General features: G+C 43.2%; 2 protein-coding genes across 11 annotated transcripts; both read left to right on the top strand.

Annotated features, from left to right (window-relative positions):
- The first annotated feature begins 14,849 nt into the window (after positions 1-14,849).
- On the top strand, positions 14,850-59,970 carry pou2f2b (POU class 2 homeobox 2b). 10 transcript variants are annotated; one of them, XM_074653202.1, is made up of 16 exons: positions 14,850-15,083; positions 46,871-46,936; positions 47,098-47,132; positions 48,170-48,226; positions 49,003-49,122; positions 49,419-49,745; positions 50,034-50,139; positions 50,258-50,349; positions 50,478-50,618; positions 50,939-51,080; positions 51,192-51,340; positions 52,069-52,266; positions 52,355-52,581; positions 53,914-53,982; positions 54,896-54,969; positions 57,110-59,970. In XM_074653202.1, the coding sequence occupies exons 1-16, from the start codon at positions 14,984-14,986 to the stop codon at positions 57,436-57,438; spliced, it is 2,232 nt and encodes a 743-aa protein (XP_074509303.1). In that variant the 5' UTR covers positions 14,850-14,983; the 3' UTR covers positions 57,439-59,970. The 10 variants fall into 10 exon arrangements, with proteins under 10 accessions (XP_074509303.1, XP_074509305.1, XP_074509304.1 ...); XM_074653204.1 differs by having other exon boundaries at positions 52,388-52,581; positions 57,110-57,583; XM_074653203.1 differs by having other exon boundaries at positions 54,896-54,942; positions 57,110-57,583.
- A 23,126-nt stretch (positions 59,971-83,096) lies between these two features.
- erfl3 (Ets2 repressor factor like 3) lies at positions 83,097-141,390 on the top strand. The gene is made up of 5 exons (XM_074653201.1): positions 83,097-83,806; positions 123,564-123,798; positions 135,270-135,385; positions 135,558-136,726; positions 136,995-141,390. The coding sequence occupies exons 1-5, from the start codon at positions 83,785-83,787 to the stop codon at positions 137,685-137,687; spliced, it is 2,235 nt and encodes a 744-aa protein (XP_074509302.1). The 5' UTR covers positions 83,097-83,784; the 3' UTR covers positions 137,688-141,390.
- Positions 141,391-144,179: the final 2,789 nt, after the last annotated feature.

Raw genomic sequence — 144,179 nt, 5'->3', positions numbered from 1 at the left:
ATGTTTCACAAATAGTGTTTCCGTGCCACCTCAGCACTGCTCATATTATTCAGATAACAAGAAAGCCTCTGTCATGTCCTACAAAATAGGATATGTTTTCTTAATCTGTCAATGGCTCCGGCCCTGAAAGACTTCATTTTGGCTGAGCAATGAAAGGCTCAAAAAAAGCATCAATATGGCTGAGCAGGATAAGAAGAAAGAGCCATATTCCAAGTCTGTATCGCATTCCCTCCATATCCTCCTATTTGTATGGTGCAGATATTGGGTCTCATGCGAGAAATCAGGATTGCGTCCTCTCAGAATGGCAGCATCCTTTCTGTTGAAGTGGAATAGGAACGTTATACGGAACCAATGCATCCGGACTTGCCTGGACATCTCAACAATACCCCTTCACACTTCCTCTCTCATGCGCTCTCTTCATCTGTGTCTCTCTCTCAATAACTTTCCTCGCTCTCCATCTCCATCATAACCCACAACAGTGTGGAGGACTAGGTGCGGATTAGGCCTAAATGTAGAGTCGTGTCGGCCAAGCCATGACTGCCTGCCTATCATGCTGCGTCCACCATGGAGATAAAGTTTGTGAAGAGAGGGGGAAAAAAACAAAAATCCACTCCACTTCATACGCTCTCACTTCCATTCTCTTTGTGCGTTTAACGTGTGAAAAAGGATTGCCGAAAGGATGTCAAGAGGAAAGAGATAGGAAAAGACAGACAGTTATCCTTGCTTTGCCTCGCCTGTCACACTACAATGTGCATGGTTGATAACTAATTCAAAAAACATGCATGGGCCGGGTGTAGCTTTTCAAACAGCTTGTACTGCGATTTAAAGGGTGTTTTTTATGCAGCCGCCTGTGGCTGATCAATGCTGTTCCTCTTGTCATGCTGTAAGAATATCACATTGGTATAATTCAACGCGGGGCAAAGGGAGTTTTGCATTGTCTGTGGAGAAGGTTTGGTTTGCAGAGTGTGATGTATATGGATGTGTATTGTGGTCCGTAACTGTCAGTGCAGAGAAGAGAGCAGCTTCAGCACGGCAGACAGTGATTTCACCGATGTACACTCGCTGCTTTTGCCTCCTGCCTTTTTCCCCCCCTCACTCATCCTATTTTCAGCCTTTCATTTTTTTACACAAGGGGAAAATGAGGAAGAACAAAACCAACATATGAAAACTAAAACATGACAGAGAGGGGAGGGGAGGGGAGGGAGGAGAGGAGGAACAGAGGAAGGAGAGGCAATCTCAGAAAACAAGAGGGCTTTCAAAAGTAAGGGATGAAAGCTAGTCAGGCTGTTATTTTTGAAAAATGATCCTTGTGTAGTGCTCCTCTTAAGAGCCAGGTACACATTATTTTATCTTCCTGAGGAGACTCAGCGAGGTGTTTTGGCACACAAAAAACAAACTTGGCAATGGTTTCTTTTAAGTTGCGCAATTTATTGTCATTAATGTGATTTTTGACAGGCTCTTTTGAAATCCCTTATCAGCGAAATGTTCCTCAAATCGCATGTGTGATATCAAAAGGTAACTCGTGAAATCCTGAAATTTCAGCAAGCTTCTGCTGTTTAGTACCGCAATATCTTTTCTATGTTAAATTTATATATCAGTCTGAACCGGCCACCATGTTGCAAGCAAAACACGCGTTGTCCCTCTCTAACACAGACTCCCTCCTTCCCTAACGGAGGCTGCTGCTGGCTGGTCAGTGGCTGAAACCTGAATTAGAGTGAAGCTGGCGTCCGCACAGAGTCATTTTGATTCCCCCCTTTGACCCTTAAAGACAGGGATCCCACAGAAAAGATGAGGCACGTGATTTGATGTGATGTGATGTCGGAAGAAGAAAGGAGATGGAGGCTGAAAAAAAAAATCTAAATGGCTCCTGGCTGCTACTGAATCAGAGGGTGTTGTTGAAGTCGATGGTCAGTCTAATAGTTAGAAGGGGTGTAAGAAAATATCGTTACACATGAGTATTGTGATATTATGTTTTGCGACACTGTATCGGTTCTTCAAAACAATATTGATTTTTAATTAACCTCTTTAAAATCTGACGGCCCGCCGGATGCTATTTTGTCTTTCAGAGGTTGTAGCGGGCTCAGTTTTAAAGCCAGTGAAGGTACTGGCATCATATGTACCTATAAAACCTAATTCATTGGTACCAAACATGTCATACTTGCATGTCGTGAAGGAGGCTAAATAACGCTTCAAAGTTACTCTAAATTTTGGCGAGGAAAAACTGGCATGGCCATTTTTAAAGGGGTCCTTTGACCTCTGACCTCAATATAGGCCTTTTGTGAATGAAAATGAGTTTTATGGGTACCCACGAGTCTCCCCTTTACAGACATGCCCACTTTATGATAATCACATGCAGTTTTGGGCAGAAACCATGCAGTTTTTTGCATGCAGTACAAATGTGTTATTTTCACCTATTCTAAAATGGTGTATTTGAATATTTCTGCATACTGGGGTCCCTAAACAGTCTTGGAATTGCACAAATTTGGTATCAATGTAAAGCTGAGACTCTTGTGGAATCCAATTGTATTCATGTGTGATGATGTTATTCCCCATAGTAGCCATTTCACTTACTGACTTTTTAAACTCAGATTGTATACGTATGGTACTATGACAGTTTTCCTAAATTTAGATTTGGAAAAAAAAATCTCAATATATCACCTTACTTACAGTATCGCGATATATCGCAATATATTAAATTGTTACCCCTGTATCATGATACGTATCGTATCGCCAGATTCTTGCCAAACCCTAATAGTTAGTTATGCTTTCTTAATCACACCACCGGGCAAGATAAGAATGTTTTGGGAATATTTCTAATTTTACGATGAGTGTTTCTGCTATTAAAACACGGCTTCAAAAAGCCGTTTGTGTGCAGATCTGAAGGAATTTCTCTCGTCGTTGCAGCAGATGTTTGTATTGGAATGTGCCTCTGTGTGTGCGAGTGTGTGTGTGTGTTCAACACGTGTCTCCCGTATCAATAGGTTAATAGCTGAGATGTCAGTTTCACTGACTGGCTGATTAGTTGTGTGTTCACTAATCCACACTGGGGCGGGGAACTATTGGCTTTCCCATTGATTTTAGCGTGGTGAGCAGGCAGAAGATAGAGAGAGGGGAGATCTATTGATTGACCCCAAATTAGCCCCCCTCCCCACCACCACCACCCACCAACCCGTTCCACTCATCCCCAGCTTCCTCATTGGGCGCCCGAGCTGACAAACATTCGGTGTGATTGGACGCTTTCGACGGAGGGAGAGAAATGTCTCCTTTCTGATATCGTTGATTTGGAAGTGTTGGTTGTTTGTGATTCGGCTGTCAGTTGATTGGCTGTCTGCTGAGGATGAGTGCAGCTCTGTGCCGTGTCTGACCAGAGGGAGCAGCTGGTTTGGATGCCTTTGATGAACTTCCAGAGGGACAGTATTACTTTTGGGTTTCTGATCACAAACCGTAACCTTATTTGTAACCCTTTTTTGGAACAAAAGCCAGAATATTCTCATAAAAAGTGTGGATGAGAAATCCGGCTGTGTCCTTCCAACAACATCCTTCAACTTTTCCTTTTCTCCTCTGTTGTCCTTCATGACTGTCACCCCACTGCATCATCTTCTCCCTTTTTACCGTTCTTTATCTCCATTCCTGTCCCTCGCTCCCTGCCTCTCTCCACCCCTCCCTCCAATCCTGCTTTCCTTGGGTCTAAGCTTTGAGCCTTTTCTCCTGAGCCTTTCCTTCCCATATATCACTCCATCTCATCCCTCTCTGTCTGCCTCTGATATTCCTCTTTAGGCCTCCGTCACTCTCTCTCCCCTGTGTCTATGTAAGCAAGAGAGAGGAGGTTGTTAAACATTTTTCTTCCCTCTTAATTGTTTTGACTGGGCCGATTGGCATCCCGATTAGGCCCATTGATTTCCTGGCGCTAAGTGCATTGATTTTTAAATTTCTTATTGATCCCCGCTCTAAATCTCCTGCACACTCACTCACACAGTCTCACCGTTCGCAGGGGCAGAGACGGAGGAAAAGGATTGAGAGGAGAGGAAGGAGGGAAAAGGACAGAGATTGGTGTTAGGTAAATACACTGACTGGTGACAGTGTAGTGAATTAAGAGAGTGAGAGGGGGAGGAGAAGAGCAGGAGGTGAAGAGCAGGAGGTGAGGAGGGAAAACAGAGTTATGAGCTGTGAGGGGAGATCGACACAGCGCAGGTAGAGACATGCAGAGGAGAAACAAAAGAGCAACTGACGGATGAACTATTTCTAAATCATTGCACTAAAACGTCATGATTTAAACCTTTTTACCTTTAACACGTCTGGCTGTATCCCAAACAAAAAGCTGTAAAAGTAAAGAGAATCCATGATTTTGTAATTATAACAAGCATCTAGAGCTGCCACGATTAATCCATTAGTCGTCGACTATTAAACTAATCGCCAACTATTTTGATAATTGATTAATCAGCTGAGTAATTTAATAAGAAATAATTGTCTGATTCCAGCTTCTTAAATTTGATATTTTCTGGTTTATTTACTCCTCCATGACAGTAAACTCAATATCTTTGAGTTGTGCACAAAACAAGACATTTGCAGCATTTGCATCTTGTTTTTTTGTGAAACACGGATCAACATTTTTCACCATTTTCTGACATTTTATAGACCAAACAACTAATGGATTAATCGAGAGGGATTGATCGACAATGAAAATAATCGTTAGTTGCAGCCCTACAAGCATCAGGAGGGATTGGCAGTGAGTTATGAGCTGTGAGGGGAGGTCGACACAGCGCAGGTAGATACACGCAGAAGAGAAATAAAAGAGCAAACATTACTGACAAACTATTTCTAAATCATTGCACCAAATCATCACGATTTAAGACTTTTTATCTTCAAAACGTCTCGCTCTATCCAAGCCGAAAAGCTGTAAAATGTAAAGAGAATCCATGATTTTGTAATTATAACGAGCATCTAGAGCTGCCACGATCAACTATTAAATTAATCGCCAACTATTTTGATTATCAATTAATCGGTTTAAGTAATTTTTTACAGAAAAGAAAGTCAAAATTCTCTGATTCCAGCTTCTTAAATGTGAATGTTTTCTGGTTTCTTTACTCCTCTATGACAGTAAACTGAATATCTTTGAGTTGTGGACAAAACAAGACATTTGAGAACGTCATCTTGGGCTTTAGGAAACACTGATTGATATTGTCACAATTTTCTGACATTTTATAGACCAAACAACTAATGGATTAATCGAGAAAATGATCAACAGATTAATCGACAATGAAAATAATCGTTGATTGCAGCACTACAAGCATCAGGAGGGACCGGCAGTGAGTTGCCGGCCTGGTAGCCGCCCGGACGGAACATGTTCATCTGTGAAGAATGAGTCGCTTTATGGCTGAACAGAGGTTTATGAGGGATGGACAGATATTGGAAATGTCAGAGATGGAATGGAGTGTTTTGTCTTTGCCTTGCTATTTCACATGGTCTGCAGAGCCTACTGGAGACGTGTGTGTGTGTTATTTCTGGCTTATGACTGTGTTAGGCTTTAGAGGCCCGCTGGACTCCGAATCTTACATGCCCACTGGTGTTTCTCTGAAGGTGGTGGACCTAATTGGCTGTATCCGCGTCTCTCTCTGTGTGTGTGTGCATGTCTCCGTGCACGCTTGAATGTATGTGTGTGCATGCGAGCTAAACTATACGTGAACTAAACTCTCCTTTTCGTGTGTGCACAAGAACATCTGTGTGCTTTTACATCTGTTTGTATATGTGTGCGTCTGTGTGTGCATTTGACCTTTCCGTGGCTTAAGTGTCGAGGCTCAAATTCAGACAATCAGTTGATAGCGTTTTCTTTTTATAGCCTCTGTACTTGACCAAATTGTGCTAACCTTTTCTCAAGTCATTTGCTGCTTTTCTGTCTCAGCGTGTAGTTGAGTGCCTCGCAGAAACACACAATATATGGACCATATGTAGCATTACTGTGTTGCAATTACAATTTACTCTCTGTAGATCCACTTAAGATAAGTGCTTTCAAATGGTAAGCAAGGAAAAGCAACTATTGTCAGCAACACGGAGAGAAAAACTTCAATATCGCTACCGTCGTCTGGGATAATGTATTGCTGCGCCGCAGTGACATTAAATGTATGATGTTTTAAAGAGCGCTCTTTAATGGCTGCATTATTATGGAGACGGTGAAGCTGGCAATGACGGTGATGATGATGACACCGAGAGAGGGGATTGTTTTGCTTAAGCGCTCAGTGTTTGCATTTTCTGCCGGCAGTTTGCATCTGCAGAAAATGTAAAATAACATATTATTTCATAGCGGAGTGTGTGTTGGCTAGACAATGAGAGATAAAGTGTTTAAAATGCATACGCTGGGCCGAGCTGCTGTTTGCTTTGTAGTGATGGGGCCTGTGTTTGCTCTGGTGATAGGGATGGCCTTACAGCATGCGCTCACACACACACACACACACACACACACACACACACAAACACACTTGCTAGTTTGAAAATGGATAAATGAAGAATATGTGTCTTTACTCATGTGAGATTGCACATGTACAAACACACACACGCAGGCTTCCTCAGACAATAAGGCTCCGACTGCCTGATGGTCACTCTTACTGACCGCTTGTTTTAGATGAGAAGTAGGAACCTGCAGACTCAGCACACACACACACACATCTGACACACGGACATGTCCCTCTCATGCACATATACACATATGAGACAAACACACACACACACCAGCACGACAGCGATGCAATCGCGCCCATACACTGTCCTTGGGCTCACAGACACCTCTCACACACACACACACACTCACAGAGACAGACACACACACACACACACACACTTCGTCCAATACAAACTCAAAACATAACCTTGACCTGTCGTACTCCCGGCCTGCTGTCTCATACATACTTCATCCGTTCACTCGGAGTTGTCACACACACGCTGATATATACTTCTGAGCATGTATTGATCACATGGATGTTTACAAACACAAATTCATATCAGTGTTCATTCTAAGAGTTTTGTTAAAAAGTGTGAGATTTAAAAAAGATAACGCCTCCAGCTGTAAAATAAATTACTGAGGAAAAGAAGGTGTTGTCTTGAATTATATAAATCTAGCACAGAGCTTTTGAGTAGACTGGATTTTATGTGTTTTAGGAGGTATTTTTAGAAAATGAATAATGAATAGGGCTGCAACAAACAATTATTTTTTAGAGCTGTCCTCAACCAAAGAAATTCTTAGTCGACTAACACTCGACTAAATGATTATTTTATTTAATTGACAGATCTGTAAAGTTTCTCCACAAAGAATCACACAAAAGCACCTCTTTAAATCTTGTGTTTAGCAGAGATGTGCTTATACATTTTGTGGAAATAAGACATTCAGCATGAAAAAAAGTATAATAAATGACGAATCAACAAAAGAAATCTTAGTCGACTAAGACCAAAACGACCGATTGGTAGACTAATTGACTAAGAGGGGGCAGTCCTAATTATTTTCATTATCGATAATGATGTGTTATAGATGAATTTGATTTATAAAATGTCAGAAATTAGTGGAAATTTAAATGAAATAGTCCAAGGTGACGTCTTCAAACGTCTTGTTTTGTCCAAACATTTAAAAAACTCAAAGATATTCAGTTTACAAGGACATAAAACAGAGAAAAGCAGGAAATATTCATATGTGAGAATTTGGAACCAAATAATTTGGGCATTTTTAGAAAAATCATAGAAAATTATTTAAAACAATATTAAATTTATTGCAGATTAATTCAGTTGAATAATTGATTAATAAACTAATCGCTGTGGATCTGGCGATGAATTCGAAATTTATTTTTCTCACAAAATGGAACCGTGTTTCACCGTATCCATCCAAACGCGTCTATAGAATTAGAGCAGATACAGGCCTACTCAGTGATGAATTTCACTGTCAAAGACAAATTTGAAATAAATCTCTCGCCATGGACTTCCAGCGTGTGTCGCACTCTGATAATTTCCACAATATCCTCTGCAACCCCCGGGGGCAGATTTTTTTTTCCTGTTATTTCTCTCTCCATCTTCTCCTGTTTGTTTCTATCCCTGTAAAATGCTGGTTGCTTTGCTGAAATACTGCAGTGCTTTATCTGCCCTCTTTTTCCTCCCTTTAGTCCCCCTCCTACTCTTTTTCCTCCCCTGGATGGGTTGGGTGTTCACCCCTCCCCCCCACCTCCTCTTTTAGTTGTTGTTGTTGTTGAAGATTGTGGGGGGGTGAGGCTGGAGCTGGGTGGACGGGTGAGGCGGAGAGGGGAGGCGGTGGTAGCAGAAGCAGCCGGGACCCAATGACGTGGGTGCGACATGTAACCGTGGCGCAGGAGAGGAAATCAATACATGAAAGGATGAGGAGCACTGGGGTGGATTACCGTCTGGGGCCCTGGCTACTGGAGGGATGGAGGGAGATGGAGGGGGGGTGTAGATGAGGCCTGGGGGGGTTAGAGAGTGTGTGTATGTGGAGGAGGAGGAGGGCGAGAGGCCAGATTGTCCAGTCCCCTCTCTCCTGCATCCCCTCCCCTGACCAAGCTCTGTTTGAATCTTGACCCCTCCCATCAACCCTCCCTTGGCTTCTAAACACCGCTCAGCGCCGCTATGCTGCCATAGGTGAACCTTCGGCTTCTACACACACACACACACACACACACACAGGTGCAGTGGACTCCATAATGTGGAGTGAATACTGTTACGGCCACTGTGTGCTAACACTGCTGATAACCCTACACTATCTGTATGGGGAATAATCGCCTGATATTACCAGTGTAAATTAAAGAGCCCCAGAGAGATTGTGTGTGTGTGTGTGCGTTTATGTGTCTGCGCGGCGAGTTCGCCGGCGTGTAAGTCTTCAGCAGGGTGCGTCCGCAGCACTGCCACAAACCCAGATAATAAATATCTATAATAAATATCATTATTATTGGGCCAATCTTCCCCAATAACAGAGCCTCGGTGAAAGATGGCACGAGGGACTGAGCTGGATATTGGCAATATATCAGCATTGATTATTGAGAGTGCTGACAGAGAGAGGGAGGCAAAGTTAATAAAAACTAATAAAAAAGACAAGGAATACAGAAAGAACAAGGGCTTTAGCTGGATCAGCTGCTTGTACGCTAAAGGAAAGGGAGAGAAGGGAAGGTTGGAGGGACGCAGGGAGTGAAAGGAAGGAGATAGTGGCGTACGGTCGTGGTCCGTGTGTCCGTTTCGTTGCATTTTCGGTCTCAACGTGTGTGTCCGAATTTAAGTTTTATCACTCTTGGTGTGCATGTGGGACTGTGAATTGGCATTGACATCCACACACACACACACACACACGCAGACACACACACAGCTCACTTATTCCTCCCCTGCATGTGTGCCTTCTTGGATTGATTGAATCTTGGTTGAATCTGAACTCTGTGGTTGGGATCCAAAGCCTGCACAACCTCGCCATTGGCACTAACCAAGATGCACAAACAATACCCACACTCACCCCCACACACACACTCTTTCTCTCTCACACACACACACACACACACACTGGTAAAGACACCCACAAATAAACCTCATAAAAGGCCATGCATCATATCCATATTATCTTGACAAATCTATACATCATGTCAGAGCATGGCTTTATGTGAATATTGCATTTTGCTGTGTTATTGGTGTGTGTGTGTGTGTGTGTGTGGGGAGAGGATATGAGAAGAGTGCGTCGGCGGGTTGAGACGGGACGGGGCGACAGTGAGAGAGCGTTGTCCATTCTAATGGGGCCTTGTTAGGCCGCTGACAGAGCCAGTAACGCAACTGTTGGCTGCTATTGATTCCCGACCGACGCCGTTATTGATGAGTGAGAATTTAATTCAACCAGCTCGTTTGTCAACATGACATCACCATTTAACTACGACCATGACATGGATGCGAACACCCGCGGATGAGCTGGGTCACACACACACACACACACACAGACAGACAGAAAGGTGCAGAAGAAACAACCTCACACACACTAACAATTGTCACACACACATGCAGCCGCCGCAGCAGAAGAATGATTTCCCAGTTAGAACCTTCTTCTGCATCGTTTACAATAAAATCATTTTGTTCAATATTCAAACTCTGTGTTTTCAACCGTTCAAATCGATCATTCAAAATGAATAACAGGCAATTACCAAGAGTGCAATAAGCTATATGACTAATGCATGGTCCATGTTATGACTAATGTATAGCCTCAGGATACTTCTGGCTCTTTCTGATTGGATAAATATTTCATGCCACATCCTGACCTACAGCACATGACATGGAAAACATGTTGTGGTGAGGAATTGAACAAATTGCTTCCTATGAATAAATTTGTTAAGTAGGAGAGAAAAACCAGGTAACCAAACCATTCTCTGAGTATAATGTAGTTTTTTTAACAAACAAGCTAACGTGACTTTTGCTTTTAAATTAAACATTAATATTGCATCTAATCATTACTCAAATTGTCAGCATAAAAGAAATGATAATAAATAAGTTGTTAATAATTCTTTCCGTTTGACAACAATACAAAGAAAAGCAAAGAAAGGCTTCAACATTTCATCAACTTTTTTATTGAGCAATTACGTTTCACACATTAATGATCGGGTGGAAGATTTGTAATAAAATACCAGTTTTATGCATTAACAAATGGAGAACAGAAGAAAAGCACATATTTGCTATTGTGAGCAAATTCTTATAGTTCCTACTGTTAACACTACTTTGTAATTTTTGCAGATGATAAATATTGAAATTGTGACATTATGACAAATTAGTATGATTTTTTATTAAAAGTACAAAAAAGAAAAAAACAATAATGTAGAAAATTGATAGAAATGCTATGCTGTATATATAAGTAAAAACAGTATTCATTATAGAAAAACAGTGTGACCATGAGGCCACTCATGGGGGGAAATATATTTTTTAAATTATATTATACAGTATTTCTGTGATGATAAAAAGTATATATTTTAAACCCAAATATACAATAATCATCCATAATCTCTGGACTTTACTGCTACTATCCAGTATCCAATATTACATCCATTACAGTATTTCTCTATCTGGAAAAAATAGAGGTAAAGAGAGAAAGAGAGAGAGAGAGACAATTTTGGAAGAGCATTTTTCAATACAGCAGGGGGAAGATCCAGCCTAGAAAACAATGGAACCAGCTATATATCTCTGTATGGATTGGGAGGCTTGATAGGGAGGGAGGTGGGCAATCAGGAGCCAGTTGGCCCCCGATGAGAGCGGTCCAGCAGGGGTTATTGGCTGGAGCGGCCCCCCAGGGGAGCTTTCTCTCTCTCTCTCTCTGTGTCTCTCTCTTAGGGCCCATGGGTCTCTCCGGGTCCCCGGGGAGTGAAACTGTAGAGACCGAATCGCTGCAGGGGCCCTATAGGCACCAAGCATGAAACACACCAAGGGGGGCAGTCCGCTGAATTTAGGTGGTCGGTCGTAGACACACACACATAGACACACAGACAGACAGATGGACAGAATCAAAGCCGAACGAGATAGATGTCACCTCCAGGTATCACAGCCTTTCTATTCTGTGTGTTTTTGAATGTGTGTATTTTACTTGTCAACTTGTCCACTTGTGTGAGAGAGAAAAAGGCAGTCAGAGAAAGAAAAAGAGAGTTTGTTTCTCCCCTAAAAGTTTTTAGATCTTACTGCAGGATAATGACATCCAAGCATGTGCAGGTGATGGGTGCTGTCTTTTTTTTTAACGTGTGAATAGTTGATTCTGTTGTGTTGTCTTTGCGGGTCGTGTTAGATGGAAGAAAAAGAAGAGTTTGGTCAGAAGAGTGCGTGGAGGACGAAGGGGTGGGATGCTGTAGGTGTTTGCATCCCTCCTCCTCCTCCTCTTCCTCACCTCCCCATCCTCCTCTACCCCTCCAACACCATCTTATTTTCCCCTCTTTCAATCTCACACACCCTCCCTCCATCCCTCTCTTCCACAGACGCGCACAACCACACTACATTCTACAAGAAATAATTGCTTTTGTCTGGAAGGAGTGTGGGGAGGAGGGAAAGGGGGCGCGCATGGCTCCCTCTGTGGAGAGAAGGGGGTCTTTGAAGGACAACTAGTCACTTCTCCCTTCCTTCCCTCCTTCTTTCTCCTCTCTCCTCTCTCCTCCTCCTCTCGCCTCACCTCCCTTCTCCTCATCCGCTCTCATTTGCTTCACCTTCCTCCTTTTCTATCCTCCTTTCCTTCCTTCCTCCCTTCCTTCCTCCCCCATCTCTCTCCTCTATCGCTCTCTCTCCTCTTCTTCCTCTTCTTCCTCTCTTCCCCTCCTCTCCCTCATTGGACCTGCGGATGTCATCTGTCATACGTGTAGCGGAGGGAGAAGGACAATAAAACCTGCTTGTCTTCTACAGAGGATGACACATTTTTCATAATTAAGAATATGCCAGTGTGGTGTTGCAGCACACATGTCTTGACAACGTGCACTTGTCTGTTGATGACAGAGAGAATGACAAAGTCTGGTGATGATGATGGCAAAATCATTTATTTTATGTGCAATTTCCATTAAAAACAAGCATGAAGTGAGCAGGTCTAAACAGTCCTGCAGGATGGGATGGGATAGGATGGGATGGGGCTCTACAGGCCCTACAGGAGAGAGAGCTCATTTCTATTGATTTGCCCGTATTGACTGCGATGTTTAAGGTATAGATTTTTCTATTTAAAAATCTATATCGACAATAATCTGGTGTGTAAGCGCCCGGCGTTGACTGATGCTGGCCTGTAATTGACAGCGTGTAACATGTCAGTGCTGTGGAGGGAGAGAGGGCAGGAGGCAGGAGGCCGGGATGGAGGAGACCAGATCCGGGAGGAGAGGGAGGAGAGGGAGGAGGTGATCACCTCCATCATGGAGGAGCTCATCCTCCTGATGACACCTATAGGAGCTTTTATGTGTGTTTTATTAAAAAAGTTCATGCATGCATGGTCAAGTCAAGTCAAGTCAAGTCAGGTCAAATGTATTTCTATAGCACATTTAAAACAACATGAGTGCTTTACAGACATAGGCAGAATAAAAACAGGTGAACAGAGCAGACAACAAAATCTCACACACATCCACAGACATAGACCAAGATAAAATCCATTATGAGTAAAAGACTGTTATAATGAGCATTATAATAAAAGGCCATTTAGTAATCAAAAATTCAAGTACATTCAAAAGCCAAAAGAAAAGAGGTGGGTCTTGAGCTGTGCTTTGAAAGACTCTGTAGAGAGAGCAGATCTGATGTGGAGAGGCAGTTTGTTCCACAGACTATAGGGCCCGACTGGTGCATTTAGTTTATTAAAAAAAAGTCACCAAAATGTGCTTTTCTTATTTCTCAGGAACAGCAGTGGTCGCTCTTGTCCTCCTGAATAATGATCCACCCTGGTCCTGCTCAGGAGGGCTTTATTAAAAGCAGCAGTGATGAGATGACTTAATTGTGTTGCACGCTGGGTATCCTGCGAGGTCTTAGCGTTAAGCGCCTATAGAGGATTCTATATTCTATATTCCATGGAGTCTCTCATCATCAGGCCGCGCAGTAACGCACTGATCACCATTGGCATCATTATAGCCGGTATTATTATTAAGAGGGGGGGAAAAATCCAGAAATCAATACAGGATACCTTTTGCAGCGGTAGTGAAAACGAGGGAGATGGGGGGGCTGGTGGAGGAGGAGGAGGAGAGGAGGAGGAGGGATGGATGGAGGGAGGGATGGAGGTGGGGGGTGGGGGGGTGGTGATGTGTGAGTAGTAGCGGCTCCTCTCTCGCCTCAATGTTGCGGCCAGCCTAGTGGCAGATCGCTACAATCCTGGAGGGAGCCGGGTCGAATGAGCTATTGGGGGGTTCCCAAATAATAACGGGGACAAAACAGACAGACACAAAAAGACACACAGACGGATGGACGGAGATAGGCAAGTGTTAACCGATAATAAACGCGACCGGATTCTACACGCTTTCTTTATTCCCGTTTTAGTGCTTTTTTTTTAAATATTTATTTATTCGCTGTATTTATTTATTTATTTATCTATCGATTGATTGCGTTTTAATTACTGCCTTGTGACACAGCGCGAGGGAGGAGGAGCGTCAGGGCCAAGCGCGCGCGTTGTGTGCGTGTGTGTGTGTGTCCGTGCAGCCTCACTTTGTTTATGTATTTTTGTTGTTGATGATTTTTTTTAATGAAGCTGTTTTTTAAATGCGCTCGCGACGCGATCCGCATCTTTTGCGCGAGCGGCTGAATGTCTCCTCTATGTAGCCTTCACGAGAGAGAGGAAGGAGCGCGTGCAGCTAAAGACCAAATACAACACTAGATCAAACCAAATACTACAGAAATCCAAATAAGACTTTCTATAATAATAACTCCACTGGCCTTGTTTACACTGTCTCTGTCTTCTTTCTATGTGTCCTAATTTGCTGTTTTTTAAGCGAATACCAAAGCTGGTGATGCTATACAGGAGGAGGCTATAGCGACTGTTCTCATGCCTTTTTCAACACCTATATAGGAAACATTACTGAGGAGTGAAAGAGAGAGGATCAAATAAGGCCTCTATGTTTACTCAAGAAGAACGCTTTTAGCAGTGCAAAAGGTAACCCGAGAGACCGCAGCCTTTTTATTCTAAAGCCAATATACAACAGGCCTGTAATTGTAACACAACTTTTCCTGCAGCCTGTAGAAGAAGTGAGGTCCGATCTCCATCTCTATCCGTCTGTGTGTTATAGTCTGGACTGTATAAAAGCTGCACTCAAGGGACCATCCTACACACATATATGTTCTATGCACATTTACAACCAAAACTAACCACCAGTCGACGTCCACACATGTAAATAAAAAGGCTGCTACATGTGTACTCTCGTTGTGAGCTCTCCAAACCAAATATCCTCCCAAAGCTGTCTGCCAGAGAGGCTTCAGAAGAGGACCGAGCTTATTACAGCATTACTTCTGTTCCATTATTTGCATCAAAACAAGAAGCCGGAGGAAGATCATGTTTGTCCCCTTGCCGGTTCCGTTCGTGTTTCAGAGAACTGCTCCTGACCTCAACGCCTGGCGTCTCAAATCCCCTCTGGCTCTCCGATCCAACTCCGGTAAGACATTTTTCTCTCTCTCCTCTCCTCCTCTCCTCCTCCCTGCTACACATCCTCCATGTCGGTCAGCCATGTAGACCCGCCCCGCCTTGCTTTGCTCGGTGCCGATGCACACTCTCTTGCGGCGGTGGAGAGGAGAGCTGTCGGCGCACACACACACACACTTACACACACACACACACACACACACACACACACTCCTCCGGCTGCTTTTCAAGGCTTAAACAGTCCCTTTACTCTCGCAGGGTGGTTGTTGAAATCAAAGAAGCGTTCCAGAACGCGCAGTAAATCAAAGAAGCGTTCCAGAACGCGCAGTAAGCGTCCACACTGATGGAAAATGAATCGCGTAAAATGTTTCTTTTTTTGCATTCCATTCTGTGCAGCGATGCGCTACCGTGTTCCACCGGTGCCTTGCTGAATCTCCACGCCGACTATATGCATCTTTTCTCCGGGTATCTTTCCTCTCCCGTCCTCCATCCTTCCCCTCTCCTCCACTGCCTGCTCCTGAGCCCGAGCCTCCGTCTCTCCCCAACTAGACTCTCGGGCAGGCAGGGAATATTCATGCCAACTTATCGATCCTGCGGAGATCGATTCCTGGGCCGGTGGAAAGCAGGGAGAGAGGGGGAGATAGAAGGAGAGAGTAGGTGCACGGTGCAGGAGTACGAGAGGAGAGGGAGAAAAAACACCCACTCGTTTTTATTCATACTGTTTCGATATTGTGTTTTTATTCTAGTAGATAATATGTTCGGCTTTGAGCTTGTGGAACATCTCTGATTTCACCGTGGTGGCTGCTGCTTTTTGCTCTGACTTGTGTGTATATATGCTGCTTTATAGGAGACAAGGCTCGCATCTCTGTAAAACACTACTGGAAATAGACTTCTCCATCTCTCTGTCCCGTCGCTGCTCGGCTGCTGCTGCTGCACGGTTGAAAGCGGAGGAGCAGAGGGAGAGTCAGGGAGGAGGAGGGAGGATGAGGCGCCGGCTGGGTTTCATCCGCGCTGAAGCGGAATAAAAGGACGCATGGTGGGAGCAGCCAGGCTGGCTTCAGTGTGTCACTGAGAGAGCTCCAGCTCAGTCCGCATTCGACTGTTTCTCAGACATGCAACAGCTGCTCAGCCCCTTTTTCCCCCCTCCACTACATCTTTTGGAGAGGAGAAGGATGCTCTGGCTCTAATGTGTTGTCTGTCCTGTGTGCAGCACACTGAAGGACCGCAGAGTATAGGCCTGTAGGGAAGTGAGAGGGAAATATGAGGTCAATGGGCTTTTATTTCATCTCAGTATTGAAGTCATTCACTAATGCATATACATACAGTAACTTGCGTATCAGTGCGTAATGGTGCGTAAATGTGGCTGCTGTGCGCCTCATCCGATGGATGGGCTCTTAAAGGGCCAGGCACCCCCCCCCCCCCCCCCCCCCCCCATTCCTAGTCCACAGCTCCCCTCTCATTTCCAGATCAGTTCAAGCCCATTTGATTTCAGAGATGCCAGGCTTTCACCCTTACTCCACATACTCAGTCAGCAGTGCACAGCATGTGACAATGAAGGGAGAGGTGATAGAGGGAGAGAGGTATACAGAGGGATGAGAGGGACCTGTAACCTAGCATATCTCTAGAGATATACACACAGAAAAAGAGGGGAGAGGAGGTTGGAGGGAGGACGAGGGGGAAGGAGGAGGAGGAGGAGTTTTCGCGCTCAGCACGTTGAAAAATGGCGAATGTCAGAATGAGATAAAAAAAAAATGTGGAAAGAGAGAGGGAGAAGTGGGTGAAAGTGAGAGTAGATGACAGAGTGAAAAACGAGGAGGGAGAGGAAAACCCAGTTTGAGCTTGAGAGGTGAGAGTAAACCACGGATGAGCCATTATGTGTGCAGTGTCCCGGGCCAGGGCCAGCATCTGAATAAGCAGGCAAACTGATGGGGATGTGTGCACAGGCTGCTGGATTCCTTAGATGGTGGGATAACGGTGATTCACAATGCTATGCTGATTTTATTCCATTCTGATAACACGGTACAAGGTGCTGTCCTTTTCAAACTCAGAGGGTTTGTCGCTAAAAGGGTGCAGGGTCGGTTCAACGTCTCGGGACTGAAACATTTGTTTCTACGAGAATTGTGCGTCTGGCAAACGACAACGGGACGGCATCATATGGACGTTTTTATTCACAGAAACACTGAGAAAGAGTCAACACACCACAGAAGTGTTGTCTAGTTCAGGCCTTGTGCCCTTGAGCTCTAATCTGTGCTTCCCCAGCCTCCACTGGAAGCTCACACACATTTTAATACCCACACACACACTCTCACAGATTCTTCGGGGGAGTTTTTGGGCTTTTGACTCGAGCTCCCAGTTAACTTGTTTCTTTGACTGGTGGCAGCTCCTTGACTCCTTTGAGTCGGAGCTTTGTACGGGGTCAGAGGTCACAGCAGGAGGGTTTGATTTAGCCCCACCTGACCCTTCTCTGCCCCCCGTGTTTTCATTCTCTTTCATGTTACAACAGGCCTCGAGCACTCATGCACAACCCCTGTGGGGGCACACACACACACACACACACAGACACACGTACACAGACACATACACATCGTCATGAAACAGGCGAACCATCATATAGCATAAAACAAGCATGTTAGACCGTTTTCCACCTGGATAGCGAGCCGCTCTAACCGATCCAGGTTTTGTTCTATTTTTAATGGCATTGTGTCTGTGAAGGTGCAGGTCAGGGCCACTGCTATGTGAATTACGTGTGTATGTGTAGTAAAGTGGTTTGTGAAGCCATCAGCATTAACTGGTGTATGAAAGTTTAATGGGACATAGAGGAGAAACCGCAGGTTTCCCACACAGTGAAGGGCTTGATATGATATGATATGATGGGACATCAAGGAGACTGGAGACTGCTTTTCTCCCTCTCTGTCTCTCTCACATACACTTACACAAACACCTAGATTCAGTTCATTTCAGCTATGCACCTTCTGTCACACACCATTAACCACCATCTCCTACCATATACTGTCCAACTCTCTCTCACACACACCCCTCAGATTTTAGACACGCTTCATTTCTGCCTCTGAATTTCAGACGGGGTAACATTAACCACACAGTTATCGATAAATTCCTCAGAACTTTTCCTGATCCTGTCGGGCCAATGTGAGGTTTTTATTTTACACAGCGTTTTCCGATAAGTCTTAATCCATTAATCATCAATTCTCCGGTCATGTGTCTCCGCTTCCTGGCTACTTTCAAGACATTTCTGCATGTTTATGGGACGCTGGCACATGTCTCCGATGGTTGACGTGAGACCATGCATGTGCTTACCCATTTGCTCTCTGTCTGTCTGAGAAAGAGAGAATGTGTGTGTGTGTGTGTGCACAAGCATGAGCACACGTGCAAACTAGTGTGTGTGTAGGTATAGATCGGTTTGTGGAGGGGAGCGTGCAAGTCGCAGTGTTAACATGATTGCAAATGACAAAATGTCAACCTGGGTTTGTTAGCAACATAATGGGGAATCAATAGACACGAGAAAGATGTCAATACTACATGCTTTATTGCATTAAGCTACCTCTCTCCTTCTCTGTAGCCCTCTCTCTCTCTCCTCTTCCTCCCACTCCCTCCCGCTCTCTGTCACAATACAATTCTCTCTCTCCCGCCTCTCCTCTCTCCCTGTGGTAGTAGAATTAGATTGCAGCATATGAGCCAGCCACGGGGTCCTGAATGCAGCAGGCTGATGGCAGAATGCTTCGGGAGCTAATGGGCTATCGGTTCGGCTATTTACGTATATTATTAGGCTTCACATAGATGTCCCCGACACAGTTTGACAACGTGACGGTGGCCCAAAGCAGCCGCAGCAGTGACGTCTTTTGCTTAACTGATGCATTAATGCAATGAGACTGACAGCATTTGAAATCCTGCTCGGAGAAAAGTATTAATAGTTGTTTATGACAGCATGATTTCTGAGCATGTAATCACCTGCTCTCATAGTTACGTACTTAAGGTAACAATATTCTGTTTAAATTGATACATTTGGGAATTAAACCTGTTACACGGTTTTGGATTAATCCACATAAATCCAAGTGTGTAGTGATAACAATGCTATTTGTGTTCCTTTTAATCCTATTACGTGTTTACCTTTTCTTTGGATTTGCACAGGTGTGCATACGCGCCAATAGGTTGTATTTATATATAGTATGTGGATGTGTGTGTTGGTTGAGACTAATGTAGTATTAATGCTGATGAGGTCCCAAAGCTCATTAGCAACAGTGAGTGGTATTGAGTTTCTCCCGGGGAACACACGGACCTAGACGCGTACACACACATATACAGTACATCCTCATCAGCCATTAGCGTATTAATAACCATTAACACACACACATGTAAACACACACACTCTCACCAATCAATGACCTTTAACCATATGCTTTTAAATATGCATACTCCAACAAAGACACTCAGGACACAGCAAGAAAATCATGCAAATGCATTCATCCAAAGAGCTTGATGAGTAGCATTTACAGGCCATCCATTATTCTTGAATGTGTCCGTTACACACTATATCATTTGACTGACACACGCACACAGACACACGCATACACACATACACACATACACAGACTTGCACTCAGAGAGGAATAATTTTCTACACTTGTGTCCAGTGAAATACAGCCCAGCATTAGTCCTAATCAGAGGCCGGGTGAGCAGGCCACTTAATCAGACCTATCACCTGGAGAACACACACAGAGGGGGATAGATGGAGTGTGTGGGTGTGTGTGTGCGCGGGCAGTTAATCAACACATCAGCAGGAATAAACACATACAAACCACCTGACTCCATTCTGGGTATTGATTTATACCTCTTTCTGTGTTTCTCGCCTCCTCTACCTCTCTCTCTCTTTCAATAACATACAGATGACGTAGAACTCAAGCGTACTTGACCTCTACACGGGGGGACACCCTGTTGTACTCTGAGTGTGCATGTGGACGCTCGGTCAGTGGTGGCCTGGCTGTGATCAGGGTTGGAGTGGGCTTCGCTGCATGCCACCAATCACCCACGTCAAACCAGGCAGTCAAAACAAGCTTTTGAACTCCCGCTGACCATATTGAATTCTTGATTATCTGATTTTTTTTCACCCAAGATTGCCGGATTTATTCAGACATCAGCTCATCAAAGGCTCAGCGGCAGACTCCCTGCATTCCTCTGGTCAGAGGGACTAAAGCTTTACGCGTTTCTTTGTAGCAAAAAACATGCAAGGTCTGGAAGAGTCTATTTGCTGAGATGACTGTGTTCTCATAAACACACCAACAATGTGTTTTCGCCAGCCGCCGCTGTCTCTTTTTGTTGTTGATTGCCGCAGGCTGTAACCTCTGCCACCCCGCTCATGTGCCAGTACATTTAGATAATAAAAAAGACCAATAAAATCCAAGGGTTTGATTGGGTGTCTCCCCTTAGCCCGGCGGAGCGGACGACTAAATCAGAGGTCCCTCTCTCCATTTCATTTAGCTGATAAGATTTATGGTAATGAAGGGGTCCTATTAACCTTTGGGGTTCCACTGCTGTCCTTCAGAGTGAGGCTTGGATGAGAGTGCTTGCCGATCGGGTTTTGAGGCGGCGAACATGTCTGCTATAAGCAATGTCACATCATCGCAAATGCACCCTCTGGAGTGCACACGCACGCTCTCAGCTCACACACACACACAAAACGGAGACTCTCCAAAAGCAGCTCAGCCCCTTTGAGAGAGTTGAATGCATGTTTAATCTCCCTCCTCGCTTTCTCTTCTCTGCATTTTCCCTTTTCTTTATCCCCTCTATCCTTCCTGCTCTCCATCCTTCTTCTCTCGGCAGGAGCGCTCTGTTCTGAAATTAATCTGTTGTACTCCACCACCTCTTCTCCCTCTCATTCCCTCGTGCAATCTCTCTTACTCGGCCTTTCTTTTACAAGTGTATAGTCCCACTCATTTTTCTCATTGCTTGTGAAAACAAGTGCCAGGATATTAAAAATACTCCAGAGTTAACTGCAAATTACATCTGATTGATTCTAAACTTTAAACAAGTCTAAATTAACATTTTAAATGTTGATACACCTCTAGTGTGTTGCTAATTACTCCAGCTGGGCTCCCTTTTTACCTGAATCTATCCATACCATAAATCCATAAAAATTACATCCGATTGAGTATAAACTTTAAAAAAAACAACATATTAAAATAATTAATTTCCCAGTCTAAATTAACATTTTAGATTTTGATACACCTCCAGCGTATAGCAAATTACTCCAGCTGGGCTCCCTTTCTACCTGCAGCCATCCCAACAATATTCACTTGTCGTCTATAAATATTAGGGGGCAAAGAGAAAAGGGGATGACAGAGGGAGGCGTAACCCCTCCTTCTCCCGTACAAGGGCTGCACCCCTCTGTCCCTTTGTCTGCTTGTAAAGGGGACGAGGGAGGAGGCGCGGAGCGGGGGGCGCCGAAGGAGTGACTAAGTGACCTCTCTCTCCCCTTTCTTTTGACGCTCCCATGTTCTGTCCATTTTGTCGTGCACGTCCCTCTCCCTCCCTCCTCTTTCATCCTCTTTCGTTCCCCCTTTTTTCAGCCTGGTTAAGTCGCCATGGCTGTTGGCCTCATATGTCCTGTCCTCTCTCTCTCTCCCCCCCTCTCTCTCTCTCTCTCTACCCGCATCTTCGGCAGCAGCAGCCTGGTTGCCAAAGTGTCTGTAGGACACATTAAGGCCCATAAAAGCCTAGTCTGCGGTCGCACTCTTAACCACCAGTCAGAGGTAGTGTACAAAAGTGACTTTAAATGAGTCTGTGATTACCCTGGAACATGGAGAGATGCTGAAGTGGCCAAGAGAGTGTGAGACAAGGCCGGAGCGTCGGAGAGAGGAGAAGAAAGAGCTGCTCTTGGGTGTTTCTTGAGTCTCTTAAGGAAAATTGAACAGAAACGAATATTTGTTTCTCTCACGGCTGAGAGCTAAAAAGGCTACCTGAGTGGAGCAAGCGATGAAAAAGTTGTAACCCAAATTTCCTGCCGCCCACCCCCCCTTCATCACAACCTGCTCGCCCCTCCCCATCCCCATCACCCCTCTTCCTAATTGGCCACATGCTGCCTTGAGTGACAAGTGTAATCATCAGTCAAATTATGATGGGGGGGAGAAGGTGGAGGTGGAGGCGGAAGAGAGGAACAGCAGAAGGTGGTGGTGGTGGTTGGGTGGGGTGGGGGTTGAAAGGAAGTGCTTTGATCAGAGATAGAGAGGGGGTGAGTGGGCAAACAGACAGAGCTACATGGAAACCTGCTGTCCACACACCTGCTGCTTCATAGATGGGCAACATTAACAACCTCAGACCTCGGCGTACTATAAAACATCACAGACGAGCTTTGTAACAGCCCGCAGTAACCACAGTTAATTGGGAAAACGTGTATTGATTGCCATTACGGTGTAAACTTGGTATTGAACTTGCATCGTTTTCCTCTGCTTTTCATTTCAAGCAGAATAGCAACAAACCTCCTCTGCTGTCAGTACAACACAGACTAGAACAATGAAATCACAGGGTGTGGTGGCAGCGCGTCCTTTGATTCTCGCTCGGACACACCAGGCCGGGTCCGTGTTATATTTGGATGTACTTTGTTAGAGAGAGCAGATGTTGGCTCTCCAGCCGGCTAATGAGGTTTACAGTAATTAGGAGTGCTGATGAAGCGCTTTGATTCTCCGGCTGTGGCGGCTCTCTCATTAGCGGCTAGCTATGCTAGCGCTGCAGCAGGCGCTCCAGTCACATCCTATTAGGCGGCTCAATGTACACTCTGAATTAGGAGCGGGAGATTAAGTGGAGATGAAAACTGTCTGCGTACACACACAGATAAATGCACACACACGCACACACACACATAAATTCAGACCAGCAAAGTTCAAATACACTCGCTGTTATAATGAGGTTAATAAGAAAATTCCTCCTTTGGAACAAACCAAAGATTTAATAAGATACTAATTGGAGGCAGTTTTGCATTGAACATGCATACCTCAAACTTATGCAAGTGCCAAGTTTTTTATAAATTAAAGGGGCTTATCGGAGAAAAAAGGACAAATGCAACAAAGAGGAGAGGAACAGAACCACACATTTTCAGATATAAGACAAGTTTGTTCATGTGTGTGTATGAATGAACCTCCCGGTGTTTAATCCAGGCAATGGAATATTTCCTACAATCTAAAGAAAACAAAAAGACAACCTCTTAACACCTTCTTTCCCTTCTGTTATTCTCCTCGCTATTCATCAATACTCTCTACGCGCTCCTCTCCGCTCACTCCTCTCCCTCTCTCTCGTCGTCTTCTTTTGTGTGATGGAGTGATTATTGAGGACGTGGCTCCTGTGTTTAACGCTGGTTGATGAAGTCTGCCTTTGTCTGTCTGCGCTAACCTGTCGCAACCGGGACACCGCTTATAGCAAAATCAATACACAGAGTAGAAGAGGGAGAGAGAGAGAGAGAGAGAGAGGCCTGGCAAGGGAGGTAGAGAAAAGAAAGCAGAGGGAGGGGTGTTTGAAGGTAGATGAAGGCAACGAGAGCGAGAGGATGGAGCAGGAAGTCATTGGAAGGAAAAAGGAAGAGAGTCAAATTTAGATACTTGACTCCACCGTTGCTGAAATGTGGTGACGGTGAATGGTCGGTGTCGCTCGTAGTACCTGCGTGTGTGTGTTTACGTGTGTGTAAATCAGGGCATTTATATGTATGTGTTTGTCTTGCCAGTGCATGGCCTTGACCGAGGGGCAGGTTGTATCACTTGTGGTGTGTGTGCACGTGATTGTTTAAGTGCGTGTACACCAGCAGGACGGGACGGCCCCTATCTGATGCGAGAGCTTCGTTTGCTTCCACTCCCCAGAGTCGAAGTCGGTGTTAAGAAGAGAAGGGGAGCGACAGAGGGACGAGGAACAGAGGAGCATAGGATGGGGAGAAGGAGAGGTGTATGGGGTGAGGAGGAGGAGGAGGAAGAGGAGGAGGAGGAGGGGGAGCAGTTGTGTGAGAGAGGCACAGCTGGGAAATGAGAAATGCAACCCCCCCTCCCTTCCCGTATACCACCACCTTACACTCACACATACGGCGCACACACACACATACACACACGATCCCCATCTCTTTATCCTCCCCTCAGGAAAGAAGGGGTGGAGGTGGAGGTGGAGGGGGGTGAAGGGAAGGGAGAGGCGGGGGGGATAGGAAGAGATGGAGAAGGGGACAGATAGGGGCATTAAAATTCATGGCCTTTTTTTTTATTTTCCCTGCTGAAAATCAATAGTGTTTACTATGAATGAGTGGAACAGTGGACAACAGTGGTGCCGGGGGGACAGAGAGAGACAGAGAGGAGGAGGAAGAGGAGGAGGAAGAAAAGAGAGGGAGAGAGAGAGAGAGGAAGGGAGGGAGGGAAGGAGGGAAGGAGCGAGGGAGAGGTACAGAGGAGGAGGGGTGACTTTATTGCGATAGGCAGAAGCACCAGAGGCCAAGGTTAAAGACCAGCAGGGGCAGAGAGACAGAGAGATGGAAGCACTAAGTAAATTCAGTTGTCTTCTAAAACAGACGTACTACCCTGAAAATGCATATTTACTATTGGCTAACATAAGAATGTAATGTAAAGTAAATCATTCTATTTCTTTTTGTAATATCAACTGTTCAACTGTCTTTACTAGGGCTGTCAATCCATTAAGATATTTAATCGCAAATGAATCGCACAGTTTTTATCTGTTCAAAATGTAACTTAAAAGGAGATTTGTCAAGTATTTAATATTCTTATCAACATGGGAGTGGACAAATATGCTTGCTTTATGCAAATATATGTATATATTTATTATTGGAAATCAATTAGCATATTATTTAATTAAATTGAATAATATGCTCAAATCATAACATGGCAAACTGCAGCCCAACAGGCAACAACAGCTGTCAGTGTGTCAGTGTGCTGACTTGACTATGACTTGCCCCAAACTGCATGTGATTATCATAAAGTGGGCATGTCTGTAAAGAGGAGACTCGTGTGCACCCATAGAACCCATTTTCATTCACATATCTTGAGGTCAGAGGTCGAGGGACCCCTTTAAAAATAGCAATGACAGATTTTCCTCACCAAAATTTAGCGTAAGTTTGGAACGTTTTTTAATCTCCTTCGTGACAAGCTAGTATGGCATACCAATGGATTCCTTAGGTTTTTCTAGTTTCATGTGATAGCAGTTTTTTCACTCTGTCTTTAGCTACAACCTCCGAAAGATCAATTGCGTTAATGCGTTAAAGAAATAAGTGACGTTAAAAAGAATCTGCGTTAACGTGTTATTCACTTTGACAGCCCTAGTCTTTACATCACTAACGTTCCATTCCTCATTTCTCGCTTCGGCTTACTCTACCTTTTAAAAACTGTGTGTGTGCTAATTGGCAGCCAGCAAACAACCACTGACATGGTCTCTCACAAACAAACAGCAGACCCATACACATGCACACACAAGCCATCTCACACACACACACACACACGCACACTCTCCAGACCAGTTCACACTGAGTTGTTCTGCAACCCTGACCCTGTTTCCTGCTGCTGAAAGCCTGCAAGTTCAGGATGGCTTACCAGTGTTTTGATTAAGCACTGCACTGTGTGTCTCACAGCACTTGATCAAAGAAGAAAAACAGTGTGTTTTTATCTGTTTTTCTCTTCTTTTTTTTTCTACTGGACGCGGCCCCTACATGTTCCATAGCAATCAAAGCTTTTAAAACAGTTAAGTCGTTGTTTTTCTGTCTGCGAAATGCTGTCAGTAAATGGAAAATCGATTTAAGGGTGCCAAAAGCTACTTCTAAATTACAGCAAAGTTTTGTTTTTCTCTCCTTTTTTTTCTGAGACCAAATACGCCGTTTTTTTTCCTTTGCTGTATTTCTTTCTTTTCTACATGTATGGTATCAGATTCTCACCATGGAGTCTGTGTCTTCAAATCGTTTTGTGTGCAGCTGTGGTGGACTGCATTAGTGTGCACGTATATGTGCCAGCATGTACAGTTGGTGTGCATGGCTATCTCGTGCGTATAAGCCCCTGTCATTGTGCACACACCGGTGTGTTCATGCATTGTCGTGCATGTGGAAGTGTGTGTGTGTGAGTGAGCTGTGCAGGGGGTGATATATATTCAGGCAGCTCATGCATTATGGAGAGTGCAGGTGAGAACGTCTAAATGTGAACTTCTGGTATGTGGAGGGTTCAGGGCCAATCTCACTGAAGCCTTTGGTATTAGCATAGCATCTCCATTTCAAATGGGCCTGTCAAAAGCCAGCAGCATGTTTTATTCAGCGACAGATATTGATCACATATTATGCATACATACCAAATCTATATAACATATACCAAATCTGAGCCTTTGATATGTATATATGATGCTGCTTTGCGAATATGCTGCATGCCAAATGTAGGTGTTTGTTATGTGCATAAACTCTGCAACTATTTGGTGATGCAAAATTTTTGATTTTTTTGCAGCTGCAGTTATTTGATGTGGCGATAGTATGCAGTAATGTTGATTTAAAGTTGGGAACTGACTTGTTTACCGGTCAAGAGGAAAAAAACAGAGGCAGGCAAAGTGCATCCGTTCAGCCGCCGTGTGCGCGCGAGTGTGGACACTGCATCGTCTGCAGGGATGAGGAGAGTTTGCTGAGGTCAGAATGGCGCGAAGGTTCTTTTCCTGTGGGCTCGGGCTTGTGTGTTCATTACTCCGACGCCTCAAAAGACCAAAGTGGGTGTTGTGTGCTAACTCCAATTTCTCAATCCACTTACTGAGCTTCTAGCTTCTTGGTGGAAATGACCTCCAAGCACCCATATACATTAACAGCCAACATTTCACTAGTACACCAGCTTCTCTTTCTTTGTCCATCAACATGTTTTTCCATCAATAGTTCTCCATGTGTTAAAACCGGAGACCAGAGGCCATCTCTGCCTCTCTATCATGTGCCGGTTTTTACCATCACGCTGCATCGGCGCTGCACTAAATCTCCCCTCTCTAAATGACTGGAGTGGATGAGAGGTCACAGTATATGGGGGAGGAGGACAATGCAGGCTTTAGCGGTGATGGAGCTTGCTTTTTCACCCCATATGAGCAGAGGTGGCCCATTTGCTGAATGGGACATGAGGAAGGTAAAAGCTGGTTTGTTAGGGAGTGAAAACATTTTTTCCGACCACATGACTTCGCTCCTACTGAGGTTGAATTCAGTGTTTCATTAGCTATCTGTCTTGTACTGCTTGTTTTGTTTTTTTCAACCATCTTGTCCACCTCTCTCTCTCTCTCTCTCTCTCTCTCTCTCTCTCTCTCTCTCTCTCTCTGTCATTCTCTCTCTTTCATTCTCTCTTTCTCTCTCTCTCTATCTCTCTCTCTCTCTCTCAGTACTCTGTTCCCTTAGCGACCGTTTCCAAGGTGCCCATTCCCAAGGGCTGGAGGAGGGGTCCAGTGATGTCATGCATGCATAACTCCACACCTGTAATTCATGTCCTGTTCTCTGTTCCTCTCCGTCTTTGTCATATTTTTCTTTTCTTTCTGTATTTTTTTTTCTACACTACTATTTTTCCCATCTCTTTCACCCCATCTCAAATGCTTTTGTACACTTTCCGCCTCTCTTTTTGGTCCTTTATTATACATCCGAAACTGCTTTTTCCACCTTCTTTCCACTCGGGACAAAATTCACTTTGGTTTGCTCCAGATTTTGATTTAAACTTGTAGTAATGTGTTTCATTTCAACAGTGACGCTTATCTTTTCACTTGCCGTTAAAAGACAGACAGTTGAGCTGCCCTCTGTCCACAGTGTACATGACTCTCTACATCTGCTCCATGTTTAAAAGGTCATTTGTCAAACCTGACATTTTCTGCCCTTACCAAAGGTTCCCTCAATATCCAGCTCCGGCTCTCCCGTTCGGAGTTTATGTTTTTCCATCTATTTGTTTGCTTTTGTATAAACCTTTCCTGACAATACGTTCGTCTTCAGTGTCAAAAGATATCAAGAGAGTAGGAGGCTGAATTCTATCATCTTGTAATGTTCAATAAATTAAGGAATGACAGATGCGGTCTCTTGTGTTGGTGTGTGTGTGTGTGTGTGTGTGTGTGTGTGTGTGTGTGTGTGTGTGTGTGTGGTGTGGGTCTGGGTTGCCTGGGTAATGGGGCCAAGGATTCCATGAAATGTAAGTTGCAACTGGAAGTGTAGTGAGTGGGTACTTGCACACACGCTCAATGGGGTCTGATTAGGGATTAATGCGTGTGCATGTGTGCATGTGTGTGTGTGTGTGTTTGCGTGTGTGTGTGTGCCAGCAGGATGTTTTTACTCAGCACAGGTTGTCACTCTCCTGTTTCCCCCCGTGTACCTTTTGTTCCACCCCTATTCCACCATTTTGGTTTTTGTTCCGGACAAAAAGAGGCCCCACAGCAAGGCCCCCTACCTGAGCACCGCCTCCCTCCTGATAGTTTTCAAAGCTCCCCCTCTGACACACACTCTCCCCCCCTTCTCTCTCATCTCAAATCCTTTCTCTCTTCACCTCTCTCGCTCTCTCAAAATTCAAATTAGCCCGACCATAATTAAGCACAGCATTGCCAAAGCATGATGTACAAGGCTTACAATATAAGTGTAGTAAATCACAATGGAAGAAACAAGATAACAAAACTGTTTACACAATACATCATGCAACTTACATTGGAATTAGTAGGGCACCAGTGGACACGGTATCTTGTTCTCTTAATACATCCGAGGTCTTTACCTTTTGTTGCTGGCAGAACCGACACAGTACATTTTTTCTGGGTTGCCAGGTTTGTCTGTGTCCACCAGTCTCAATGGTCAGGTTTTGGTCAGTCAGGAGCACATAATTCACAAAAGGATTGTGCGGCTTTTGCGGCCGCTAAACCTGCGCAAATAAGATAAGAAGAAGCATTGTAATTTCCTTGAACCCGTAAAGGGTGAAATGCACCCCTAACTGTTATATATATAAATAAATAAATACTGAAAAAATGTAATATCACGATATTATGTTTTGTGATACTGTAGCAATTTCTTAAAATCACTGTATTGATTTTTAATTAATAGTATACATGCAAAGATTAACTCAGCCAATACTTTATTTCATTTGCAAAGAGCTGCGCCATCTCAGTGTATGTGCCCTCTCAAAGTTGTGCTATGATGTTGATGTTACATATGTAGGGATTTGGGTGGGTCCCAACACAAATAAATGCAAATGCAGATCCCACTGTTCTGATTGCATAAAAAAAGTTACTTATGGGCGCCCCGATAGCTCAGTTGGTATAGCGCGTCCTAACTGCACCGGCCCGGGTTTAAATCGGACCTGCGGCCATCTCCGCATGTCGCCCCCTCTCTCTCCCCTTGTAAACTGTCCACTGTCCTGTCAATAAAGACTTGAAATGCCCCAAAAATTATCTTTAACAAAAAAAAGTAACTTATTTTACTCTGATTTTATGCATATGGTGGTATGTTCTTTATACTATGACAGTTTTCCTCAAATTAGATTTTAAAAAAGCGCAATATATCACCTTACTGTATCATGATACATATCGTATCGCCAGGTTCTTGTCAGTACACAGCCCTTCTAACTGTGCTGCCAAGCAAATAGCATCTCTGTGCTCCTGTGCTATTTGCTCATGTTTAAGTTAGGTAATGTGCAGACATTTAGCGCAAAATTGGTCCCATTCTATGCAAATGAGCCTCATTGCAAAAACATTCCAATTCACAAAGATCAATGCTAATAGCCACACGCAGTTACAGTGAAATTATTAGTATCTTCAGAGAGTTGGTGGTAACTGAAACGCATTTTATAAAGGGTTTCAGACTTTCCAGTGGTCATGGCAGCGTTGAATGATATTTCTTTCCTCGGCGTCAAATCATCTTCTTTTACAGTCTGAAGGTGTGCGTTTGAAAACACCAACAGGACTGACAGACTGAGATATTAAATCCCAAATATGGTTTCTCTCTGTTGCATTAAAATTCCTGAAGCTGAAACCTGAAGTTTTGAAAAATGCCTCTGCACCTCATCGCGGTCTGAAAATGTAATTTTTCTTAGTCTCTCTGCCGTTGTTCTGCCTTCTGTGTTTTTGGCGCAAACACAACACATAAAGGAGGAAATTGCACTCAGCTGCAAAACTTTATGGGCATGTTTGCGCTGTAATATCATTTATATCTTTTGTGAATCGGACCATGGGACGGGGCAGATAGCGGTTGCAAGTGATGCGTAATTCATGGTGCTATCAGCGGCCGCAATCCATTCTTTGTGAATTCGCCCATCAGTGTGTATTTAGTTAATGTCTTTTTCAGTCTTTGCTCTGCTCAGCTGTGTGCTGTGGTGATGGGAGGGCTCTGGTGGGCTTGTTGAATGAACTCTGTGGTTGTGCTGACAAATCAATGATAAAGAGTAATGACATCAACAATGTAATGTATCTCCTTGTGCTTTCATTGACTCTCCCTGTCTCTCCCCCCGACTCCCCCTCTTACCGTTTATGCCACCTTGGGTCTTTGACTTCGCTTTGCACCATAAACTATGTTTCTATCTCTTTATGTTTGGCATTATATGTATCTTTTATCTCTGTCGTTTGTTTCTCTCTATTGCTCTGTCTATCCTTTAACTCCCTCCCTTTCTCTCTCTTTCTCTCTCTCTCCCTCTCCCCCCCTCTCTCCCCCTCTCTCTCTATTGATCCAGTCATAGTTTTCTCAGTCTTCACAGTACTGGGCCGCTCTAATCAATACAGATAATTGTCTGCTCTCTCTCGATGCCAAACATAGTCTCCCCTTCTCCCCTCTCCCTCCCTTTCTTGCTTTTTTATCAATGAACCCCGGTCTTTCCTCACCCCTCCTCACCCACCCCGCCCTCCCCCCCTCCAGACGGGGATTCCCCCTCCTCTAATCACGAGAGATAACCTGCTTTCTTTACCGATTTTCTCCCACACACCCTCCCCCACACACATCCTTGCCTCGCCCGCTGCCTCCCTTTCCTCCCTCGTTCATCGATTACCGTGAGAGCCAGGGCCCGGCCCGCCCGCCCTACAGATGTAAACACACACAGCGCTCGTGTTGTGGTTTAGTTGCCGTTCGACCGCTCCTCGTGTGTGGGCCTTTTGGTTAATCAGTGTTATCCAGCGGTTTTCACCTGGTTATGGCGGCTTTCTTTGATGACTCGGGCCCATAATCGTCAGGAGGATGACGTTATACATTCACCATCTAGACTGTGACCCGTCATCTCCATTATAAGATCTCTCATTTGTGATGTCGAAGCAGACATCCTTGACGAGTAGAAAGCTCCACTTCATATGTTAATTGATCCATTTTCTTTACAGATTGTATCTGGTGAATTAGAGCCTTTAATAAAGCAGCACGATTCAAATTAAGTCCATTTTATTTATACAGCACAAAATCAGAAAATTGTCTCAGAGGGCTTTAAAATGTTTACAACGTCCAACGCCCTCTATCCTTAAACCCTCGATACAGGTAAGGAAAACCTCCTCAAAACAAACCATTAAAGCTGGGGTAGGCAGTTTTCTGGAAGAGGCAAAAAAAAACGTAACCTTGCATGGCAGCTGGATTCTCTCAATGTCTCGAGATCACGTGAGAATCGTCTTGTCAGGCTTCAAGTAATGTATTTGTGAGGTGACACGGAGAGGCGACCAATAGTTCTAAACAATAACGGCGGCTCCTGAAGAGGTTAGCTTAGTCGCTGCAGTAGCATCAGTTAAATCAGAACTGGAGAGTATTTCTTCATTGAAAGAAGAGCGAAGAATGACATTGAAGACTTTTCTCGATGGAAAAGATGTTTTCACTCTTTTACCGAGTCCGACTGGCCGAGTTTGATTGACAGATGGTTCATCCAATCACCTGCCAAGTATTTTTGTAAAGAGCCTGTCCTTTTCTAAACAGTTCCCAATGACGGCTTCTCAGATGGTTCTGTGTAACAAACCATCTAGCAGGTCAGGTTAAAAAAAACACCAGAATTTGGAAATACAGCCCTCCTGCAGCTCTCCCCTCTTTGTCCTAAGCCCCTCCCACTAGACATACACAACGCGCCTCATACAGTAACCTGTACGAGTACTGCCGGCCCATTTTCTTTGCAAACTTTCAGGCCTGTAAAGCCCTTTGAGATGACATACTGTGATTTGACAGCCGTGAGCCTGTGGCTACGGTTAGCAGAAGGCTAAACTATTAGCAACATTTTCTCTCCGTCTCTGAAACGCTTTGCTGATATTGACACGTGTTTTATTGCGTTTATTGCCAGACTCTCATTTAGACTATTTGATAAGTCTGTCTTCCTCTTTTGCGATACTTTGCAGTGAAGCCAGTTGTTGCCAATGCTGGAATAGCAACCTTTTCTGCAGGACTTTCCGCCATTGAATCAGACTTTCACCATCTGAAAGGACGTGTGCGCGCATCTGCATTCTTTGAACAGCCAATAGGAACTCTCTGAAATGACCTGTGATTGACCAAAGTCTCCTTTCACGGGCTAGATTTGTTAAAGCCTGAAAACAGAGCCATGAGGAGGTACAGAGAGAGTACTCTCGACAAGTTAGTATGACATGGACGGTACCAATGGATTCCTTAGTTTTTTTTTAGTTTCATATGATACCAGTATCTTCACTCTAGTAAGACTGCGCCCGCTACAACCTACGAAAGATCGATTGCGTTAATGTGTTAAAGAAATTAGTGGCGTTAAAACGAATTTGCGAAAACGCATTATTATCACGTTAACTTTGATAATCCTAGTTCAAGAGTTTCAAGGAAAAGAGTGAAGACTGGAGTGAACAAGCGAATGTCCGCAGGTGGACCCAGTGCAGCATTCATATTCTGTTTCTACATATGAAATCCTGCGTGTTTAATAATGCATCCACCCATCCAGACAACAAGACAGGTTATAGGCCTGCAGGTTATTGTGCTGTGTGTGCAAGTGCGTGTGCACATGCATGTGTATGTGTGCAAGTACGTACATGCATGCGCACATGCATTCTTCTATGAATCAGGCATGTAGCATCCAGCAGAAGTCTCTGATGTATGCTCTATCTCCAAACTCAATCTGGAGCTGCACGTAAACCACACAGGCAATATCAATGACAATATATACTATATATACAGTATATGTATCCAATGTTTACACAAATATCTCATATCCACTCACATCTGCTGCAGCTGATAGCTGAGGCGACGCTGTGTTTCTGTTTGGTCTTTACCACAAGAGGAGTAAGTGAGATGGAGTTGGAAAAAGAATGAAGCTGTTTCAATCCTGATGTAGGTCAAAAATAAAATGATTTGCTGTCATATGTGAAAACAGAAGATAGCAAATCATTTGTATTTGAATTGTAAGAGTGTATTGGATTTTTATGAATATGTTTGAGCATCAGTGAGTTATCTGTTAGATTGAATGTGTGTGTTTGTTTATGAGCAGCCTGGCATGTACGCATGCACGTGCACATCTGAGACAAATGGAGAGAGTCTGGAGGCTAGGCTCAGGTTTACACGTGTGTGATCAGACTAAGCAGGGCTTAAAAGGGCCAGCAGCGGGATGGAGGGGAGAAAAGGAGGGAGTTGGAGCAGTGGGGTTATATTGTCCTGGAGGAGGTTTGGGGGGTGGGTGGGGCTGGGGTCGGACGGGAGACAGCAGGGATCCTCCTCGCCCCCTGGGAGTTGAACCTACAACCCCCTAACCTTCCTCTAGCCCTCTGGTCATGGACTTGAACCCTGTAACCCCCTGATGGACAATCTGTTCTTCTCCCCAGTCTCGCCACAGCACTGTGCATGCCATTAACGGATAAATAGGCTGTTCGTGTGTGTGTGTGTGTGTGCGTGTGTGTGTGTGTGTGTGTGTGTGTGTGTGTGTGTGTGTGAGTCAAGTGTTTGGTCAGTTGGCTGTGGCGTTGACGTTGGGTCTTGCCCCCTTTTTATTTAATGCTTGTCAAACAGAAGAGGTGAAATAAGAAGCCTGAAGCGCGGCGATTTGTTATTTTGATTCTTGTCAATGCTTTGTTGAGATTCCTGTTTTGCAAGCCGGTGTGAGAGGTGATTTTTTTTATTATTATTTTATTTTTTGCGCTCATTGAAATAGATAAATAGAGTATTCTGTCCGTGTGATCCACATGGGCTCTTTCTGTCTCCTGTGGATCCCCAGCTCTCCTAGTGTCCCTCTAACGAGGACAGAAGCAGAGAGGTTTATGCATGCCCGGATCCGGCTCATTCTTCACCTGTCAACAAAATCATTCTCGCCTCGGAAAAAAAGAAATGGAGATACAGTAGGGATGGAGGACTGGACGGGGGGGCAGTTAGTAAGAGGGGAAAGGATATGAGGAAGAAAAGAAAGGGGCTGATGTATTCCTCTTCCTTTTGCTCTCCTTTATTTCTCTATTTCTTCCCTTGTTTGTGTTTGTGGGCTCTTCTTATCAGATCCCAGCTCCATTCAGGGCCTCAGTCAGGGGAAGAAGCCAGACGCCTCCGTCTCTCTTTCATTCAGTCTCTCTTGCTTTCTCGTGCTCTTCCTCTCCTAACCTTTGAGAATAAGAGCCTTGAATTTGAATTTCAGAGCGAGCTAGCGAGCAAGAGGAGGGTTTGGATGGAGAAGGAGGAGGAGGAGGAGGGGGGTGGGCAGGAGAGGAGAGGAGAGGAGAGGAGAGGAGAGGAGGGGAGGCTTGGGCAGTGTGGGGGGGGGTGGTTGTTGGAGCCGCGGTCGTTGAGAAAGGGCCTGCTCAGCGCGTCCCCCGGCCTCCCCCCTTAGAGGGGCCCCGATCGATACAAACTCGGAGCAATAAAGCTTTCCCCCTGTCATCTCTGCAGAATACAAAGCAGAATAGAGAGAGGGAGAGAGAAAGAGGGAGAGAGAGAAAAAGAGAGAGAGAGAGAGGTGAAAAGCTGTTCCGCTAGCCAGACCAATTTCCTAACCCCCCTCCTCCTCCTCTTCCTCCTCGCTCGCTTCACCACCACCACCTCCCCAGCACACCATCACCATCACCACCACCACCACCACCACCACCTCTATCACCCCCTTTCCTTACCTCCGTCTTTTTATCTACCGCTCTTTCACCTCTTTTCCCCAAATGCACGATACATCCCCCCCGACTGTATAGCTGAGCAGCTATCTCTCCATAATAAATACAGCATGAATAAAGTATACAATAGATTCCCTGCTTCCCCAACTATCGGAGAAAAAGGTAGAAAGGTGGGAGGAAAAGTGGCAAAAATGGTGGTGTGATGAGGAAAGAAGTAAAACAGCGAGGGAGTAGGATGGATGGAAAAACAGAAAGGAAGGAAGGATAGTTATATCTGGGGATGAAGTGTGTATGGAGGGGGGATAAGGTAGAGAAAAGGAGAGGGATTGCACCCAGAGAAAGATGGATGTAGCGATACAGGTAGAGAGGAGGCGGAGGAATATTGATGAGGAGGAGGAGGAGTGGGTGAGGGAGCGAGTGGGAGAGAAAAGAGAGAGAGAGGTGAGGGGGTCAAACAGCAATCCCTTGAATTGAGAGCCAATTACTGTAATTGTAATCTGGATTCAAAGCATAGAGACACAGCAGTGACAGGCTCACGCAGGCAACTGCCGACACACACATGAACGCAAACCAAACAGACAAAAGACTTTGTTTGTGTGTGTGTGTCTATATCTCTACATGCTGTGTTGATTGTTCTGTGCAACTGCAGATGTGCATGCATTTTGTGTGTGTGTGTGTGTGTGTGTCCCTGTCTCCATTCTTCTCCACTGAATGGCAGTGCAGGAGTCAGCCTGCCAATCAACTATTGTACTCTTGTCAATTTAATAATATTTCTGAGCGCTGACCTCCACAGCGCTAAAGCCATCGCTCTATATGTGTTAGCGTGAGTGTGTTCCTATATATTTCTCTGTCTCTCTCTCTCTCTCTTTCACCTCAGTCTAACCCCCCCACCGCTCCCTCCCCCTCTCTATCTCCCTCCCTCGGTCCCTGTCTCTCATTCTCTCCTTTATTAGAAGAAGATAGTGCGAATCCTTCATCTCTCCTCCACTAATTCTCTCCGTTATTGTCCCTCTGTTCGGCGCTCCGTGTCTCTGCACTCCTTCACTTGTGTCCTCCTTTCTTTTCTCTCGCCGTGATCTATACCGCTCGCTTTTTCCTTTGTTTTTTTTTTCTCCCCTGTACTTTCCTGTTTCTCATTCTTTCTTTCACTCCATCTCCTCACACAGATGTCACATCCCTATCTTTCCCTGCTCTCTTTTCTCCCTCGGACCTCATCCCTCCATCACCGCGCTCTCAACCCTCTTTTCCTTTTTATGCCCCGCTGATGTCCCTTTTCCAGGCCGCCTCATATTCAACATTGTCCCTTTTTGCTTTTTCATCATCATAGGCTCATTTTGTCAACTCTGTGTCCCCCTCTCATCCCTCACCCTCCCTCCCTCCCACCATCCTTCCTTCCTTCCTCATCCCTCCCTCCCTCCACCCTGTTCGTTCCCCGGGGAGGTCAGTAATAATGGTAGTGATGGAGTGAGAGAGGGAGGTGCGATTATTGTCTTGTCGGGAGTCAGAGGAATCGATCGGCCCAGAAATATGAGGCGCGAGAAAGAGCCGCTGTGTCAGATACAATAACCACCCGCTCCCGGGGGCTTACACACACACACACATACACACACATTTAGACACACACACAACATACAGACACATATTCGACACCAACGTACACATTTATTTGGTTCGACGCAAGTGCAAGACACTGACACGCCCGCACACTCGCCCCATCTTTCTTTTTCATTAACGCAATGCACACGCATCCCTCTTCTTCTGTGGTGGAGGGAGAGTGGCGAAGCAGCCCAATCATCTACATGCTTTGATCTGAGATAAAGCACAGAAGTAGATCTGTTCTGATCATTCTTCATGCACAGATAAAGGGCAAGGCGAGGAAAATCGCTCACACACCTTTCACTCACGTAGCTATAAACAGACATAAACACACACATAACACGCGCGCGCGCACACACACACACACACACACACGCTCGCACTGAGACCTTTCACTGCTGTTGCCTGGCAACGTGGCCGAGTGTCCAATCCGAGCCGAGAACAGTGGCCAGTGATGTCACAGCTGCTGCTGACCAGCAGGTCTGAGAGAGAAAGAGAGAGAGACAGGGAGGAGAAGAGAAAGTTTGAATTTGAGAAAAGGGGGAAGGTCGCAAGAAAAGAGTGGGATGATGATGATGATGATGATGAGGGTTTGAAGGAAAACAGGCAAAGCAGGTGAAGAACACGGCGAGGTGAAAAGAGGGGACGGGGTGGGAGGAAGGAGTGCACATAGGTGATGGTTGCCATAACTAAAGTAAACCCATTTTTTGTATTTTAATTGGGGGACTATGAAGGCTTGTTCCACGTAACAGCCCGCTTTGTGAGTGTAAGTGAGCAGTTTGGTCTAAAGTGGCCTCAGTGCTCCTCGAACCGGCGATGAAGGCCACCAGTCCCTCCCAGTAGACCCTCCGCTCTTGTGCCAGTAGAAGAAGAAGAAGAGTGGGTGAGAGGAGCGAAAGAAAAAAGATTTGAGCTTCAACCTTGGTAGCGTCGTGGGAGAGAGCGGTGTCTGTCTAGACAAGCCTCGGCTCCCTATGGGCTGCAGAGATGATATAGAGAGGAGGGGAATGGTGTGAGAGAAGGATGGAGGGGCCAGAGAGGAAGAGGAGCGATTGAGAGGTATTAGGACAGGGGAGGAATAGGTGTTGTAAAGGTGTGGGCGGCGTATATGTGTGTGTGAGATGGTGCCGGTCCCATGGCAGCCAACAGTGTGAGTGTGTTTTAGCCCTTGCTGCTTCTCATACAAAACCTCAACCTCTGTAGTCTCCACACCGCTAGACCTACTGTTTATAATCCTGTGACTCCTCATGGGGCTACACCTGCACACACACACACACACCTATACACCAGACTGGATTTTAAATCTCTCACCTTGCAGAATAGAGTCCTGCTGTCGGACTGCGTATAGGACTTGGTGGGTCCATCACTGAGCCGCGCTCTGTCCCCTCTACAAGAAGAGGAATATGATGGATTATATGAATTAGAGCCAGTGTGCACCAGGCCTGAGGCTGCACTAGATATAGGAGGACCCGAGCCGTGGAGGGATGCTGAACTGGTTTGGAGACCTCTGAATTGTCCCTGCAATGACCCATTATACACACACAGCGTCCTCACCCCCAGCTAGCATCCTCTCTCCAATCTTTTTATTCCTGTCTCTCTATCCCTCACCTTCACTCCCATCACTCTTTCCCTTTCTTTTTTTCTTTACTAGTCCTCTTTTTCTCCCTCTTAGTAACCCCCCAGCCCTCCCTCCCTGCCTCTCCCTCTCTCTCTGACAGTGGAGTGATTGATGGCGCTCTAGAGGCCTCAGCCTCCCCCATCCTCCTCCCTGGGGTCCCACTATCAGATTATATGTGTATATATATATATATATATACATATATATATGTGTGTGTGTGTGTGTGTGTGTGTGTGTGTGTGTGTGTGTGTGTGTGTGTGTGTGTGTTGATTATCTTAAGGACATAACTTCTGGTGGTGTCCAAAACACCCTCATAACTCATATTCCCTAATAAAAATAATCAAAGTAATTACTCATTTCTTCTCATTTATCTATTTGTTCTATTTTCCAAGTTAATAATATCACAGTCTGTTATAACATGTGTTAAAATGTTGTCTCTCAATTGAGACCATTTGCCGTCGGCCCAATATCATCTAAGTGGCGAGGCTGGAGTGTTGCTAGGTCTGGTCTCCATGGTAACCAAGGCTCAGACCTCCTTGGGGCAGGAAGGCCCCCCATGGCCATGAACTGTACAACACACACACACACACACACACACACACACACACACACACACACATATAGAGCGTACTTAGATTCACCAGCCACCTATTGGAGCCACTCAAACAAATGTGCACACGCACACAAAGACACACTCTTTGGTAGCTACGCGGGTAGATTGGAGTTTGAACAAAGGTCACGGCCAAAGCCAGGCTGCCCAGACGACCTCTGACCCAGAGAAACGCCCCTTCCCCAACGCGCAGTCTGTCACTGTCCTTGGCCAGGCCCATGTCCGTTCATGTCCTCATGATGAAGGCCAAAACATCATCAAGAAAACAATGTGGCCAAATAAATTTGTGAAACTGAAGATTTGTCTGTTTGGTGTCCAGCCTGCACCTTAAGGTGTTGGACTGTGATATTGGTTGTTTGTTTGAATAGCACCGCAAAATACAAAAGAACTGGGGAAGCAAATACTGCTCGGGCTGTCACTAACAATTATTTTCATTATCAGATTATTTTCCAAATGAATTAATAAATCATTTGTCTATAAAATGTCATAAAACAGAGTTCGAGGGATTATCCTCAAATTGTCATCTGATCATCAAACCAAAGAAAAGCAGCAAATCCTTGCTCCATTTTTGCTTAAAAATGACTGAAATGATTGATCGATTATCAAAATAGTCTGCGGTTAATTTTCTGTTAGTTGACCAAACATTAACCGACTAATCGTCTCAGCCGTAAATCCAGTTATTTACCAAAAAACAAGTGCATTTGTGAGTTTTTAAAAGAAAGTAATGTACCGTCTCTGTACTGATATTGTCCTCATTGTAAATATATATGTACGTATCTCAGAACGTCAGTGTTTGTATGTATTTGAGGACAGATTTTATAACTGAGAGCACCTCCAGTGCAGCGCCATATGCACTTCTTAGTGAGCGTCCGTCCAGCAGTACATTGGGCTGTTGTAAATCACCACATAAAGTATTTATAAGGTTAAACTTGGGAACTCTGCTGCCGTTAGCTTTTGAATTAGTGAACTCGGACCAGGGGAGAAGGAAGGGGAGGGAGGGAGGGAGGGTGATCAGTGGTCTGCCTCGTCCCCTCTCCCGTAGATGGAGCTCATTTGTTCATCAGGATTAGAGAATCAAGAGTGCCACCTTGTGGTCGGCTCGGCCTACTGTCAGAGCAGCACGTTGACACTCAGAGATTTGAAAATCGAGGCAGTATTTCTGCTGAAACATGCTCTTCTGCTTCCTCGAGATCATTTCAGATTTTCACTTATTTAGCAGATTCTTAGTCTGTTAATCCAAGTGGGCGACACTGATAGTGGCTCACATCCGCAATGTTCCACTTTCATGTCATGGCTACCCGTCACGTGTAGAGATTCGTGGTGTGGCTTTCTCATTGTGTGCAGCCCACAGTGTGGGGTGGTCAGTGGTACAGTGAGTGAGTTTTTCCTTCCGCTCGGGTTTGAGTGGAGCAGTGGCTGGCAAACTTAGCCAAAAGATGTCTCACATATTCTTGAGGATGTCTCACATCTTCTCTCGTTGGTGTCGACCTCCCTCGACAGACCACCTTTAACTCCCACTGATGTACGTGCTAAACTACATCCCCGCACATATAGACGCAGACATGACCAAGGAGAGATGGTCATGACTCATGGTAGTCAAAACAGAGGACAGCTTAGAGTTGAGGAAAAACTCTGCTCAGTTAAGTTTTGGATTTTGTTTTGAAGGTATCGTGCAAATGTATCACACACTCTTCGGTCAGAATGTCAAGCCTGCTGTTTTTCTCTCGCGTGTGTGAGTGAGTGAGTGAGTGAGCGTGTGTGTGTGTGTGATCGTCTGTTTCCAGCCGCGCCATCACTTTCCGTCGGCACCCGTCATCCCCCTCTTTTTCACCTCGTCTATCTCTTCGATCTCCACGCTCACTCACTCTCCCACTCTCTAACCTCTTGCGTGTCCCCCTTTCTTTCTTTCTTTCTTTCTTTTGCATTGTATTTTTCTCTCCTCTGAGCCGAGTTCCTACTCTTTTGAGGCTTACTTCCTGTTGTGTTGCAGGATGTGGGGAGGAGGTGGGGAGGAGGTGGGGTTTGGGGGGTTGGACTAGAGAGAGAGTAATTCTCCATCAACCATATGATTTAATACACACTCCTCCTTTTTTGGTTTGAGAGAGAGAGAGGGGGAGAGAGTGAGAGTTTTTCTTTACGTAGCGCGCACACACTCTCTCACACACAGAAACAGATATGACCAAGACGGCAGCAATAGCAGCAAAGGACTTCTTCAGTATGTGGTTGCCAGGTGAGTGACTGTCTGTGCAGCCCTCTCTCTCTGCTGGCCTTCATTTACCGACACCAATTAAGCTTTGCGTGAGGGAGAGGGCACTGTGTATGTGTGTGTGTGTGTGCATGTGTGTGTAAGTGTGTGTGAGAGAGAGAGAGAGGGAGAGAGAACTGTGTCTACGCTGTTGATTAATGCCACTGGGTCTAACAAGCTCAGCTAATTAGAGAACATCAAAGAGCGAGAGGTGGTACGAAGAGAAAGAGGTGGATGGATGGAGGGATGATGGATGGACGCCTGTCGCAGGCAGAGGGAAAGGTCAGACACCTCGCCAGTCCATAGCATGCCTCTGTGTGTGTTAGTATTTGTGTTTATACTGAATACTGAATGCTAAAAAGAAACTTGAGGAAAATACAGTAAAAAAAGTTTTTCTAAATGTCTTTTGAAACGAGCCGGTTAAACCGGTGTTGCAGCCAGTATTTTTTCTATATTTTGTCATTTGTCATCATAAAACACATTTTCTTTTTATTGTCTGGCACTGCGGCAGTGTTGCATTTCGGGTTACAGATATTTAGCTGATAAGGTTTCCTCCCGTTCAACTTTCAAAACCACTGTTAACTTTCTGTGTGTGTTTGTGTTGGAGGTGTTTGGGGTGTTGCACTGATGTTCTGCACATTTTCAAATTAAAATTTATGTCAGTTAATTCATTTTAAAGCACTCGGATACAAAGATGCTTGTTTAAAAATAGATAGATAATAAAAAGAGGAAATGCCTAAAAATAAAGTAGTCATTCTCAGTATTTAAAGTGAAAACAAAGCAGAAGAGTTCGACTCTTCTCGCCCCTCGGCCTTGTCGTGGTGGTCAGCTCAGGCCGAGGGAAGACGTGCCAGAAGCCGTCTCAGTTGACCGACAGACGGAGTCATCAGATAAACGCACAGCAGGCTGTTGGCTGACTCACCAGCAATTACCAGAAATACAATTTTTTAAATGTCAATTAGCTCACATTTCTCAGACTTTGATGTCCTGATATGATTTCTTAAAAATTACAAGTTTCTTTGATGACAGAGTTTATTTAAAAGAGAGTGATTCATGTGTTAAAAATCACAGAGTCACATCCCAACACTGATGTTGTCACTGCTGTGACCTTCGGTAAGTCCTGAGTCCTAACATCCTGAGCACCAAACAAGAATGCACCACATTAGATCACAATGCAAATAAAACAATTATCATTCATATTAGTTTAGAAGGTTAATGCAAAAAAAAAAATCAGAACAAAATAATTATAAATTAAGTTTAGTTAAAAATGATGAGGCATTTTCTACAACTATTAAGGTTGAATAAACCGGTTGCAGTTTTGCTAATTTATGCCAGTATTAAACAGTATGTGAATAAAAGAAGGAATTTACCCCAATTTTAATTAATGGTGAGATCAATGTAATCTTCTTACCTTCTGCATTTACAAACTCACGCATCTGCTCAAAGTGCATCAGTGCAGGGAAAAAATATACATATATTTTCTTTTCACTGAAAAATTAACATAATTCTGCAAACTGTCAGGGAGGTTCTCATCGACAAAGGCCTTCCGCAGTGACATCTGTCCATCTTCCAGCAGCATTTGCTTTTATTCATAAGTGTTTTTACGAGTTCATATTTAGCATTTTAAATCATAAGTAGTTATTAATACAGACGGTATGTAACCAACAGTTTCAGAAGCACTGCCTGTTGCTGCTGTGACCTCTCAGGTTTTCCTTTAGCTTCTTACGTTATTGTTAGATGTTCCTCTTCAATTCCTTGCTTCATTCTTAAATTCTGTTTTCATTGTTTATTCATCATTTTTTGTTTGTTTAGCTCCTTATTTCATTCTTAAATTTAAACATCAACTTATGTACCACTGTTTTTGACAGATCTGGGGAAAACTGCATTTTCCTACTTTGCACCAATTGGGCATTGAATAATTTACAAAAAGCCTTAAAATTAGAAACATCCATATCCATTGATGAACTCGAGGGCTTCATAAAGAATGTGGTGATAGAGGCATGTGGTTGTGTTAAACAGCTGTTCTTCTGTTTTATTTGAATGATCGCATATTGTGTATCTGTTGTATTTTATTGTGTTATGATTTTAAATGTCTGCTACCTTAGCCAGGTCTCTCTTGTAAAAGAGATTATTGATCTCAGTGGGACTTCCTGGTAAAATAAAAAAAAGCAGTCATCCTTATCCAGATGTGCAGAAGCTGTTGAGCTGGTTAGTCAACTCTTTGACACTCAGTTTTAAATTTAAATAATTATTTGCAATCAAAATCGGCACCGATCAGCGCTTCTTGATTTTTTTAAATCTGTAATTAGTAGGTGTGATGGCTCCGGTTCCCAGACAACCCCCTTGGCGCTGGGGTTATGTCCTGAATCAGGAAGTGGGGTGATGGTGGTGGGGGGGTTCAGGGTAGTTACAGCGGAGTTTCATCTCAGCCAAAATACCCAGAGGACAATAACAGAAACAGTCCAGACTGAGCACAGACACTCCTCCTTCCTTGTTCATTCTCTATTGCATCATTTATTCATGACACAGGATTATACAGCATTAAATGTGCTCCTCTGTTTAAGATACAACCAGTATGGTGCAGCTCTCTGGTCTCAGTAGGTCAAAGCTAAACCCTGAGCTTTGCTGTAAGATTAGTATAACATCTTAATGAGGGCAGAAATACACATAGTAATTTAACCTCTGAGAAATGCTTCTTAACACTAAATTAGCTTTTGTAGCACATATACAAAGAAGAGCAAGGATTCTCATACTTATTTAAAGAAATTCACTTAAATTGTAAAAACATTCTGCTCTGTGTCAAGTAAAAGTAGTTGTGTGTTTGTGTGCAGCAATGTGTTGTAAAAGAGAGGGGAGGGTTTTTTAAAAGATGGAGTGAAAGAGCGAGAGAGAGAGAGAGCAGGCTAATATTAATAGCCTCGCTGACAGTAAGTGTTGGGTTTAGCACTCTGCGTTCAACCCGGTACAAGGGGAAGTCGGGAGGGGAAGTGAGAAAAAGACACAGCATCTTGATATACTGTCCCACTACTGTATTACTGACCACATTATCCACCATGCTACTGTCTGTAGGCCATTTTGAACCATGAATCAATACACACCTTCCCCGGGTGTCCTGCGAGCGGGCAGCACAGCACGAGAGGCAGCACTTTAGGAACTTCACATTACAGCTGTTTTATGAGCTGGACAATCATTTTATATGGTGGATCTGGCTTTGGGATTGCACACTGCACATACTGATGATTGAAGCACAATATAGTCCAATGTAGTGACTAGGGCTGTCAAAGTTAATGCGATAATAACGCGTTAACACAAATTTGTTTTTAACAGCACTAATTTTCTTTATCGCATTCATGCAACTTGCAATCTTCAGGCTGTAGCGTACTCTGTTTTAAAACTAGAGTGAAGAAACTACACGATACATGTCATACTAGCTTGTCGCGAAGGAGGCTAAATGACGCTCCAAACTTAAATTTTGGTGAGGAAAAACTGGCATGGCAGTTTTCAAAGGGATTCCTTGACCTTTAACCGCAAGACATGTGAATGAAAATGGGTTCTATGGGTACCCACGAGTCTCCCCTTTACAGACATGCCCACTTTATGATAATCACATGCAGTTTGGGGGAAAGTCATAGTCAAGTCAGCACACTGACACACTGACAGCTGTTGTTGCCTGTTGGGCTTGAGTTGGCCATGTTATGATTTGAGCATATTTTTATGATAAATGCAGTACCTGTGAGGGTTTCTGGACAATATTTGTCATTGTTTTGTGTTTAATTGATTTCCAATAATAAATATATACATACATTTGCATAAAGCAGCATATTTGCCCACTCCTATGTTGATAAGAGTATTAAATACTTGACGAATCTCCCTTTAAGGTACATTTTTAACAGATAAAAAATGGGTGATAAATTGTGATTAACTAAGGACAATGCAATTAATCGTGATTAAATATTTTAATCGATTGACAGCCCTAGTAGTGACACAAATTATTAATTTTGCATTTCAGTTTGTTAAGGATTTAAATGTGTGCACCTTGAGAGGAAGACGTTACATTTTCACCAGTAATTGAGCAACATTGGGCATTTTTTTTGGTTTCACTAATAGCCATGAAGTCATTTTTTTTTTAAAAAGTACTAATAGCCATGATGCCATATAATACCAGAACAGGAGCCACATGTAATGCTGGAATAACCACAAATAATCGACCCTAATAATAGATTAACCAGATGTTTGCATCCCCATGCTTGGTGACAAAATTAGCTTCTTTGCAGAAGTCCGTTTATTTGAGGGAAATCCTGCGGTCATTGTGTGTGTGAATGTGTGTGTGTGTGTGCTTGGAAGTGTGTGTGTCTTGACCACAGGTTATAACCAGTGTGGCGGCAGAGTGGAGCTTTTCTAGCTGATCGTCACTTCCCCCTTCCCCTAAACACACTGCATGTACCAAAGTCCACTGTACTCACTGAAACGAAACATGTTCGTGCTGCTCAATGTGTTTTTGATCAGGGAGTGGCTCATTTTATCTATTAGTTATCGTCTTTTAAAATGGTTGCATTAGGCTGATAGTTTGGTTGTTTTAAAAGTGGCATCAGGTCAGCAGTGGTCAGTGGAGCAGTCATCTTCTCCACGTGTCACTGCTGCCCCCCGATGGTGAAAACCGTGCTTGACCACTCGCTCGTTGGCGTTGCAGTAAGTCAAATAAGTGTATTTAGTGTATCGTATTGGTAAAAGCACATCAGCAATAAGCTGATGGGGGAATTAAAACGTGCCAAATAGTGTCAGCGCTCTCTCGTCTGCAACGTGAGAAACAACAGGATGAAGAGAGAGGAGATGAAGGGGAGAGGAAGGGGAGAGAGAGAAAGGAGGAGGGAGACTGAGAGTTTATTATGCAGGTGGCAGATATAATTAGTTGGTCGTTGGGCAGATTTGCATGTTTTCACAAAAGGGAAGTAGCTGCATGTGTGTGTGTGTGTGTGTGTGTGTGTGTGTGTGTGTGTGTGTCAGGGAGAGCGAGAACCAGAGAGGAAAAAAAAAAGGTTTCAAATGGTCACAAGAAAAAGGTTGTCTTTCAGTTTGTGGTTTCAGACAAATGAAAAGTTTGTAGTAAGATGTTGCAATAAAACAAAACTACTACACACACAGAAGTATACAGACATGTTAACCACACACACACACACACACACACACACACACATGTATTCTCTCAAAACTCCTCTCAAATCCTCCTCATTCCCATCTCAAAATGCTCCACTTTTTTGGTAACATATAGATTTAAAAGACTTAAATGTTTTGCCTCCCTCCCTTAACTGCTGCAGGGACCGTCCCAGTACAGTATCAGAACCGATGTGGTCTCATAGTGAATGACACACAAAGAGTTGCTCCCACGTAAACACCTTGGAGTTAAATTTAGAACAAGCAAACACCTTGGGTCAGCCCACTCTTTTGTTAAACCACTAATTGGAAAGAATGAATGAATGTGGGCTGGTATCAACTTGTGAATGATTCAGCTGCATTGTTTGGTGTACAGTGTGTAGGCCTGGTCTGTGACCTGAAAACACCCTAACCTATCTAAAATTAACGCCCTGGCCATCCTCTTTCCCCTTTCGTCATCGAGATTCGGATCACCTTTAGCTGCTTCGTAAATGCGTTCTGCTTCTGTCTGCGTTTTTGTTTTTTTCTCTGACACAGATTTAAGAATCAACCTTGCTGACTTATTTATCTGTGTGTGTCTTCCTGTTCCAGATATCAGGATGTCAAAGCCAGTAGAGGTCGAGAAAGTCGGGGCCGACTCACCGCTAGAGGGCACAGGTAAGATGTGCTGCAGTTAGTGGCAGCAAATATAAAAAGTACTTATATATATAGTATAAAAAGTAGTACGTACATGATGCCGTATATCGCAGTTGTCTGTTTGTGCATCTGTGCTCCAACACGTGATCAATTTCTCACTTTTTCCTTTCCCTCCCACGCAGATTCAGAGCGGAATGGACCTGAATCAAATCACCAGGTACGTCTGACTCCTGTGATTATAACGGTTTATCTCCCACCTCTTTCACCAAGTACAAAAAAAGATAACCGCGCCAGTCAGATAGTTGTACAGCTTGTTATTTCCATTATCGATTTAATTTGTCATTTCTTTTTCATTTTACCCTTTAAGTCTTTATGATGTCAGAAAATAGTGGAACATTTTAAAGATTGTCACTTTATCCTGACAGTAGTGCCTGAGACAGGTAATCTGAAAAAAATGATGTGCCTCTGTGTCCTCTGGTGCTCCTCATGGCATATGCAAGATTTCACAGACCTGAGGAAAACAACCAATCAGAGCTGAGCTGGAGCCTGCCGTCTCCGAGCAGCTGTCAATCACTTACAAACTCTGATCAAACGGTCAAACTAGGCAGTGCTGATCAAATATGAATCAAGATTATGTTACTGTAATGCCTATTTCTCACCTCAAATGTTTTCAGTAACGTCTTGTACTGTTTAGCTGTAAAATGAGAAAGTTTGTGACCCCGCATCAGTTGAGGAAATACCAAGCACCGCCTACCAGCCGGAGCCCAGCCAATAAGAACGCTCTCTCTGAATTGACCTGTGATTGGCCAAAGTCTCCCGTCACGGGCTAGATTTTTTAAAGCCTTAAAACAGAGCCATGAGGAGGTGCAGAAGTCTTGTTTTCTCTCAGAGCACTTGAATTACAATATGATGAAAGATTATTATGGAATTTTTGCCCAATGATGCCAAAAACTTTCTGACAACTAAAGCTTTAACAGTTCAATATCCAACAAATTCAGTTGACAATGAACTTAAACAAAGAATAGCAGCAAATCCTCACATTTAAGCAGGTGGAAGCAGTGAGTGTTTGTTGTTTTTTGCCCGATAAATCACTAACACAATTGTTAAAAAAAGATCAAAATTATTTAAAAATGTATTTCTGTTGATAAACTAGCTATTTGTAGTAGCAAATAAAATAGATTAAATTAAATAAAATGCATTAAAAGTCATTTTTGGCAGTAATTCCTGATGTTTCGTCTGTTTCCTCTCCTCTAGGCTCATTCAATGAAAGTCAATCCCTTTTCCCTTTCACAAACCCTGAGCCACACCAAGGTGAGTGTGTGTGTGCGTGTTCGTGTTACTGAATTGCCCGTGCATGTCTGTGCGTATGTCTGGGCTCATGTTTGTGCATCTTTTGTGTTTTAACCTCCCCACAATAGCTTTATTGACAGTATAGCTGCTTCAGCTTTGTATTCATCGCTGCACATTCAATTGTTCTTTTGTGGCGTTCAACGTCGAGGTTCATAATGTGTCGACTCTCCACCCAGTCCTGAATGTAAACAAATTCACTCAGAGTATGATGGCACTCTCCCTACACAAAGGCGCATTGAGAATTGAAATAAATCTATAATGCTACAACTTTCACTGAAAGGTGAAATTGCCCTAATTTGCATACCACGGGAGATATGCAAATCGGTACGCTGGAAGAGTCGCCCCCCTGCTAGTTCAAACATGCCTGATCCTGGGAGGAAAGATCATCCCTTTGTGCAAGAAAAAGAGAGACTCTCATTGCCTTAGACAGACTAGAGACGCATCAGTTTACTTGTGACTGATTGTGAGCATTAATCTGAAATTACTCAATAATCAACGCAGCCTATCATGATCTTGAGTAGCCAGGTAAGCCAGTTGTATATTTGTACCTTTTAGACCAGTTCTGGGGAGGCTGGTTTTCTGTCTTGTGTTTTTGCTTTCTGTTTTTTTAGTGCAGGCGTGCTTTTAACAGTTACTTGCTACCATGGAAAGTGTAATTACTGTCTTCATCAATGGGATAATGGGAATGTTCTGTGGGCATAAAGCTCACTTTACGATTTTTCTTGTCTTCCACACAGCATAAGATGGAGGAGTGTGGTGAGATGTCCCCGGCCCTTCCTATGTCTCACGGCCCGACCCCCTCACAGACGGCCCTGCAGCATACACAGCTCATGCTGACCGGCTCCCAGCTAGCAGGGGTAAGACAGACGTATAGTATATATATGTGCACACAGACACACACTTTGCTTTGCTTTTACCCTGCTTGCTTCTCTTGTGCTGCTTTTTGAACACTTTGTTTCCTTCTTTGTCTCCCTCTGTCCATTTCCTTCTTTTATACACTATCTCAATTTTCTCCTCGTCTTCCTCCTCTCCTCTCCTCTTCTCTTATCCCCTCCTCTCTCATTTCCTCTCCTCTCCTCTCCTCTCCTCTCCTCTCCTCTCCTCTCCTCTCCTTTCCTCTCCTCTCCTCTCCTCTCCTCTCTCTCTTTGCCAGTTGACAGCTCTGTTGCCAGCGCAGCAGCAGCTGTTGCTGCAGCAGGCTCAGGCGCAGCTCCTGGCTGCAGCTGTGCAGCAGTCCAGTGCAGCCCACGCCGCTCACGCTGCCCACGCAGCCGCCCAAGCCAATCAGCAAGCTCAGGCAGCCGCAGCAGCAAATCAGCAAGCCCAGCAGCAGCAGCAGGCGGGACAAACAGGGCAGCAGGCCCAGTCGCAGTCCCAGGGACAGGGACAGAGCACACAGGAACAGACAGTCCAGAGTGTCCCTGTCCCACCTCCTCCACCCCAGCTCACCCTCTCCCAGCCAATCCAGCTCACCGCCCAGGTACTGACTGCCAATCATAGCCACTTCCTGGTGAGCGGCTTGATTGAGGAACCAGTATCGAGCCGTGGAACAATTCTTCTTGCGTGTCTATAGTATATTTCATGATTCACAGTTTCCACCTTGCGCGAATGCACACATTTTCCATTTCTTTTCTCGTACGTTGTACATAACAAAGTCCTTCCTCCTACCTCTATGTTTTCTGAGAGGTAGATAGATAACATACCGACATGTTTTTGTGTGACTCTTATGGTTATTCTCTCTCTGATCTGTTGATTCTGAATTGAATAGGACATCCAGCAGTTGCTGCAGCTTCAGCAGTTGGTGTTGGTGCCCGGCCACTCGCTCCCGTCTCCTGCCCAGTTCCTCCTCCCACAGGCACAGCAGGGCCAGCAAGGTGGGCAGGCCTCTCACTGGCATCGTGTTTTGTGTTTTTGGCAGAAATAAGTTGTTAACATAAAATCTGTTTGTTTTTGGACATAATTATAATGATAATTTGCTTTTCTTTTTCTCAGGACTCCTATCGACACCAAATCTCATTTCGCTACCTCAGCAAAACCAAGGGAGCCTGCTGTCTGCTTCAACTAGAATGGGACTCCAAGCACAGGTATGAGGAAACTTTCAAGCTTCTGCCAGTGGAAAAGTAAAACAGCCTCTGCACCGGTGATAAACGAACACTTCTGTGTCTTCCCTCACATTCTCACTTTCATTCCTCCAACATCAAACCTGCCACAGCGAGATAAGAACATGGAGGTGGGCGGTGTGACCACAGTGCCCTCAGCGAACCCTCACCCCGAGGAGCCCAGTGACCTGGAGGAGCTGGAACAGTTCGCCCGCACTTTCAAACAGAGACGCATCAAACTGGGCTTCACACAGGTAGGAAGATCCACCTACTGTTTATGTGTGCAAGTTACATTAGCAGTTTCCTAAACTGTGTCTCATTTTGGATACGTCCATTAGTACTTTTCCATGTAGTACACTGTGCACACTTACTTGTGTAGTGCTTGAATTTCGACAAGGCAGAGTTGTCTCAAATCACACATGACTGTATCGGCAGTAATTCAATTCAGATAAATTAACCCAATAGTTGATATTACCTGAATACAGTATAGTGGTAGTATACTGTAGAAGTACGCAAATTGAGACAAACTATTAGTCTTTGATGTATTTAACCACTTCTTTTATCCCTCCACCAGGGAGACGTTGGTTTGGCCATGGGGAAGCTGTATGGCAATGACTTCAGTCAGACCACGATTTCCCGCTTTGAAGCCCTCAACCTGAGCTTTAAGAACATGTGCAAGCTGAAGCCACTGCTGGAGAAGTGGCTCAATGATGCAGGTGAGCTCTCATCAAAATAACAGTGCTTTACATGTAGACTGTCATGTGTTTAATGCACGTGCTTGTAGAGTATGACGGTTACAATTAGTCTGACATACTGTCCTTCATCAGAGACCATGTCCATAGACTGTACCCTGCCCAGCCCCAGCTCCCTGTCCTCTCCCTCTATGGGCTTCGACGGTCTTCCTGGTCGCCGCAGAAAGAAGAGAACCAGCATTGAGACGAATGTACGCGTGGCCCTGGAACGCGCATTCATGACGGTAAGATCATTAAACTTTTTATTTAATTAAAGGAACAGTGTGCGACATTTCAGGGGACCTATTAGCAGAAATAGAATATAATATTCATAACTTCTTTTCATAAGTGTTTAATCACCCGAAACTAAGAATCATTGTTTTCATTTTTACGTTACCTAAAGCCACTGTGGTTCTCTGACACGCTTGTGAAACTGCGGTAACGTGAGGCGCAGAGTGCAAAACTGTGGTACTGCCAGCCACCGTCTGACTTCCGTTGCTCCTAAAGTGGTGTTGTTATGATAACGACGGCCTCTGAGGGAGTCCAACGGCGTTACCACGGTTTTGCACTTGGTGGCTCACATTACTGCAGTCTTGGAAAGGGAGGAGTGAGCGGAGGGGTACTCAGATGGTTGCAATCTGCAACCACACCACTAGATGCCGCCAAAAAGTACGCACTGTACCTTTAAAAAAAATGAAGAAATTGAAATTCATTAGAAATTTAAAAAATCCGATTAAAGATTATTGATTGTGTAACAGAAAAATTAGTTTTAGGAGAGTTTAAAACATCATCTTAATACTGGACAGTAATATGTTAAGTCCCTATTTTTCCACGGAGCTTTTAAATGTCAGATTCTGCTCTTTGTGTTAATACAAACAAATTATGTCTTGGTGTTTTTAATGCTCTGCATCGTGTGGCTAAAATATAGCGCTACTGAAATGATCTGAGTCCCTGTCTCTGTCCTTTCCTGCAGAACCAGAAGCCTACCTCAGAAGAGATCCTGCTGATCGCAGAGCAGCTCACCATGGAGAAGGAGGTGATCCGGGTCTGGTTCTGCAACCGCCGGCAGAAAGAGAAACGCATCAATCCCTCCAGTGCCACCCCTCCCCTGCCCAGCCAGCCCCCCACTGCCCAACCAACGCACAAACCGCCCTGCTACAGCCCTCACATGGTAAATATCAAACGTCCACATCACTCTTACACTTGTTAGTTGTGTGCTTGAATGAATATTTAGTAATCTGTATTTCCCTGTTTTTCAGAAGTCTGAATCAGACTTTCTTTCTCTCTGCCAGATGTCCAGCCAGCTGTCACAGGCCGTGACCAGTCTCAGCACAACAGTGACCATGTCCCCCGTCTGCCCCATGACTTCCAGCCTCACCTCCACCCACCCCTCTCTCAGCTCCGCACCCTCCTCGGTGACTCCTCCTCCCCGCAGCACGGCCAGCCCAGCCACTCCCTGCCACAGCACACTCAACCTGAACACAGGGTAAGAGACCAGTACACGTTACAATACACCAACTGGGATACCCCCATTGTCAGGGCAATTTTAGGTTTCTAAAGGGTCGGTTCACCCAAATTTTGATAAAGACAAACAAACAGATTTTCCACTTATCTTTAGGGATATCTAGCCACTCAGGAAGTTTTCATTTTATTTGGCCAGGTTTTAAGATATCTGTCTCTAAATGGGGCCAGTGTGCTTCAACCGAATGGCAATCCACCTTTCTGACATTGAGCTTGACCACATTAGCCTTCCAACGTGGTTAGACAATGATAAACAGGAAGGCATCCAGGCACTCCAAAATGGATAAACAACATATTGTACATATTAGTTCTATTCGAGCAAACCTGGCTATGAGATTTCTGCCTCCATCCCAATAAAATTTTAGTTTGAGGTGTTTGAAATGTTCCAAAAGAAATATTTCTTCAGAAACAATGTCTGGGATAATGTACAGCACACACTATGTGCAGTTTTTTTATTGGAATTACTGATTACTGATACACCAGAGTAATAAGTAAGTAGTACTTATAATACACAGATTCTGGAAAAAACATATATATGTTTCACTGCTGTGAGCGCTGCAGACAAAGTTCCTTCATCTGGAATATATTGGGTCGGCAGCAACAATCTCAAAATTATGTTTATTGAGAGCAGGATATTGCAAACCCTGAATAAATTAAACAAAACCTACTTCCTGGCTATATACCACTAAAGGCCTTTACACACCGGTGGCGTGACGGATAAATGACGCAAAAATGCAAAAACAACTCAACTCAACAACGTTACCTCATGACAAGTAACTCAGCCCTGCAGTTTTACTCGCTTTGAGTTCAGACTGGTGCACGCCAAGGGTAGAGTACAAGCAGGGAGGCATCTGATTGGTTCTTTCCAAGCGGACCGCGAGGCAATGATTGGTAGACGTTTTTACAGGATTACAGCAGCTAAAGATGACAGCTCTTTCCCGGTCCTTTTTCAGAGCTCATAAGTAATGGATCGCTCTCGGGGAGTAAGCACCATTTCAACCAATATAACAAATAGTGTATACTGGATAACATCGTCAACTCTGCCTTTAGAGAAAAAAAGATTCATCTGAATTACGATGTTTTTTTTATGACCACTACAACTGAAAACATTTAGGCAAAAATATTTAAGTGCAAATACACACAACCACACATTTCCATAAACACACTGACCATGAACACTGATGAACACTGTGCTCGGTTCACCTGCAGTATGTAGTTAAATGGTTGATACTGCTTCCCCTGTGCTACAGTGCACTCTAACCCTGTGTGTGTCTGTGTGTTGTTCTTGTGTTCACAGCTTATGGCGTATGGGTAAAAAGAACGGTGACGTGTCTAACTACATCACCGATTTCGCTGCAAACTTGAGGTAATTGCAAACCGAGACACACACATGCAGATGACACAGTGCAATATAATGCTGTGTTCTTGTATTGAATCACCTCTAACATAAATGCATGGTTAACCCTCTGAGACCCACAATGAAATGGCTACTATGGGGACTAACATCATCAGAGATGAACACAGCTGGACTTATTGGATCTCAGCTTTACAGTGATATATACATAATTTATTTAATTCCAAGACTGGGACCCCAGTATGCAGAAATGTTCAAAATATGTAATTTTAGATTAGTCGAAAATAACACATTTATACTACATTCACAAACTGCGTGTGATTATCATAAAGTGTGCATGTCTGTAAAGGGGAGACTCGTGGGTACCCATAGAACCCATTTTCATCCACATATCTTGAGGTCAGAGGTCAAGGGAGCCCTTTGAAAATGGCCATACCACTTTTTCGTCTCCAAAATTTAGCCCAACTTTGGAGCGTTATTCAGCCTCCTTCCCGATAAGCTAGCATGACATGGTTACCGATGGATTCGTTAGGTTTTCAAGTTTCATATAATATCTGCGTCTTCAGCTTCTAGCTCTAAAACTGAACCTGCTACAGCCTCTGAAAGACAGTAAAGTCGGCCGGGTCTCAGAGGGTTAATGACAGCTTTGGTGTTTTATAACATTTGTCCAAGATGTTCTGTTTCTTTCTTGCATTTCTAACCTCTTGTTTACAATCTGTACAGCCAACTGTCAGCAAACTACTGCTCTTTATATGTGCAGGGCTCAATTTGCCCTCCGCTTGTCCTTGCTGCTAAACCTGCTTTTTTCTCACCTTTTCTCCTCTGCCTGTCTGTGTTCGTATATATGCTTGCACATGTATGGTGTGTGTGTGTGTGTGTGTGTGTGTGTGTGTGTGTGCGTGTGTGTGTGTGTATGACACAACAGGAACACTGTGATGGGAGTTAACACAGGGATGAACCAAGCCCTCCTCGGTAACAATCCCCTGGCCACTATCCAAGGTGTGTGAGAGAAAGAGAGACGCTGAAATGGGTTTATTTCAAGAGAGTGAAAAAAAGAGAAAGCTTAGCATCAGCAGCACCGATAAACAGAATATAATTTAGAGGTCAGGGCTCAGGTGGTGTATCTTATTATTTCATTTCTGGGAAAAATCTTAAGGTCACAGAATACATAAAAATACACAGAGAGAAGAGTTTTTATGTTCTGGCAATACATTCTCCTCCTCTCAAGCACTTATACACTCCTACACACACATAAATGCTCAGACTGTACACGACACATCCCCTCTCACACACCTTCCCACACTTGAGAACAACACAAGAATAGCACAAGAAGAAAAACAATCATGCAGAAGTCACCACCGAACCGTCCCGACCACTGTCAGCAGAGCTACTTTTTAATCATACTTTGTGGTGTGAGGATGAGTAGGGGGGAAGAGAGCGGTGTATTAAAAACAGAAGTGTGATAATGAGTAATACTGTACAGTTATGCATGTTCGGTGAATCACATCGCGCTGGTAGACTAACAGACTGGAGACGCGGATGAACAGGCAGACGAGGCAGATAGAGTTGCAGAGAAGAAGAGTGACTTATTTCTCATATGTTGCGGTCAACATCCATGACTCCATCCCATCGAGTGTGTGCGTGTGTGTGACGGTCATTACGTTACTGCGTGGGCTAAGTGTTTGTGTGTGTGCGTCTGTGTTGTCTCACTCCATCTTCAGCCTTTCATCTCTTCATTTCATCATCGGTCAAATGTGTTGATAAGTAAAGGAGAAATTCACCATAAGATGAAAACGCTGTTTTTGAGGACGCGTTTCATTTAAAGTTTAAACCACCAACTTTAAACATCAGAGCAAGAGCTACATTTTGGACTCACTATTTCACACCACTTTGATGCTCGACACACACACACACACACACACACACACACACACACACACACATACACACCGAGAGATCGATCGCTGAGGAGGCAGAGATAACAGTTTCTTCACCAAAAGTAGCCTCGACAGACCATAATGCTGTGCACCCACAAGGCATTTAGACAGAGGAGTATGGGTGCTTTTTCTCCAATGGGAAAAAAATAATAATCTGTTTTGCTGTTGCTATGCAATCATAAACATTATTAGGCTGCGTTCACATGTAGCATTTTGTGTATGAAAGAAGCGCTGCATGAAGCGCTATTCACAGCCACATCATCGACCTTGTTTCCATGACAACAGACCACTCATGTCAGCTTACCTGTTGCTGTGCTGTATCTGATCTCAAAAGATTATCTTGCTACAGATATTAGACAATATTCAGTTATTCTCTATTGGCACAGTGTTGAAATTGTATTTTTTATTTTTTTTTGGGGGGTGGGGGGTTAAAGGTTTCTCAACTGTCACTCAAATGATTGATGATGATGAAAAAAAAACAGACAGGTGCACTTTTTACACAGAAACAACACTCTGGGTGCCTTGTGGCCGCTCCCTGAGCTTTCCATTTAAAAGAGGTGGTGACGGTTATCTCCACCTACTTCTGCTGAAAGAAACAAGTTCAGGCACTTTCTCTGGCTTGGCTGTGCACTGTGGGAAATTATTTACTTGAGTAGTGGTACATGAGGGAGCCTGACAGACTGAAAATATAAATGAATACACTTATCAGCAAACAACGACTAAAAAGCACACGAAATTACTTATTAATGACAAATGTTAAGCTTTTATTTTCCTTTTTGATGGGTCTGAAGGAAGAGGAGTAGGGAGGATCAGTTTAAACTAAAAATGAACCTGAGAAGGAGGCGGAGGAGGAGGAATACACAATGCAACCCAGTCACCAGCAAACCCAGTGACCCAGTCACCACCAGTATATGTTGGCATTTTAAGTTTCTGCAAACCATGTGAGAACGTTGAATGCTGACTTTTCTGAATCAAAAATATGTTTCATGGGCGCCTCGATAGCTCAGTTGGTCTTAACCGTGGCGGCCCAGGTTTGAGTCCGACCTGCGGCCATTTCCGCATGTCGCGCTCTCTCTCTCTCTCTCCCCCTTTCTAAACTGCCAAAAGAAAATTCCAAATAATACAGAAAAAAAATTAAACAAAGTTGATTGTGAAATACCGTCAAAGTGAAATATTCCTTTAATCTTTTTCTCTTCTCCCAGCCCTAGCAGCCAGTGGTGGCCAGCTGCCTCTTTCCAGTCTTGAGGCGGCCAGTAAGGTGATGCTGGGGGCCTCTGCGGGCCAGGCAGGGTGCCTCCCCTCCTCCCTCTTCCTCAACCACCCCGCCTTCCTCCACATGGGCCAGAACCCCGGCACTGGACTGCTCAGCGCCGCAGTAGCCAAAGCCTCCCAGGCCTCCCCCTTCACCTCGGCCAGCAGCATCAGCCCCACCCCCTGCTCCCCCTCCCCCTGCTCAAGCCCCGCCTCTTCCTGCTCCTCCAGCGAAATGGCACACAGCCCGCCCTCTCTGGGCGGGGCCAAGATTGAGTGACCGCGCCAAGGGCCAATCAGAGAGGAGGAGGAAGGAGGAAACGAGAACCTCACCTTTCACACCAAAGCTATCTCTTTCTCTCTCTTGCGCTCTTCTTCCGTTATTTTTTTCGCAATGGCTCTCTCTCTCCTTCTCTCCCAGTCTTTCGATGCCAAAAATACACAGAATGAAAGAGGAGAGAGGGAGGGAAAGAGGTGAAAGAGGGGAGAAGAAGGGGTGAGAAGGGGAAGATTGAAACCAAAAATCTTTATCTATCCAAACAGATGGAGAGGAGGCAACGTGGGACCTTTTTGTCAATAACACGTGATATCGACTCCACTCTTTCTCTCTGAAGGAAAACAAACCAATGACTCTTTAACGAAGAGACGGAAGAGGAGCATGTCGAAGTGCATAAACCAAAAATGACAAAAAGATAACTTTACTATGTGACAAAGGAATGGCGGCAAGGACAAAAAAGAAAATGGAGAGGAGGACTGTGCTTACGTTTTTTATTATTTCGAAAAGCTGCGGGTCTGAAGGAAGAGGAGTAGGGAGGATGAGTTTAAACCAAAAATTTACCTGAGGAGGAGGAGGAGGAGGAGGAGGAATACACAATGACAAAAAAAAAACGACAACCATACCAAAATCCCAAATACCAAAAACCAAAAATACGGAGAGAAAAGCTTTATTCAAAGGACGTGTAAATACTGAAGCTATCCAGGACCAGGACTCTACTGCTACTGCTACACACACACACACACACACACACACATCAAGATCTAATCCATCCTGCCATCGACTCATCCTGTCTGTCAGCTCATGTGTCTCTTATACGTTTTCATGCTAGATATATTGAATAATTTTGTAAAAGATTGTTACTGAACGAGTTTGAATGATTTCCACTGTACCTTCACGTGTTAGTCTCTTTACCTACCTCTGGTTCGAAGAGCATAGAAGAGCTTTCCTCTCTTTATTTCACATTTCCTTGACAGAGGCTTGTTATTCAGTGTCCGTTTTTTACACTTTGAGAAGTACAGTTGGGATTTGTTTTTTGATTATTTATTAGTGTCATTTTACAATCCAGCTCCTATTTATTGTTGCAGCTTTTTTTTAGTGTTAGCTTCTGGGGCTTAAATCATCATCATCATCATCATTGTTTTCATCGTGTTGTCATTTTCTTTTTGTGTTTTTATCATGACTATTCTGCAAGAACAGAGACGACGCAGGTGAAAAGACGCTCACCAAGTGCCGTAGATCCAAAATAGAGTTGGTACGCCGCAAGCTCATTTCAAGGTGTGAATGAATCTATTAAGAACCTAAACATGTGACATTTTGTGCGCTTAATCAGACCACTCTTCCCTCGCTCGTATAGATAACCCATTATCAGTGACTCCGTGGCTAAATGAACATGCCCTGGAAAACTTCACACGCTTGAAAATGGCGTTTGTTAAGAGTGGCGACCATTTTTGAAAAGTATGAAATAGGGCCGTGATTGGAGATTTAAAGTAATAACCGTTGAGACTGAAAGGCTAAATAAGTCAATAAAGCCAAGTTTAGTCACAGCCGGCTCTCATTCCTGCCTCGTCAATCAGCATAGACGCCCCCGACACCTGTCTGTCTAGACATGTTTACTGGTATTTGTCTGTTTCCATCATCACTCCCATCGATCACATTTCACTGTCATTTTCCACCTCAGACTGCCATTAATTCTCAAATGGAAACCAAAGCATTCTCAAGGCTGTCTCAGCCAAGACATATGAACACAATAAAGACACCGAGGGGCTGAGAGCGGGACGAAAGCCCCCCTGGTGTAGTCCCCTCCACCTGGCCCGTCCAACAAACCCACGGGGGAAGCTTTATTTAGGGAACTGATCCTTTACTCCGAACCCCCAGAGAGAAGGGTGCGCTGGGACAGGGCGAAGGAGGGACATGAGGGGAAGCAGGCGTCACACTTTTTTTGTAAGAGGATACCAAAAATAAACCCAAACCAAAAAAACAACACAACCCAAGGAATGACAGAAGCAAACCAAAAAGAACCCTAACCAAATGTGGCTGGAGGGAGGAGGGGAGGAGGACGAAGTGCAGGTGTCTGTCTGTCTGTCTGTTAGCTTTAGGGCTGCAGCATTCGCCCCACTCTGAAACTGTGTAGCATGGATGGAGGGATGGACAGAAGAAGGACAGACAGTTCCTCTCCTCCTCTGCCTCTCCAGCTCAGCTCTCTGGTCCTGGATGGAGCTAAACGCAAATGACCTCACTGAACTGATATCTTCTAAAAAAAAAAAATCTGTTTTTATTTTTCTGTTGGTTGGTTCTGTTTTATCTCTGCTGTGTCTCTTGATGCCGTTTTATGTACTGTACTTTAGTGCTTACTACTCATTTGGAATAACGTACTCGCTTACTTACTACAAGAGCTCCTTATTTTTTTCGTAGTCGTGCTAGAGATTTTTATCAGGTGGTTGGAAAAAATACTGTGAAAATTTAGCTTCCAGATTTTTATTAGATAAAGAAACGGACTGTCTTGGCAGAGAAAAAAGACACACAAAAAGCCAAAAATAGCAAACCTTAAAAATGCCAAACCAAATACTGAACCAAACCAAACGCGTTAGAGAGGAACGGCCTTCTCTGCATGAGGGCACAGAAATGGGTCAATTTGTCCGAGGTGAAACTGTGCGTTTTTCTGTGTTAATGGGAGGCCAAATGGTAAAAAAAGAAAAATGAATCGGGTCTGCAGTGATGTCTTGTCATTAATTTTGACCCCTGAGACGGCGTAACACACACTTCAGACACAGAATAATACACACAGCAGCAACCTCAGTCAAGTTGACCGTTTGAGAGCTGGACGCAAACGTATCCAAAGAATATTTGGTTTGATCCACACCAGAAAAACAGTCGACACGCGAGAATCGTTTCACGAACCAAACTTTAGATGTGGGGTTTGCACCTTAAAGGTGAAACCTTTTCTCCACATTGACTCTTAGACGGAATGTATCTGTTAGTGCTTCTATAGATTTTGTAGAAAAAAGATCTATGTTCTACTGCTTACTTATCGCTAATGTATTAAAAAGAAAAAAACTTACAAAAAAGACTTTGAGAAAAAAAAGATCCTAAAAAACATTGATGATAATAACTTGATTTTAGACCAAAAATTTTAACTATCTCTCTTTGGACTTTTATTTTTTATTTCTCCTTATTAATGCTGATTTAGACTTTTGATTGTACTATTTATTCAGGGTAGGGTTGATTTATTTGCTTGTTATCTTTTTTGCCTTGCTATTTATTTGTTAATTTATTTCTAGAGGTGCTTTTTTCATATTCTGGGATGTATTTGTGATGGATTTTTTTGTTTTTTGCCCCCTGCTGAAGTTCTTTCTTACTTCTTTAAACCAAATAATACCAGAAATGCAACCGCAGGTCCTGTAGGGACTTAATAAGAGAATATGGCTGACTTGATGGTCAGCCATAAAGATATTCTCCTCCTCACTGAGACGACTCTCCTCTTAAAGGGGAGGGGAGGCTCACAGTTGTGAGAGGCAGCACTGTGTGGACGAACACCTCATCATTTGCAGGACTTTTCAAGGGAAAAAAAATTAATTCTGGACAGACACATGCCTTTGTTTCTCCTGATAATAAAAAAAGACAAGTTGAAATTCTGTTTCAATAGAGAACGCATTAATATGTGTGGAAAAACTGCCTGAGTGAGGTGTTCTTTGAGATGCGGTGCTGCCTCTGTTCTCGATATTTTCTCCACGGGGAGAACACACTGAAAGCTTTACAGCTACACAACCAAAAACACAGAAGAAGAAGATCAAATGGGGCAAAGTTTTTTACACGATAGAGAGGAAAGAATGAGGCAAGAGAGATGAGGGCGATTTCGGATTTCCAGTCGTAAATTGCCCTCTAACTTCTCACTTTGTCTCTTTTTCAGTTTTTTGTTTCCACTTTTCTAGAAGCTTTTTTCTTCATCCACTGTAGGATGTAAAAGAGAGATAGTTCATCATATACCTCATATTCTTTGATGATAAACCAAATAGATGAATGCTTTAAAATGCGGGGTTCAAGTGGGGACCAGGGATGGTACGCGTGGGCGGTGTGTTTGTGTGGCCGGGAGCAGACACAGAAAGGTCAAAGGTCGTTGTCCTAATGGAGGTAAACACAGAGGTTTGAGATTGATCTGGGAAGTGACAGATCATCGACTAGATTGTAGTTTTCCTCCATGGGATTCAGAAGGTGCCATTTAAGGTCAAAAGGCAGCGCTAGTTCACGCTCCGGCCCACACACACACACACACACCTTGTCCCCCTGGAAAACACCCCCCGCTGTCTGTGTTGAGCTTTGAACACAGCCCTCTCCTCATATCTGACCCTCGCTGCTTCCTCCCTGTCAAACACGGACTGTGGGCTTAAAGCTGCTCTTTGGCACAGATCTAGGATCAAATCTGGATCCATTTCTGGGCTTAAAAAAAGCTTCAAGATTCGTGCCTCAGAGCCACTTTATCACCAAGGTCGCCGAGCCCTCTCTCGCCTTTAGGTCTTCATTGCCTGATGAGGGGGCGTATTGACCAGTTGATGTCCACGTGTATCAGGGAGCGCCGTAGGGCAGGTGACTGGGGAACGGCTGAGACCGGGGTTGCTAGGTGACGCGTCCAGACACTTCTCACGACTCGGTGTGTTGAGACGTTGGAAGTTGGAGGGAGAGGTGACTGAAGAGTCCATTTTGTTGTTTTGCTCTCTCCGTGCATTCAGAGGAAATGGAAGCTCTGCTGCGTTTCTGACCAGGCACTTTTTTTTGTGAACATCAGGGTTTGAGGGACTAGGTGTGAAGTGTAGATCTCTCCGGTGGGGATACCCCCTTAGTGAATGATACCAAAGTCAATGCCCCGCCTCGGGATCCAGCACGATGTACACACTCCCTAAAATCCTGATGTCCACCCGAGTGTTCAGAAACTCCACTTTCCTCTTTCCACTTTTTCTCTCTCTACACAATCACATCGTCTCTACAGGCTCAGAGATGTACCTTAACAACATCTTTTATAAATAAGCTTTAAAGGAATAGCTTCACTTTTTTGGGAAATATGGTTATTCATTCTGTTGCCCAGAGTTAGATGAGAGCCAGTGGGTACGACACAACTCCTGGAAGTCATTGCAGGCTGACCAAGAAATAGTTCCAGCACCACAAATGCAACCACGAGTTGGCATTTTTACACTTGGGTAAACAAACTACATAACAATTAAATTACTGCGCTTTAGAGGTGCTGGTAGGCAGATTTTGTTACCTTAGGTGTTCTGAATCTGAAACATTATATTCAAACTAAACTGAATGTACTGAACCAGTAGCTTTTAGCTGTTGAGCTCCCCTTGCTGGTAACTGAGAGCACTGTTTTTAGCTCAGCCTTTATTCACAGTGCATTACTGCCTGGTTTAAATGCTTACCAAAAGACACTGAAAGCCACATACCGTAAATAATTATGCTGTGATAGCGCCATGTCCGCTGAGCTATTCATTTTTAAGACAGAGCTTGTAAAGGCCTAGTTTTGTACTGAAAGTGTCAGTTTTAACCAGCGACAGACTGAACTTGGTACTGAAATGAAGACAGTCAGAATAACAGCGTTATGAAAGGTGATGCATTTGCTCACACGCTACATGATCCGTGACTACGAGTCTTTGAATTGAACTGAACGGAACTATCTGAATCAGCAAAGTGATTCAGAATTTCCACGTCATTTGGACAGAGCCAGGCTAGCAGTTTCCCCCTGTTTCCAGTCTTTGTGCTAAGCTACGCTAACCATCCCCTGGCTGTAGCTTTATGTTCACAGAGGGAGTGGTGTCAATCTTCTCATCAAAACTCTGGCAAGAAAGCCCCCAAAAAATTTCAAACTATTCCTTTAAAATGCAAGAATCAATACTTGAACTTGATTGAAATCATGGCAAGATAAGAAAAAAGTAGAGACACGATGGCGAGCAGAGCAAAGAAAACAAACAAGCTTCTTCTTCTTCTTCCTCCACCCACTCTCCTCCACACCATACACGCTCTTCCTCCCTTTCATACCTTTCTTCTCTATCTCTCTCTTCTACAATACAGCTTTAGTCCAAAGGTTTCTCCAGCAACACAGCAAAGCGAGTCAGACGTTAAAGAATAAAACCAAAGAGCTCTAACTTGACCTTCTCTTCAACACAAAGCCTCCACTGCATCCTTCACCTCTACTCCTATCTCTATCTATCCATCCATCCATCTATCCCTTCCTGTTTGCTCTCCTTTAACTCCTCCGTCGCCTAGCGAGCCGGTCTTTGAAGCGTTAACCTCAGCTATCCAAAGGGGAATAATAATAATAATGATGATAATTAAGATGATGATGAAATGTATATTTTTAAGTATTTGTCATTGGAAAAATAATCTCATAATTATGATGATCATGATGACGACGACGATGATGATGATGATGATGATAATGAAGTTTCTCTTGGTATCTTTGTAGCTGTTCTGATCCTTCTTAAGTTCTTGTCCTTTCTGCTCGTGCTGCCGGAGAGTACTGCTTAAACTCCCCATCAGCCCCCTCCCCCCTTCCACCTTTTTCATTTGGTTTACCCAATGTTTGGTCCTAACGTCTACCTGTCTGACCTTTACCCCCTGGATGTTTGTCTATGCCCGTGAGTGTGTGTGTGTGAAAGAGTGAGCTGTCAAACATTGACGAGGGGAAGATTTTTTTCTCTGGAAGTGGTTTCTTGTTGTTCGCTGTTAAAGAGGGGGAGGGCTTCAGTCTATTACATTTCCACCTGTGAGCGAACGTGTGTGTGCGTGTGCGTGTGCGTGTGCGTGTGCGTGCGTGTGTGTGTGTGTGTGCGTGAATGGGTGGTGGTTCCTGGAAAGTGGGATGGGTGTGGTTTGCTGGAACAATTTGCAAAAAAAAAGACAAAAAGATTCCTTGTTCTTTGGACAACAACAAGCCCCCACACATGTCAACTGTAACGTACGGTTTGCCAACTTCCTAGTACACGTATCTTTAATTCCCCCTGTCACAACAGTCGGTGTGTGTGTGTGTGTGTGTGCGCAGGTATGGTTGTGTTGCCACCACTCCTCCCTTTGTGTCTTCCATCCTGTGAGCAGCCCTCCCTCCCATTCCCCGTCTCCCCTCCTGTCTCCCACACCTTCTTCTCCCTTGTGGTAGCAAGTTAGCCTTTTAGTGTATTTATCTTGAAAACCAAAAAAAAGAAGAAAAATAACTCTACTTGTTCATTGTACAGTGTTGTTCATTTTAAGTCATTTTTGTAACTGAAAGTGTTTCATTCATCCAAATAAAACAGGAGACAAAAACTGTACAGATGATCCCCTCCACCGCCTCTTCGTCTAGTTTCTTAGTCGTTTCTATTCTGTGTATCAATGTTCATCTCGAACCACAGGTTTCACTTGTTCTGGAGGAACCTCGGTAAATGTGCCTCAACTTGTCATGCCACGTTTCAACCAGAGGAGGGAGCTGTTAGACTTGATATCTTTCCTATCAGAGCCCAGATAAGCTGCCTAGTATTGGCTGGTATCTGTTGCTCTGTGACCCACTCAGTTGTGGAGGACCACAAGTGTCTTAGAAAATGTTAGAAAGTGTTTGATAATTGGACAATAAAAAGATTTTTAAAAATTAACTAATTAAACCATAGATAAATAGACTAAATTATGGAGTATTTCATTAATTGATTGAGGCAATTAAAAGAAGAATTACATAAAATAATTTACAAATAAATATATTAATCCATCAATAAATAGGATAAAGAATAATATCACAGTCAAGAAATACACCCTTTAAAATAGATTAATGCATATCTAAATGAATAATGGAATTTAGAAAAGTGTAATGACTAACTGAATTCACAAATTTAAGTAAGTATACAGGTTTTAATCAGGCATTTGAAAGGGTATAAAATGCGTTATAACGGACGTAACTACTGGTACATTTACCACCTGCAGTAGGCATAACGTTTTTGGCATCATTGGGCAAAAATCCCATAATAACCTTTCAGCATCTTGCAATTCAAGGGCTCTGAGAGAAAACTAGACTTCTGCTCCTCCTCATGGCTCTGCTTTCAGGCTTTAAAAAATCCAGCGCGTGACGGGAGACTTTGACCAATCACAATTCATTTCAGAGAGAGAGAGAGGGTTCCTATTGGCTGTGCTCCGGCTGGTGGGCGGTGCTTGACGTTTCCTCAACATGGCTGCTGGGTCACAAACTTTCTCATTTTACAGCTAAACAGTACACTACAAGATGTTTCTTAACAGAAAAAAATGAAATAAATCAGCAGCTGCAGGTGTGTCTGCGGCCGCAGGAGGGCGCCATCAGCTCCATGTCCAGAGAGGTAGGCTACACTATGCACTCCGGAAATTATAAATGTTTGCCTTCAAGGATCACATACGGGTGGGATTGAGCATTATTGTAACTCGGTATCGTTAATAAAATGTTGCATCTATCTTAATTAACCATTTAATTCATCAACCAGCCAGCATGCTAGGTGACACACCCACGATGTTAGCGACTGGGTGTGGCTAACAGCTAACATGCTAACATGCTGGTTGACTGTGACTTCTGTGTTCACTGAGGAACTTCTACCTTCAGTGAGGTGTGTGAGGACTTTCTGCTGTTTGAGACTGTTAATCCCTGTTATTGCAGTGGGACCAGAGAGGGAATGGACTGGTTGTACTGGGACCAGAGAGGCCAAGTGGACTGGTTATGCTTTGAGAATGAACGAGTAGAGAAGACTGAAGCAGGAGCAGATTGTGGAGGACTTTGCGGTGCCATTCAGACAGGTGAGTACAACAACACACAGACTGGACTCTCCAGATGAGAACATCAACAACCACTTTGTTGCCTAGCAACATAATTGCATGTATGTGCTGTTGATTCTAATAGAAGTTTCAGGCATTCTGGTGTCCATAGCTTGTTTTATTTATTGCTGATCATTTTTTCTGGTTAATTCTTGTGAGGCTACACTGAGGACGGCAGTTGCATATTTATTTTATAATTGATAATCAGTTGTATGCACAGACTGCAGAGTGCCCATCTGTTGGTTTGGACATAAGGGTTCTTGAAGCTGATGTTGTTCCAGTTGTGTATAAGTTGACATGTAATGCAATCTATTTAATTTATCAGTAGTAGGCTATATCATCAACATCTTTTGGGGGACTTTCTTCTAGGTGCTCTCCCTGGGATGTAGGGATGTTGGCCTTCAATATATAATGCATCATATTTAATAAATTGATCACATGCTTTGTTTGTAGCTACAGCTGTAAAATAAATGTCATGTATTGGAGTAAAAAGTACAATATTTACCTCTGAGATGTAGTGGAGTAGAAGTATAAAGTAGCATAAAATGGAAATACTCAACAAAAGTACAAATACCTCAACATTGGACTCAGTAGTGCTTGAGTAAATGTACTTAGTTACTTTCCACCACTGCTCAGACTACATTTTAACTGACCTACTTTTTACTTTTACATTAGTAAATTTTTTACCAAAATACTTTTACTTGAGTACAATATTGTAGTACTCTTTCCACCTCTAAGACAATGGATTGTTTTGACCCATCATGAGAGTTACCTTTTAATTCTACTGTTGGGTTGTTTATTTACCGTGCAATGATTATCCGGTGATTACAGACACTTTGAGCGAGAGGAAGTCATGTAGACGAGAGCTGCAAAGTCTCATCCTGTGTCCCCACACCCTGCAGATAAGTTCTCACCTAGCAAACTTGTCGTGGGGGGGGGGGGGGGGGGGGGGGGGGGGAGAAGAGGAGTCAGATCCTCCTCATCTCTCCCTCCATTTACTTTCTTTCAGCTGAGTCAGGGGACATCTACTAATTGACAAACAGCATTGCATACTGTACGCTTGGCCTTCTCCTCTCATCCAGAAGTGTTTGTCTGACTGTTTTGTTGTCTCCTTCCACTCTCTCCTCCTCCTCCTCCTCTTCCTCCTCCTCCTCCGGCTCATCACTCTCCCTCTCTTGTTAACTGCCTCTCCTCTTCAGTCTGTCTCCCTCTTCCTCCCCCCCATCCACCCTGCTGTGTGGCACAGTAGGTGGATGATTAGGTAGGATGCTGGAGTGTGTAAGTGTGACAGCTTTCAGACACCCACCTCCGAGTTGAGTCACGGACGGCGGTGGTGAGCATGTGATCCTATCACCAGGGTGACTCGGGTAGATCTGTGTTGCTGTGTTGTCGCATCGATATGTAAGAGTTCTTCTTTCCCTAAATGTGTTTGGAGATATCTGTGGCTTTTACTGATATATACTCAATGGTGGAATGTAACTAAGTACATTTACTCAAGCAGACATTTGAAGTACTTCTACTTTACCTCTATTTTATGTTACCTTATACTTTTTCTCATCTAAATTTCTGAGGGAACTATTGTACTTTGTATTCCACTACATTTATTTCACAACAGTTATACCCAACAGAATATAAAAATCATTAAAATGATCTCTACCTGCTGCAACAACAAAATAAAAATTACATATTAATGCATCAGTATTAATAATCCATTAATATAATGCTCACAGGGGCCAGTTTTCTGTATAATGAGTACTTTAATTTTTGATATTTCAAGTACATTTAGCTGTTAGTACTTCTGTACATTTACTTATGTAAGATTTTGAGTGCAGAAATAAAAATATTGAGTCCAATCTGTAAACTCCCCTCCGGTTGAGCTTTAAGGTTCATTCTTGACCTTGGAAACACTAAAATCTTAACTCCACTTGATAGATTTCTTACAGAGCTTTCAACCACATACTCCCATAACTGCATATACTTTAACTCATGTTGATGATTCATTTTAAGTCAGATGCATCATATTTTCAAATAGTTGTTATTGTTCTTTCCAAAATTAGATAATCACACAAACTTTTCTTAGACGCAATGTTGTTGCTATGTAACAGCGCTGAGTCAAAATGTCATGCTATCTCTAGATAGTTATTATAGGAGGGAGCAAATTATTTTCTGTGGGACTGGTGGGGATCATTACTTTCTATTGTTGGAGCACTAAATGTTTGACATCATCACAGAAATGAAAGTCACTCTCCGTGACTGTAAAACCATACTGTGGCATGAAGCGGGTAACTGGAGAGCGACATATCTGGTTAGGTGAGGAGTCAGTTAACACAGTAGCAACTCGTTGGCTCTGGTCAGTAAAGGTGGAATTGGCTACGAATAAGGCCTCACTGTATCAGTGGTACGAGAAGACAGAACGCCAGCTGTCAGTTTAACCAGGAACACTGCCAGTGTGTGTGTGTGTGTGTGTGTGTGTGTGTGTGTGTGTGTGTGTGTGTGTGTGTGTGTGTGTGTGTGTGTGTGTGTGTGTGTGTGTGTGTGTGCGTGCGTGCGTGCGCGTGTGTGTGCGTGTGTTATTGGTGCCAGTGAGAGACAGTGCCAGCGGTGAAGTGCCACTAGACAGATCTGGTTTCCCTCCCTGAGCAGCAGTGTGTGTGTTTGTGTGTGTGTGTCAGCACTGTTGCCTCACCCGTCGACCTCTTGCCCTCTACCAAAGACACACATGGAGTATTGGTGTATTTCACTCAAACTGTAGTGCATGTGTTAAAGTGTTTACCGAGAAGCTTCGCTGAGAAATATTCGAAGGTATTCGAAGATTCGCAGAGCAGCGCAGGGCAGCGCAGAGCAGCGCAGGGCAGCGCAGAGCAGCGCAGGGCAGCGCAGAGCAGCGCAGGGCAGCGCAGAGCAGCGCAGGGCAGCGCAGCGCAGGGCAGCGCAGGGCAGCGCAGCGCAGCGCAGCGCAGCGCAGCGCAGCGCAGAGCAGCGCAGAGCAGCGCAGAGCAGTGCAGAAGGCTGACATGTTCTTCTGTCTGTCTGTCTTCATCTCCCCTGTTTAAGTGCCGCTGCCGCACTACTGTGCACACACCTCTACACACAACAAACAGCAATATCCGTCTGAGAATACCTGATAATTGTTCATGTTGAATATGAATAATGAATAATGTGATTCCAGCTTCCTTGATCCAAACCCTGAAAGCAAAATATACAAAACAATACTCTTTGACTTCATTCTCTGCTCAGGTAGACATTACTCTACTATATCTTTACATAGCAAATAGTTGTTGGCTGCTATAGTAATGCTCTCATTATCGAACAGAGCACCTATAAAAAAACAAAATGAATCCATTTTCTTCCACCCATTGAACAGCTTTCTTTGAAAAGATTACAGATAGATTTGGCCTTGTCTTGCTACTGACATTATTATTCAGTGACTTCAAAGTATGTGTGTGGTTAAAGTAACTACAAGGAGTTTTTAGACAGTCTCATACAGATGCAGAAGTTGAAAAGTTATCTGTAGCCACTTTAAGTACATGAAGAAAAAAGAAACAAGCTCCCTAGAGCTTTAGATCTGTTGAACTCTCATTTCATGCTGTTGCTGTTCTAGGACTTCCTGCCATCAATTCAATTTCAATAAAGTGTTTACAATTTAGTGTTTCAGGATAAATCGAGAACAATGGTGTAATCAGCATCACATAAATATCTCCCAGTGAGACTGTGGACATGTTGTATGTTCTCTTATCTTTTCTGTCATTCCTTCTGCGTTCACCTTGTCAATAAAATGCCAAAAACATGAATGAAGGCAGGATGCCGACACTCCACGGAAATTAACATCGGAGCGCTTTGGGAGATATAAGGATGTGACAGTCATTTAGCACATTTGCCTCCTCCATTCCTTCATCTCCCGTCCTTCAGTTTTATGCAGATCTGAACGTCACTCAGAAACACACTCATGAACACACAGCAACAGTGGGCACAGCGGGGATGTCGTCCGCCCCCTGAATGACACATCCCATATAGAGCTCCCACCGCCCAGAGAAACCCTCCATAACGCTCACACCTCCTCGCCTCCCCACAGTCTTAAATTGCATATACAATGCACAAAGCTCATGAAAATGCTAGTAAGAGAACTTTAAGTTAAGGCATAGGCTCCCAATGTATTTAATGGGCACACCACCCAAATTAAGAATTCCAATATGTTATTTCCATGGTCTAGAAGAGTTCAATCAATATTTGTGAACATGAGCTACTCTCTCTCAAAACCAGAAACCAGAGAAGTAAGTCTCAAACTTGTGATCATAGGTTATAAAGTTTGGAGCTGCTCCATAGACAATGAATGGGAGACTGATTTTGTGGACCCACAGAATGTTTGTTTTCTTTTTTTATACCCAAATGAGCTTTATTCTATTGTAGTGTTCTCTGTTGTGAAACAGAAAATGTTCCCATATACTCAGAATGTTCCTCTGGGTGCTCTCAGTGTCATCTATAACATATCTCCTTATTCATTGTCTATGGAGCAGTTCCACACTTTATACCCTATGACGTCACAAGTTTGAGTTTTAGCTCTCTAGTTTTTGGATTTGGGAGAGAGTTGTTCATGTTTATTAATACTTTTTGGACTGTATTAAATCATAGGAATAACATGTATGAATTTTGAAAATCCGCGTGGTTCCCCTTTAAATGTAGTGAACGGTGAAAATACATGTACATGTTTTCTGTTTAGATAAAAACCAGCATCGATTGTGCCAGCCTCACCTCCCCAACACCTGTCCATAAATCACAATTGAAGTGCACTCTTCCAATGTCTCATTGTGCCTGACTGCACAGCCTTAGTGTTAATCACAGTAGCTGGTACTGGGTATGCTACCCCTCATACAGTCCTGAGCCAAATACCCAAAGCCTCACAATGACCGTTCCAACATTCTGATGTGTAGAAGGTATGTTTACCATGTTCACAATCTTAGTTTAGCGTGTTAGCATTCTAACTAATTAGCACTAAACACAAAGTACAGCTGAGGCTGATGGAAACGTCATTAGTTTTGCAGGTATTTGGTCATAAACCACCAAAGTGTTTGATATAGTCAAATCTGCTGGTGGTGCTACAGTAAAAGTCAGGGGATCACCAAAGTTTTAAGAAGTCATCATTTGGGGATTTTGGATATTAATACCAAATTCCATGACATCCAGATATTTCAGTCTGGACATCCCTATAGCTACGCCTGTAGTGTGGATAAAAACTTAAATGGGATAGAAGCAAAGGTCATTTATTACAGTAAAATACACTTTTGTCAGATCTTCTCTGTATAAAACTTTTAACATTTTGGATGTATATGATTTTTATACATCTTTATATTATGCGATTACTAGTCTAGGGTTTTTTTCACTTTCTAACTTGGTGTGTGAATGATTGTGAAAGAAAACAGTAATGGCTAATGGAGAGAAATTGAAGGGTGACTGGTAGTCGGTTAGGGTTGACACAGAATGCTGCTATGCATGAGTACTTGATACTCCTGGGTCTCTGAGTTAATTGATATGCCCCCACTCAGTACCAGCCAGCCAAAAAAAAAAGGAAATTCAATCATGTGAGCAATACCGGGGTATGTGGCCAATATATTAGACAGCCACAACAACTACAAAGATTGCTTGTGAAAGTTCATTCTTGTTTGACCAAAGAAATCTATATTTTTCCAGGGCTTTCTACAGCAAATACAGTTGTCCAGGTATTCACGGTCCTCTGCATCCAGTGAGGAAGACCATGGTGAGATGACCGTGAGTTAATTTGTTTCTTTGACACACTACAACAAATGTTTTGTAGCTTCTACTCTTATTAAAATGTGACTTTTCTATATTTTGTAATGAGCTGTACTGAACATATACTGTGTACACACAACACAGCAAATGGATAATTACTTGAGAGGACGTGCATGATGTAAAACATTAGGCGTCAAACACAATGGCACACACGGGTCAGAAATAATGAATCAGTGCCACTGTATAACAGCAGCTCCCACACTGTGAATGAGCCCACTGCGCGGCACCTCCACAAAGGGACCTACAGTATAGCAGCGCAAAAACAATCACACACACACACAGGCCACGCACATACAAGGAGAAATCCGACAAAGCAAAGGATGATGGTGATTATGACACATAGCTATGCCACCCACAGTGGTGCCTGTGCGAGGGCAGAGCACATCAAACTGAGCAAGTGTAACACATGCTCTGTGTCAGTCCTCCTCCCCTGCACTGGCATGTAATGTATGACACATAGCTGAACCACCTACAGGCCTGCTGTCTCCATGCCCAGCTGATGATGATGGGGTGGGTGGGGGGGGGGGGGGGGGGGGGGGGGGGGGGTACTCAGAGCACCGGCCAAGGAGACGGATTCCAGATCGTCCTCTGGGTGAAAGAGGGGGTAGTGTGTGTTTACGTGCTGGTGTGACTGCTCGCTGTTTTTCAACTTTAAAAATATCCCCAAATGTCACTTGGAGTAGAACGAATGAATGAATGTACCGCTGAACGTCATCTGCCGTCGCATCCCACCCCCGGTTAAACAACATAACTCATGTTTGAAACAAGCCTCTGGGTGTTGTGTGGCTGCAGGGGCATCTGTCCAGGGCTCAGGGCTATTCTCTGTATGTGACGAGCGTGTGGTATCGGGTTGGTGGGTGGAGGGTATTTGGTGGCTAGTGGCCAAGCACCTCTGGGTGATCCAATCTGAGGAGGGGCTGAGTGACCCAGACTTAGCCCGGTGTGAGGATGACTAATTGAGGATGAGAGAGAAGGGGGAGAAGCTGAGGCTGTTACTGGATCTGACCTCTTCCGCACATACAGTACATGACACACACACACACACACAAGACAGGGAGTGATTCAAAAACCTAATCTAATTCTGGACTTGCTGTGACACATATGGATGAGAATGGGGAACAGAGTCAGGAATATTTGTACTGTACGGGATGAAAGGTGAGGAAATTCCACCTGTTGTTCTTATTTATTTTTCAATTAATAATTTTAAGATGTGTCTGTTGTTATCGTTACAACTGAATCATTTCCACAAAGCAGTGAAGGTTATGATCACCTCCCTCCATCTGTTTGACTTTGAAACTGACAGAGAAACTGGCATGAAATTAGCAGAGCAGATTTAAGGATGAAACTATTTATTTCTGACTCTCTGACCTTTTGTATAGCGTCACTATCGGGCCAGACTTCCAGTTTACAAATGGGCAAATTTCCCAACTCAGATGACAGATGACTTAAAGGAACAGTGTGTAACATTTCGGGGGATCTATTCGCAGAAATGCAATATAATATTAATAACTATGTTTTCATTAGTGCATACTCACCTGAAACTAAGAATCATTTAGTTTTTGTTAGCTTAGAATGAGCCCTTCATATCTACATAGGGAGCGGGTCCTCTTCATGGAGTCCGCAATGTTGCTCCGCCATATTTCTACAGTATCCCAGAATGTACAAACCAAACACTGGCTTTAAAGAGAGCCTTTTGCATTTTTTACGATACATGAAGGCCACCGTAGTTCTCTGACACGCTTGTGAAACTGTGTGAGTGCAAAACCGTGGTACAGCCAGCCGCCGTCTGACTTCCGTTGCTCCTAAAGTAGTGTTATTATGACCTCTGAGCGAGGCGAACAGCGTTACCACGGTTTTGCACCCGGCGGCTGACGCTACTGCAGTCTTGGAAAGGGAGGAGTGAGCGGAGGGGTATTCAGTTGATTGCAATCTGCAATCCCACCACTAGATGCCGCCAAATCCTACACACTGTACCTTTAAATCTGCAATAACTGATTTGTTTGGCTAATTGGGGTCAGCAGAAACAAGCTGTAAACACCACTGACATATCATCAGCTTTTAAGATTATCTGGCAAACATGCGTTTTTGACCACCTGGAGATTATTCACTCTCCTTTTAGCTCTGGTTTTGGTCTCCACCAACTCCTGGGGGAAATATCTGGCTCTTTAGCTGCTAAATGCTCCACTATGTTCACCGGTGTCTTGCTAACTTTGTGTGCTGTTTGGTGCTGAGCGGGTAGTATGCAGTCAGTTTTTAGAGTTTTACCACTTTACACGAAACAATGCTAAGGAGAGTGGTGACAGTGAACTAAAACAAGGACCTAAAAGTTTCTACAAACCTCTGTAGAGTCGAGGGGGAGCTTCAGAATCAGATGATAACTACCTCTCACAAGCTACAGGTAGTCATGTGATCCATTGTTAATATAAAAATATTGATCATAGCCACATTATATACAGAAAAAAAGACTGTCAAGTTATTATCTGTTAATCAACTAATTGTTTTAGTACTTACAGTAATAATTCTCCCCTTTTGACACGACGATATTGACTGTAAAAGTAATGGCAATGGGATATTAGGCCGGGGCAAAGGTCTGACCTCTATTGAGTGCTTAATTGTTGCTCATAAAATAATGGCTGCCTCTCATTCATGCTAATAAAACATAACTGAATACAAACTGACACAGAAAGAGGACGAAGAGAGACATGTGCAGCTGTCCTGAGTGGAAACAGGCGATAGTGAGACAGATGTGGTGAAACTGAGAATATGTTTAAATCAAAGATAAGGAGGGAAAACACAGGGGCTGGATGCGGGGAAGAGAGCGTGCACTTTGGTCACTGAGGGGTAGAGAGGAGTAACAGAGGGGAAGAGGAAGCTCTGTACTGTGCCAATAGGAAGAGTTTGTTCCTCAGTGAGATACAGGAGACAGTGTCAACACACACGCTGTGCTCAATATAGCTACTGTCACACGGCCAGGCATACCTCTCTCTCCTCTCCAGCCTGACACTTGCACCTTCCTCAACACCCCTACTGGCTTGCTCACGTTCTTCTTTATCCTCCCCCCCCTTTCTTCTGAACAGGTTACATTCTTCCTTTCCCTCCCCTCAGTCCTCCTCCGCGGCCCCCGTCCATCAATGTCACGTCCCCGGAGCTAAATTAACTGATCTCCCTTCCTTTGCTCTTTCTCCCCTTCCCTCTCCCCCCTCTACACTCTCTGTATATATTACAGGCTTGACACCCTGCCAGACATTGGTTTAATATAACACACATTCTCTGTGCCTTCCAGCCGCTCTCACATTACCGTCTCTTTCCAACTCCCACCACCCCGCTTTCATATGGGCACTGGCCGCTTGCTTTTTCCATACTTTACCCACCGCAAAAGGAGCTTTTTGTTCTTGAATAGCTCCCTCATTGCCATGGTAATCCAACAGAAAGAGAGTGCGGTTTGTCTGTCGAGGGCCTCGCGGATGAAAATAGTAAGTCATGATGGGTTTCTTTAAGTGGCCCTGAGTCTGAGAAATCAGTCGATGCAAATTTGGAGAAGTCAGAAGTTTATATATGTGTGTGAGGTGTCATAGTTTACCACCATCAAGCCCACGTTGGTGTTCTTCTACATCTTCCAGGTGGACCTCTCTTTGCCACCTCAGCCTTCCCGTTGATCCCCCTCTTCCTCTGTCTCACTTGTCCTCCAACGTCACCCTACCCGCCCCCGTCCTTCCCTGCTGCACCACCCTCACCACTCGCTGTGGTAATCCCATTACTCATGTGCGAATACCAGCTGGGGAAGAGAGGGAGGGAGGGAGAATGTGGACAGAGGATAACTGTGTAAAGGCCTCGGGTCTCAACTAGACGGTTGAAAACTCTAGACGTTTTTTCAAATTCTTGCTCCTAGAGAAGAGAAGGAAATATTGATTGACATTGCAAATTGTTTCACTGTTCAAACTTTGACCCCTTGTGACCCTATTTGGGGTAAGGAGTGTGAATTCAGAGAGACAGAGGGAGTGATATCTGGCTGTGTCTCGCGACGGTTGGACTGGCAAGCTTGAAAATAAACAAGTTCTTTGATGACAAAGAGCCCATTGACTCTCTTATTCCCTCTCTCTCTCTCTTTCTCCCACTCCTTATTCTCCACAGCTTTGCTCTCTTTTCCTCTCTGCCCTTTTTTTGCTCTTGCCGTTTCGAAGGGGTGAGGTTGGAGGGTGAGTGTTGTGTCAGTGCGGAGGGGGGGAGGCATTAACCGCCACCCTGTTGCACTTGTTGTCCCCTCAGCTGCCGGCTTTTTCCTTTCATCCGGTCTGCTCTCACCCTACACGCCTTTTAGTCTAGCGACCCATCTTCCCTTCTCCTTTCACTGTCGCACAAGAAGTGAAACCTTTTTTCTCCTCCGTCAAGGTTCTCCACATGAAGAATTAAAGCCGAACAAGGGTTTAACTTCGCAGGCGTTTCATACAATACGGTCTGAAGTTGATTATGTAAGATCACTTGCTGGAAGTCGAAAATAATTGTAGCACTTAACAAAGAATAGGTGAATGGAAAAAGAAAGCAAAAGACGGAGAGTGTTGAGGAGAGTGTGAGTGCACATGCATGTGTTTGTGTGTGTTCACGTCACCAGTGGTATGAATCATCACATACTCTATGTACATATTACACCTCTGTTGGTTGTTTAACGCCCCGTCCAGGAATTATAATCCTGCCTGGCTTCCACTGGTTGCTGAAATCGGGTTGTACGTGTGCATGCATTGTGTGAGTGTGTGTGTGTGTGCACTGCCTGTGGTGGCACTGGTTAGTGGGCTACCACACCCATTGTCCATGGTAATTACACTGACTCGAGCCATCTGTGTTGTAGAGGCACAGACCAGAAGAAACCGGTGTGTGTATTAGTGCTGACTGGATGGCATGCTATGCAGTTGCACCGCTGAAAAACAAGTTTTGACCTTCTTGAGCCACTGTACACTAACTTGTATATCAGTTGGGATTATTTGTCACGTCGTCCATTCTTGATTGGGAAGACACATGCCCTTAGCTGACATGACATAAAGAGTGGAGAGGATGGGGGGTGGGTTAGATATCTGGGGATGCTCACACCCACACCCACCCAACGGCAAGCATTCACATACACACAAACGCTCCAGTGACAAAATCTCCGCTCTCCCTTTCATTCTCCCCGTCTTTCTCTGCGAAGCGTCTGTCTGTCACTCTGATTAGGAACGGACAGAGTCACATAAAGCACGGAGGGGATGAAAAAGGGCGGGATGGGAGATAGAGGGAGTTACAGATGATGTGGAACCAATAGGACAAGGCTCTTCTGTGATACACTCTGTTTGTCAAACACATCATCAAGTTCACTTCACGGGTCTAATTTAATGGCCAAATACATGTGACAAATTCCAAAAAGAAATGTGAAAAACGCACTGCACATATGGGAAATGTACCTTCTCTTACACTGCAGAAGAAAATCAAATAAAGCTTGAAATTGTATTATTCTGATCAGGCATTTCTAGTACACAAATAGGATATCTTTCAATAGATGCAACTTTTTAAATAATATTTAAGAGGGGCGTTTTATACATGTATTAAAGAGTTTATAGTAGAAAGATCACAGGGCATGCTGGGAGAAAGGGAGAGATGGGAAATCATATGCAACAAAGGTCTCTGGCCTCCGCCTACTGCTTTAAACAGAAATGTGTCAGACCTTTATTGCAGTTTGATGGCATAAGCCAAAGTGTCAAAAGATACTAAAAGTTTCTGAAATAAATTCTTCCCTGTATTGAGCTGACATTTGCCTGCCAAGATAACTGCTAAATTGCTTGGATTTTTTCTTTAATTTATCAATCAAAAACCTAATTTTTTTTAATTAGCAAGCACTCACATCCTAATGAGATTCTCTATTATAACTTTATTAAAGGCGAGCACACTGCAACTGTCCACCATCTGTTAAAAAATACTCTAAAACAACAACAGACAGCGCTATCATTAACTGGAGGACAAATATAATGTATTTTTTGTAGGGCTGTCAATCAATTAAAATATTTAAACGCGATTAATTGTGATTGTCCATAGTTAACACATTTTTTATCTGTTCAAAATGTACCTTAAAGGGAGATTTGTCAAGTATTTAATACTCTTATCAACATGGGAGTGGGCAAATATGCTGCTTTATACAAATGTATGTATATATGTATTATTTGAAATCAATTATAAACACAAAACAAGGACAAATATTGTCCAGAAACCCTCACCGGTACTGCATTTAGCGTAAAAAAAAATATGTTCAAGTCATAAAAATGGCAAACTGCAGCCCAACAGGCAATAACAGCTGTCAGTGTGTCAGGGTGCTGACTTGACTATGACTTGCCCCAAACTGCATGTGATTATCATAAAGTTGGCATGTCTGTAAAGGGGAGACTTGTGGGTACCCATAGAACCCATTTGCATTCACATATCTTGAGGTCAGAGGTCAACCTCACCGCTTCCTGGGTCGAGTTTCGACCACACCATTTTCACAATAAAAGCGGTATCAGATGGATATCAGATGACGTTGAAAGGTGTTTTAATAATAACAATAAATTAATTTATCATGTAAATACATTTAACTTGTAATGTCAGTGATATAGGTCAGTCAGTAAATTGTTGTACTTGATCCCATTTGAGGGTCAACCATAGACCTTTGCATAGTTTTAGGGTATTTAAATGAGCACAATTATTGAGATTCAACAGCAAATTAAAAAAATATGGGTTGTGTAAAAACTGCATGTGTAAAAGTGTATATACACTTGTGGCCAAAAAACAGTTGAAAATGTATAATTACACTGGATATTTTTTCACACATTCGACTCCATGAGTCCATCAACCTTGAGCTTTTAGCTCAAACAATAATGACCTGAGGAGAGAAAATGAGTGATGAGTGTGAGGGAGGGAAAGAGATGCAGGCGTGGAGAGGTGGCAGAGGATGGAGGAAGAGAAGAGGTGTGAGAGTGAGGGAGGGTGGACGGACGTATGGATGGATGAGTGGTAAAAGACGACAGAGGAGCAGGAAAGTACAGAGGGAATGGGGGAGAGAAAACAGGAGAGGTGGATAAACAGGAGGAGGAGAGAGGGAGGGTGCTGAGTGAAGCACTGTGTTTATCAGTGCTCAGAATGTACTATGCTGTAGATTTGTCTGTAAATGTCATCTCCTGTGCTTGAGTTACAATGGAGCGTGCTCACGCAAGTCGCAGACAGGCACAGATATAAATACACACAGAAATATCAAAGCCGTTTGTCCACCCTGCACTTAATCGCTAAATCACTCTTATTTGACTGTCAGGTGTTTTTTTCTCCTGCTTCCTCTGGAGCTTTTCCTCTTCTTGTCCTCGCTTTGATTTCTCCCTCCGTGTGAAGAGCTCTTCACCTCAACCAGAAACAGACATCAGAGAATGGGGAAATTACATATATGTGGTGGATGCATGCCACAGCAACAAACAAGGGAGTTGTGCAACTCTGTTGTTCCCAGCTGATTGCCCTATTGTCGGCCTCTGCGTGAGAAAATGCCACGCAGGTCTGTGCAGTGGTTTTCCTGCTCTAGAGGAGAAGACAGGACAGGATAGCTGTTTCCTGAATGTGAAGGTTTTTTCTCTTTAGGCCCATTTTCTTATCAGGCAGAGCAGAGTGGGCTTCCTGAGCCTGTCAGAGAATGGCCAGCGAAGGGAGGAGAAATCCTGCTTCTAAATCACACGACAGCTGTCAGGGGACTTTGTTTACTTTGTTTTACTACTGCTGTCTTATCCTGTTGACAAGGCAGGGCAGAAGTGTGTATCGCTGGTGTCACAACGCGTTTCAAAAACACACACAATGCCTCCATCCTCTGGCACATGGTGAGGCAAAAGAGGAGATGCACTTCACCTCCCATGTATGACGCCTCACCCACTCGTATGCACTGATCGATAACACGTGACGGCTTTATATCAGCGGCACAGGAGGAAGCAGGAGGTCAGGGTGTTGGAGGTGACAGGAAACAAGTCTGGGCACGACACCGGTCTTCACAGTCAAACGAGCAATGCTGAACATCTGATCGGGTGAAAGAGTTACATATGACAGGACCGGATGTGTCTATGCTCTGATATGCACATGGACATGCATACATCCAGCATATGCTAATGAGTCATTGTACATGTGTGTGTTTGGTTGTGAGTTAAAGGCCAGATACAGTTGGCTGCACCATTTACAAAAAAAAAAAAAAAAGAGGAAAAGGGAGTTAGTGCTGCATGAGAAACTGGCAACAGAACAGGATGCAGGCTCATATTCAAATTAACCACAAGCGTGTTTTTGTTTTTTTATGTTTTTATGTGAAGAATCTTTTCGTCTACATTGGTATTTCAGTAGAAATTCAAGTAATGGGTTCAGCTGCTGCGGATGCCAAAATCAAAAACAGTGCTGACTGAGGAGAAAGTAAATAAGTACATTTAATTGTAGTTAACTATAGTTTTACTGTACTTTCACACAGATTTTTTTTTTCATTGTTGGACTTTTACTCAATTACAATAACAGGTAACACTTTAGATTACAGCCAACAAATATGTTATGTGTATGAGGTACCAATAAACTACACACTGCAAAAATGCCCTCTCAAATTTAAGTGAAAACTTTTAGATATGAGTGCAGTTAATGATTTTCACTTGATAAGATTTCTTAAAATAAGTCATGATGTCCATACCACAAGTCTTAAAACTAAGATCAAAAAGGCTCATTATTGTTTAGTGTAGTTAATCAATTAAAAGCAAATTAATACTCAATACTGGGGGAGTTAGATCAGATTAAAATAAAGTACGATTAGTGTTATTCTTGTGTCTTGAACACACAGGCAAGACGTGAATATTAAATTAAAAGGGGCTTTATTGGCATGATCATATTGAAACACGATATAGCCAAAGCACATTGTATGAGGTGGTATAAAAAGGGAAGAGTACAAGAACTTTGTGTCCAACTACGTTATGAACCTATGACCTTCAAGTTTGGAGGCCTGTGTGTGCTGACCACTGAGTCCCAATGCCAGCTGACATCTGGTGAAGTGAGTGTCTCTATAGCCATCGCAGTGTAGATCAGTGGGTCCACCTCTTTGGTCCAGACTGAGATTACAGCTAAGGCTGCAACAAATGATTATTTTCATTATTGATCCATCTGTCAATTATTTTCTCAATTAATCCATTCATATTTTGGTCTATAAAATGTCCCATGAAAATGGTGGAAAAATGTCCATCACAATTTTCTGTCTCTTGACTAATGGGTTAATTGATTGTTGTAACTCTAGTGACCAGCAGCAGATATTATATGCTATTGGGGTGGGCGGATCGATCCGAAAGTAGTAACAGCTATGATACACGACTATTAAAAAAAGTGAATATAGTGCAGAAGAGACTGTCAAAAATGAGTATAGTGCATTATCATCTGTCCTGCAGACCATCGTCCTTCGCCCCCACCCCCCCCCCCCCCCCCCCCCCCACCCCCCCCCACCATTGAATTCAATTCAATGTGCAGCACTTGTTGTATATCAACCACTTTCCTTTGAAAACAGCTGTCTAGAGTCAAACTCTGCACATAAATCATTCTGCAAAGTGAAGGTCAAACATTCAAGTCACAATACACAAAACATATTTTTGGAGTGGAGGTGGATTTTAAGTGAGAAAGTGAATGTTTTTAGTATGTATGTATGTTATGAGTATGAGTATGTTCTCCATCACTAGTATGAATTTCCTGTTTTCAGTGTTAATCACTAACTGACGCTTTCATATTTAATTTGCCAGCTTAATAAGTGTAATTATCCCTGATATGAAAGGGCCTAATTAGAACCATAACCCCTGATTGACGTAAATGGACACTATGTGATAAATAATTAACAGTGGAAAGCAACATGAAACACAAACCGCTTTTAATTATAAAAAGTATCGTATCGGTATCGGCGATTCTGGTCCTGTATAACTAAATATATTGGATCAAAACCGAAATTTTGCAGCATCGCCCACCTCTAATATGCTACCCTGTTTTTTTTTTAAAAAGACATTAAATTCAATTCAATGTGCAGCACTTGTTGCACATCAACCACTTTCCCTTTCAGCAGGTGCTTGTGAAAACAGCTGTCTAGAGTCAAACTCTGCACATTAATCATTCTGCACAGTGTTTTTCATCTGTTACGACAGGACGTTTTTTTTTTTTTACCTTTATGTATGTCATTGTGTGAGATAATCTTAGTACTGTCCAAACATACACATGTTGTTCTGCATTTACACTTCAGTCTGTGAGTATTTGGATGATGATGTTTGTTACTCCAGCGCACTGGATTTCAAGTAAAACAGTGACTGTCAGGTTTAAGTGCTGACTTTGAGCTTTAAAGTGTTTACATCCATATTGGTTGAACAATGTAGGACTCTAAAACTGAAGTTGAAAGTTAACATTGATAGTGTAGTGGTTATCATCCTGTGCGGCACCTCTTAATGAGTCCCAAGATAACGTTTCAGGGGTCACAAGATGATTATAGGGAAAAGAGAAAAAGTATTCTGTTATACACAATTTATCTATTTAAATAAATACTGGATACCTCTAAAATCCCAGAAATGAAACAATTTGAATAGTCAAATGGACTATTATTGTCACAATAAACAAAACATATTTTGGGAGTGGAGATGGATTTTTAAGTGGAAAAGGTGAATGTTTTTAGTCTGTATGTATGTTATGAGTATGAGTATGTTCTCCATCACTAGTATACATTTCCTGTTTTCAGTGTTAATCACTAACTGACGCTATCATATTTAATTTGCCAGCTTAATAAGTGTAATTATCCTGATATGAAAGGGCCTAATTACAACCATAACCCCTGATTGACGTAAATGGACTCTATGAGCCGAGCCTGCTCTGCTCTCGCGCCTCTCTCGAATCGGACTCGGATGTGACGTCACCACGGCAGCAGCAGCAGCGCGCTGTGGCTGTGGCGGTCTCCACGGCAACGCCGCGTGCTGCAGTGACGCCAGCCAGCCAGCCCGGGCCTCGGCTCCTCGGCTCGTGGTGGGTGAGTGGGCGTGACTCGCCACGTTACGTTACGTTACGTCTCTCCTCGTCACGTCACAGTGTGGGCGGGCTCAGAGAGAGAGCGAGCGAAACACGACACCACCTCCGAGAGGACGGAGAGAGACGCAACGAGGGGGAGGAGAGAGTAGCACTGAATAATGGTGTGAGAGAGAGAGTGGAGGACTTAAAAAAAAGTCTGTAAAGAAAGAGAGAGGCTCCTCTAGCAACGTTAGTTTCTGTTAAAGAACAAAAGCTTTGCGGAGAGAGAGAGAAAGATGTCAAACAGCGACGAAGATGCGGCGGTTGAGACGGAGTAAAAAAAACGGCTACCGGACAGTTAACTTGTTTAGAACAGAGTGACGGTTGGTCGGTTGGTTCGTTGTTGCGCCGCAACTTAGAGCAGCTTTCAACGGTTGTTGCTGCTTGGTGACGAGGACGAGAAGCGAGGACCCCAAAAACAGCGAGGTTCTTGACCGGAAAACAAGCCCTTCGGTCGGGTTGGTTGGCTGGCAGAGAGCCGGGGGAAACAGACCCGAGAGAGAGAGAGACGCTGAAGCAGCAGCTACAAAAAGTTTGCCGTGTGTCTTCACCTAGTTTTCCTACATTGGGAACAAGAAGGGGGGAGGAAAAGAGGCCGAGAAGACTTGACTTTTCTTCCCAACTTTTGGAGGAATTCACCAAAAACTTTATCCGCTGCTTGCTGTCTACTTACGTAGCTAAAACATGAAAACACCTGGAGATAATGGTAAGTTTGACTCCTGCTATATATACATTTCTATCCACTTCATTGTGTTTTCTTGTTTACTTGCCGTGGTCGTGCAAAAGCTAACAGTAGCTGGATAGATAGATAGAAAGCTTTATTATCATTGTATTAAATACAACGAGATTAACAGTTGCCACTTCTTCTGGTCAGTGCTTTAAAACAAATACTTGACAAGACTAAATGAGGCAAATAAAACATATAACAGGTAAAACACACACACAGTTATAGAAAGCAAATAAAAACAGGTAAAGTAGATGTAATAAATAAATAAATATGAGCAGAAGTGTTACACTAGAAGTATAAAATATAAAAAATAAATGTAATGTAAACAGAGGTAATTGTACAATAGGTAGGGTATAGATGTAATAAATAAAATGTAAACAAAAGGTAGTTGCATTGCTGATTAATGAACAAAGCCTGATTTAGTTATCAACCATCAATCAAAAAAATAAACCTGTTGATTTGTTCTCAAGATCAGTGCAATAGTCCCGTGGTTTAGCTAGATAAGACAACAGATGAAATCTGGTGCAGGTTTTTAGTACTGTACTCCTGTTCAAGAGGAAGTGGTTAAAACTACTGTATAGTTGTTACAACGACATCCTCTGTGTCACCCCTGACAACCTAATTTCACCACCTTTTCAGAGGACATGAAAATCCTAGAAGCACTACTGTGTGAGTGGGTTTTATTCTGACTTGAGTGAGATATAGAGAGATGTGTTGATAAGTTACTTTAAGACTCGCTTTCCTCCTGGTGGTGGTGTTGAGGTGATTGGATCTAGCCAGGTATACACTGGAGCAAGCTGATATTAACCCAGTAACTGAGCAAACATTTGTCAGGTACTTGGCCTGTCAGCATATTGAAGTGAGAGCAGAAGGGGGGTTTTCCAGTAGTCAGCTGAGGTCTCTTGTGTGTGTGCGTCTTATTGTCTAATTCCTGAAATGCTTGCATAAGTTTGTTCTTGCTCTCTTCTCTTGAAGCCAAGGCATTTTTTTTTCTTCAGAAAGGAGGAAGTGGAAGTACTATAATTTGTGTCAGCTATTCAGTTTCTTTTTTGAGTGTCAGTAATAGACTGCCTGACATGACCCTTCCTTTTTAGTAACAAAACTACATGATTTTTACATCAGTTGACATATTTAGAGAGACTTTAAGCACAAGAGATCATCTGAAAGTATACAACAATCATTTATTGTTTCTGCCCCCCCCCACCCCCGTGTGTTAAACAACAAAAGTTGTTTTTCCAGTGGGAACAATGTGATGACTTCCTAAGTAGTTACTGGTAAGCATTTGGCATAGGGCCGTGTGAGTGACTGACAAACTGTGTGGGACCCTTTCCCACTTGGGACGGTCCCGTCCCTTCCCCCACCCTGTCCCCTCCTGACTCCCGCTGCACCCAGCCTCAGCCCCTTAGCCCTCCACATTCCTGCACACACACACCCACTCCTTGCAGCAGCCCCGAGGAGGCTGCCATGACATCACACCACACATCCCACCACAAGTAGTCCTTTATTACAAGGAACTCAGTGTTTGTGAGGCAGCAGATAGCTTAAGCCCTTCAGGGAAGGTACTAAAAATCGATTGTGCTTACGTTATGGGTTTGATGTATGCGTTTGGTGTGTGTGTTTGTGTAGTAGGTTGGTTGTGTTTGTCCTCTATTGAAAGAACATTAACTGGACTACTATAGTCTGATTGGTGTAAAGTGTGAGCTGCTGTCCAACCAGTCTTGTTTACCATTTAACTTAAAGTTAACTAGTATCTAACTTTTATTGATTCTTGATTTTAAAAAATTTAGAAGGATTAGGGCTGCAAAGACAATTTCTGATTACTTTCTTGATTAATCGTTTGGTCTATAAAAAGTTAGAAAATAGTGAAAAATCCCCTTAAAAAATCCCTTGACCCCAAGGTGATGACTTAAAGCCCAAAGATATTCAGTATACTTTAATGTAAGACAATGGAAAACAGCAAATCTTCACGTTTAAGAAGCTGGAACCAGCAAATATTTGGCTTTTTTTTTTTTAGCTTAAAGCAGCAGTGGGTAGAAATGGAGCAAATATGATTTAAAAAATAGTTATTTTTATAAAACGGTCACTATATCCTGACAGTAGTGCATGAGACAGGTAATTTTAAAATATAATTAATTAATATTCATCAAATATGAATCAATATTCTGTTACTGTAATGCCTATTTCTCGCCTGAAATGTTTTCAGGAACATCTTGTAGCGTACTGTTTAGCTGTAAAATGAGAAAGTTTGTGACCCGGCAGCCATGTTGAGATCTGTTGATTAAATACCAAGCACCGCCCACCAGCCGGAGCACCGCCAATAGAAACGCTCTCACTCTGAAATTACCTGTGATTGGTCAAAGTCTCCCGTCCCTGGCTATATTATTAAAAGCCTGAAAACAGAGCCATGAGGAGGTGCAGAAGTCTAGTTATCTCTCAGAGCACTTGAATTACAATATGCTGAAAGGTTATTATGGAATTTTTGCCCAATGATGCTAAAAACTTTATGCAGATTTAACTTTGTTGATAGGGCAGCGTCTAACTTTTATTTTATTAATTAATTTTGTCTCGAAACTCAAAGTTCTCAATTTATAATGATGAGGGCTGCAACAAACAATTTCTGATAACTTTATTGATTAATTGTTTGGTCTAAAAAAAGAAGTAAGAAAATAGGGAAAAATCCTCTTCAAAATGTCCTTGACACCAAGGTGACGGCGTAAAACCTAAATATATTCAGTATACTCTAATGTAATATATACTATAATATACTGTATGCAATGAAAAGCAACAAATCTTCACATTTAAGAGGTTGGAACCAGCAAACATTTGACTTTTTTTTATCTGCTTGAAAAATGACTTTAATCAGTTATCAATAATCAAAATAGTTGCTGACTAATTTTCCACTAATAAATTAATTTACTAATGATTTCAGCAGTGCTTATTTGAAATGTGGAAAAGCAAACTGCTTCTCGTCCCTGTGGCGGTTTAAGTTCCGTCAGTTATCAAAATAAAATTTGATGAATTCTCTGTTGAATAACTAATTGATTAATCCTTTCAGCACTAGTTGGTCTACATAACAACTCTGTCGAGAGGCATTATCTAACTTAAAATCTGATTTTATAACAGCATCTTTACATAGTTGACTTATGGAACTGGTTAATCCGCGGTGCTGCCCTGATCTCTGTCTGATCTCCTGCTGTTGCTGCGTTTGCAATCAGGACACACGTTTTAACCCGTTTTAACCCTTAACTTGTGCAGATCTCATAGGTGAGCACATTTCTTGAATGCAGGAGGATATAACAGTGCCTGGATATGTGTAGGATAAAGAATGTAATCATCCCTCCCTGGGATGTTTGATGATGTTGGATTATGTCCCATACGGTAAGCTGCCTCTGTATGGAGCTTACCTCCTTACTCTCCATCACCGGACACTTCCCCTCGCACTCCTGTTTTCCACAGTCACTTCATTAGTCTGAATAGATGATAGGATTTCTGCTGAGATAGAGAACTGATATGATGAAGCAGGAAATGGTGGGACTATAGCTGCATCTGTTGTTTGCTGGCAGATTGTGTGTTGGTTTTGTGGTGTTGGAAAGTATTTATTTCCTTTATATCTAATCACTGCTGTTTACCTGCTCTTTGTTAGTGTTTGATGTAGTTAGAGGGATTGGTTAGAGGCAAAGCATTCTACAGGTTGCATTAGTCATTAGTGGTGGTGTGTGGTATCTTGCCTTGCCTACACTTAAACAGTCATATCCATATTTTTGTGTACCTCAAAGGTTGTGCTAATGATTGATTTAGCTCTAGCGATAACGATACCCAATAATAACTTGCCTAGTGTATGTGTCTCCCTCCCTAATATGTTATCTACACTCTTGCCACACACACTTTGTGTTTCAACCTATTTCTTCCGTCCCTCCCCAAGGGTCGCAATTTTTTTTCTGCCACCTCTGTCAGTCTTTTCTCGCTCTGACGGGATAAGGACTGGTGTGTGTCTTTGTGTGATGGAATTGCATAGTGGGACCCCTGGCTCTGGAGTGGCTATTGTGTGTATGTGTGTGTGGAGTACGGGACAATGGTGGGAGTGGGGCAGGCCTTGGGGCCGATTGTGTGTGGACTTGTGGGGCCAGGGACCTCTCATTGTACTCATAATGGTGCGGAGTAGCTCATAGTTTGGTGGTGCTTTTGACAAGTGAAGAGACCGCACTTCTGTATGCGTGTGAACCGCGTGTGTGTGTGTGAGAGAGTGAAAGAAAGAGCGAGGTAAATGCGGACATCCCAATCATTCAACTACGTAGTTTAATGATGATTGTTTTGTGCTGTTTCCCCAGAGTGATTGACGCACTGCTGTGGAGCCATTTTACCATTTATTTTTGATGCACAGTTTCACACACACAGATGCCTTATGATGTGGCAGCAGGGCAGGAGACAAAAGGGTAGCCTGTGAGCAAGGAATCGAGAGGGAACATTTCACCTTTTCCCTGTGTGCGATTGCAAGCATATGCTTTTCAATCTCGACGCACAACCACTGTGATGATAAGCGCAGCGATTAGCCTTATCTGTGAAAACTCCCTTGCAGTGCTGACCACAGCAAAACCTCTACCTCCCATTATCCCAGTACAGTTTTACAGCCTGGTTTATGGGACCGTGCCCTGCTGTGATCAGGCTCAGACAACATGCTTTAAGCCTGAAGCAGATGATGCTCCATAACAAAAGTGGTTATCTTCTATCTGGAAAAAACTGGCAAATTGAATTAGGTGCAAACAATCAACTTTTGCTGGTGTGAACATATCGGCTGTTAGTAATACACCAATTTGCTTACAAAATGGTGGGCTAAAAATCTTGTTTACACCGTGATAACACTTGTTAGGATATTTATTTTAATGTAGTGTTTTAAGTTGGAGTAAAATATTGAATTATACGCTCAATATTACAGAAATTGATTTTCTAACAGACAGACTCAGTGCAGAGGCAGCATGGCCCACTTTTCCTTGTCATAACAGTTCTTCATAAAAGTTTTGATATGGTCTTCTGTGCCGCTAAGTTGACAAATGACTTCTGGTAGAGGGGGTCTTCAGTTGTGGAAATGTCTGTATTTAGCCAGGAATGTGACCAAAGGGAACAATGTGCTCAGCCAGTCGACACTAATGGACCTCCCCACCATTAGTCCTGTGCCGCCCTTGACCAGGGAGACCAGGGAGACCACAGCATTACCCTTGGCGGTCCTGGTGCTTCTGACCACTGTCCAGCACTGCCAGCGGCCTGTTCACCCCTCCTGAACCCACACATTAACCTCATATCTGGCTATTGAATCCTATAGATTATGGACCTCTCCAACCTGTTTGATGAGCTGCGTGGTTGTGATGTTCGACACCAAAGAGCTCCATTTAAAATTCACTTTTTACGCTGATAACACAGCAGCGTAACTAAATGTGTCCTGAGGCCATACATGTGTGTCTGTGATGTGTGAGTCGAGCCTAGTTTTACTGTGATGCCATTGGTTGTAGCCACAACATGACCCCATATTGACCGTATTGGTTATTGGTCAGGGACGGTAATGGGGTGGGTCTGCACGTCTGGATGGGATGGAACGTTGACGGATAACTGTAACACTTTGAGTACACATACGCAGAACACACACACTCGCACACACTGCTGCTTTTTATTGGAATTCTTGGACCTCCCACATTCCTGCTTAGAAGGTTAATAGTTGCCGGCTGTGTTGCATTACACATGAGGGGAAAACACAACAGTTACTATCTCTGCAAGCCTTTCCTGAATATACTCAGTGACTCACAAAGGCATGCATGCATTAATACAGTATATATCCTCCTAAGGACAATATAAATAAAACTGATTTGAATATTGCCTATTATTTTAAGAGATGAACATTTTAAATTAAAGCTAGCAGCCTCAAAATGCACGTTAATACTCCACCATGCACACACACAGAGGATCCCTTTTCATATGGGTATCAAAATTCATGTCGAGAATGCAGCAGGGTGTGTTGGTGTGCATGGATTGACCCTGCACTGTTCAGCAGCTGTTTGTGTTTGCGCATGCATGTGCATTGTAATGTAATATGGGGAGTTTACAGAGCTACATTGTTGTAGAGGTGACTCAGAGTGAGGCGCAGAATGGCATGTTATTGTAAAAGAATATCAAGTGTGTATATGAAGGAGACGGGGTTTTCTGGGTGGGCAGCAGTGTAAAGGTATTACTTGTGAACAAAGTGTGTGTGTCGCTGCATGCAGGTGTGTATAACAGCTTCTTGGTGATGGCGTCGCCATTGAAACTGATCTGAGTCTGATGACATGCACACACTGGTAACTCTATTCCTCTGATCCTTCCAGATGAGAGGTTTTATTTTGAATGCTCACAACATAATGACCTGTCCTTTAGGTTAGAGCCTGGAGTGTCACCTCTCTGCTGGTTGGAGTATAATCAGGGTGTAAGATGGCAAGATCATGACAGCACTTAGCTTCATGACTGACTAACTCTTCCCTCACCCCTTCCCCATTGCACCACCTCTAAACCACACCACAACCACCTGGCCTGGCCTGTTGCACACATACACACACACACACACACACACACACACACACACACACACACACACACACACACACAGTAGTTTCATGTAATCCTCTGCTGATGCCGCTGTACCCAACGCTGGCCTTTTTTTTGCCAATAGTATGGCTGGCTTGGCCCGTGAGTTGTTGTAATGTATACTTCTAATCTTCTTAGATTAACCCCAATAATACTGGTCATGCTGAGGGCATCTTTACAGTAGGGATCAGCACACAGTGTGGCTACTAATGTGCATTCCAGGCAGGATCAGAACAAAAGGACTGTATCTTTTACTGTATGTAGTCTGAATCAAAATGAACTGACACATTTTTGACTAACTTTCATATGGCCTCTGTGCATTCTGTAAGTCTTGTGTGTGAAGTAAGTGTCTTTATTTAAACAGATAATCAGTGTTTGCAAGTGTTAAAGCCCAGACACACCAACCTGACATCAAAGAACTACTGGCGACGAAGGCCACCAGTTGCGTCGCCTCTCGTCGCCTTTGTCTTGGCCAAAAAGTTGCACTCGAACACACCGCAAAGACGACAGCTGACGGCCAACTACCACGTACGTTCTCCACCTGCGTGAGATGAACTAACTCTCCACACCAGTAGGTGGCGGTAGTCTGTATTTGTCATTCAAAAATGGAAACCGGAAGACCAAGGACTACGGATATACACAACGTTGTTATGATACGTACATGAAACAAAGCGGTGTTTGCCGATCATTTACACACCACTCTCACTCATCACTCAGCTTTCTTTCCAGATGGCCAGGTCGTTGTGAAAATATCCTTGTATTGGAATGATCAGATGAGAGGAAGATGAAAAATGAGAAGAGCCTTCTGTGTTTTTCTTCTTGAATTTACTCGTTGTCTTGCTTTCCTCACGTCCGTTTCTCTTCTTCTGCACTTTGTTTAAGCTGAACCGCCAATCAGAGTGATTTCTCTCACCGACGAGCTCCGCCACCGATTCAACATGCTGAATCGGCCAAAAAAGCTCAGACAAGGGAAGACTAGAGCCGACGGTGCGGGACACACCAAAAAAGCTAGGCAGACAGACGCTCACCGATGGCCGACCGTCAGCTTGGTGTGTCAGGGTCTTTAGTCTGCACTTGAGTTGCCTGCCGAAGTGCGTATAATCCATTATTAATCATGAATTTACAATATTGGCTATTTGGAGTAACAGTCTGAAAGAGAGAGTATTTTATAACTTGCAAACATGTCATATTTTCACACACATTACAACTTGTTCATTGAGATTTGAACTAGATTAGTGTTTGTGTGTGTCTGTAAGTGTATAAGTGTGATAGAGACTGGGCTGTCCCGCTGTCCCAGGCCCTCTGGTTCAGGGAGGTGGTGAGTGGAGCTCCTAACCCCTCTCTAACCCCTTAAGTCCGATGCAGTCAGCAGACACTCCCTGCAGAAAGGCAGCAGTGTTTGAATAGTTCCTCTAGCTATTTTTATCTGGGAATCTGCCTCTGTGCTGGACCCAGGGAGCGGGGGTGGAGGGCAAATATCTAATCTAATTTCGGACGATGGGAAGTCACCAAAAGGACTTCTGTGCCACTTGCATAGTGTCGATATTTTGCGGCAGTGTCTGTGTGGTTGGCTGACGGGTTATTGAAATGCTGTCTGGCGCCAAGTTAAACTTTCTCTCTTGTCACCCTCCTCCTCTCTCCCTTCCCCCATTCCTCCCTCTTTTTTTCTTCACCTCTCTCTCCTTCCCTCCACCCCATGTAAGGAATGCAAGATCACGTTTGGAGTTTTCTTTTCAACCAGTCTTTCCTCTTCCTCTGCCTGTCTGTCTTTCACCGCGCTGGCGCTCTCTCCGTCTCTCAGTCTTCTTTACCTTGTTTCTCTCTCCCCCCCTCCATGTTCAGACCTGTTCTCTTTTGTACGTCAGAGCTCATTTTGAACTTTGAGCCAACTCATCACAGCCTATGTATGTGAGTGGGGAAAGTTATGTACATTTGAAGGGCAGGGCTTTGGGTGGGAATGCCATGTTGGAGGTAAAAAGTGTGTCCATGTGGGAACAAACTGTCCCAAATTGTTGCTAGTAAAATTATTGATTCTGTGTACCTTTAGGCATTGTAAACTTATTAGGGCTGTCCCGAATACCATTTTTGGACTTCGAAGCTTCAGTGAAAAATATTCAAAAGTATTCAAAGATTCGCGGCAGCTGACATGTTCTTCTGTCTGTCAGTCTTCATCTCCCCCATTTCAGTGTCGGGACAGTGCTACTGCTGCACTACTGTACACACACGCCCCTCTACACATAAAAAACAATGATATCCCTCTGGAAATAAATAATAATAATTAATGTTGAATATGAATAATAAATAATGTTGTGGGATTATTTCTTATTTCATAGGGTATTTTGGAATTTGTACATTATTATTATATACTTATAAATGAAAAAGAAAATGAAAAACTAAACATTCGAATAGAGATTTTGGAGGTCGAATACCATGGCAACGGTCAAAGCATTCGGATAACACCACCTTATTGGCAAGGAAGCCAGCTCGGAGCACAAGCATATAGTGCAAAGTAACAACTGGACTGTTTGCAGGTGTTTTCATACAGACACCAATAATTGCAAGCCAAATGGCACTCTGCCTGGTAGGGTAACCAGTAGCAAACTGTGTGTGTATGTGTGTGTGTGTGAGGGAAAGAGATAAGTGGAAAGAGGACATCCTCTGCCTTTTATCAGCTGTGGCTGCGTGATCTAATTTCATCCTTCTGGACAACCCAATACGGTAAGCGTTGTCTTTCATACTTGAGATTTAGAAACACAAACCCACTGTCTCAGCCTAAATTAGACCAAGTGATTGCTAATCTACCTCTTGCTGGAATCACAGGCCTGCTGCTTAAGGCTGCTCTTTAGCTAGACTTCTTTACTTTTTTGAGCCAGATGGAGCCATCCTATGCGCTGTGTGGAGAGAGAGAGAGAGAGAGACAGTGTTTTCATTTGGAACAGGCTACTTTGTGTTTGTGCACACACAGACGCACATGTCCCTGTAGGGGAGTGAAACCTTTTTAAGCATCGATTGACCCTCCCATCCCATCATCCTCTCCTCCCTCTCACTATCATTTCTGTGTCACCAATCCATGGACTAATACCCCAGTGGCAGCTCCTCTTCCATTAGCCTCCTCCTCCTCTTTCCTCCTCTCTCCTGCTTCATGTCACCCTACCCTGTCTCTCTTTCTTTCACTGGACACCCCGATTTACCAGCCAGCATGACTCAATGACCAGACACAGCATGGTTGTCTGCTAACATGGCTCAAAGAGTGTAGAAAGCTGTAAGTAACTGGCGAAATGTATCAGCAATAGGAGGCGGCTGGCGTTAACGTCCTCTGAGTCAACCTCTAAATAATATGAGCAGAAAGTCAGACTAGACCACAAGCTGGTATCAAGTGCAAGTTGGTCTCAATGCACGTAGCAGTGTGTACATATGTCTATACACACACACACACACACACACACACACACACACACTCACAGTCTTGGGCCACTTCCAAGATGTGTGGTCATGGGCAGAATAAAGTGCGGTGGATTGCACTCACAGCAGGACAAACATCTGACTCTATTTTTGCCCACTGGCCATCGTCCTCTTAAATGTTCATAAGACTTCCTTCCTCCAGGGCGCTTGCTTTTTTTCTTTGCTCTCCAGGTGTGTGTCTGTGTGTTTCTCTGTTTGGGTGTGTTGGTATAAGTGTGTGTTGGCCTGAGAGAAACTGAATAATGCATTGGATCATTGGAAAGGTATTTATAGGAAAGCAGAGTGATTAAACTTTAATGACAAAGCCGGCCATCAGTGCTGCACATCATATAGCATATCCTTCTCCACGCACACACACACACACACAGCTGGAAACACGCTGATCTCATCACTTATTTCCTTAGGAGATTGTCCATAAGTGAGTGTGCCAGCCAGTCTTACAGTATGTGCTATACCACTCTTCACCCTTTTAGTGCCTTGACCCAAATATATCACATATCCTATTTGATTTATTTTAATTTTTTTTGTTTGGTCATCCCAGTCACCTCTGGTGTTTTGACTAAGATCTGTCATTGGATGGAATAATCTTTAATAATTACTTTTTTTAAAATAGTGGTGAAAAAAAATCGATTTACCTATGTATCGCGATTTGTTTTTTTTACGATTTTGAAATCGATTTTTTTAATGCCCGAATCAATATATTTGCTTCATTTTGAGTTTGTGCTGAGGTAGAAGAAAGTTTTTATTTTCATTGTCTGAGTAACGTGACCTCATATCTGCTCCGTATCCGTCACTCAAAACAAATAGTAGCCGGCCCAAGCGAGGCAAAACGAGAAAGTAGAAAACAGTGGAGGGTCCGCGCGGATACGACCTGCACTCTCACATTTAAATCCAGAGGTAAACACTACACATACAGTAAAGTATGGAAACACTTTGGGTTTCACACATTGCCAGGAAAAACAGAGCTAGACATCATGGCTAAAACTGCATGCTAACTCTGTCATGGACATTAAATGTTATCGAATTGCGGTGACGTGCGGTCAAGCCAGTCGAAAGCGAAAGTATACATGTGTGACTACGTCCGGTTTTCAAAATAAGATGTTAACAAAGGGCACTTTATACACAAAATACATACATGGAAATAAGATTGTATTATACTCACCAGAAAAACGCAATAAATCGTAATATTGAATCGCAAAAATGAATTATCACAATACATCTTGAATCGGCACCCAAGTATCGTGATAGAATCGAATCGGGAGATAAGTATGTATCGTCCCAGCCCTAGTAACAGTTCATTGTGGTTGCGTTTTCCTTTAACCAATCCTCCTTTACAACACCATCACTTGCACTGTACAAACTGTGCTTATATACTGTATGTATATGTGTGTTTATATATATATATATATATATATATATATATACACAGCATACTATATCCATGTTTAATCCTTTGATTAGTTATTGTGCTGCAGAAATAGCCCATGTATAACGTTTTTTGGTGTCCTAGAAGCCTTTAATGATTTTCTACTGTTGAATACTAACATGACTGACAACAGTTGACTGAAGAAAAAGTTAACAATTAACATCCTTTTTTCATGACATCAGGGTTAAGCAGCTCGCCCAGCCCCCGCTGTCTGTGTGCACATGTGTGCTGTGTGTGCCTCTGTACAGTAGCCCTTCCCTCGGTCACAATAGTTTTATCCATGTCCATTTTTAGCATCAGATGTGGCCTAGTGAAATTACGTAACAACCAGGCAGTTGCATGCGGGTGGCTGCACACACACATACACATGTAGGCCTACTGTACATACGCGCACACAGTGATTGTTGTTTTAGGAGATTAAAGCTTTTGATGAAGAGAACAGTGAGCTAGATCCCCTGACCAGTCACAGGGTGAGACGGAAAAGGAAAGCAGAGAAGTATGCATCAAGGGCAGTAGAGGGATTTACAAAGCATGAAGGGAAAGGGGGAAAGGTGAAGAGCTAAATAGGGACAACCAGAAATATGATGGAGGAAGAAAAAATGGACAAAAGTGAAGGACAGGAAGGCTCTTAAACCCAGTTCAATGGAAATTCAAGCAATTTATCACTGATAAAAAGCCTATCTAGATGAGGATTGCATTGTGATTTCAACATCACATCAATAATGGTACTCAATGGCATCTAAAAACACTTTATTTAAAGAGGTGGCAACATAAATCAAAGAATCAATTGTGGATGTAGTCAAACAGATATCATTAGCGCATTTTCTGTAACATGGCGTGTGGTTTTTAACTGCCAGCATATGCCTCTGTGGTAAATAATTATAATTTGTATACATGTTACCTTGGAAACAAGTCCTCATGCAGCATATTTTGCCTGCCAAAATATGTCAATCAAATTATTACATTCTTGACTGCAGGCTACAGAAAGAGTATATAAAATGAGTTCGAAGTGTTGTAACCATAATATTAGTGAATTACTTTTGCCCATACACACACACACACACACACACACTAATATACACTAGGGTCTTTGTAGTCTCTCTCACACGTGCATCTAACATCACACACGCACTCTTATACGCAGCCTTCTCTCCAGCTGGCCCCCAGCTAGTATCCTCGCTGCTTGTGTGTGGGTGTTTTGTTAGTAGGGTTATTGTGTTCGTCTGGCCCAAGTATTAGCCGGGTTCTGTGCTAAGGTACACTCTCTCCCTTAGGTTAGTTGTGAGAGGAGGCAGAGTGCAGAGGTGTGTGTGGGAACGTGGGATCTGTGCATGCGTGTGTGTGTGTGTGACTCATTGATGTCAGCGATGTGAATGTGTAAACTTGTTTCTCTGTGTAATTTAGGGTTGGGCAACAAGTCACAATTTCTTTGCCACCATCATACACTAATCTGCGGTTGCGAATATTTGGTCCACTGCAAGGTTAAATTTCATTGTTAGATCACAGTCAGAGCAGCACTTATGCCCATTTTTCTAGTGTGCTTGTTGGTGTCACAACCCAAGTACAATCAATCAGCATATTTGCTCTCATACACACACACACACACACACACACACACAATTAAAGGTAATAGTTTGGCTTTAAAGGAATACTTCACCCTTAGAATGACCATTTGTATATCAATTACTCACCGCATGTTACCTTGAATTCTTGAAGAGAACCGTTTCTCTCGCATGCCTCCACGGTTAACAGAGAATCCGAAAACGGCTTAAATCCTTGATGAATTGAAGTAAAAGTCCAGGTTTAACAACACCAAAACGATATAAAAAATCTGCTTACAAACTCTCACACAACTCGTGCAGTATAATCCAAGTCTTGTTTATCCAGTCGTATGCTCAGTACTTCCCAAACACATTAATTTTTGCCAAAATTGTACTTTTTAAAACACTTCCATGCTTACGAATGCATGCTCCGAGTTTGTGCATGAGACGGTCGTTGAGGCATGTGAGGAAAACAGATTTCTTCAAGAATTCAAGGTGAGTAATTGATATACAAATGGTCATTTTGTGGGTGAAGTATTCCTTTAAGTGTTAACATTATTTGCAATATCCAAATTATGGTTTAATTAATGGGCTGGTTAACAAGCAGAAGTAGTATTACAAAATAAGGGAAAGAAAAATGCAGGAACAATGTTGATGCCTCTTGTTCACATTGATGGAGATTATTTAATTTTCCACAACTCAAAATAAAACTCAAACAGACATCAGTTGCATGCTACAGTGATTTGAAAGGTTGAAAATTCCCATCAGTTTGACACCAGCCTCTTCCATAATTTAACTAACACAATTTAGGTTTTAAATTTACAATAATTGAGGTATTTCCTAAATCTGATTCATGTATGTGAATGTCTGATCTATTGTATATAGGTGTGCGTGTATATGTGTGTCATCAAACGGGTATTGTGGAGGTGTAATTGTAAGCCAGTGCAGCTGTCAATTCATGGGGAACCCCCGTGCTACCTTACACCTCGGATGGATGATCTGAGCCCTTTTGAATCGGGACAATAGTTTGTATGTATGCTGTCTGTATAATATGTGTTTTCGTTTCTTTTTGCGTGAAATGTAACTGAGAGGTATTGTATGTTCACACACATGTACCCACGTACGCGTCCACACACACACACACAGGGACAGGCGCGCCTCATGTTATGAGTTCCACCGAGCGGAGGTAATCGGTGTGTGTACACTCGGCTCTTACATAACAGCATCCAAGCAGTACACTGACAGAGGGGAGACAGTTCACTGCTCCCTCTCTCTCTCTCTGCCAGTCAGTGTTTTATCTCTGTGAACTTCCTTCCTTCCGCATCACTCATTCACTTCTCTCTTTTTTCACTTCCTTCCTTCTTTTTCTCCTTCTATCTCCTGACACCTGTTATTTTTGTTATATGCATGATTTGCCAACAGCAACATCTAGAAACAGTAACAGCATGTAGCATTCAATATAATAAATAGATATGATGAATATAGTCCTGCTGCATACTTAAGTAGTTTCCCAGTCAGCAGCAGCAGTAGTAAAATAAGTGAGTATGGTCAGGGGAAGAGTGTGCTGTTGAATTATGTAAATGTTTAAATCACATTTTGTGAAGGTAGGACATTTTGTTGGGGGTGAATCAGTGATTTAAGGAACATGTACCTATCATTCCGGGTCTTTGTCCAACACAGGTCCTTTGTCTTATACTCTCTTTCAGCCCTTCCTCCTCTTGTCTACATTGAATTTTAAAAATTAATAAAATAACAATTATTTTCATTATTGATCAATCTGCTGATTATTTCTTTTATTAATAGATTAATTGTTTAGTCTTTGAAATGTCAAAAAAATGCAAAAAGAAATGGGGAAAAATACCCTTCACAGTTTCTCACAGTCCAAGGTGATGTACAATATTCAGTTTATAATGATCTAAAAGAAAAGCAGCAATGTTTCTCATTTAGAAAAGAAGAAGCTGGAACCTGAGATGTTTGGCATTTTTGTCACATTTTTTGCTGGAAAAACAACTGAAACGATTAAGTGATTATCAAAAATAGCTGCAGATTATTTTTCTTAATTCAAATGCATTGTAGACTACATTGTAGAATTACTGTTAATTTCCAAACGTCTTAACCTTTATCCAGGATTTTTCCATCTATGGAGTGGTATCCAAATTGCTCCCACACAATACTTAATTTCAGATGGTTTGGTGTCATGATTATCTGTTCAGTATGGCTCGCTATTTTATTCCATTGTGTTAACAAAGAGAACAACAACTGCTTAGTATACTGATGGGGCAACAGGGCAGTACATCGGAATCGGAGTGCATTTCACAAACACCCCTCTCGGCACAGCCTGTAGCACTTGCAAACTGTGAATTTTACTATTACTGATCGAATATTTTTTTTTTTCTATGTTTGAATGGTTTCCGAGTGAAAAGTGACAACCCTTATGAAGCACGTCAGTGAACATTCAACACAAATTTTTACAGGTAAAGCATTGAGATTGCACTTGTCTATTCAGAGCTACCATTTACAGGCCAGTCAGAACCACATTGTAGGTTGAATCAGAAACATTGGCCCATATACAGTATGTCACTCGGGGTGGCCATAATAAAACCAAATATAACCCTGAGATTGACCTTAAATCGTGTAGTATTGTTTTGTGTGTGGCTGGGGCAAAGGATGTGAGACAGTGAAGAGGACTGGTCTCTGCCAGTGCAGGGCAGCTGTGTGTTTACTGCTGAGCTCATTGCATAGTAGAGCGGATGGGCTGCCATTGTTTAGATGGATGACTGGCACCATATAGTACAGTAAGGTGCATACAGCAGCGGCTGACTTTCGTAAGGTCAGCTGCTTCAAGGCCTCCCGTCACACACCTCTGTAGCTCTTCTTCTCTTTGTCCCTTGTTCTTCATTTCAGTATTTTGCTCTTCTCTCAAGTTACATCATCATCAGCCTTTCTCTCCCTCTCTCTCTCTCTCATCCTCCCTCTCGCGGGCTCTTGCATAACGTCCAGCTTTATTTGCTCCAGCTGAGGATTCTAATCTTTCCCACGAGGCAGAGCGCAAGAGCAAACTAGGAGAGGAGAGAAGAGGAGCCGGGCGAGTCAACCTTTCTAACCTGCCTGTGTGCGCTGCCTCGTTAACTCAATCACTCCGCCAATTAATGAGATCTGGAGCAGGGCTTTGTTTACAAGCACCACCAAGTGCTATGCGTGTGTATGCTTGTGGTTGTAAAAAATGTTTTTTGATCATTTATGTTTTCAGTCTGTCATGTCAAGTGAGTTTGCCGGCGTGTGTGTGCCGGCGTGTGTGTCCCACCCGCTGCTGCAGTGTTGTAGGTGCGTGGTCTCTCTTGGCAGCCCCATGCTAACCGGGGGATAAGCAGTGATTATCTACACAGCCTGCAGTAGGAGCACACACACATTAACACATACTTTGCGAGGCCATGATGATGTGCACATTCCACCATTGTGGCCAAATGTGCTCACGTCAGTGAGACCATACTTGCCAACCTTGAGACCTAAAAAATAGGATGATTTCACAACCAAAGCGTGGGGGTCAGGAGGTCAAATTTGAGTTTCAGAGACTTTGTTTCCTGCATTCTGTTGACTTTCAAAGAATGAAAATAGCTAAATAAGTACATTGCAACAGCATTTTTATGTGAAATACTTTTAATTTTACTTTTAATTCTCAGGAAAGAATACAGAATAATTCACCCCTCCAGCGTGAACGTATGTGAATCTATGGCATAAACTAATTTCATTCATTCATTAATTTTTTGCCCCTGCTTGAGTAGTTCTTTCTCTAAAGCTGGGGACACACCAACCCGACATCAGAGAATTAGCAGTGACGAACCTGTTTCGACGCCTCACGTCACCTTTGTTTTGGCCGACAAGTTGCACCCGGACACACCGCAAAGACTAAAGCCGACGGCCAGTTAGCACGGATGTTCTGCGCCTGCGTGACATGAAATATCTCTCCACACCAGCAGGCGGCGGTAGTCTGGATGCGTCATTCAAAAAAGGAATCCAGAAGGCCGAGGACTATGGATATACAAGCCGTTGATATGATACGTACATGAAACAAAGCGTCGTTTGCCAACCATTTTCACACCACCACATGTCGTTTTGAAAATATCCGTGTTGGAACGATCAGAGGAGATGAAGAGGAAAAACGAGCAGAGCCTTCTGTGTTTTCCTCTTGACTTTACTCGTTTGCTTTCCTCACTTCCATTTATTTTCTTGTGCACTGATTCATTGAAGCTGAACAGTCGATTCAACATGCTGAATCGGCTGAAAATCCTGCGACAACGGTGCGGGACACACCGAAAACACTAGGCCGACGGATGCTCACCGATGGCCCTAAACTGTCACATGGCCGACCGTCGGCTTAGTGTGTCACGGCCTTTAGTAGCCTACTCTACATTTCTCTCTCCATGTCTCACTCACTGAAGGCCCTTTCAGACAAAACGTGACAATGGCAATACTGCGCTCTGAAACCTCATTATTTCCAATGGCTTGCGGCACGCCACGGCAGCTTTTTGCTGCAACGAGCAAAGCCTAACTTTATGTGCAGTGCGCCCAGCCGTGAGCACAGCTCAAACAGCGTTGTGTCATGAGCAGCTCTCTTTTGCCAGGAAACAACATTTGGTGTAGTTTTATAGTTCTGCGGGTGTAAACAGTAGGACTTATACCGGCTTACAGGTTGTGATAACGAAAAGGAAAAAAAAGTGTGAAAATGTGTCACAAATCTGGAGAAATATGGGAGAATTGTGACCCTGAGGGGAAACCAGGAGAGGGCAATAAAAAACGGAGTCTCCCGGGAAAATTGGGAGGGTTGTCAAGTACACCATGCGCTGACTTGGCTCCAATCCAAGAAAACATAGTGTTACCGTAATACATGCACACGGGCTTATGTGTACGTGTGTGTTGCAACTGCAAATGCTCCACGCAGAGCAATGTTCATGAAGCAAATTTTCCTTCTCTGATTTCTCCCATCCACATACACAGAGGCACAAAGGCTGTATGCTGGCTGGCTGGCTGGCTGGCAGCGACGTCTGTGCGAGGTGAACATTACGTAAGGCTGATCAACACTACTTAATCAGCTTTAGGAGACATGCTTAACAAGCTGACCAAGTGGGGTGAGGGTTAGAGGAGGAGGAGGAGGAGGAGGAGGAGGAGGGGGGGGGGGGGCACACGACGAGAGCAAGGGCACACACGGGAACAGGGCTGGATGGAAAACCGGAGAAACTGAGTGAAGGGTGAGAACAGTAGGGGAAGAAGAGAAAGTGGTGACAGGCGGTGACACGGCATGTGTCTCTTGTCCCTGTTTACGACAAGATAAACACAAACACATAAACACGCTGGGCTCTGCCCTCTGTGTCCCCCTCACAGCCCACTGTTATGCACAGTGGTGATTGCCAGGATCCCGTGTATGCGTGAGAGTGTGTTTTTCTTGAGATTCGCTCTGTCCACTCGGGGTGAAAGACGACCATGTCACCCCACACTAGTCGAGACAATACGGGTCTTTGTTTGGGCCCACGTTTTACAGCGGACACATGTAGCCTTCTGCAGACGTGAACCTGATATTTTTACAATCTGTGTTCAGCATGACAACATGATGAATGTTTGAATTCACTGAATCAGCCAGCATGTGTTGTTGCCATTCCAATGACTCACCACTGTAAACACCATTCTTACAGATTTTATGTGCCGGGAAAATAAGCCAGTTACCTAGGCTAAAAACCAAGCAAGCAAGTAGTCAGTTTTAAAGCAGCAGTGGGTAGAATTGGAGCAAATATGATTAAAGGAAGTTATTTTTATAGAACGGTCACTTTTGTCCTGACAGTAGTGTTTGAGACAGGTAAATCTCATCTGAAAAAATATATCTGAAAGAAAACATGTGCCTCTGTGTCTTCCGGTGCTCCTCATGGCATCTGCAAGATTTCACAGACCGGAGGAAAACAACCAATCAGTGCTGATCTTGAGTCTGCCGTCTCTGAGCAGCTGACAATCACTCGCAAACTCCGATCAAACGTTACAACTAGGCAGCGCTGATCAAATATGAATCATTATCTGTTACTGTAATGCCTATTTCTTGCCACAAATGTTTTCAGAAACATCTTGAAGTGTACTGTTTAGCTGTAAAATGAGGAAGTTTTTGGCTCGGCAGCCATGTTGAGATAAATGGAGGAAATACCAAGCACCGCCCACCAGCCGGAGCAAACTTTCTCATTTTACAGCTAAACAGTATTCACAAGATGTTTCTGAAAACATTTGAGGCAAGAAATAGGCATTACAATAACAGAATATTGATTCATATTTGATCATTGCTGCCTAGTTTGATCTGAGTTTGCGAGTGATTTACAGCTGCCCCCGTTGAATGAACAGACAATAGGAACGCTCTCTCTCTGAAATGACCTGTGATTGGCCAAAGTCTCCTGTCACGGGCTAGATTTTTTTAAAGCCTGAAAACAGAGCCATTAGGAGGTTCAGAAGTCTAGTTTTCTCTCAGAGCACTTGAATTACAATATGCTAAAAAGTTGCCCAATGATGCCAAAAACATTCTGCCTACTGCAGGTTTTTAGTTATGTCTGTTCGTCAAAAATACACTAAAAGTGCATCTTGATTGATTAAACACCTTATTTTTGTAACTCTATAATGTAAAGCTAAGTTTTGGTTTAATTTCCTCTGAAGTAAATTGTTAAAGCAGCATTAAAAACTCCTGAAGAATGTGTTACATACTATAATCCTTTACTCAAAATCACATGTTGTGCGTTCTCCCTCTGTCTTTTGTTTCGAACTACAAATGATTCCCATTTGGATGATTTATGATCATTAAAGAGAGCACCGTTTCCAAGTACTCCGCCTTCACATTTGTCTGTGCTTTTCAGAGGCAAATTGAGCTAAATTATGATGTTTCATTTTTTTTTTTGCGTTCTCTTTACTTGTGACGGCAGTTTGTTGCTCTTGTGGTTTACCACTGTCAAGTAAATGTAGAGGAAACACTTTAAATCGAAATGATTGTATTTTGGTCATGATAAACGTTTGTTCTGGTGGCGACAGTGACTCTGTCTTTACCCCGGTTGTTTTATATCTTTCCTTTTATTTCCTTTTCAACACTCATTCCCCTGCTTCTCCTTTCTTCTCCTCTCTCCCTTTGACCTTTTCCTCGTTTCCTTTCTCTCTCCTCTCAATCCCAAACACACACAAACCTCTTAAAGAATGACTAGCAGATGTGGACAGAGCTTTTTCCTTCATCTAAAATTAGCTGAGATAGAAGAATGGCAGGAAAGCGCACAGGGTTGGACGCACAAACAGGAGGGGTTGGGATGGGGGATTGATGGAGAAATAGACTAGAAGTGGAGGAAGGAAGGAAGGAATAGGTTGATGGGACCTGAAGTAGTGTGTATTTTTGGTGCTGTTCTGTTCACACACACACTGCTGACGCACAGGAACCACTTAGGGCGCCTGATGCTTTAAATGTGCTTGTATTGCTGTGTAATACGCTGTATTTAGTACTGTTGCAGGTGTGTGGACCAGTGTGAAATATATTTAATGCATTTAGGAGCAGTAGAAGTAATCAAAGATGTTGATTGTTTGTCGTTGTGCTCCAATATGTTTTTTTTACTGTTGTCATTTATCACATTCTCAACAGTTTTTTTTAAGTTAAATTATGTCAGTAAACTGTGTTACAGCACCAGCAGTTGTATTTTATTTAACAAAATTAGATTTGAAAGTATGTTGGAAAATTCTCAGTTAACACAGCCCCAATTTTGATAAATTCTGTTTCCGGTAAAGCAACCCTGTCTCCTACAAAATTACCTTCCCATACAACTAAACTGCTTTCTCAATTACGTTGCAAGTGAAACATATTTTCTCCCAGGTTACGGTTGCAGTTTTAAACAGTTTTAAAGTTGTGGTTAATGGGGGTGGGAAAAAAAAGATTCACCTATGTATCGCCATTTTTTTTTTTTTTAAGATTTTGAAATTGTTTTTGAAATGCCAGAATCAATGTTTTAAAGTAGAACTGCTTGCAGCCTTCCGCAGACTATTTGTGATATAAAGACAAACATAATCTGCGACAAATTATGTTTCCCTCTAAATGCAATTGGGAATGCAGTTTAGTTGTATGGGAATGTAATTTTTAAGAGACAGGGCTGGGTAAAGACATGCATTTCAGTTGTAAACAGCAAAGCCGACCTATTAGCTTCAGTCTTTTTCTCTCACCCTCACCATGATGCAATGCTGCTGCTAAACGTCCCATCCCTTAATTTTTGTAATTACCCATCAATTAGCACTTTGCAAGCTGGATGTTGTACACAGCTAAAGCTGCTCTCCCCCAAGCTGCAGAAAGGTGTTAAGGACAACAGTGCTGGTTGGCAAGCTGCCGATGTCCCCTGTTCACTCATCACCCAAGGGCCCGTTTAGAATACCAGGCCACCAGCCCTCTGCTTCACCCTTAAGTTAGCTTTATGTCTCCCCTGATGATCACATCAAGGGAGTGCATGTGTAGGATGGGAGCAAGTTCACTTGGTCAACAAGTGATACTTTGATGTTGTTTTTCTGCATACAAGCGCCGTCAGTGTACATTTTTGTTTCATGAAAAATCTGTGCAGCTTTTAAGACAGTTCACTTTTCAGAAAACACTAGGTAGCCGAGTGTGCGTGTCTATGTTTTTAGCGTACTACTCACTGCGAATACCGTGTGAATGCAAGCCATCATCAGCACAGTTAGCAGCATCAGAGCAGTACCAGAGAAAAACATGATTCCCCAGGGCCAGTCACCTACTCCTCTCTCACCTCTTGTTATGAGCTGCGTGCTGTTGTTCAGACTAGAGGCACACATAAACACACATACTCTCATATACTGTTCCACAGGCTTCCCACACGAGCTTTTAAGTTATTGAAGATGTTTGTTTTTTCTCTTTAGGATTTAAAAGATGGCTCCAGCTGAAGAAGTAATATATAAATTAAATAAATGGAAGCTTTTTTTCCTAGACTAGAGTAAAATATCAAAAGCTTTCTCTATGCTCGCATAGTTAAGAGGAGTAACGGGGAATTATGTGTAATAAACATAGCTTTAGGTAGGCATTTATTTTAGTGAAAGATAGCCAGGTATGAAATCTAAAGGCCAGATGTGTCTAGAAACTGTTTGGCAAGGGATGCAAACAAATGACACTTTAAACTCTTTTGTTTATGTGATATGAATCCATCATTTCCAAAACAATATTTAAAAAGAATAAAGGAAGCGCAGTATGCATCTAAAAGCCATAACCATTAGAGAGGTACCCATCTTTAATGTATAATTGCCATGTAGTGTTGGCAGGTAGTAGAACAATAAACCTGTAGCTTTTCCAAATTGATAGCAGCATTAAGCATGTAGCAAGTTGTCTTGTGTATAAGATCCATTAGTACATCATCATCACTGGGAACTACATTTCAGTTTGGTACTCTAGCTGTTAACAGACTTGAGAACAATGACAAAGAAAGCAGACTAGTACCATACATTCCAGTCTAAATAGATGCATCAGTTTGCAGTTATTCAGAAGTCAGGGCCACATTATGTGTCATTGCAATGAATGTATTGCTTTGTTCAGTCAGTTATTAAAAAAAAACATTTTTAGATGCAGCAGCTGCTTGCTGCACCAATAAAAGAGGGAATATGAATACTATAAGCCTGCTCTTGCTCTGCAGTTTGTATGAAAAGGCGAAATATTCCTACAACAATTATAAACACATCCAAAATAATTCATGCATGTTTGTATCCCCAAGAATAGTTAGTGGTTGTACTCTTTTGATTGTTTGAGCTCAAACTCTCCCCATAAGTAGACCAATGTTTTAAGTTATCATGTATTGGTGCACACATTAATGCTCTTATACTCAATTTAGTGTGGACATTGGGAACTGTTATTATGCCCCTTATTAAGGGCATAAGTATTTTTTGTTAAATGAGTTGACATAAATATGGAAGTAGCAACCCAAGAGTGTATTAATAAATACAAGTATGCCCTTGCCTCAGGGCCGTTCAACCAGAGCATTCAGAGTACAATGGGCAGAGCAGGAAATAATAGCATCACCTTATATAAACAAGCATCAGCATGTAAATAAGCATTTCCACCAGGTACATTTTAATCTAGATAGTTTGTATAAATACAGAATAATGGTGGACCCAGGACTGTTCTGTGTTTTACAGTTGGATTCTGTGAGGAAAGTGGCTTATTGGGTTAGGTCAACAAAGCTGCATAGTGATGCCCAATTTTTAAAGAATGAACTGGGGTAAATCACAGCTGCTGTTGTATGGCAACGTCCAGTCGCTATCAAGAGGATAAATGCTCAAGTCATTTCCAAGGTCCTTGACTATAGCGAGGCTATTTTGGGAAATGAGAGAACACGTGCATGCCAGACTCGCTGAATACTGAATGGCTTGAAGTCTTACCACCTAGTTGACACATCACCTGTCATCTGAAAAGGTGTGAAAATTCAAGCACCGTAGACACAATTCTGTCTCGTACAGTGTTTGCATTTCAATCAAAGCTGGAGCTTTTTGTCCAAAATGTTGAAAGTGACTGGCTACTCTGCTTTGAAACGTACTGAGCCTTCAGAGAGGACTGATTTATCAGAGAACCAGCTCAGCATTTGCCCGTAGCAAGTTTATTCCCTTTATGTCTGAGCATATGATGTCCTTCAGAGCTCACTTTAGAAATCTCCACATGCAGAAGAGATTGTCCCGTCAAATGTTTTTTTAAAACTCCTGACAGAATAATAGGGCCAATGGAATCTGCTTCATCTGAATGATGCCGTATTCACAGTTATGCCAATTATTAAGCCCAGGCAGACAAGAGCCATTAGTTCCTTGTTGATTGGATGACACAGAGATGCAATGTACATCCTATAACTTTTTTAATTACCCCAGGTCAGAGACAGAGTAATGAAACGTATGCTAAGTTAATGTGCCTTGTCAGAGGACCACACAAGGTTTTAAAGGTTCTAAATTTGATATCCATAAATATAGCAGTTAACAACTATTTTGCTATGTAAAGATATAGAGGAGGGATGTCTACCTGAGCAGAGAATGAAGTCGCTCTCCCTCCCCCTCAGGTAAACACTGTTATATCTGTCAGCACTTTCACAGTTGTTTGCACTGTTAGCGCTTTTAGTACCGTTAGCTGTGAGCCGCCATGTTGAGATGTTGTGAGGCAATAGAAATGCTGTCAATCACGTATTTATCACCTTTAACTGGAGCTGAAACATTAGTCGATTATTCTGCAACCATTTTGATAATCGATTCATTGTTGAAGTGATGAATTAAGCAAAAACAAAAAATCAAACATTTTCTGGTTACAGGCTCTGAATGATTTTTTTTCATTTTTCATATCAATGTAAATTTCTTTATGGTTTTGAACTGATCTGTAGTCGCCGCCTTAGGCTCCAGGAACCTTTTTTCTAATTTCCGACAGTTAACAGCCTAAACAACTGATGAAATATGAAAAAATGAAAAGTTGCAGCCCTAGTGTTGAAACATAAATCGGATGTGTAGTCTAGAGACTGAGGTTTATCTCTTGCTTACTTTTGTGTTTTTTCTGCCAACTGATAAGCCTGATAAGTTTTACTTCAAGTAATAAATACACATATGTCATTTCAAGTGAAAAAGCCAGAAACCACCAGATACGATAACCGATGAAGATATGTAGCACAGCCCTGATCTGATTGTCAAAGAGCAAAAACAACTCAGTCTTCTGGCCTGGTGTACAGATCAGCTTTTTCATTGCTGCTTTGTCTCTCACTCGCCATCACGCATCTAGAAAAGTTAATCCACTGTGGAATGTGTCGGCTTCAGACGCTAGACAGCAGGCCTCTGTGTGCGCGTGTGCCCATGACTCAGTTGTCTTTTACGTTGTTTATTTCATAATGTTGTCTGGAAAAGATGGAAAAATTCACAATAAAAGTGTTCGCCGTCAAAGGGAGAGAGAGGCCTTGCTGAGTATTTTTGACGTGCAGCATGTTATTCTCTTCAAACTCTGTTTAACACAGGCCTTGTTGCCAGCTTGTTGCAGGACCACTGGGTTTGGTTTACACTGGAGCCTTGTTTGCCTTGAGCAGCCCTTGCTTTTGGAGAGGGTGGAAAAGTTCTGTTTTGTTCCCAGCCAAGGCTAGTGGGCACACACACACTGTCATGTAGCGCAGATCTCTGTCTCCTGACGACTACCTGTTGCTGGCAGATTCAGCCTCCCACTCCTTTCTCTCTGTGTCCCTCCATATCCCGCTCGCTTGCTCCTGCCCTGCTCTTCCCTTTCTAATACCTGGACTATTTGAGTCCGTGTTCCAGGCTTGAAAGGATTAATTGCCGTTTATGCTTTATTTTTTTGTTCTGTTCGTTTCTGGGGGGTTATTTTTAGGCCTTAAGTGTCTGGTTGCTAAGAGACTGTGTGAGAGAGCGAGCGAGAGAATGGAGGAGAGTTTGCGTTGTGAAGGCTGAATTACAAAATCATTCACGCACTGAGTCAGCACTGACACACACACATAAATACACACACACAGGGTGTTTTAGTCTGAAGCTGTTTTTGTGGACTTGTTTTTCTGGTTCTGTGTATCTTTTCAGCACGTCTGAGCTCTGTGTGTGTTACTGTCATTTATGTTTGGAAATTCTGGCTCATCTTCAGTACTTGCTGTCACGTGCACACCTTAAAGTGAGTCGTTTCACATGGTCTGAGTGCATGCTCATTTGTTTGAAAGACAGTCTAGTGCAACAACTGTTACTTTCTTATAAAAAAAATTATCTTTGAAGCACTCTTTGCTATTTTCTCCAATATGCTATACTGTATACTAAAACAATCATCTCTGAATAGAAATTATTATTATTTTCTAAGTAGACTGAGCAAGCTATATATTTAACGTCCTCTCAGTTTGCCTCTGTGTTGCCTGAGTTGGTTTTGATTCTTGCCAGATTTTAGCGTGTATCAGAAATGACATGCATGGACACACACACACACAGGAAACAGATCTGTTGTTGTGGTGCAAAACAGTTGCTAACATCCTGTCCCGCTCTAGTACCACATTCCAGGAAACCACCTCCCAAAGGTGCCACCTATCTCTTACTAACACACACCTGACAGATATATGGTTCTATCATGCAACATGTAATTTACTCGGGCGTGGCAAAGCCACCCTTTGACCCACTGACCTTACAAACACACAGTGACAGCCTAACTGCATATTGTGAGCGATCACAGCCACATACTGCATCATGGTCACATACTGATATTCCACAGTTCTCAAGTATAAATGAATAATGTGTTACTCAGAAAATATTCAGTGTCAATACTCAGATATATAGAATAGGCCGTTGCCGTTGTAAACTCATGTTTACTGAGGTAATAAATCAAGTGAGAAGTAGGCTCATTTTCTCATAGACTTCTATACATTCAGACTTCTTTTGCAACCAGAGGAGTCGCCCCCTGCTGGCTATTAGAAAGAATACAAGTTTAAGGCACTTTCACATTGGCTTCACTTTTTCACAGACCCAGAGGTTGCACACTAGTAATAACTCGATGGAGTTATCATATCAGCTCTAAAAGATAAGCTCGACTGTCGCTAGTTTGAATAAAATTTAAACAAGACACATCACATAGATATTGAGATAATGTCTAGGCCTATATCTGCGTCCCTACACACACACAGGCGCACACTCAGTCAAACACACTCTTACGGGCAGTAGAGTGAGTGTAGGCAGTGTGTTGTTGAACCAGAGGTGAAGCGTCAGCTGGCCGCTTTCTGCCAAGCTGTTGGCCGGAGGAGTACATTAACACCAGCGTGTGAGGTGGGGCGACAGAGTGAAAGAGAAGAGAGGCGCCTGTGGCCTGTAACATGGTTGTGTTAGGTCTTAACAGCTTTTCCCTAAAACGGACTTTGAAGAAAATGACCATGTATTTTAGCTCAGCTTCACAGACATAGAGTCACTTCCCGTAACCATTTAGAGCCATATTTTAATGATGGTGTGACGAGCTAACTTTTTACATTTTTACTTACATTTTAATGTAATGGGGAAAATTAAGAGTATGACTTGCAAGGTGTTTGCAGTGCCAGATTTCAATTATTCACACATCTCCCAAAACAACTGTAGACATTTTATCATAAATATTACAGCAAAAGAGGTGAAAACTTGTGTTGAAAGGGAAACACAATCGCACTACCCTGTTTCTGTAACAGCCTTAATGCCACTCTGGGTACCACACTGTCAAATCTGGATCTGCCACTTTAGTTTCTAGTCTACTAATAAAATAAATCATCTTATTCCAACTTTTAAAGTTAAATTCTGTCCTGTGCACGTTGGTCACATCGGCCGCCTGCAGCATGTAGAAACAGTGTGTGTATCTCTATGTGTGTGTGTATGTCTAAGGAGAAAGGTTAATGTCCCGGGAGCAGTGCGTCACTTTGGTGAGAGTAAATATACCTAACAGCACCCTGAGAGTAACAGGACTCTTCTCTCACTGACACAATATTATTCTGCTGTTCTTAACACACTCTGGGGAACATGCACTCACACACACAAACGCACACTCTCTCCCATCAGGCTTGTTTATGAGTGTTATTACACAAAGAAGAGTCCAGTTGTCCAGCCCACCTGAGAGCGCATCAGGTGCAGCGCCTCGGGGCTTTATGTGTATGTTTGTGCGTGCACAGTGCTCAGTGTTTTTGTTCACATGGTGCTCGTCATGCATGCATTTGTGACTTTTGCTCTTTTAGTCGTCCAGTTCCCGTGTGAAAAAGCTGGATAGGTGTGTGTGCGTGTGTATGTTCTGTTTGTGCCTTTTCTTAGAGCTCCCAGGTGAAGAGCCTCCTGTTGTGTGTACATGTTGCTAGTTACATGGGCTGTATAGTGTGTTTAGTTGTCCCATGTGGTTAGATACTAGACCACTGGGGTCTTCACAGTCTAAAATCAAGCTCTCACTACCGGGATCAGCCTCTTTAGAAAAACCAGGCGACCACTCTTAGGTGATCAAATATTCACAGATTTAGTTTTCCCTAGTGGTTAATCAGTTCAACTTTCTGTCTTTTTGTTCTCAATCTTAATAGACCCTGGTTGTTCTGCACATTTCACTCTATTTTACATTACATTTGGCAATTATTTTGGAGCATGCAATAACTTTATTGATTCAGGCAAGCAAAGGCTTTGGTTATATTTCTTCACTGCTGCTGAAAATTAACTTAAAACTTCCTTCTTCTCTTGTCAAAGTTATCTCAAATCCTTGTTTCTCTACTTGTGTCTGCATTAGCACACTTTGTTAACCTTTTCCACTCCACTCCACACTCTACCATAGACCCATTTTTGTCTCTTTTTGTCTCTTTTTTTAAAGGGGTACAGGGCGATTTAGGGGGAGATGGCAGGTCAGCAGTATATGTCACATAGAAGTGGTGTATACCAACTGAAAGCTGGGAACCTGAAGATTAATTTGAGATGCAGTCCAGCACTGTGTGTCAAGCTGTTCTAATCAGCAATTAGAAATGAATGAAAGATAAATTAATTTATTAAAATATATTTTTTAAATTATATAAGGGCTTAGATCATTATGATTTAAGTATATGGTGGCTAGTCCCATGCTCTATCCCATAAGTTGTTGCAGCAATGTTTGGGTTGATACCATTTATTACTCAGATTTGGTGCTAAATTTAACCATTTTTTACCACTCGATAATTGATGAAAATGATCGATAATCCCTCCAAATACCACATTAAGACACCAAGACCTTGAGGAACACCATAGAAAAAGTCATACTGTAATTTGATATGAAAAACGTTTGACATTTGGAAACTTCTGCTTCTTCTTTTTGGTGATTAGATGTCGAGCACTTCTGTTCCGGAAACTGCTCAGAAACCCCCTTATTGTCAATCTACCTAGGAAAGCCATACATCCTCTGAATGCCCTAGGTCTCTAGTTGGTGGCTGTAAAGTTTCATGAGGCTGTGATTATCCTAGAGGTCACCACAGGTCATTTTATACAGTGCAGTCACATTTCAAAAAATTGTCTCACTACAATTAAAATGCCTACTATGGGGACTAACATCATCACACATTTTTTAGTTTCATGTGATACTAGTACCTTCACTCTAACTAGTGTGGCGAGCTCATGTCACCAAGTGTCCACCATGTTGGATTAACTATCTCCAACAAGTTGCAAATCTCTGAGAGTTCATTTTCATAATGTACTGAAATAAATGGCTGTGAAATTGAAAATCGATCTAAAAACGTATGGTTTGCTTTGAGAAATAGTTGACTCTCAGCAGTAGTGTAAAGTAATTTGTAGTTTATTGGCTAAAATATGCAAAATCACTGGTACAACCATAAACGGAAAACATTTGAGTTATTAACGGCTTTTTTAATGAAGTGCTTCAAGTCAGTTGATAAACCACATGTAGGCTTAAAGTGTCTGCTTTCAAAGTCAACCCTGAAACACTCTTCACACACTTCAAAGCCTGTTTTTTCTCAACTTATGGAACCATGTTGTGACTTAACAAGTTTACAGTCTAGCAGTCGAGCATGTGAACTGGATCTGTAGGGCTGCAGGAGAGGAGCTTGTTCTGGAAGAGAGGATCCCTATGGACCGACGCCCGTGCTTTTTTTTTTTTTCTCGTCTTGCTCCTCCCCTACAATTTCCTGGAAAAGACGTCTTGTCTGTTCACTGGAAGGCGAGCTATACAAAGAGGCCGAGAGACGAAACCTTACGTCATGTCCTCCTCATTCTCTGTCCCACTTGTTCCCTCATCATCACCTCCTCCTCTTCCTCCTTCAGCACTTCTGTACTTTCCCCTCTTCTCTCCATCCATGTTGTGTGTTCTCTCACACTGTTGAACAATAACCCCAGTGTGTGTGTTTGTGTACGTGTGTGTGTGTGGCGCTATTTTTGGCCCCTCTAAGGCCACAAAGCACTCTCTTCCCTCTTGCTCTTTCTCTGTTTCTCTCCTCTGCAGCTATATGGCATGTGAGTAAGAGCCTATAGAAAATGTAGACTGTGAGTGACCTCTAAGAATAGTTGAGCAGCCTGCAAGGCTTACATGTTTTTCTGTGTGATGTATGTTTAACCCCCCGGTACTCAGGTGAAGCAGGGGGCATGAACGCTCTTGGCTCCAACAAGAACAATTCCTCCAAGGGAAATTAGTTTCTATCTGGATTATTCACAACCCACATTTTTTCCGTAGATTGTTTCTAAACCAGTAAAATCTACTCTGCATGTTACAATAAAACCACGATCACAAGCTCGTGTAATTAACCAAACAAATTGCCTACTTATTTATCATCGTCTAACTCAAGGTCAGCAGAATTTAAAGTAAACCAGTGTGAAATTCAAATGGAAACTAAGCCTAACCGTCAACAGCCATTCTTCTAATCTGCATCTCCACTAGACATTTCCACTGGTGGCAGCTGATTCCACCATCTCTTTTTGAACAGACACATGTTGCAAAGAAACATGTAGCCACTCGCAGAAACATTTTTTTCTCTCATTTCCAACGTTTTTAGTCAGAAAATCCAGTTTTCAGTCAACTAGTTCACGGCACAAATTGATATTGTGAAACCAAAGACTGATGCATGCAGGGTTCAACGTTAATTTTGTTTTGAAAGTTTGTTTTCACTTGCCTGGCTGGGTCAGAAATATGTACTTGTCCCTATACAAATTGTTTTGTTTATTAGAGGTTATCAAATAACTAGTTAATTGTCATGTTTTATCCGCCAACTAAAACTCCTGTTTCCAGGATAATTGAAATGTTCGCTTGCACTTAGGCACATCAACTTTGTCTTTACCCGCCACCATTTTCTTGCGAGTGCCCGATCGGTACTGCGCATGGATGTATAAAGAGAACTGGATACAGCGTTGGAGGCGGGCTCCCGTTCATTCCTATGAGAGGCAATTGTGATGAACATTTTTCACTATTTTCTGATATTTTGTAGACCAGACAATAAATCTTAGTACTTTTCTTATACAACAAATATTAGACATTTAGCTCATTGTATCATTTTTAGGTTGCAGTTTAATCTAAAAATCTAAAAATATTTTTGATATTTTACTTCCAGGAGCTCATATTTAAAAAAAATATTAGCATTTTTAATAAATAGGCTACATTTTGAGTTCCCTTTTCCCATCCATGTTTTCCCAACTTTTGCTTTCTCTGTCCCTCACCTATGTCCCTGCATGTCTTTCTAAATGTCTCTGTCTCACTCTCTAGTCTTCCTCGAGTATTGGCCTAATGAATTTTTAATGGACTTGGTGGGAAGAGTCCAGTCACTTTGGGATTCAGGCGTACGGGCTCTGATTACCCTCCTCCTCCTCCTGCGGAGCCCACCCTCCTCTTTTCTCTCCCTCCTTTCACTCTTACTTTCTCTGTCTCACCCTCCCAAGTCTTTTATTATCCCTCCATCCCTCCCCTCCACCTCCTGGTCTTGTGTTTCTGTCTTCTCTGTTCCCCAAGCTCAGCGCTTCAGGCAGTTTCACTTATCCAAGCAGCTGTGACAAAGACAAGGCTGTGTGTACTTGTGTATGAATGTGCTATAGGCAAATACCGACTGTCTCTCAATTTTTAGTGCTTTTTACAGACTCTCAGAGCCGACAGTGACCTCACCCCCCCTCCCCTTCATCCACACACACTTGCACTGGTCGTTTCCCACATCCATGCTAAAGCTGAGTTGGGTTAAAGTAGCACGGTGTGAGCCAACTGCCGCTAATGGCTGTTCAGAGGCCCTGGCCCTGTATAAAAATCCTGAGTCTGCAACTCCACTGTTAGTTTGGCACAGACCTGTCAGTTGATTTGCTGCTCAGTAGGACTCGCAGCTCTGGGAATCTCTCCTCCTCATCTCTTTTCTCACTCTACTACTTTGTCTGACTGCCCGTCTGTCTCTGCCTCCTTCCCATCAGCTCTCGCCCTCCCTGGCACTTCAGTCCCAGGTCGCTGATCCAGTCAGTCATCATGCCTTTGAGGCGATGTAGTTGTGAAATGTTTTAGAGCTGCAACTAATGATTATTTTCATCAAAGATTGATTTTCTCAATTAATTGATGAAGCATTTTGTCAATAAAATGTCAGAAAATAGTTAGTAAAGAAGACCTTTTATAGTTATTTTCAGGTTCATACTTGTATTTTGGGTTTCTACTAGAACATGTTTACATGTTTTAATGTTCAAAAAACTCTTCATTTTTCTCATACGGCTGTGCTGCAACACCTCTTTTCACCCTCTGTCTGAAACGCTCTGTTTGAGCTCTCGCCCAAACCCCAGTCTGCTCTGATTGGTCGGCTGGCCCACTCTGTTGTGATTGGTCAACCGAACCAAACTCTACCGAACTCTGCTCCAGCTCCGCTCTAACTAACTTTGTTTGAGACCGTGCCAAACTAGCAAACTAACTAGGTATTATTCAAATGTGTTACTTGGTGACATCACCACGTTATGGAAAAAAGGCGGGACTTCAAGCAAGGCATTTCCGACAGTTCAGGAGCAGTGTTTCTGTGGGGGAGAGCAACTCCCTTTGGCGTGGACTTTAGACTTTGTAACTTTGCAGACCTTTTACATGCACAAATTAAACTATATAACACACTAAAGGAAAGGGAAAAAGTAGAAAGGCATAATAGGTCCTCTTTAAACTTTAAACTATAATTTTCCAGAGCCCAAGATCTTCAAATTCCTTGTTTTGTTCATCCAGCAGTCCAAAACACAAAGTTGTTCAGTGAAAGCTACCCTGAGGAGTTTTCTTGGAAACAAACACTGTTTCTCACCCAAATGCATTGTGTGTATACATGTCCCTTCTCATAAAACATTTGCAAAGCCTGCATTGTTTACATCCATGTTTGCTTGCTAGCAGTCTTCTTCCTCGCCTTTCCTGGCGCGTTGCTACTCGTGGTCAAAAACTCCACGGGAGACCTTAAACTGTCATGTATGTTAAAGAAAAGCAGTAAATTGTCACATTTAAGAAGCTGGAGCCGTTGAAAGTTGGACCTTTTTGCTTGTAAATAATTGCTAATCAACTAGTTGTTTCAGCTCTCAAATGTTTCAAGTTGTGTTTAGGATTTTCAAAGTTGTCAGAAGGGCTTTTTGAGAGAACACAAGACAGGCAAGACAAAAACTAAGGATGATAGAAACGGCAGTGACACAACAAATGAATTATGAACTCCAACAAATAGGACATGTGTAACTGTGCCAAAATGCAGCAGGCATGCACAGATAAATCTTCAACGTTATCTATTGAAGTTGACCAAGAAGTTGCCCTTTACCCAGCCTTAACACAGCACACAGTCTCTTCATCTTCTCAAGTCTTTTGTTATTTTCTCTTTCACTCTTTTCTCACTCAGTTGCTTTCATCTCCTCATCCCCCCCCCCACCCCCTTCCTCTCTGCTGTTGCGGTGTGTGTTAGAGTGGAGGTCATTGTTGGACTGGTGAGCGCCGGCGCACATAGCTGGAATAGCAGCAGTGTTAGAAGTCTGCTAGGGGCCTGCCACCTAGATCACACAGAGGAAAAGAGGCATCCGCACGCCGAGAGAGGAGGAGGAGGAAGATGAGGTGGAGGGAAGGCAGAGGAGGAGGTGGGGGGGATAAGCAATCTGATCTGGATGACAACAGACTACCAGACGAGCTATGATCTCATCGCTCCCTTAACCTCCCCCCCTCCTCCTCCTCCTCCTCCATCCTTCCCTCCATCCACCCCCTCTCCCACTCTCGCCATTGTCTCTCTTTCTCTCTCTTCCCACTTTTGTTTCCCCGATGTCCCTCCCCCGTCTCTTTTTCCTCCTACTTTCTTTTCTCTGTTCTCCACTTGTCTCAGTGCTCACCCCATCTCGTCTTGCCTTCTTCTCTTTCACTCCGACCCCCAACCCCCCCCCGCCCTCCTCTTGCACTCCCTCCCCCCATCCTCCTCCTCTTCGTCCCCTTTGCATCACTTTCTACCACCTGCCCCTCACTTGTCCCAACACACACACCTCTTGACGCACTTGCACTCTCTAGTGTCCCAGGCCAGAGATTAGGCGCTCCCCTATCGTCAACCCTCCACACCAGTCTCTACATTATTGATGCCTAGTCTGTCTATGTGTATGTGTGTGTGTGTATGTGTGTGAGAGTGTGAGTCTTGCGCATGCATGCTGTAATGGCTATCTGGTGTCTCCCCCGGGAGGGAGGAGGGGTGAGGGAGGAAAGGGAGAGGGAGAGTTGAGGTCAGAGAGGTTAAGTGTGGTGGAGGGGGTTAGGTCGCGCTTTGCAGGCTCTTCCCTGCTGCTCCTCTCTCTCTTCTTCATCCTAACTTCACACAGATCATACGCTCTCACACACACACAGACACACAGACACACAGACACAGACACACACACACACACACACACACACACACACACACACACACACACACACATACACAGATTCCAAAAATTCCCCGTTGAAATTCTCCTATTGGGTGTACATGGGTGTACAAGGCTGATGAAACAGATCAGAGTGTGTGTGATAGCTGATCCAGTGTTAGTCAAGACAGCTCAGCCTGGGTTGGACTCTGGGTGGATAGAAGGACAAAGGCACCTGTTCTTGCTCTCAGCATTCCTCTAAACTTAATCCCTGCCATCTCACTCACACACACACACACACACACACACACACACACACACACACACACACACACACACGTCGCTTTTATATACGCCGTTGCTGATGACAGTGAGTCATTTCAGGTAGAGAATGTCCTCTTGCCTTGATTCACACTCAGGCCCGGCTGCCAGTCCTCCAAGTATTTACATGGGATCCATTTCACTCAAGGACCTGAAATATGATGTGTGTGTATAGTGACCTCTGTGGTCCACGCCAAAGTCAAAACGATCATTACAGATGCATCTTGACAGACATGCACATGCTCACAAACAAGTCAAACTCTTAAAAGCTGTGATGTTGTTTTCTGTTTAATATTTATTAGGGCTGTCAAAATGAACGTAATAATAACGCGTTAACACAAATTTGTTTTAACGCTACCAATTTCTTTAACGCATTAACGCAACTTGCGATTTTTAAGGTTGTAGCTCATTTTTAAAACTAGAGTGAAGATACTGATATCAGATGAAACTACAAAACCTAAAGAATCCATTGATACCAACCATGTCATACTAGCTTGTTGCGATGGAGGTTAAATAACATTCCAAACTATATGCTATATTTTGGCGAGGAAAAACTGGCATGGCCATATTCAAAGGGCTCCCTTGACCTCTGACCTCAATATATGTGAATGAAAATGGGTTCTTTTGGTACCCACGAGCCTCCCCTTTACAGACATGCCCACTTTATGATAATCACATGCAGTTTTGGGCAAGTCATAGTCAAGTCAGCACACTGACACACTGGCAGCTGTTGTTCCCTGTTGGGCCTGTAGGGATTCTGGACAATATTTGTCATTGTTTTGTGTCATTAATGATTTCCAATAATACATATATACATACATTTACATATAGCAAACATATTTGTCCACTCCCATGTTGATAAGAGTATTAAATACTCAACAAATCTCCCTTTATGGTACATTTTGAACAGATAAAAAAATTGCGATTAATTTGTGATTAATCGCAATTAAATATTTGAATCGATTGACAGCCTTAATATTTATCTGTTCGATGAGCTTTGCATGTTAAATTTTTAGCAACTCCGGCTTTACATGCAGACAGTTTCACACACGTTAAAAGCTCCCAGTTGAAACAGCCATCTACTGTTGGCCACTGAGCAGCTTCAGTGGAGCAATTTCCAGCTCGACGGCAGCACCAAAGGTTCACGTACTTGTTTATTCATCTCAGCCAGATTGGCGATTTGACCAGTCACATCTCTACTCGTCTTGACACAGTCACCATCAGTTTGCTACGTCTGGAAAGAATGTGTTGTCCTCCGCAGTAGAAGTGTGTGTGTGGGTGATTATGTGTTATTGTCGGAGGCACAACCGGGCCAGTATGTTTATGATTGCCCCCGGTGTGTGTGTTCCTCTGTGATTGTAGCTCACTCAGGGTTTGATCGTGCAACAAGTGTTTGTTTGAAAGTGGAAGAGGAGGAGGAGGGTGGGAAGAGAAAAAGGAAATCAAATGACAGTGAGTGAGTGTTTCATTTGCGTGCTAACTGCTACCTACTTATGCAGGTCTGGAAAGTCTGAGAAATTACAGACACAGACGGCACAGTTGCTGTTTTTACACCCAATGGTCATTTCACACTTAACACATTGTGATGTTTGTTATAAAGAACAATAATCTGTAGCTAAACTGCCTGCGCAGGCTGTTTGTTGACCGCCTCAGCTGCCACCTACTATCTGCATTTAATATTCAACGCTGATAAAATTTTGTCTGGAATTTGGAGATGGAAAATGTGTAGGCACATTGTTTGACTGATAGTCAAAAATCTTTATTTTGAATTGCTAAATGACTCCTGAGTAGGTGGGACAACTGAGTGATTCATTGACCATGCTTTGCTAATACATCATTATTATTGGAGGAAAACCACCAAGAATTGGTGGTGAGGAATAGCCTACATAGGTTTCCTTTCTGCCTATTTTTTTGTAATTCTCTTTTTTATTGATTTTTAGGGATACAAAATTCAATCAACTACATAAACAAAATTGACACCACATCAACACAAAGATCTTTCAAGCATTAATATGATAATAATAGTAATAATAAAAATACAAATCATAATTGAAAGATTATAATAAATGAAATGATAATAGTAATAATAAAAAGAAAAATTAATAAACACAGAATTGTATCAGTATAATGTATCTTATCTCTGCCTTTTTTTTGTAATTCTCTTTTTATTGATTTTTAGAGATATAAAATGAACAGAAATTACATAAACAACATTGACACCACATGAACACAAAGACTTTTCAAGCATGAAAATTATAATAATAATAGTAATAATAAAAATACAAATAATAATTTTTAAAAAATTATATAAATAAATAGTAAGAAGAATGATAAAAAGCAGAAGAAAAATAAATACAAAGTTGGATCAATATACAGTATCTTAGTGCCTATTTTTAACGAATAACTGGAAAATATGCCTGCTTCTGGTTGGTCTCTTACATATCATATAAAAAGTAAAAGAAAAGAATAAAGTTGTAACTCATGTTGATGAAAGGCTCCAGTATTATGTAGAGATTCATAAATGTCTGGCAGATGTGCTATCAACATTATTTAGTGTTATGCAACAGTGACTAAATGGTCCGAACAGGCCAGTGCAGCAGCAGAGATTATCAGGGCTATCTATCTCTGCCTCCAGGCTGCCATCCAGCAAATCCATTGACAAGCCCTCACATCCATAATCTGTTGATTTGGGCCTGTTTGTTTTCCAATCTCCAGCCCAGCCGGTCTCATTTCCTCTGTTGCCATTTGCATGCGGTGCAGTTAAACGCATTGCAAACACTGGTTTCACGCTAGCCTTATATGTCTTTCCATGTCCTCCCAAAGAAGGAAGTAATAATAATAAAAAATCGTTGGAATAGAAAAATACAACCCCCTGTCCCTTGTAAAACAATAGCCCTGTAATGAATACTACTTTTTAAAAATGTACAACTTTTATTAATTTTTAGTTTTATTAGACTGCATTATATATAATCATCCTCCATATAAACTTCAGTTGGACAAAATAGGAAAAGAACACTTATCCACTATTATATTGCATTTCATTACATCTATTTTTCTGGTTCATCAGTGTAATGTGATGCTTAACATTATTTGCAACATCATAAAATAACATCATCTGGTATTAAATGTCCTGCACAACGACACTTTTATCAGGGTGGGTGCTATTTCTTTGGTAACTCCATCTCCTCACAATGTTATGAAGATGATTGTTGATCAAATAAAATCCAGTCCAGGCTATATCTAGCTGAATATTACACTGTAATAGTCTATTTTGCTCATGTCGTGTCAAATTTTCTTGACCACCCAGGCGACAGAATGTTAGTGGGAGACTTGCATAAACATTTTCAAACACGAGCGCTGGCACAGAAACTCTTTCTAACTCGTACATTTGGGCACACACATGCTCATGCAAACAGTCATATACCCGCGCCCACAGTCTCGTTCTGCGTCTCTTACTCCGCGTTTCCTTCGGGCGGCGGGTGGAGAGAGAGATGGAGGGATAGACAGGAGAGATGACTAGCCATGTTGTTTTCCTCCGGTCATAGGAAAGAGTGACTGCATGAGAGGAAAGAGGTGGAGGAGAGGTGGAAAGGTTTTTCATGTGCCTGACTGTTCCATGAAGCCCACTTACACTACAACTTTCAGTATTGTAGTTTCAGTGTGAGTGTGTGTTTCCTGTGAAGAGCTACTGCGGTAGTGACAGCAGAGGAATGCGGTTTATACAAAACCCTTAGTCTACCTCCACATTAAGCCGTCGAAATTTTTATTTGCATCTCCGCAAGCACTTCTAGGTCATTTTAGTAGAGACCTCTGTCCACAGTGAAACACCTGAACAACATAAATCGGGCCAAATCTCCTTCTGCGCCCTCTTCATTCGGCAAAAAAACTAAACCGCATCACAGCCAACATCTGGTAAGGCGTGAGCCAGACAGCCTAGCTGACAAAATCATGATTTTATGGTTGCGACGTCATCTGACAAAATCACCATAAATACAGGTTCATGACAACATCTGTGCCTTATAATCGTCTATATTGATATTAAAAATAAATAAACGCAGAAAAAGTTAAACAGAATGTTACCTTCTTAACTTCGCCGCCACACAGCCCCCGCCTGTGACTAGACTACAGACGCAGCCGGTGACTGTGTCGACTGCCAGCCAGTTACACCTCCGTTCAGTGTCCTCCTGCTCTAGTGTGGTCACCTATACTGTGTGTGTACAGCCGAATTCATAGTATAGTTGTTTTACATATTACATATTCGTCTGTTTCTGTCATCAGGCAATTGAACGAGTATGAATTTAGGGCTGCAACTAATGATTATTTTCATTGTCCATTAATCTGTCTATTATTTTCTCGATTAATCGATTAGTTGTGTGGTCTATAGAATGATGAAAAATGTCGATCAGTGTTTCCCAAAGCCCAAGATGACATCCTCAAATGTCTTGTTTTGTCCACAACTCAAAGATATTCAGTTTACTATCATAGAGGAGTAAATAAACCAGAAAATATTCACATTTAAGGAGCTGGAATTGATAATTTTGACTTTTTTTTCCTTAAAAAATTACATGCTGAAAAACGCTGTTTTAGTCTGATTTAACCAGCTTAATGTGGATGTAGTCATATTATAGGGGATTCAGGTTAAGGCCTGCTACAATGCTTCTCATGTCATTGTTTGGAGTCCTTTACTTTTTCTTTCCCTTGCTCTTGCTCTCCAGTGTGTCAAACTGTCCAATAAAAGAGATATTGCTTAAGAATCACCTACAAAAATTGCTCAAAGATTGACTTGAGAGTGAAAGGAAAAATGCAGGGAAGACTTGAAAGTAGTGAAGACAGCTAAATTCACCTAAGATGACACCTAAAAACCTCCACTCAATAGTCTGAATTTCTCTAAAGAACCGAACAAGATTTTTTCAGGGTTCATTTGAGTTCTGTCTCACTCAATTGTTCGACATTAGATGCACTCTTGTCAGCAAAAAACAGTTTTTTTCAGTTTAATTTACAACATGTGCTCTCCACAACATCATTCATTGTTATTTGTTGCGCTCCAGTGACGCACGCTAACCCTCACGCTCTCTTTATCTCACTTTTACAGGGATCGCCTTCCCAGAATGGGCTTACAAGCCTGAGTCGAGCCCCGGGTCCAGGCAGATCCAGCTGTGGCACTTCATCCTGGAGCTGCTCAGGAAAGAAGAGTATCATGATGTCATCGCCTGGCAGGGGGACTATGGCGAGTTTGTCATCAAGGACCCGGATGAAGTGGCCCGGCTGTGGGGGGCCAGGAAGTGTAAGCCCCAAATGAACTACGACAAGCTGAGCAGGGCACTCAGGTATGATGACAGAGAAACTTGCTGAATATGTTTGATTCACTGTGTATCTGATCAGATACTGACCGTCATCTTTTCTTGTAAAATGTCCAGTGTAATCGGTAACACTGGTGTTGTCACAAGTTTATTTAACGGTGGGAAAATTTCCTCACCGTCACATCCCTAGTAGAGAGAGAGAGAGAGACAGGGAATGACAAGCAGCAAAAGTCCCCAGCCGGAACGTGATCCAGGGACGCCCAACCTATAGTCTGCACCCCAACTCTAACTTGCCTATCTCTTTGGCGGAGGTCACTGCAGTAGTGAAAAGAGATTTGTCTGGATTGATGCAGTGCGAACAAACTTTTTATTGGACTGTTGTGGTGAAGAGGGAGCTGAGCCTGAAGGCCATTTCTCAGTCTGTCTATGTTCCAACCCTCACCTGTGGTCATGAACTCCTGAAGTGCCACTCTTTAAAATACTTTATCATGAGGCCAAGTATACTACAGTCTACATCCCAGCGGCAGTGAGGTTTCCATGTGTGAAAGGGATGTGAGCACATGTTGAGTGATCACATCAGAGATTGTTCTACACATGTAGATAAACTTGCACTCGAGCAAATCTTTAGTGAATGATGTCATGACTTGTAGTCACACACAGACACCCCTGAGACTACAATTACTGTAAGAAAAAAAAAATCATTCTGTCATCCAAATTGAGAATACCATCTGTGACCCTGGCATTTGTTTCCAGTTATAGCAATGACCTGCTGGAAGCATTTCATTCAGAGCCCAATAGCTTCAACCCTCTGGCTCTGTTTCACCCAGACATTGCATTAGTCATGACTGCCAAGGCACTAATAGCACTTAACCAAGTCTATAATATGTGTAAATGTCTTAAGAGTGACCCTGGCCACATGCCTTCACACGCGGTTGACCTGGACAAGTTTAGCTACTATTATGCTCCAAGTAGAGTTACAACACTGACCCATTTGGCTGGTCACAGCTTTAGGTTATGTCCAGGGACGCCTGCTCAGCCAAGCCAATTAACGCGTCACAACCGTGATTTGGCACAGTTTTGGTCATGACCCTAGCTTCAAGTTCAAGTGTAAATATTGCATGAAAATATTACATTTTAACACCATTAGACAGGTAATTTCACTTTTTTAATTTTATTATCTGATTGGGACATCTGGCAGTCACTTATTGTGAAGAATAAATTTGTGGCATATTTTAAACTTTGTATCCGATGGTTGGTCCAGTTTTTCTCTGGCTAGATCTGCTTTGCTGACCTTCAAATTGGGTTTGCTAAGTATGAGGTAAATCAAATTGGACTGACATGTCAATAAAGCAAATTGCTTCAAGACCAACACAATAGTTGGGGTATTGCAAGGGGGAAAAATGCCCCATAAAATGGATAAGATCTGAGCTACACAACAGATGCTTCTGATTCTGTTTGTGCTTTTGGCGTTCACAATGAGACATTAAGTCACAATATTGTTTGAGTATAGAAAGAAGATGCCTCTAATCAGTCTTGTGATCTATACTTTAACACAATGACCTCTCAGCACATTAGAGGTCAGTATTACAGACATCACATATCCCTGGGGGACTCTTCTCAGCTGATGCCAGTTGTAGTAAGAAGAGCATCTCAGCTTTGTGGTCGCTCAACACTGGTGAGATTAAGATAATGTCTGTTACAGATGGGATCTTATGGGGACAGAGGGAATTAACATGGACTACTAATGTGTGCATGTGATACACACACAAACGCATTCCTGAATTAGAGAGAAAAACAATATGGACGAGGATACTTGTGGTCAAGCTGTGTATTTATAGCATGTCCATCCTCTAGAGCTGTAACAGATTTGGAGCTTAGGCTGCAGGAAGTGCGTATATATATATAGCGGGTCTTAGTGCCCTCTGATGGACCGGCCTTAGAGGCTGATTATCAGAAAGTTTTTTGCACAGGAGTTCCCCCTCTGGCACTCTTGTGTCCTCATGCACCCTCCTACGGCCAGGTCGTCTCCCTTTGTGCCTGTAAATTGAGCACTTCAGGCTTAGAGCGGGAAGAACAGTCAACGAAACATAAAAGACACACATGCACACACACCTACATCCATGTATTCACCTTATTTGACACCAGAGCAGTCGTCAGTCCTTCACAGCAAGAGACACTGGAAATGAAGCCTTGCAAGACGCACATCAATAGTAATGTGGCAAGAGGATTAATGACACTAAAGATTAATGAAGTTATAAAGGAGGCACGCAAACACACGTGTGCACGGTAACGGTCCCCATATGGAGCAAACTGTTGGAGAGCAGGCCACCCCGTGCCCTTCATATGGAGAAAACCTGGAGTCTGCTAATAATGGAGACCACAGTCGGCATGTGGCAATTAGCACACACACACATGCTCACACACTTGAAAAGGCACGCCTGTTTTGAAGTGTTCTTTTTATCACTTAGCCTTTGTAATTATTATTTTTACCTCTGTGATCTTATTCTTTCCAGTCTGCCATGCACATGGTGGAAATTCCCTTAATCAGCACTGCTGCATTGTGTGTGTGTGTATATGTGTGTGTGTACATGTGCGTATGTGTTGGCTTTCCGTTGAGGGGACACAGCCTCAGTCCATGCGTCATCTTGGTCTGCTGCTCCCACGGCCGCTGTGAAATTCCCACTCCTGTTGAGAGGATTATACTCCCACTGTGTGTGTGTGTGTGTGTGTGTTTATGTGCAAGCGTGTGCACGTATGTGTGCATGTGGACATGCTTGATGTTGAAAGAGGTTAGACTATCATTTCATAGTCTTGTTTTTTTTTTGTTTTTTTTTAGTAATGAATGAGTTTGGTGTTCTGTAGGGGTGGAAATCACCAGAGGCCGATACGATATTATCACCATTATTAAGTGACTTTGCCTCTCCATTCAGCTCTTTTTAACTCGTACTCACCTTGTGCTTGGATATTCAGGGCAATCTGACATGTTTGGTGCAAGTAATGAATGAATGAAAGGAAGGACACAATCTTTAACCATCAGCTGCCCACTAATAAGAAGCCCAAGCCGTCACCCCTGTTCCTGATTCCCTGCACTACCGTCTCACTCTCTCTCTCTCATAAATGAGACCTGCTCCAATCCACAAAGAGAGTAGGGCAAATGAAGCCTGTTGCCAATCAGTCGTTGCAGAGTGCTGGCTTAATGAGTGTAATCATGCTAAGAGGTCCCAGCTTCTAGAGACCTCCAGGCCCCCCCTGTCCTCCAGTCGGCAGCAGCCCACATTGGCTCCAACACAGAGGTCAGAGGTCAGGGGGACTGCCACACACAGCTGGCAAAGATTAACAACACAGCACATGTGCACATTCACATACACAAATGCACCATTGTACACATACTCTTGCCAAATGCATGTTTGTAGTGTTTGCTTCATGTCCAACATTCATTTAACTGTGATGGGCCGCCACAGCTGGAAAACTGCCACCACAGAAAAACACTTAAATAGAATGATGGTTCCACGAGGTTCCTGGGTATGGTGATGCTGTACATTTAGAACATTTTACCATTCATTGTAGACTAAAACTGCTAAAACAACATGAAAACATGCATCTAATAATACCCTGTTGCATGATGGTGTAAAGCCACTGTTCCAGTCTTCCAAGGAAAGCCCTGAGAGGCATTTTAAAGCGCTTTTCACACGAGGGACGAAAGCGGAAAAAAAGAAACAAAAATGCTAAATATTCGTTGCTGATTTTTTACGTTCAAACCTTACACAGCAAGCCCGACCAGAATATTTGCGTTACATGCATTCCACTGAAAATTACAGTTTAGCACAATCACACAGTCACACATCATCGATGCGTAAGTTATTTTTACTGAAATAAACCCACACTGAACTCTATGCACTGGAGACGGCCTTGTTATTATTCCAAGTATGCTGGTCTGTATAGAAAAGTTACAATGTGGTCACATTTCCTATGATGAATGTTATTGTAACTAGTGTAAATGCTAAGCTTATTGCACTGGTTTTGATCATTCATGACTGGACTGGATCATATGTTGCTTATGTGTTTACAATTATGTGATACATATCCTTTAATGCATTCATATGCTTCTATTGCTGGCAACAATAATAGGCTAATAATAGTAAGGCTGTACCGGATAGTTTGAAGCATCGAAGCTTCATTCATAACGTTGACATTGTAATTATTATTACCAATAACTTACAGAAACATTGTGTGAAATAGCCCACCTTCTCTCTCCCTCACACACACAAAGGGCAACTTGCCGGCTGGCATGCACCTGTCACGGGCGGTGTAGCAGCAATCGGCTCCATAAACAGAATTATGACATTGACATCCGAGAAAATCTATTGATCCTGCGAGCAAAAGTCATTAGTTTATTGGTTGGTTTGTTTTTAATGGCATCCGAAATTCAAAAACAGCTGCATTAAAAAAAAACGCTGCATTGCAAAATACAAAAGTTTCAGATCTATCAAAGAGATAGATTGGTTTGATTTTTTTCAATTGACGTGTGACTTACACGCACATATTATACGTGTTTGGCAGGGTCTGAAATTAAGTTTTTTTTCCTCACCTTCCACTGTCGCAGCCACTCAATGTTTTTGTCTGCCACTGAAATCTATGTAGAACGCTGTAAAATTGTAAATACTGAGTCATTGGTACCTGACTTTAGAAATATGGAATATATCATATGATTAATCCCTGCTGATTCTTAACTTAAGAATTGCTTTTAAAAATAATATTTATTAACACACGAGAAACCTCTCTGCCATGGTGGCAGGTGACCTGAATTCTGAACCTGCCACAGTCAACATTTACCCTGTATTTGGCAGGTAACAGGTGCTAATTTCATTCCCTGGTGTTTGATGTGCATTTAACAGTAACCCCAGTGACCACATCTACAAAACATCCTGCAGGAAATACTGCTGCATATGCATACAGTGTTACTCACCTATTTGGCTGGGCCAGTTTATAGGTCAGAAGGCCTCTCTCTACATCAGCGCATTGTGTGGAAACACCCAGGGCCAGAGAGAAAGTGCAGAGGGAGCACCCGGGGATAGTACCACTGTATGACTTTGTGTTCAACGTATGCTTGCATGCATTGTCTTTCCATTGTCTCTATGTGCAGCATGTATGTGTTCAGCGTACATGAGCAGTGTGTGTATGTCATTGTCCCTGACTGAATGAGCCCTTTATTTTCTATGAGGGCGGAACACACACACACCAGAGTGTGTGTTCGAGTACATATTCGCACCCACAGAGCATGTGACCGTCCTACTAGTACCCTGACCTGATCCCCCTCCTCACAGACAAACACTCACACATGTACATACACACACATCCCTGGACAAACACATTTCCTTTTTGAGACCGTAAACACGTCAAACCACACAAAGCACTCTCACGTGTGCAACTTGTGCACACACACCTGAGTGTGAGCAGCTGGTGTGTGCGTGTGTGTAGAGAAGGATCTGGCCGGGATGTGTGTGTGTAACGGCCAATGCTGACGAAAGAGGCAGAAAATAAACACGGGGCTCATGGGGAGTATTGTAATCCCAACTTCCTGTCACAGTCAGCGCCTATTTACAGCCCAACAATGGGCAAGGCACAGCTTGTCCACGCACACACACACAAGCGGGTTGGTTCACTTCATTTTTAGCGTTGACGTTAGTGTTTGTGTGTATGTGTTTGTGTGTGTGTGTGTGTGTGTGTGTGTGTGTATAGAGGGATACTGATATAGATTGTTGAGCTTATACAGATATCATATTATAGGGTGATACAAACAGTTGGCCATAGCGGACAGGTCTTTTGTCCTTTAGTCTTACTGTACCTCAGTGTCTGAACTGAATGTACAGAGAGAACACATTTAGTCCCAACCATGTTTTCCATCTTTACCACAACTGCTAACCTCAAAACTTTTTGAGTACTGACTGAAATATGTCTGCACCCAATGCTTTGGCAGGTCCTGATATTTCCTGCTTTGGACCTTGAGTCCAATTGGGCAACAAACATGAGAGGCTGGTCAGACAATTGTTTAGGTTCTAAGCAAACCTCCAGGTTAGCCAAACTTATTTGAATCATAGTCTGACCGCTCTGACTTTTTTTTTAGCATCATTGCTGTATTTTGGGATCTTAGCAATTACTTGACGAAATACAATGTTAGAATAGAACCGATGGGCATAGCTATAAGCAACTGAGGTTGTAATATGCTGTAAATAATTAACTCCTTTTGAGTCATACAGTATAACTTTTCTGCTGTGTGACAGAAATTTGGCTTTTTTGTTAAATGGGCAAATGGAAGGGTTTAGGAAAAGCTGTTTATATTATACAAAGTAAGAAATAAAAAACTCATGTATTGTATTGTATTGACACCAGTATAAAAAAAAGAATATCAAATAACACAGTAGTTAATACTAGGGCTGTCAAAGTTAACACAATGATAACGCGTTAACACAAAACCGATTTAACCCCACTAATTTCTTTAACGCATTAACGCAATCAATCTTTCGGAGGTTGGAGTGAGCTCAGTTTTAAAGCTAGAGTGAAGATACTGAAACTAGAAAACCTGAGGAATACATGATGCCAACCATATCATACCAGCTTGTTGTGAAGGAGGCTATATAACGCTACGAAGTTACGCTAAATCTTGGCGTAGAAAAACTGGCATGGCCATTTTCAAAGGGCTCCCTTGATCTCTGACCTCAAGATATGTGAATGAAAATGGGTTCTATGGGTACCCACGAGTCTCCCCTTTACAGACATGCCTACTCTATGATAATCACATGCAGTTTGGGGCAAGTCATAGTCAAGTCAGCACACTGACACACTGACAGCTGTTGTTGCCTGTTGGGCTTCAGTTTGCCATGTTGTGATTTGAACATATTTTTAATGCTAAATGCAGTGCCTGTGAGGGTTTCTCGACAATATTTGTCATCATTTTGTGTTGTTAATTGATTTCCAATAATAAATATATACATACATTTGCTTAAAGCAAGCATATTTACCCACTTCCATGTTGATAAGAGTATTGAATACTTGACAAATCTCCCTTTTTTTTTGATTTTTTGAGATTTTGAACAGATAACAAATGTGTGATTAATTTTCAATTAATCATGGACAATCATAAGATTAATCGCGATTAAATATTTTAACCGATTGACAATCCTAGTTAATACTATCGAGTGTTTAAATTGTTTAAACCTGGTTAAAGTGCTGTTTTGAAATGTCTGTGTTTATTCATTGCCATTGAGTTCCTGCACTCCGGTGTGTGTCTGTGTGTTTGTGTGTGTGTGTGTGTGTGTGTGTGTGTGTGTGTCTCTCTCTCCCTCTCTCTGCTTTGAACATTATGTTTTGGACCACAGCAGGTCTGTGTAATCGCAGCCTTAATCCCTGGCCTAGAATCACACACGGTAACAACTGAGCTGATAGAAAGCCTCCCCTCTGTTCCCCTGAAGGCTTTGCCTAAATCCATACTTGCATTGATTGTTCAATCTACTCTTTTGGTTAAACAGGGAGCGGGATAAAGCTGCATCTCCTGGATGATACGTTCTTGGGGTGTGTGTGTGTGGGGGCACACATGCACTCGTGTGTTTGCCTGAATGAGATGGCAGTTATAGAGTCAGGATATGGGAGAGGTGTGTGTATGTGTAAGGCGAGTGTGCGGTGGGCAGCTAAACACAGGCACTCAAAGAATCTCTTTCTTCTCTTTTGAAGTGAGTTCAAATGCTCTTCAAAGACTGTCTGCCTGTATGACGGCGCAGGAGGAGGAGGGGGCATGAAGAAAGGCCGGGTGACCATGTGCTCTAAACACAGCTTCAGTTGCCGCGTCTAGGATTACGCAAAGTTGTTGTCTGCTTCCAACTATGCATCTCGGCGTTCTTTGTATTAGCTGCATGTGTGTGTGCAGCCAAGCGCACACAAGATTTTATTGGCTCCACTCCCTACTATCCAACTGCCATGAGCCAGGGTCAGACAGATGTGTCAGCACAGTGATATTATTGGCCTTTGGGATGCATCCATATTTATGCCAATTATACACTCAGGTCCACCTATCTAAAATGAATGCAGTCTAGTACTACAGTTCACAATAAAGGTTACTGTCATTAAGATTATAATGTTCAGTTTAAGTTTTAGAGACGGGTTGGTTGAACTTTATTGACATTTTAGTGTGTGGTGCTGTTGAATGAAAAAAACATGAAAAAAGTCGAGAGGTCGAAAGTTTAACTTTATGCAAACGAAGCAGAAATCTGCCTGGAGGCTCTGCGGTGATTGTCAAGAAAGTGATGCACTGGTGGGACAGGAAGTTTAGCCTTTACCTGCTGTGGATAACCGTCTGTTGAGGAGAAGATCTTTATTTTAGTCTCTTGGACCCTTCTTTTCTATGTCCCCTGCTTCCAAGATTACAGATAGAAACAAAAACAACGTGCTGCTTTGCACAAAGTCAGCTAAATTGTAGGAAAACTTTGCAGGTTGCTTATTTACAGTGTTTACTAACTAGCTTGCGCCTCACTAGCGCCGAGCGAAAAGTGCCCCAGGCAATTTGTGGGTCTTCACCATTACACTGTCCTGGCCAACCAGGAAGTTAGCATCAAAATGGTTCCCTTGATAAAAGCCACTGGGATTTTTCCTTTAGATTATTGCAGAAAAATAAGCAAACAGAAGTTTGATACTTATAGGTTTTGTTAAGAAAAATAATCTTCACAAATGAGCACCACTTTTATGATTTTTGAAGCGTGAATGCAATCTCCAGAAGTAAAAAACTAATGTTAGGCTATAAACTAACTACACAAACGTCGCATGAGCGCGAGTATACACAACGAGGCTGTAAAGGCGGATGAGTCGGCGTGATGGCGTTTTGTAGTCTCATTTAGTCACTTGTTTACAACTGCCTTTTTTGAGACATGTAAAAGCTTCAAAATTCAAGAGTGGGGTATTTACTAATGTATATTAATTCATAGAACAAATCGTTAAAATCTCTTAAGCTTTTGTTAACCACAGACCTTATTTCAGTTATCTAACTAAAAACCCTTTAAAAAAAACAAAACCTTGACTTTCAGACGAGAGAACCAAAAGTGCTAAAATGCTAACTCATTTCTGAGTGTTCCTGCAACACTCAGAAATGAGTTAGCAGTTAATATAGGTGTCATGAAATATTGCTCCAATTAGGGGTTGCAATGACGCTTTGTGATACACAAAATAAATAATTTTCAGGTACTTTGGATTTTGTTTGTTTCTATTAGACCCATATGTTGGCCCTAGCCCAGTTTGTTGCCTTTTCTATCATCAGCTAATTCGATCACAGTCCCGTTGTGGTTTTAATTCTGCTCGACTTCCTGCCCGTCTCCGTCCGTCCCCTCGCTCCCCCGACTGCTCCTCTCCCCTCCTTCCCGGCCCTTGTGAGTGTCTCCCCTAGAGCAGAAATTACATGCTGCTTTGTGCCTGGCGTAAACAATGTTTTCAACAGTGCAGGCCTGTCCTGTCTCTCTCTGTCTCTCGCTCACCCTCTCCCATCGCCCCAGGGGACGAGGGGAGAGCGCAGGGAGAGAGTTGGGATAAAGAGGGGGAGGTGGATTGATGAGCGAGAGAGAGAGAGAGAGGTATCAGTGGGATAAAGGGAGAAGAGGAGGAGGGTTGAAAAGAGCAACAGTCTGTTCCCAGAGCAAAATCGGCCCAACCAGTCTATGTAATAAGCATAATAAGAGGGGGTGAAGGGCGACACCTCCCCACCACCAAACAGACAGACACTCACACACACACACTGCCGTCTGGATAACTACCATTCAGCATAATGATAGTCAATGGGCTCTGATTAACTCTGCATTACCTACATACCCTGAAGCCCCTATCTTTGTCAGCACACTTCACTTAACTTGTGCCAGCAGACACATACTGGAGGAAGGGAAAGCATAAAAGCAGGCAGGTATGCAGACATGATGAGCAAATGTGCCGTCTGGTTAAATCTTGTGTTCGATAGCCAGGGGTAGTGTTTGAAAGGATAGGTGGTTGTTTTGGTGAGCATGCCGCACAAGCTTGTTATCTCCCTCACGGACAAACACGCCGTCTTTGTTCCTCTCTTGCTCTTTATCTCTTTTCTCTTTCCTTCGCTCTGTCTCCTCTCGGTGTGTGAGGGTTGGCAGCCAGGGATCTAGAGGTTACATAAAGTGGATGTGGATCTGGGGAAGAAAGCAGAGAGATGTTACATAAAGAGCTGTAGCTGGACAAAGGTTAATAAAAATGGAGCCTTGCACAGTAGGCAGGAGCCACGAGAGAGAGAGAAAGCTTGAAAAAAAACCCAGAGAGAATGGCCATTACATAAACAGATAAAGATGAGGTGAATTATTGGTGGCTTTGCTTTGCTTTGCTGTTACATAAAGAGATGGGTCCATCTAGCAACATGAATGACAGAAAGTGTTGTTGTATGTGATACAACAGACATCTGAACATAAAATACACTTTTTCCTGACTCTTCCTGGCCTTCTTTTCGACAGGTATAGATTAGTGAAGATACCGCACACACAAAGTAACATGAGTCACACACATCTGCCGAACATAAACGCATCTGCTCACACAACCTTGTAGGGCTGTCCCAAATACAATAGTCGGGGTATATAGCGCCATCCGTCCGTCCGTTCACGTGTCACACTTCTGTTTCCGGAGCAGAACTCGGAAACTGTTTAACTTAGGAACTTCAAATTTGGTATGATGGTTGACATTGTGGTGTAGTTGTGCCTTTTGGCATTAGTTCCAAAAGGGCAAAACCTTTCAAGCAATGAGCAGGGTTATGTGAGCCATGCTCACTTTTGCCTTGTTAATATTGAATATGAATTGTGGGATCATTCCTTATTTCATGAGCTATTTGGGGATTTATACATTATTATAACATAATTATATATATGTTTATATATATATATATATATATATATATAAAAACCCAGAAGCATTCATATACTGATTTGGAGGTGGATTACCATGGCAGCGGTCGAAGCTGCGAAGCATTCGGGTCAGTCTTACATCCTTGTGGCCTTACAACTCATTTCCAATCCACATTTGGCATCATACATTGACCTCTGGTCTCTTAACTGTTTGCTCCACACAACATCACTGCTGCTCTTCAGCTCCGTCCATCTACCGCTTCTCATCTGTTTTCTCTCCTTTAGCCCCCCTCCTCTGCCCCCTTACCTTTACTGGGTCTGCTTTGTGCAAATGTCATACAACACTCTGTAATATCTATCATTAGAAGGGAGGGGGGGACGACATGAAAGACTTGTGCTTATTAAAGTGTGTGTTTGACTGTGCAGACGTATCTGTCATAGTCTCGATGACTTCAGAATTATATTTTAAAATGTGGTTAAATTAAATGTTTCAGCGTTGTTAGTAGGCCAGTCACCCTGATACGTGTCTTTATATTTGTCTTTGCATGCATTAGGCTTGTGTGAGCACAGTTCTTACTATTTTATTTATGTCTGTTTCGCTTTCTATTTCAGATACTACTACAACAAGAGGATCCTCCATAAGACCAAAGGCAAGAGGTTCACCTATAAGTTCAACTTCAATAAACTGGTTTTGGTCAACTACCCCTTTATCGACATGGGCTCCTCCGGTAAGCCTCACCAGTCTATCGCTGTGTGTTTGCATGCATGCCTGTGCATGTTCAGATATCTCCTAATCCCGCAATAGCATAGCATGATTACATGGGATTACACAGCAGAACATTGTATATTATTTCTCAGTATTCCCCCCCTCTTTTTCCCTCCCTTTCTTGACGTCTCCAGGAAGCACCGTTCCTCAGAGCGCCCCTCCTGTCCCCACCGGTGCAGGAACTCACTTCCGCTTTCCTCCCTCAACGCCCTCCGAAGTCCTCTCCCCGAACGAGGACCTGCGCAGCCCCGGCGGCATGTTCAGCTCGGTGGCCCGACGAATGGCACGAGGCTCCGTCAGCGACTGCAGCGACGGCACCTCGGTCAATTCTGAGATCGAGGATGGAAACACAGGAGCGGGGGAGGAGAGGGGGGAGAGGGGTGTGAGTGGAGGAGGAGGAGGACCTGGTGGTGGAGTAGGAGTAGGAGTAGGTTACCGGAGTATGATCCATCCCCGTCTGTCTCATGAAACCCTGTTCCGCATGTACGGAGGACCAGGCAACCCTGCTGGGCACCCAGCCTCCCGTGGCCACGCAGGGCACCGGATCCACCCAGATTCCCTGTCGCCCTTCCCTGTGTCCCCTCTGCCGGGGCCGGGAGGAGCCGGCCTCCTAGCCCCTCCTCTGTCCCCAGCGCTCTCCATGACCCCGACATCTCACCTCCCCTACACCCCCTCACCCACCCTGTCACCCATGTTAGGCTCCCACTTTTCCTTCAACCCAGACGACATGAAGCGCTACCTGCAGGCCCACACCCAGTCGGTGTACAACTACGGCCTCAGCCCCAGAGCTTTCCTCCAGTACCCACACATCATCTACCCTCAGCCCCACCGGCCTGCCGCAGACAAGTCCGGTCTGACCGGAGATAGAGGAGCGGCCGAGAGAGCAGAGAGAGCAGAGAGAGCAGCGACGGCAGGGGGAGGAGAGAGGGGAGGAGAACGACACCATCATCCCCCTCTGGCTCACTCTGCCCACCACCACCCGCATCCACCTCATACTGCCCACCCTCACACCCATTCTCATCCCATGCATCACCCACTCCACCTGGGCGAGGAGCCTACACACATGTCTCCCTTCAAGTTCAAGCTGCAGCCGCCACCGCTGGGTAGGAAGCACAGGGACGGTCAGAGCCAGAGTAAACCCAGGCAGAGCTCACTGTCCTCAGGATCTGGGTCCATGTCGTCCTCCGGCCTGGGCTCCTCGCTGTCGTTCGGCAGTGACCTGAGCTCAGCCAGCGGCTCAGGCCTCATCTCTGCCTCTTCCTCAACACAGTCCCTAAACAGCGCCGGACTTCCCAAGATAAAGGTGAGACACAAATACCCCCCCTTACGATCTACGCAGCACTCTCAAAGACACATGTATATTTAATCCACAATATTGTCTTAAAGCAAACTTGTTATTATTAAAGCTACATTTTGAATAATTTATATTGTTAAAATTGGCTTCAGTGTTTTTTCTTAAAACATTGCCGGACTACAATGTTATACTAATTAATTGTCAGTGAGTTTCTCCATTTTCTTTTTTCCTGCGGTGTTCAACTTTGTCTCTGTTCCGGATTTTTGTGTCTGTCCAGGTGGAGCCCATCTCTGATATCGAGTCAGAGGAAGAGGTGGAGGTGACTGACATCAGTGATGAGGACCCAGATGAGAGAGATGAGGAGTTTGAACTCTTCTCCCCTCACCACTCCAGAGCCCCTGACCACCACCACCATCACCACCACCACCACCTTGCTAACGGCACAGCCGCGCGCCAACATCAACCCCATCCTGACGAGGACCTGGACGAGGATGTCTTCAAAGCCCCTGCTCCGCCTCCACCCGGCCTGATGCCCTTCTTCACCTCGCAGCACACGCACTCCAACGTGCATCGCCTGCTGCCAACCCTCAAGAGCGAACCCACAGAACCAGTGGACAGTAACACGCCCCCGCCTCAGACGGGCTCGGCTGGAAATACCCAGACGAAGTGCATCCCCCTCAAGCTGCGCTTCAAGAGGCGCTGGAGCGAAGACCAGCGCATGGAGGCCTCGCAGGAGGAGTCGGACGACAAGAAAGTACGGCCAGAGGAGGAGAGGGAAAGAGAGAGGCAAAGCAATGGACGGATGGAGATGGAGACGGAGGAGGACGGGACAGGCAGCGGAGAAGGGGACAGTCCTCCCCCGTTGGCGTGCGAGGGCTCTTTAGCCACGCCGCTGGTCTCACAGCGGAGGGTGAGCGCCGAGCTGCATCGTGCCACTGCACAGCTGTCTCTGGAGAACAAGGACTGCTGATGAGAGACACAGCCCAAACACTACTGCTCCGGTAGCACTGGAGGCGGCACAGGAGTATGTAAATGGTTCCTCTGTAATCCCTCTCCCACACTGACAAACTAGATTCCTGAAACCTCCAGTGAACTGAGAGCACAGTCCGACATACACGCATAGAAAACCAACACCTCAAAGACAAGCCTGACTCTTGTTCTGTCAGACCCCCCCCACCCCCCCACCCCACCCCCCCAAACCAATCCTCTGTCTGGATCAGGGCTCTTCTGGGACACATCCTTTGGGAGGTGGGACTCACTCAGACTCAGCCATCCCAGGCACACTGACTGTGCTGATATCAGAGGGAGGCTTCCTCATGAAGTTCACCTCCCACCTGGCCAGTGAAGCTCCAGATGCCCTGCCCTAGTAGCACAGCTCCCGCCTTCTTCTAGGCCCCATCAATAGGATCAGCAGCACTGTTTCTCAGGGGACACACACTCCCTCAAAGCCCAGCAACACACCTAGGATGAGGACGTGCATACTCTCCCCTATGCTACTTTTCCTATAAGATGACGGGACTTTGATAAGTGCCTGTATCTAAAAACCCACAGCCCTGGAGTGACGTGGAAGAGAGCAAAGAGGGGAGAGGACTGCTACGAGCAATCAATCTTTAACTCATGCAGCCCTTGTAAAGTTTGGCAGATAATGAGGGGGGAAAGGAAAGTGTGTCTCCCAAGACTGAATAGTGGGGCTGTTGGGTGTTGTCTGACCGACTCTTAAACCTGGCCCACTCCACTCAGGGAAGCCTATTGCTGTATGTTTATCGGATTCCTGCACACACACACACAGAAGCAAAAAACAGTGAACGGGGACTCAAAGTGGAAGCATTGCTTATGGACACTTAACAATGTCCACTGCGACGCCAGATTCAACTCACACTCACATTTACAGCTCAGAGCTTTTGACTTTTGTATAACCTTCCTTCTGTCTCTCTCGTTCTGTCCCGCTCCTCTTTCTCTTGCGGACCACCTGTGGAAAGATCATGACTCCACTCACAGAAATAATTTCAACCCCAGGGAGGTGTGAGGAGAGGAAAAGAGAAGAATGAAGAAGTACTTCTGCGTAGAGAAAGGACTGCTGAGGGGGGGACCACGAGTGGGGGGGAGGAAGCGTTCGAGGGGTTCCAGTAACTAGCCTTCTCACCTCACCTAACATGGCTTGTACACTGAAAATAGTTCCTCCTCTAAGTCCCAGCAGCACAGACTCCTAGTTCACCAGCTAAAGCTCCTCTAACAATCATAGATAGTGTTAAACTAAACCAGCATAAACACACACACACACACACACATGCACACACATGCACGACACTGCCTTTAGCTCTTAAACACGCTCCCTGTCTCTCTGTCTGGACCTCCAGCTCTGTAGTGGCGTCATCGGCGGGTCCTGAGAGTGTGTGAGGCCTGTTAACTACATGAGTGTGAGAGCCTGAGAGAGCACGGAACGTCTTAGACCTCACAGACACACACACACACACACACACACACACACACACACACACTGCCTCTCTATGCCTTGTTTTTATAGCATGTACAAAAGTGCAAACTGAGCTCTGATAACACACATACAGACTATATCTTTATATATATTCTAAATGAAATTATTAAGAAAGTGAGATTTTAAAAAGAACGATTTTAATGATATGATTGATTCAGGATTTTTTTGTAAGTGGATTATTTTGAGCGGTCATGCCGCTCGATAGGTAACACGGTGTGGAGGGTGTGGGTGGGGGTCCGGGTTTTTTCTTGTACATTTCGTTTCATAGACAAACAAGCCAGAGGAAAAACAACACAGGCCAGTCTACCAGAACAAGACCAGCAAGAAGAAGAAGAAGAAAAACAGGACTCAAACAGACTGCTAATGATTCAGATGTGTGGTTCACTCTGCTGTTCACTTCGTTTGCAGTAGCTTGCCCTTTCAGCACTCTGCTCTTTCCTGTCTGTACAGTCTCGCTCAGCTCAGTGGGGTTCCCCCCGGCCCGAGCTGTCCTGGCCCCAGGCCACCTCTCCAGGGTGTGTGTGTGTGTGTGTGTGTGTGTGTGTGTGCGCGCTCGGAGTGAGCCGGGTTATAAAGTAGTAACCCTGTCTTTTCTCTTAGGCCAGTTAGAATAATGCTCCAAAGTTCACAGCAGCTCTGGATTGGGGCGAGAGAGAGAGAGGAGGGGGGTGAAGGGGTTAATCATTATTGTAAGATAGTCTGGAAAAGTCGGGACATGTGAGGCCCTGTCCTGAAAGGCCCTCTCCTCAATCTATGCACATTCACACATACACATTATGTTTTTAACATCCCGGAGCTTTTCGTCTCCGAAGCCAGCACATCCAGGCGACCAGCGGCCTGTCCCCGCCTGACCAGCGACAAGACGGATCCATAGCAGCGAACTGTGAGATAGATGGCCTCCAGGCGGTCTGTGTAGCTGAGCTGATTGAATTTCCTCATCAGACCCCTGTGGTCTGGACTGGAGCACGTCACAACACACACACACACACACACACACACACACACACACACACACACCCTCACCCTTACCCCCACCAAGTCCTGTGTCTGTATTTGAACTGACAGCTGCCTTATTACTACTTTTCATATCTCAGCAACAGATGAGGCATCAGTCTTACCTGCTCTGCACACTCTCTCTCTCTCTCTCTCTCTCTCTCTCTCTCTCTCTCTCTCTCTCTCTCTCTCTCTCTCTCTCTCTCTGACTCACGCTCTCTCTCTCTCTCTCTCTCTCGCTCTCTCTCTCTCTCTCTCTCTCTCTCTCGCTCTCTCTTCTTTCTGTTTCATTTTTCCTCTCTGTTTCAGGCGTTGTCTGACTTCCTGCACACGGCGGCGTGATCTGACTCAGTCATGATATTGCAGGGTAAAAATGATTGATTGTAACGGTGGCTCTCACATCCTGTTTCAGGCCTCTACAGTCAAAGAACGGTAGACAAAAACAGCACAAAGATTACATTTCTCTATCAAAAAGAATTCTCAGTTTATTTTTCTGACGTCAATATTTGCTATTGATTATTGTTGTTATTATTGTTCTCATTGGGTTATTTACCTCTCCACCTGGCATTATTATTATTCCATGGCTCTGTTAGCTGTTGCTTTTTATGTTGTGTTACATCACATTGGATGATGTGGAATCCCCCCCGAACTCCATTCCCTGTTTCAAACCTTCAAAAACCCCAAAACCAGAGACCTTTTTCATGTCTTTAGTTTTTACAAATGTAATATAACTAAAATGTGTAATATTAATTTTGATGCTGACAGAGAAATAACATCGGGGACTGAGAGGAACGGGCAGCGGCGGAGGATTTTATTTAGTGGCAGAGGGGGGAGTGATTTTATCTTTTTTGTCATGTATTGTAATTTTTATTTTATAATGTTACCTTTTTCTCTCTTTGCTTCTGTATATTTTTTCATTTTTGGGGGAGGGGAGGGGGGTTGTATCATTTTAAAAGAAGAAAAAAGATGTGTATTGTTTGACTGTGTAAAGGTCTATCTTCTCCCTCTCAGTCTCACTTCTTTCGCCTCGTCTCCCCCGAACAGTTACATAACACTCAGATGGAGAGATGAGAGTTAATACCATGATGTAACATTGAATTTCTCCACTTCTTTCGTGTTTTTTTTTTTTTTTTCAAACTTGTAATTAAGCTGTAATCAGGGTTAATTAAAACCGGTTGAAACCCAATATGAATATCACTGTGTTTGTTTATGTCTGCTCTTCTTTCATACATCCATATATTCAATCAGACAGTGGAGCTTTATGTGTAAACAAAGAGATTAACCCTCTTGACTATTTTGTCTCATCAACAGCAAGCCTTTTGGTAATTTATAAACTTCAAAATTACATTAATTAAATAAGCAGTCCCTACAACTGTGCTTTCTAGAAGGAAATATCTTCAAGCTTTAAAAAAGTTAAATTTCTTGCCAGCAACCGGTAACTAACTTGAGTCTCCTCTGGTTGCCTGGCAACGACTTACAGCCAAGAAATAGTCCAAACCCAGCCTGAAAGGTGAATTATTTTTTGTACAAATGAAACAAAATATATATAAGGTGTTATTTAGTGAGCTTTGGGGGTAGGCCTACTGGTAGGATGAATTTCTGATGATCCAGGCCAGCTCTTTCCCTGTATCTACTCTTAATGCTAAGCTGTGAATGAGCGTATTTCCCAAAGTGTCAAACAATTTTTTTAAATGTACTATCTTTTGCACATTTGTTTTCAACTTAAAGATATTTTATTATTATTTAAAGATGTTATTAAAAACCATAAAGCACACATTTATTTATATTTTTATATATATAAACTATATATATTTATATGTGTATATATATATATATGTCTAAAAACACAAAAATACATTTGTGAAAAGAATTTTTTTTTAAAAGAAGTGAAAAACGTGTTCCAATCCATTTTTTTATTGTAAAATCAGAAGAAACATTTCTCTACTGCATTATTTCTAATTGTAAAAGAGCAAGCTTGAGCACCTCTTTCATCTTGGCCTTCATGATCTCTGATGGTTGCCTGGATGAAATGAACACACACACACTCTCATGGCCTCTGAGGTTATACGTTTAGCTGATAAAGAAAAGCACTTTGTCTGCAGTGCTGCTGCCCACTCACCCACATAATGCTCACGGCTCACCCATTTACCTTTTAACGTGACGTCAGTACGAGCTCTCTCGTCTTAAGCGCACTTACACATATTGTATATGGAAGAGGAGGCTGAGCTGCTGAAGCGAAGAGCTGCTGGCCTTGAATGATAGATTTTTAATGTCATGGAGCATTTAAAGTTAGAGGAATAATGCAATCCAAAACAAGAAACAACACAAAACGCAGCCTCAACTTATTCACACACATATACAGAGGAATTAATAAATATAAATCAAGTTAGAAACATTGTTCAGCGGTATTATACAAAACATATCTAATGTATTTTTAAAGGTTCAAATTGTCTTTTTATACTAGCCTACTAAAATACATTTTTCAACAATTCCTTGAAATAGTGTCTTAAATCTCGTTTTGAAATCTCGCGAGATTACGTGTTGGCGGAAGACGGTGGATTACATCCCTGGAGGAAGCGCAAGTGCCAGCCGGGCAGAGTTTGTTGTGTTGGGAGTACAGAAAGTGTCGCAAAGCGTAAGCTAACAGATTTTCAATGTCATGGCTGAATATGTAGACGGTTTTGACAATGTGGCTGAGGTCTTTGAATTCGATGGCCGCCTGTATTTGTTTGAGCCAGAAGGACATTCAGGTTTCACAACAAGACTTCTCCTTGAGTCGAACTTGGACACAATAACAAAGCAAAAGGTAAGAAACTACTTATAATAACAGTCTGAGCCTGAACATTGAAAGAGTTATTGTTGGGTGTAATCATTCCTCCTCTCCATGCAGGCTTCCTAACGTAACCACACTGTCAGAGATCAGGGACAAAACCCGGAGTCCTCTGTTTATGAAAAACTGCATTAAAGTACACTGGAAGTAATTATGAGTATCTTTCAAATTCAGTGTTTTTAATGTAAAGTTACAGAAAGAGGGAATTTTGTGCTATAAACACACCGGCAGAAGATCACTTCACAGCCTTTATGGAGAGGAGTGACCAATACTTATTCTATCTATGGGCATTAGACTTGACAAAATCTGAAACTATCCTTTCAAAGCAACGATTGCCAACCTGGTGGTCGGGACCTCCAAGGGGTCATAAGACAGAGCCAAAGGAAAGAAAAAATATTGTTCTGCTGCTACAATATTTTTTATTATTTACAACTTCTCTCTAATATTTGGTTATTTTTTTGTGAAATATTGTTAAGTTTTAGCTCTTCGGGCCTCTTCAGCTGGGCATACACTGTACGATTCTAGCCCGTTTCTGGGCAAACTTTGAGCCACACGACTCATTTTAGAGTCGGACCAAATTTCAGCTTCGTCAGGCCTCGTTTGTACACGGGGGACCGAGGACCGATTAACTCCTCCCGACTGGCTGTCGGATGAATTTCTGACGTATCAGAAATGTTGGTCGGCCGTCCACAGGCTCTTGCACAGTTGAAGCAGAGAGAGCCACGAGCCGATTCCCCAAAGTCGGTGCCTTTTTTTCTATACGTTTCAGCAGACAGGATGGCACAGATGATCAAGGCAGCATGTTTCTGTTTTATCAGCAATGTGACCTGTACAGACCTCTGCTAGCAAACCAACCTTACCTGCCTCTGAGCATTCAAACAAATTGACAACTGTCAACAGCCAAAACGGCCCTCAGGGGTCGACAGGACCGCACAGTGTGAGCACTCAGGTCGTAGCTGATGATCGGATCAGACAGTGTGAGCACATAAATCGTGAGCTTTGACTTTACATCGCAAACAATCTACTCGTACAGTAGGAGTTGGAAGAACACAACAACATCTCTAAAATCATACAGTGTATGCCCAGCTTTTAACAGTTATTTATGTGACACGATGTCATGGTTCAGAGGAGAAAATCACTGTAGT

The sequence above is a fragment of the Sebastes fasciatus genome, chromosome 12, assembly GCF_043250625.1.
Source record: "Sebastes fasciatus isolate fSebFas1 chromosome 12, fSebFas1.pri, whole genome shotgun sequence".
Classification (NCBI taxonomy): domain Eukaryota; kingdom Metazoa; phylum Chordata; class Actinopteri; order Perciformes; family Sebastidae; genus Sebastes; species Sebastes fasciatus.
This window is presented reverse-complemented; position numbering and strand designations above follow the sequence as displayed.

Coding starts and splice junctions, on each gene's coding strand:
- pou2f2b (XM_074653202.1), top strand. CDS start 14,984: ATGTTTGTCCCCTTGCCGGTTCCGTTCGTGTTTCAGAGAACTGCTCCT. Junction 50,350..50,477: donor GAATGGGACTCCAAGCACAG/GTATGAGGAAAC, acceptor AACCTGCCACAG/CGAGATAAGAACATGGAGGT. Junction 52,582..53,913: donor ACACTCAACCTGAACACAGG/GTAAGAGACCAG, acceptor TTGTGTTCACAG/CTTATGGCGTATGGGTAAAA.
- erfl3 (XM_074653201.1), top strand. CDS start 83,785: ATGAAAACACCTGGAGATAATG. Junction 83,807..123,563: donor GAAAACACCTGGAGATAATG/GTAAGTTTGACT, acceptor TCACTTTTACAG/GGATCGCCTTCCCAGAATGG. Junction 123,799..135,269: donor AAGCTGAGCAGGGCACTCAG/GTATGATGACAG, acceptor TTTCTATTTCAG/ATACTACTACAACAAGAGGA.